This window comes from Salmo salar, chromosome 20 (assembly GCF_965601325.2).
Source record: "Salmo salar chromosome 20, fSalSal1, whole genome shotgun sequence".
Classification (NCBI taxonomy): domain Eukaryota; kingdom Metazoa; phylum Chordata; class Actinopteri; order Salmoniformes; family Salmonidae; genus Salmo; species Salmo salar.
The window spans coordinates 33,319,200-33,438,701 of record NC_138310.1 but is presented as its reverse complement, the minus strand read 5'-3'; the positions used below and the strand labels follow the sequence as shown (position 1 = coordinate 33,438,701).

Sequence of the window (119,502 nt, the reverse complement as noted above, 5' to 3'; positions counted from 1 at the left end):
TACACAGCTGGGAGATCCCAGGATTCACCAGGGCTACAAGGTTGAACAGCAAAGGCCACAAAGAGAGCAAGCAAGGAAGAGCGGCCATAAGAATTATTCATAAACCATACACTCTCAGAGAGTCTTATTCACTAGCACACGCACGCACGCACGCACGCACGCACGCACACACACACACACACTGGTCAACACAAGGAAAGCACAGCAATGCACTCCAATGTGGGTATTACATTGTAGGCTGGCTGCTAAAGGTAATGGGTCAGGAATTTACAGTCTCTAAATAACATGAATGGTGTTTCTTTAAGAACCTCTGATGAATTACATGTGCATTGAAAGGTCTGGTCAACAGCAGAAGAGACCGAGAAATGCACAGTTGTAACAGCTGCCTGGTCCAGATTACTCTCCGCTCCATTCTTTGAATTCATCTCTGTAAAGGGGCAACATTGTGACACATTATAACGGATGGCACTTAGATCACTATCTATGTGCCTACTGCCTCTGACATTCCAAGAGGGGGAACGTACGTGCTCTTCCTAGTTCTTCGACTACACAGCGTAACACTGGTGTGTTTGGATGGGACATCCACATCTGGCACTGGAAGAAGGAATCAAACTGGACAGCGTAAAATTGACTTCATAAGCTGTGTCCTCGTAGACTAATGGCCTCGTGCAGGACAAGACGTGCCCCTGTTCCGTACGGGAAAATCAAGAGGCGTTCAGTGCAGCATGTGGAAGATATAAGCCAGGTACTCCCAGTCCCAACTCTAGTGAATAGAGTGGAATGCAACAAGGAAAGACTACAGAGGAGGAATGTCATTGATCAAAACACAACCAGCGAACATGCATACAAAATACAAAAATAACCTTTGATAATTTGGCGGATTAATCCAAGTTCTCACTAGACTTTAGCTCACGCTAATACTAACTAACTTATTGTCATGGTGTCAACGGTGTGAAAAACAGCGTAGCCTGACGAGACTTACTACTCCATGTACAAAACCAACCATCCAACAAAGTGAGGCTGGGTGAGGGGTGATAGATGGATCATGGAAGCCCATTATTACCTCAAGAAGTTGGTATGCCTGAACTCCTCTCCATCTGGTTGTCATTACAGGCCTGATAATGATAGGTTAAACTGTCTATTTTTGTTTGTTTTGCTTCCCATAGTTTGTGTCAAGAAAATGTATTTATTATATTAAGGGGTCAGTTGTAAGTAGTAGTCCTAAATGGTTGGTCCAAAAAGTAAGTAAGTGTCCATCCACTGTTAGGTTGTAATCCTAATTATTTTCCCTATACTTTCTCCAATCTGAGAAATACTGCAGAGAAAATGTCTGTAGGGCTGTCCTCTAGCAGAACCTTTTCTAGTCTAGATGGTTCTGTCTCTCACATATCCCTCCCTCATCCCTCTCTCCCTCCCTTGGTCCTACATCAGGCACTTCCTCCAGTGAGAGTAGTGATCTTCTAGCAGTGTCATTAGCCTCAGCTCTGTCAGAAATAAACTCCATTAGCTCAATCCTGGGATTCGAATAGGGCCTCCATCCTTACACCCCCTACTCTCCTCCTCCTCCTCTCCTCTCTATACTATAAAATTGTCATCATCATGACAATCAATCTTTTGGCCTCATTTTTCTGTTTGAGCATTCCTTCCTGGCTTGGGTACACACACACCTGGCCTGCTGTCTAAATGCCACTGATCCCAGCAGTCAGTCACGACTAGGCTACCTCCTGCTCTGCTTTGTTCTTTTCTACACCTGGGCCTTCCCAACAGCCTTTCCTTTCCCTGGGTTAAAGGGTCTGGTCCTATAATAACTTACACGTCGAGATCCTGTTCTTGGCAATGCGGACAGATGAGACAGACATTCAAAAGGAGTGTCTGCTGTGCTCCTCGGCGCAGCTCGCTCAGGAGGACCAGCTCTTGGCATGGAGCTCTGAGTTTCACGCTGATCTATTGAAACGTCCCATCATCACACCGTTCCGTGTGGGGAAGGGAGTTTTTTTTTCTGAAAAGGTATTTCTGACACCCCACCCAGGTCTGAATCACACTGTGGGCGTTGGTCGGTAAAGGAGATTACAGCCTGTTGTCACCTGGCTGGGCTATCAGGGTGTCAGGGGCCACGTCTCAGAGACAGGAGAAGCGATGGACGTGACAAACAGACAGACAGGTAAGAGCTACAAATGTACCTGCCCCTTCAAAACCTTTAAAAAAAACACGAAATATAATATTTTTTGACACTGGACGGTTTGGCCATTGCTCAGATGAAATGTGAGAGAAGGGATTCAAGTCATCCGTCCATAAGTCCATCTCCCCCATCTTAGGCATGGGTCTGTAATGACCTGACCTATGCTCCCTGTCAGCTGATAGATGTAGGCCTCACTAGTATTCCTGGTACACAGGAGCAGACCTGGGTTCAAATACTATTTGAAATAGTTTGAATGTTTGCTTTAGCCTGCCTGGAATGCCAAGCGGAATTCACACTTTTGGGAGTTTTCTATTGGTTCCAATTGTTCTTGCAAAGGACAAGCTCACTCAAGCACAGCTAAAGTATGTGAAATGACTTACACTATGCAGGTATGTGTTGGGGATGCTTGGCATTCTGGGGGCTGGGGTAGAGATGGGGCTGGGGCTGAGGTTAGAGATGGTTATGATTGAGTGATGTGGAGCTCCACCTGTGAGAGCTGTCATCATGTCTCAACCAGCATTGTCTCACAGAGTCAGCCATAACTGACTTAGACTAGAGGCCTTCATGGGTCCAAAAAGTTGGACCCATTCCAAAATGGATCCGTGGCTTTCCCACCCGACCTGATATGCATCAATTAATTTAAAAGAAATCAGAGACATATTCCGAATGGACCCGAGAACATTCAGACCCATTCTGAAAAGGCCTGTGGAAAAACAGACCCAACAGACCTGTATCGGTTCGGATCCGAGAGACGAAAGAGAGAAAGAAAACTCAGACTGGGCGCTGCCAGCGCCATCAATGAACTAGTGATATTGGACAATTGATCCACAGTTACTTACATGTCCTTAAAAATAGCCTAGGACTCATTTTTAAAAAAACTACTTGTTTTGTTTCGATGTGTAGCATTAAAAAAACTTCATAGCCTATTGTTTTATTGGTTTTTACATTCTTAAAACAATAATTGTCCAACTCACGATTCAGCTGTCAGAGATTTGAGCTTTAAATCAACCAGGGCATTGCAACAAGCCATAAGCCTAGGCATCCCCTGTATATTAATATTAAAAATATATACACTACCGTTCAAAAGTTTGAGGTCACTTAAACCAGCATGCCGACTCAGGCCAGCATGCCGGAGTCGCCTCTTCACTGTTGACGTTGAGACTGGTGTTTTGTGGGTACTATTTAATGAAGCTGCCAGTTGAGGACTTGTGAAGCGTCTGTTTCTCAAACTAGACACTCTAATGTACTTGTCCTCTTGCTCAGTTGTGCACCGGGGCCTCCCACTCTTCTTTCTATTCTGGTTAGAGCCAGTTTGCGCTGTTCTGTGAAGGGAGTAGTACACAGCATTGTACGAGATCTTCAGTTTCTTGACAATTTATCGCATGGAATAGCCTTCATTTCTCAGAACAAGAATAGACTGATGAGTTTCAGAAGAAAGTTCTTTGCTTCTGGCCATTTTGAGCCTGTAATTGAACCCACAAATGCTGATGCTCCAGATACTCAACTAGTCTAAAGAAAGCCAGTTTTATTGCTTCTTTACAACAGTTTTCAGCTGTGCTAACATAATTGCAAAAGGGTTTTCTAATAATAAATTAGCCTTTTAAAATGATAAACTTGGATTAGCTAACACAACGTGCCATTGGAACACAGGAGTGATGGTTGCTGATAATGGGCCTCTGTACGCCGACGTAGATATTCCATAAAAATCTGCCGTTTCCAGCTACAATAGTCATTTACAACATTAACAATGTCGACACAGTATTTCTAATCAATTTGATGTCATTCTAATGGACAACAAATGTGCTTTTCTTTCAAAAACAAGGACATTTCTAAGTGACCCCAAACTTTTGAACTGTTGTGTATATAAAGGAAGAGAAGCTTAGGCCTACCCCTAGAGAGGCCGAGAGAAATATAGAGATATGCCGGCGCCATGTTCCTGACACTAACATGCATTCTTTATCCTTTTCAGATAGGCTATTATACAGATAGGCATACAGAAGGAGGCTAATTCAAAATTTTGTTGTCAGAATACCTTTTATAAAGATAAGCATTATATTGTTAGATTATAGGAGTAACTCTGGTAGGCCTAAAACATTCTTCCTCACCTCAACTGTCGGACAGAGTTGGAGTGCTGGTGCGCTCTGCCTTAATAGGCCTGCATACCACACCAAACCCTCACAAAAGTTTCTTAACTTTATTAGGGTAATATCAAAAGTATGTGAAGTCATTGTTTATAGGGATAATATGAACAGGTTAAAATATTGCGTTTAAATAGTTTTTCTCTTTTCATGTTTTTTTTTAAAATTTACTTTTTAAATGTAACATTTATTTAAATAGGCAAGTCAGTTAAGAACAAATTCTTATTTACAATGATAGCCTACCAGGGGCAGAACGACAGATTTTTACCTGGTCAGCTCGGGGATTCAATCCAGCAACCTTTCGGTTACTGGCCCAACGCTCTAACCACTAGGCTACCTGCCGCCCCAGTGTGAGCAGCCATATAAGCCTACCAGTAATTCTATTATATAGCGGGAAACACAACACTACAGTTGGAACTTAATTTGGCCAAAGAAAATGGCTCAACAGAATGAAGCAAACCACTTGTTCCATATTTAAACTTAACTGGTTTAAACCTTCACAAAAGTTTTGAACAGGCTAGGCCTATAGTTTAGCAATTTCCAACAAAGGCGAATTCCTACCATAAGCCTACCCAAAAAATGACAGCAATAGGCTAATGATATTTACTTTACACCAGGCCTAGTTTTAACCTATCTTAAACTAAATACGGAGCACAAAATTCAAAACTTAGTTTAGCCAATATTTAAAGAACTGGTTTAGATTGAAATAGAATTTTCATTTGTCACATGCACCGAATACGGGTGTAGACTTTGCCGTGAATTAGTAACGCAAGGAAAAAAATGAAATACACAAGAATGGAGCAAAAGGAACACCTATGTGAGCATGCTATTCATTGACTACAGCTCAGAGTTCAACACCATAATGCCCACAAAGCTCATCACTAAGCTAAGGACCCTGGGACTAAACACCTCCCTCTGCAACTGGATCCTGGACTTCCTGACAAGCCAACCCCCAGGTGGTAAGGGTAGGTAACAACACATCTGCCATGCTGATCCTCAACACAGGGGCCCCTCAGGGGTGCGTGCTCAGTCCCCTCCTGTACTCCCTGTTCACCCAAGACTAAATGGCCAAGCACGACTCCAACACCATCATTAAGTTTGCCGACGACACAACAGTGGTAGGCCTGATCACGGACAACGATGAGACAGCCTATAGGGAGGAAGTCAGAGACCTGGCAGAGTGGTGCCAGGATAACAACCTCTCCCTCAACGTGATCAAGACAAAGGAGATGATTGTGGACTACAGGAAAAGGAGGACCGAGCACGCCCCCATTCTCAACCAAGGGGCTATAGTGGAGCAGGTTGAGAGCTTCAAGTTCCTTGGTGTCCACATCACCATCAAACTATCATGGTCCAAGCACACCAAGACAGTAGTGAAGAGGGCGTGACAATGCTTCTTCCCCCTCGGGAGACTGAAAAGATTTTGCATGGGTCCTTAGATCCTCAAAAAGTTCTACAACTGCACCATCGAGATCATCCTGACAGGTTGCATCATCGCCTGGTATGGCAACTGCACAGTCTCCGACCGCAAAGCAATACAAAGGGTAGTGCGTACATCCCAGTACATCACTGGGGCCAAGCTCCCTACCATCCAGGACCTCTATACCAGACGATGTCAGAGGAAGGCCCAAGAAATTGCCAGGGACCTCCAGCCACCCTAGTCATAGACTGTTCTCTCTGGTACCACACAGCAAGTGGTACCGGAGCGCCATGTCTAGGTCAAAAAGGCTTCTTATATCAGCTCCACCCCCAAGCCATAAGACTCCTGAACAGTTAATGAAATGGCTACCCAGACTGTTTGCATTGTCCCCACCCCCCTATTTTTAAGCTGCTGCTACTCTGTTTATTATCCATGCATAGTCACTTTAACTCTACCTACATGTACATATTACCTAAATTACCTCGACTAACCGGTGCCCCTGCACATTGACTCTGTACCGGAATCCCCTGTATATAACCTCGCTACTGTTATTTTATTGTTGCTCCTTAATTATTTGTTCTATATATTTATTTTCTTTCTTAAACGGCATTGTTGGTTAAGGGCTTGTAAGTAAGCATTTCACTGTAAGGTCTACACCTGTTGTATTCGGCGCATGTGACAAATACAATTTGATTTGCTATACAGTCAGAACCAGATCAATGTGCAGAGGTATTTGAGAGGTATAAGGTATTTGAGGTAGATATGTACATGAAGGCAGGGTAAAGTGACTAGGCATCAGGATAGATAATAATAAGAGTAAAATAAAGAACAGAGTAGCAGCAAATGATGAGTGTAAAAGTGTGTGAGTGTGTGTAATGTGTATGTATGTGTGTTTGTGTTGTGTCTGTCTCTCTCTGTCCACTTCTCTCTACCTCTCCATCTGTCTATCTATCTATATCTGACTGGAGGAACCCGTCTCTCTGTGTCTGTCAGTAGCGAGCCACAACCTTTGGCTCACTGCAAAATCCATATCTATGACACTCGTTCAAAACACACACTTACCAATATCCTCACAAATATGTAACTTACAAAAAAGTTCAAAGATTGTTCATTCCTAAGTCATAGATATGAAGGTTACCAAAGCTCAGCTCAGCCAAAGATAATGGCCCTCTAGAAGCCATGTGTAATAAATTAAGTTCCATTCCAGAGTGTATCTGTCCTTATCTGAGGTTGATAAGCCCATTTCACAGCCCTTCACCTCTACTGAGGAGCAGAGCAGAACTACCATCAGGACAGGACCCCAGTGTGTTCTGTCAAACTCAGTTTCCCCTCCACCTCAGAGTCAACTCCTTCCCTTCCCCAGCTCGGCCTGTTCCACTGCCATGGGTGGTGTGGGGGTGATTCCACTGCCCTGGTTGTGTGGGGGTGATTCCACTGCACTGGGTGGTGTCGGGGTGATTCCACTGCACTGGGTGGTGTCGGGGTGATTCCACTGTTCTGAGTGGTGTCGGAGTGATTCCACTGTTCTGAGTGGTGTGGGGGTGATTCCACTGTTCTGAGTGGTGTCGGGGTGATTCCACTGCACTGGGTGGTGTGGGGGTGATTCCACTGTTCTGAGTGGTGTGGGGGTGATTCCACTGTTCTGAGTGGTGTGGGGGTGTTTCCACTGCACTGGGTGGTGTCGGGGTGATTCCACTGTTCTGAGTGGTGTGGGGGTGATTCCACTGCACTGGGTGGTGTCGGGGTGATTCCACTGTTCTGAGTGGTGTCGGGGTGATTCCACTGTTCTGAGTGGTGTCGGGGTGATTCCACTGTTCTGAGTGGTGTGGGGGTAGTTCCACTGTTTTGGGTGGTGTTCGGGTGGTTCCACTGCTCTGGGTGGTGTCGGGGTGGTTCCACTGCTCTGGGTGGTGTTTGGGTGGTTCCACTGCACTGGGTGGTGTGGGGGTGATTCCACTGATCTGAGTGGTGAGGGGGTGATTCCACTGATCTGAGTGGTGTGGGGGTGATTCCACTGTTCTGAGTGGTGTGGGGGTGTTTCCACTGCACTGGGTGGTGTCGGGGTGATTCCACTGTTCTGAGTGGTGTGGGGGTGATTCCACTGCACTGGGTGGTGTCGGGGTGATTCCACTGTTCTGAGTGGTGTCGGGGTGATTCCACTGTTCTGAGTGGTGTCGGGGTGATTCCACTGTTCTGAGTGGTGTGGGGGTAGTTCCACTGTTTTGGGTGGTGTTCGGGTGGTTCCACTGCTCTGGGTGGTGTCGGGGTGGTTCCACTGCTCTGGGTGGTGTTTGGGTGGTTCCACTGCACTGGGTGGTGTGGGGGTGATTCCACTGATCTGAGTGGTGAGGGGGTGATTCCACTGATCTGAGTGGTGTGGGGGTGATTCCACTGTTCTGAGTGGTGTGGGGGTGTTTCCACTGCACTGGGTGGTGTCGGGGTGATTCCACTGTTCTGAGTGGTGTGGGGGTGATTCCACTGCACTGGGTGGTGTCGGGGTGATTCCACTGTTCTGAGTGGTGTGGGGGTGATTCCACTGTTTTGAGTGGTGTGGGGGTAGTTCCACTGCTCTGGGTGGTGTTCGGGTGGTTCCACTGCTCTGGGTGGTGTTTGGGTGATTCCACTGCACTGGGTGGTGTGGGGATGATTCCACTCCTCTGGGTGGTGTGGAGTGATTCCACTGCAATGGGTGGTGTAGAGTGATTCCACTGCAATGGGTGGTGTGGGGGTGATTCCACCGCACTGGGTGGTTTGGGGTGATTTGTGGACTGGGGTCCTATGGCACTTACAGCTCCTCAGCCTTTATTGTAGCCTCCCACTGTGAACGACTGTTCCTTTATTGTAGCCTCCCACTGTGAACGACTGTTCCTTTATTGTAGCCTCCCACTGTGAACGACTGTTCCTTTATTGTAGCCTCCCACTGTGAACGACTGCTCCTTTATTGTAGCCTCCCACTGTGAACGACTGCTCCTTTATTGTAGCCTCCCACTATGAACGACTGCTCCTTTATTGTAGCCTCCCACTGTGAACGACTGCTCCTTTATTGTAGCCTCCCACTGTGAACGACTGCTCCTTTATTGTAGCCTCCCACTATGAACGACTGCTCCTTTATTGTAGCCTCCCACTGTGAACGACTGCTCCTTTATTGTAGCCTCCCACTGTGAACGACTGTTCCTTTATTGTAGCCTCCCACTGTGAACGACTGTTCCTTTATTGCATATGTGTTTTCTGTTTGGTTAACGGCCTCCAAGTTTTTATATTTTTTATTACCTCCTGCGGGTCGTTCATCAGACAAGACAGAGCCCCAAGCAGAGCAGTCACCCGGAAGGCAGACACCCCAGCCCTTGGCCTCGCTATACTGCCGTCCACACAAAAATACTTTTGTGGGAGAAATGGAGATGGCTGTCTGGGCGTCACACTGCACTGCACTTCAGGATCATTTAAAAACCCTGGTTGGATCCTTTCCCCCAGCTCACTTTTTAAAATATTCTCCAGAATTACATATTAAATCAATATTTTGCGCTTCTACAAAATAAACCGAATAACCAGAGCTCATATTTTCAGTATATTGAATCAAACCCTTTCTAGTGTTATTGTAGACGCATTTGCAGCAAAAAAAACGGAGTGTTTGCAAATATTTCTAATTCAAGCGTTCATTTGTAAAAAAGGCCTGGAAAGAATAACACCCCTCCACAGTACAGGAGTGTAGTATATCAAGTCTCAGGTTCCCCTCTACCCTGATTCATGGAGTAGACGTCAAATATTGGGCCGTTTCTTTCGCTCATGAAATCAACAGAAAACATAGCGTCAAATGAGGTGTTGCGGCTCAGATGCGCTCGGTTGTTACGTAAGATAATATATGGCAAAAGAGTGATGAGATGTTCTTTTTTTCAGCGTCACTAAAGCAGCTAGACTACAGCATTAGGACGGTTCTGGTCTGAGAAGGACTGAGGACACGTGTGTCTGTGTGTTCGTGTGTGTGAGAAAGAGTGTATGAGAGAGTATGTATGTGAGAAAGGTGCGTATGCGTGCTTGTATGTGCGTGCTTGTATGTGCGTGGCAGTGACACCCCAGCACAGGGACTGGCCCTGCAATGCTGATTTATGACCCAGAGCCCTGCAGAGACGCATCCTCTGGATAGTATGTTTTCCCACTGAGAGAAGAGAGCCAGGGAGAGCCTGGAGAGAGCAGACCTACCTGGGTTCAAATACTATTTAAACAAATTTTAAATACTGTATATGTGATTGATTGGGCTTACCTGCTTAGATGGAACCAACAGAAAAGCCTCAAAAGTGCATACCCCGCCCACCTGGAACTCCAGGCAGGGTAGAGCAAACGCTCAAAGTCTTTGAAAGATTTAAAATATTATTTGAACCCAGGTCTGGGAGAGAGAAGAGAGTTTGCGAAGAACCTGTGGAGAGTGCTCACCCTCACTGACCTGGAGTCTGTGCTGTCTGTCAAGCGTCCAGGAGGAGAGGCCCTCCTCTGAGGAGCCAGAGACAGCACTCTGCCTGGCGGGGTCAAAGTCCAGACACATGACGGGCTCATGGTGGACAGCTGCATGGCTCAGCACGTCCCACAGCGCCAGGTAGCAGGGGGGGTTGAGGAGAAAGGCAAGAGAGAGACAGGAAGGGAGAGAAAGGGGGAGAGAAAGGGAGAGACAGGAGAGAGAGAAGGAGCAACGGACAAATCGCATATGAGAAAATGAGAGGAGAAGGAGGGGGGAGAAAAAGGGAATAGGAAGAGAGAGGGAGAGATATGTTACTACAGAAGCCACAGGGCTGTGCAGAAGGAGCAGGGGTTATCTGTATGAGAGCACACTGACACTGTGGGACCATTACTCTCCCACTGGCCTGGCAGACAGACTATTACAGTGCTCGTCACTTTACTCCTCATCTGTATCCCTCCCTGTAGGAACAGACCTGCTGCTGCTGCATATAGACCCTCACCAGGGTCTTGACCTGACTGCAGTTCGGTGTCTTAACTGACTTCAGTGGGCATCTACTCACCTTCGATGGCCACTGGCACGCTGGAGAAGTGCGCTCTTCATGGATGAATCCTGGTTTCAACTGTACCGGGCAGATGGCAGACAGCGTGAAGGCATCGTATGGGCGAGCGGTTTGCTGATGTCAATGTTGTGAACAGAGTGCCCCATGGGGGCGAGATCCTGAGGCCCATTGTTGTGCCATTAATCCGCCGCCATCACCTCATGTTTCAGCATGATGATGCACGGCCCCATGTCACAAGGATCTGTACACAATTCCTGGATGTTGAAAATGTCCCAGATCATGGCCTGCATTCTGACCAGACATGTCACCTATTGAGCATGTTTGGGATGCTCTGGATCGACGTGTACAACAGCATGTTGTAGTTCCCGCCAATATCCAGTAACTTCACACAGCCATTGAAGAGGAGTGGGATAAGATTCCACAGGCCACAATCAACAGCCTGATCAACTCTGTGCAAAGGAGATGTGTCGTGCTGCATGAGGCAAATGGTGGTCACACCAGATACCGACTGGTTTTCTGATCCACGCCCCTACTTTTTTTTAAAGGTATCTTTCAATTGACTGATTTCCTTATATAAACCATAACTCAGAAAAGTCTCTTTCTTTTTTTCAGTGTATATTTTTTTTATAAAAATGAATTAAAAATGAAAAGCTGAAATGTCTTGAGTCAATAAGTATTCAACCCCTTTGTTATGGCAAGCCTAAATAAGTTCAGGAGGAAAAAAATGTAATGACAACCTCATCTCTGTATCCCACATATACAATTATTTATCTGTAAGGTCCCTCAGTCGAGCAGTGAATTTCAAAAAGAGTTAAACAATAAAGACCAGAGAGGTTTTCCAATGCCCGTAAAGAAAGGCACCGATTGATAGATGGCAAAAAAAATGAAAAAGCAGACATTGAATTTCTATTTGAGCATGGTGAAGTTATTAATTACACCCAGTCACTACAAAGACACAGGCATCCTTCCTAACTCCTTCCTAAGTTGCCGGAGAAGAAGGAAACCGCTCAGGGATTTCACCATGAGGCCAATGGTGACTTTAAAACAGTTTAATGGCTGTGATAGGAGAAAACTGAAGATGGATCAACAACATTGTAGTTATTCCACAAGACTAACCTAAATGACAGAGTGAAAAGAAGGAAGCCTGTACAGAATAAAAATATTCTAAAACATGCATCCTGTTTGCATTGAGGCACTAAAGTAAAACAGCAAACAATGTGTCAAAGAAATTAACTTTATGTCCTGAATACAAAGCATTATGCTTGGGGCACATCCAACACATCACATCACTGAGTACCACTCTTCATATTTTCAAGCATCTTGGTGTCTGTATCATGCTACGGGTATGCTTGTCATCTGAAATTGTTTTAGGATAAAAAGAAACGGAATAAAGCACAGTCAAAATCCTAGAGGAAAACCTGGTTCTGTCTGCTTTACAACAGACACTGGGAGATTAATTCATCTTTCAGCAGGACAATAACCTAAAACACAAGGCCAAATATACACTGGAGTTGCTTACCAAGACCGACACTTTGTCATTATGGGGTATTGTGTGTAGATAGGTGCGATTTTTAATTTATTTAATCCATTTTGAATTCAGGCTGTAACACAACAACATGTGGAATAAGTCAAGGGGTATGAATACAGTATGAAGAGAAATTACATATCCAACCCAATTACCTTGTACCCCTGCACATCGACTTGGTACTGGTACCTCGTGTTTATAGCCAAGTTATTAATACTAATTGTGTATTTATTTCTCATGTTATTATTTTTCTATTATTTCATTTTCTTTCTCTCTGCATTGTTGGGAAGGGCCAGTAAGTAAGTATTTCACTGTTAGTCCACACCTGTTGTTTACGAAGCATGTGACAAATAACATTTTATTTGATTTCACAGACATTCTCAATACACTGAGTGTACAAAACATTAGGAACACCTTCCTAATATTGAGTTGAAGGCCCCTTTGCCCTCAGAACAGCCTCAATTCGTCAGGGCATGGACTACAAGGTGTTGAAAGCGTTCCACAGGAATGCTGGCCCATGTTGACTTTAATGCTTCCCACAGTTGTTTCAACTTGGCTGGATGTCCTTTGGGTGCTGGACCATTCTTGATACACACGGGAAACTGTTGAGCGTGAAAAACCCAGCAGCGTTGCAGTTTTTGACACACTCAAACCGGGGTGCCTGGCACTTACTACCGTACCCCGTTCAAAGGCAGTTAAATCTTTTGTCTTGCCCATTCACTCTCTGAATGGCACACATACACAATCCATGTCTCAATTGTCTCATCTACACTGATTGAAGTGGATTTATCAAGTGACATCAACAAGGGATCATAGCTTTCACCTCTACAGGGGAGGAGGAGAGCTCTTCTCCCCTGCTCTCCTTCTATCCTCCCCTCCTCTCCCTTTCCCTCTCCTACCCTTCCCACAGGCCCACCATTTATCTTTCTCGGCAAGTAAAGGCACAGTTCCCTCAGTCTGCAAGGCCTACCCCTTTATGCACCTCCACCTGATGTATGCAAATCATGGATACAACAACCTATCATTATGTCTTCAGGGTAGTCAAGTGGAAAGAAAAATAGAATGCTGGCAGATATGGCAACCCAACAAGTTTAGAGGGAGGGTATCTCCATAACCATAACAAAATCTTCAAATAGCATCTATGCTGCTTCTTGTATTGTTTGTACTCTTCTTTGAACCCATCTAGAGGCAGCGCATACCATCAGGCCCCGAGCGATAGTGTGCCCTGCATAGAGGAGAGACACTTTTTCCACATGTGTAAGGGGCCAAGAGAGACAAAGACACTTTTTCCCTCCTCCCCAAGTCCTCTTCTCACTTAAACGTATATTTCTCTTTTCAAGCCTTAAACAAATTATAGACAGATCCGTGTATTCCTTATAAACACATTACTAATAAACAATATTATGAGATTTATGAAAACAAATAAAAACAAGTGAAAGTCAGCGTTTTTCCTGCCTGCTGGCTGGGCTGTCTCGGTTGCTAAGCGTTACCTCCTGCTGCCCCTCAGCCCTTGCACTTCACGTTAAGTGTAGGAGCTCCTTGATTGATGATGTCACAGGGCGAAGGTCAGGGAACCCTGGGTAGATACCTAATTCATTATATCCTCTGTTGCCCCTCTAAAAGAGGGCTCTCTGCTGAAGTAGGGCTGATGCTTGAAGAAAAGATTCATCAATATAAAGCACAGCTGGCAAGATAGATGAACACTGAACGGTGTACCCAGAGAGAATGAGAAGAAAAGTGGGACTGTTATTCCCCATTCAACCCCATCTCCTAGGCTGTGTCCCAAATGGCACCCTATTCCCTATATAGTGCTATAGTGCACTACTTTTGACCAGGTCAGTGCACTATACATTGGGTGCAATTTGTGACGCGGCCATTGTTACCTCTTAGTCTTCTGTACAGACCTAGCCTGGCCTCTTTCAGCGCTCTTAAGCTTTGCCTCACTGAGTAGAGGGTCAGACTTGACCAGAAGAAGGGATCTTGGGATTTTGAATGTGTTCTTCTAATAACCAATGCAGGTCACACATGTTCTACCAATCTACTGTATGGCATGTGTATAAGCACACCATACTCAACATGCTCATCAACAATCAGTCCCAGGACTCACATGGCCAACACTACAGTATGTCCCAACCCAGTGGTGGGAGGGAGGGAGGGAGGGAGGGGGAGAGCGAGAGCGAGAGCGAGAGAGAGACCATAATAGAGACACATATTTCCCTCAGATTACAGACCCACAAAGAATTTGAAAACAAATCCAATTTTGATAAACTCCCATATCTATTGGGTGAAATACCGCAGTGTGCATCACAGCAGCAAGATCTGTGACCTGTTGCCTCAAGAAAAGGGCAACTAGTGAAGAACAAACACCATTGTAAAAACAACCCATATTTATTTGTATTTATTTTCCCTTTTGTACTTTAACTATTTCTACATCATTATCTACATTACAACATCATCTACATTATTACTGTATATAGCCATAATATGACATTTGAAATGTCTTTATTCCTTTGAACTTTTGTGAGTGTAATGTTAACTGTTTATTTCTGATTGTTTATTTCACTTTTGTTTATTATCTATTTCACTTGCTTTGGCAATGTAAACATATGTTTCCCATGCCAATAAAGCCCTTTGAATGAAATGTATTTGAATTGAGAGAGAGAGAGAGGGAGAAAAGGAGAGAGCGAGAAAGAGAGAAGGAGAAGGAGAGAGAGGGAGAGAGAGAGGGAGAGGCACAGTGAAGTGACTGATCAGGGAAAAGGAAAGGTGGGCACCACACCGCATCAACACATACGGAACCAATCCCATCCCGATTCTCGTCTATCCATCCAGTCCCTCTGCAGAGCGCCATGACATCATGGCTCTGGGGCGATGAGCTGAGAGTGATGGATATCTGTATAGGAACATTTCCTTCTGGCCCGCAGCCTCTGTTCATGTTAAAAGCCTTGCACATCATACATCACCGTCTACCGGCATCCCTCCCTGAGCCCACATCTCACATCTCCCCTCCTCTCTGCTCCGGACAACATATGGAGACACTTTCTCCTTCTGCTTCTCTACCACTTGACGGCCTCATAGCAAATCAGATTGCAGATTGAGCTTGTTTACCTTCCAGACCTTATTCTGCATGCTTACTTTAGAGAAGGCTGGGGAGGGGAGAGGGGGAAGAAACGCAGACCGAAAACCTAAAATAGGGGAGGCCTAAACCAAAAGAAAGTGCTACTTAATATGGCATTTAACCTTTTCCAAACTTCCAGCGGTGAGCATTTAAAGGCCGGCAATAAATCTGTTCTCAGTTCTCCGTCAGTATGATGGAGGATCCCTGCTCTCACTCTCAGTTACAAGATATAGGGAGGAGAGGAGAGAGGAGATGGAGAGAGAGGGAGGGAGAGAGAGAAAGGGGGAGAGAGAGAATGAGAGAGGGAAAAAGAGGAGAGCAGACTCAGTGTCTTCCCCTCCGGTGTGTGTGAAAGGTTGACGAAACAGTGGGCTGCACCAGCAAGGATCATGTGTATAACGAGGCGACAGTCTTGAGATTGATTGACAGAATGTGTGAGGTGGCTGAGCCTACAACACTTGGTTAACACATTATCCCCTTCACCCACGAAGACAAACACACATACTGTTCCTCTCGCGTGCACAAATACTAACACACACCTACATTGTTTAAAACCCACCTCTGCATCTCCCTTTGGTGGGTAAGCGTTTACGTCCATCTCCACTATCTACACATTGCAGCAAGTTTCTGACTAGCTCTGTGACAGTTCCAAGACGACTCCTTGCCTGGTGATGAGATGATCAGACTGGAATGATTTAATATCACCTGGGTCTTGTGCTTGTCAGAATAAATAGAGTCAGAATGAATAGTTCTGTTTTCTGGCAGTCAACCCTGAAACTGGATTGGCTTCCAACATAAGATGAAAGGATAGAGTAAAAGGACCCAACTCTACCAAACCAAAGAAAACAAACAGTATTAGGCAACAGAGGGACAATTAGCATTGATGTCTGGTGATCCACCCCATACCGCCCAGGGTCAACATACACGCATGCACACGTACACACACATACACACAAACATAGATTCCTGTTGACACTAAACTCTCCACACAGACCCAAACCACCAACTGTCGATCAACCAACCAGCAGCAATTCATTAAACGTCTTGCATAAGCAGAAAATCATAAATACTGCAAAGCAAAAAATATGAATTAGCTGTGAAAATAATTACAGGTCTCTTTAATAGAGGGTAATAAAACTTTTGACAGTATTTACAAAACAGAGGAGGAGGGCGAGGGATCTTTAGATGCGATGCGCAGCTGGCTGGCGGGTAGAGCAAGGGCTGGTTGGATGGCTGATTTATCTCTGTTGAACCCCAGCCCTTCCACACATTGTAATTACAGTGTTGGGACTCAACGTCCTGAATCGAAAAAGGCGCTGGAAAAATGGCCCGGGACAACGTATAGCTAGCTATAAATCATCGCGCCAAGAGGAGTCTTCGCAATTATTTGTTGACTTATCTTTTATGTATGCGTCTTGTCGAGGGCTCTCGAACAATCTGTTTAGAACCAGTAAAAATAGAAACATTTAGGAGGAAGAAAGAAAGGAAGGGAAGGGAAAATACTACAACTTTTTTATTTTATGGCCGTAAAGTGAACTGACTGAACTTTACAGTGCCATGCAGTGAGGTGAGGATAGTACTGTTAGCTTACTGTAGATACAGGTTGCTGGAAGCTAGATTGTGTCCCAAATGGCACCCTATTCCCTTTATAGTGCACTACTTTTGACCATACTTTTGTCAAATGTAAAGCACTATATGGGGGATAGTGTGCCTTTTGGGATGCACACGGTGACTTGCTCCTGGGAGAATACGACAGTGTATTCGCTACTCCTTACCTGCCATAGCTTGATACACATATCCCTACCCAGCTTGGCTTGTGGCATGAGGGAGCTGACTGGGCTCTTGCTGGGCAGGTCAATTATTTTCACCTGTAGGAAGAGGGACAGTCAAACACTGAAAAGCTGATTTCTACATTTTTTAACGGTTATAACATTCTAACTAAATAACTAACTATCCCACCTAGGCAATAAATGCCTACTCCACCCTAGACCCCAGTCACACACAACGCCCAATCATAGGCTTCCTAGTGGCGCAGTGGTCTAAGGCACTGCATCTGAGTGCAAGAGGCATCACTACAGTCCCTGGTTTGATTCCAGGCTGTATCACATCCGGCCTTGATTGGGAGTCCCTTCGGGCGGGTGCACAATTGGCGGAGCATCGTCTGGATTTGGCCGGGGTAGTCCATCATTGCAAATAAGAACTTGTTCTTAACTGACTTGCCTAGTTAAATAAAAGTTAAATAAAAAAATGAAAAAAATAAGCTACAGCTGGCCATCGTTCTTGCAACCAACAGTGAAGAACAGAGGCAAGGCAAACTTTAGGCCGTGTGCCAGTCTTTTATTTTCATTAATCAAGTTCAAACTTGAATCCCTCGTTTCAGTGCAGCAACAGAAAACTACAAGAAAACTTATGTAGTAAAACACATTGGGGGGACATAACAGCTTTACACTTTATGGGCGTCTTACTACTTTCAACCACTACTAGGCTCTGATCCATCAGGCAGACAGAGCTGTACTACAGTCTATAATAAATCCTAATAAGACCTGACCTCCTGACGCAAGTGTCATTTTCCTGACCTAGACACACTGGCACTGACTCTGATAAAATACACACAGTCTAATGAAAGCTCATTAGAGAGAGGGAGAGAGACAGAGAGAGAGAAAGAGAGAGAGAAAAGGAAGAGAGTGTGAGGGAGAGACTGAGAGAGTGAGAGAGAATGTTAGATAGCATGAGGGAAAGGGCGAGCGAGAGCGAGAGACCCTATTAGCTACAGCTACTCACAGTCTCTCTCTGTCTGACTTCCCTATGGCTACACTACTCAGTCTACCTAGATACACAATCTAATGAGAGAGCCGATCCCTATGGCTACACTACTCAGTCTCTCTGACTGATCCAGAGAGAGAGAGATACATCCTCATTAAGGCTGAGAATAAACATCCTGTTTAACAGACCAATCAGATTAAATATCCTGTTTAAAGGACCAATCAGATTACATATCCCGTCTAACCAGCCAATCAGAACAAACATCTGTTTAAGGAAGCAATCTGTATATTATCGAGGTGCCACATCTGTGCCATGTTTACCCCTGAGCTGCTAGCCAGACAAAGAGGGCTTTAAGGAGCAGCCTCTCTCGCTGTGCCTCAGGTGGAGTGTTCTTGTGTGGCACACACACACACACACTTATGCCCATAAATAAAACACCCACTCTATTAATTCATGCTTTTTCAATGGCAGCAATCCGCTAGCAGCGAGGGGTAAACATTAAACCTACCTGCCTCCTAAATTGATGGTGCTGCTTCTTCCTTTCAATCCCCCTCTGGCTCGGATCTACACCATGCTTTGTGGCTATGTGTATGGAGGCATGAGTCTAAATCTATGATTAGGATCCCCTAGGAAAGGCATGGATGACTGTGGGCAGCCAGGGGTGGGACAGGAGAACGGGACAGTGATAAGAGAGGATGTGTGTGTGTGTGTGTGTGTGTGTGTGTGTGTGTGTGTGTGTGTGTGTGTGTGTGTGTGTGTGTGTGTGTGTGTGTGTGTGTGTGTGTGTGTGTGTGTGTGTGTGTGTACCTGCATGTAGTCACAATGACATTATTGAGGGTGCTGGGCTTGAAGGCGTCCGTTGCCTCATCCAGCCTGTCTCTATAGGGATAGTGGTGGCACGTTTGGCTGGATCGAGTGAATAGCCTGTCGCTTTCATATGAGGCTTCATTAGAGCAGGGTGAGTAACATGAATCTGGAGGCAATGAAGGTGCCTGAAAAGCTGCCTGTTGCCTCCCAGCCCTGCTTCACTGCACACTGACTGGACTGGGCTATGGCTTTCCACTACCGTCTCATACCCTAACAAACACACATTAAAGCAAGGGGGAAGGTGAAATATGTAATAATTTGTCTGTCATTGGCTGATGCACTCTAAACCACGCCTACTCACAAGTTTCTATCAGACAGGTCACGAGGAGATGAAAGTGACACAATACAGCACTTCCACGAACCTAAATTGTTATGTGTTGACAGGTGTATTATCAAAAGTTGCACTGTAACTCATGAACAAACAGCAAATATCCAGGACATCATCTCCCTCTCTCGCCTCCTCCCCTCCCTCTCTTACCCCCTCCCGCTCCCTCTCGCCACTCCCCTTCCTCTCTCATCTCCTCCCCTCCCTCTCACCCCTCCAAATAGATGTTTCGGCGGTTGTCGGTCCTCGCATTCACGGGTACATAATTTCTAGCTGCAGACTAGTAATTAGCATCGAAGAGTAGCTCTTATTCTGTCGGATCGATAGTCTCAGAGTTTAACCACGTGGTATTGTTAAAAGATTCAGCAATCTACTCAAACCTTAACTCCCTTTGTGATGAGGTACTGGTCTGAAACCTTAGCCCTCTCGTGGTTATTGAGGTAAGCTGGTCTGAAGGGAATTCCTCCCGGTGGGGGTTATATTCGTAACAGCAGAAAGGGCTGTCCCATGACGCCAGATCAATGTCTGTGCTCATGGGGCGGGCCAATGATTTAGTTAAACTCCAAAGGGAATTGGAGTTTCCTTCATTAAACAGTTTAAAATCACATTACATAATTTCACAAATAGTTTCATCTTTACTCATTCATTTTATACAACAATTAGATGCAAGCCTCACAACTGAGACTCTTGTATAAACAGAGTTATGGTAATGTGGCTGTATTGTCTCTCATGAGCGTCACAAAATTGTACAAAACGGACCAGTTCGTAGCTTGCTACTTCACCGACGGTTTATACATTCTCCAGAACATGAATATTGTTCAGTTCTCAAGTTCTGTGATGTGGAACAAATTCCTTTGTTCTCTCTATGAAAACTCACTCTCTCTTATACTCTGGCCATGAGGAGAGAACTCCTCAAGGAATTTACGACCTGAGACAACAGCAGCCTGGGTGTAGGTGAGAGAGAGAGGAGGAAGGCACGCTATACCCAAAGAGGGCCACGTCATGACACATCCCTCCATCTCACCTCCTCCATGCCTTCTCCAGTGTGGGCCAGCAGCCATCTCACTGGCCCAGTCTTTAGCAGGGAACAGTGACAGAACCCCACACTGCCTGTCTGTGACAGCACTGCGCCCCTCAGCCAGATCCCACAGGCACACATGCATGTTCCACCCCTGACTGACAAAACAACGCACAGATACACAGCACCATGAGACATAAATATACTGGCCTGCTCTATGAGGAGATTACAGCTGGTTCATCAGAGAGAATTAAGTTGATGTGGCACCTGTTGCTTCAACAATGTCCACATAGTGAAAAGACCTGAGGCCTGGTATTGTCAGAGAGGTAGTTAGTTTGTTACCTGATGTGGGTGTCAATGGAGTGAAGAGTGTTGAGCCAGATGACAGAGGTGTGAAATGCTTGATAGTGTACAGTGAGGGAAAAAAGTATTTGATCCCCTGATGATTTTGTACGTTTGCCCACTGCCAAAGAAATGATCAGTCTATAATTTTAATGGTAGGTTTATTTGAACAGTGAGAGACAGAATAACAACAACAAAAAATCCAGAAAAACGCATGTCAAAAATGTTATAAAATGGTTTGCATTTTAATGAGGGAAATAAGTATTTGACCCCCCTGCAAAACATGACTTAGTACTTGGTGGCAAACCCCTTGTTGGCAATAACAGAGGTCAGACGTTTCTTGTAGTTGGCCACCAGGTTTGCACACATCTCAGGAGGGATTTTGTCCCACTCCTCTTTGCAGATCTTCTCCAAGTCATTAAGGTTTCGAGGCTGACGTTTGGCAACTCGAACCTTCAGCTCCCTCCACAGATTTTCTATGGGATTATGGTCTGGAGACTGTCTAGGCCACTCCAGGACCTTAATGTGCTTCTTCTTGAGCCACTCTTTTGTTGCCTTGGCCGTGTGTTTTGGGTCATTTTCATGCTGGAATACACATCCACAACCCATTTTCAATGCCCTGGCTGAGGGAAGGAGGTTCTCACCCAAGATTTGACGGCACATGGCCCCGTCCATCGTCCCTTTGATGCGGTGAAGTTGTCCTGTCCCCTTAGCAGAAAAACACCCCCAAAACATAATGTTTCCACCTCCATGTTTGACGGTGGGGATGGTGTTCTTGCATTCCTCCTCCTCCAAACACGGCGAGTTGAGTTGATGCCAAAGAGCTCCATTTTGGTCTCATCTGACCACAACACTTTCACCCAGTTGTCCTCTGAATCAGTCAGATGTTCATTGGCAAACTTCAGACGGGCAAGTATATGTGCTTTCTTGAGCAGGGGGACCTTGCGGGCGCTGCAGGATTTCAGTCCTTCATGGCGTAGTGTGTTACCAATTGTTTTCTTGGTGACTATGGTCCCAGCTGCCTTGAGATCACTGACAAGATCCTCCCGTGTAGTTCTGGGCTGAGTCCTCACCATTTTTATGATCATTGCAACTCCACGAGATGAGATCTTGCATGGAGCCCCAGGCCGAGGGAGATTGACAGTTCTTTTGTGTTTCTTCCATTTGCGAATAATCGCACCAACTGTTGTCACCTTCTCACCAAGCTGCTTGGCGATGGTCTTGTAGGCCATTCCAGCCTTGTGTAGGTCTACAATCTTGTCCCTGACATCCTTGGAGAGCTCTTTGGTCTTGGCCATGGTGGAGAGTTTGGAATCTGATTGATTGATTGCTTCTGTGGACAGGTGTCTTTTATACAGGTAACAAGCTAAGATTAGGAGCACTCCCTTTAAGAGTGTGCTCCTAATCTCAGCTCGTTACCTGTATAAAAGACACCTGGGAGCCAGAAATCTTTCTGATTGAGAGGGGGTCAAATACTTATTTACCTCATTAAAATGCAAATAAATGTATAACATTTTTGACATGCGTTTTTCTGGATTATTTTGTTGTTATTCTGTCTCTCACTGTTCAAATAAACCTACCATTAAAATTATAGCTTGATATTTTCTTTGGCAGTGGGCAAACGTACAAAATCATCAGGGGATCAAATACTTTTTTCCCCTCACTGTATAGTGTACCTCATACCTCTGCACATTGATCTGGTACTGGTACTCACTGAACAGAACTCCATTCTTGTGTATTCTATTTTATTCCTCGTGTTACTATTTTTTCAATGGGAAGGGCTCGTAAGCAAGCATTTCACGGTAAAGTCTACACTAGTTGTATTCGGCGCATGTGACAAATAAAATTGTCTTAATGTATTTTATTATGTGTTCTGACTATCTTGGTAAAATAATGTTATTGTGTCATTTATGTATTCGGAAGTGTCAGATAGTGATTTACAAATGTTTTTTTTATATACTCTGAACATTAGGTACCTTTAGAGGGATACTTCAGGATACTTCCCCAGAGTCAGATTAACTCATGGATACCATTTTTTATTACTCTGCGTGCGGTTTGAAGGAAGTTGCTAACGCTGGTTAGCAGTGGCTCGGGAAACTACCTCTAATTTCCTTCATAATCGACATAGATTATTTTCACAAATTCTGACTCTGGGTAAATAGATACAGGGCCATAATCCCGAAGTATCCCTTTTAGTTGAGGACCTTAATGTGTTATGTAAATAAGAATTCACTACAAAAGAGAGATCTGGAATGTGAAAACTTTGATGCTCAATATGTCAGAACTATGCTTTGCGCCAGGGTGAACGGGAATATTTGAATTTACCGGCAATTTGAGAAATTTTCCGAGCCCATATGCATTGGGTGCATAACCCATTAGGGTGTCCACCCAGCGTGCTCAGAATGACAAAAATCATATTAGGTTAGATTATGGTAATGCATAACAGAACATGCAACTCATTTAATGAAGCAGCCAATAACACGTACTTTTCAAACATTTGCCAAAATGCAATTCGCGGGAAAACACATGATAGCGGTTCCATATGTGACAGAGATGTAAATCTCTGTTATAAACGTAGAAAGAGGGGGAATCTAAAGATCCAACAAATAGGATGGGTTGCTAAAATTACTAGGATTTTGTCTTTGGCTTCTGGACAACGAAAGAAAGGTAATATGAAAACCAATAGAACAGGAGAGCAATAGCATATTGGTGGGTCCAATAGGGAAGAACATGGAAATAAAGTAGCCAAAATTATATAATTGCTCCTGTCTATACAGAAATAAATCAAATCTTCAAAATACTTCACCAAAAAGCATGATTTAGCCACAGAGGAATCGAGGATCATTAGCCTCTTTAAAAATTGCTGTTGATTGTTTCAAATCACAAGCTCATTGGCCTATGCCTATTTGGTAATTGTTTGCCCTTTTATTTTCACATTTTTCAATTCCCCATGACTTATGCCACCAGTAGTAAATGTACCGTTAATCCCGTCATTTATCATTATCATTCTCGGAGTGGAAACGTTGTTTACAGAGTTCACAACCTGCTACACTTGTGAGAAACACGTTTTGGTTCATTTCATAACAATCATTTACGAGATTTATACATTTTTCATTGTCTTTTGTTTGGAGTGCTCCATGTGAGCAATGAGCATGTGTGTGGTTTCTCTGTCCTGATAATGTTGAGGGAGCGCGCGCGGCTGAGCACCCATGGAAGTACCTGGCCGCCTGAGCACGCACCTGGCCTGCTGTGCGGAAATGTAGGAAAGTGTTTTTTTTTTACATCCATTGTGAATGACAATATATTAAACCTATAGTTCCTCACAGTAAACTATTTTAAAAATATTTACAACAATCTCCCCCTCGATAATCCCCAATTATCTGTGTGAAAGAGCAATGGAAGTTATAGGCCTACTGTTGCATTGGCCTATTGGCTATGAGTTTCATGCGCTCATTTCTTTAGCTGCCAATGGATCACGGTGTATCAATGTGTCCATATGGCAGAGGCTGGCTCACGGTGTATCAATGTGTCCATATGGCAGAGGCTGGATCATGGTGTATCAATGTGTCCATATGGCAGAGGCTGGATCACGGTGTATCAATGTGTCCATATGGCAGAGGCTGGATCCCGGTGTATCAATGTGTCCATATGGCAGAGGCTGGATCACGGTGTATCAATGTGTCCATATGGCAGAGGCTGGATCACGGTGTATCAATGTGTCCATATGGCAGAGGCTGGATCACGGTGTATCAATGTGTCCATATGGCAGAGGCTGGATCACGGTGTATCAATGTGTCCATATGGCAGAGGCTGGATCACGGTGTATCAATGTGTCCATATGGCAGAGGCTGGATCACGGTGTATCAATGTGTCCATATGGCAGAGGCTGGATCACGGTGTATCAATGTGTCCATATAGCAGAGGCTGGATCACGGTGTATAAATGTGTCCATATGGCAGAGGCTGGATCACGGTGTATCAATGTGTCCATATGGCAGAGGCTGGATCACGGTGTATCAATGTGTCCATATGGCAGAGGCTGGATCACGGTGTATCAATGTGTCCATACGGCAGAGGCTGGATCACGGTGTATAAATGTGTCCATATGGCAGAGGCTGGATCACGGTGTATCAATGTGTCCATATGGCAGAGGCTGGCTCACGGTGTATCAATGTGTCCATATGGCAGAGGCTGGATCACGGTGTATCAATGTGTCCATATGGCAGAGGCTGGATCACGGTGTATCAATGTGTCCATATGGCAGAGGCTGGATCACAGTGTATCAATGTGTCCATATGGCAGAGGCTGGATCACGGTGTATCAATGTGTCCATATGGCAGAGGCTGGATCACGGTGTATTAATGTGTCCATATGGAAGAACCTGGTGATCTCACAAATGACTTTTAACTTTTCCATTTTTATCATTTTAATTCTGATTTTTATTATTAACCACGTGAAAATGATTTTGAGAGATGAAAACATTAAATGAAACTGTTCCACAAAAACGTGCATATGAAAACATAACTGGCACCCAGAACGATGGTAGGATACATTCGAGGATTCCCCAAACTTGAAACTTACGCGCCGCCTCTGAAGTCTTTATAAAATAATTGCCTCCACATTATCCATGGTCGGATTTTGTCTAGTCTACTTTGAAGTAAGGTAAGACATGCATCATAATATGAAATAAAACATTCAGGTTTCAAACAATTAAATACTGTATGTTTTCAAAATGCATACTGCCTCATTGTAAAGTGGTGGTGACACGCTGATAGATAGCCTGTTGCCTACACTTCAATTGTGAATAGGAGGCGCGCTTCAATTACCAGTGGAGAAATAAAAATAGTAGTTCTTTTTAGTCGTGCACCAACATTGTTTTTAACATTACATTTAGAATTGTTGCTCAATGAATGGGCTCATAAAAGCACATGTTTTAGTCCAGCAGCAACCAGCTGAGGAGCTGCAGGAGAAATCTCACAAAAAAGAGGCTCTGTGTATGCTGTGTGTGCCTAGGATAGCAGTGTGAGATAAATAAGATACATGATGACTAACGAAATTCCACTACACTATGAAAATGAACCTACCAGTCAAAGGTTTGGACACACCTACTAATTCAAGGGTTTTTCTTTCTTTTTACTATTTTCTACATTGTAGAATAATAGTGAAGCCATCAAAATTATGAAACAACACATATGGAATCATGTCGTAACCAAAAAAGTATTAAACAAATCAAAATATATTTTAGATTTAAGATTCTTCAAAGTAGCCACCCTTTGCCTTGATCACAGCTTTGCACACTCTTGGCATTTTCTCAAGCAGCTTCATGAAAAAGGCTTTTCCAACAGTCTTGAAGGAATTACCACATATGCTGAGCACTTGTTGGCTGCTTTTCCTTCACTCTGTGGTCTAACTCATCCCAAACCATCTCAACTGGGTTGAGGTCAGGTGATTGTGGAGGCCAGGTCATCTGATGCAGCACTCCATCACTCTCCTTCTTGGTCAAATAGCCCTTACACAGCCTGGAGGTGTGTTGGGTCATTGTCCTGTTGAAAAACAAATTATAGTCCCACTAAGCACAAACCAGATGGTGTATCGCTGCAGAATTCTGTGGTAGCCATGCCGGTTAAGTGTGCCTTGAATTCTAAATAAATCAGTGTCACCAGCAAAGCACCCCTACACCATCACACCTCCTCCTCCATGCATCACGGTGGGAACCACACATGCAGAGATCATCTGGACTCATCTGACCAAAGGAGAGATTTCCACCGGTCTAATGTCCATTACTTGTGTTTCTTGGCCCAAGCAAGTCTCTTCTTATTGGTTTCTTTGCAGCAATTTGACCATGAAGGCCTAATTCACGCAGTCTCCTCTGAACAGTTGACGTTGAGATGTGTCTGTTACTTGAACTCTGTGAAGCATTTATTTGGGCTGCAATTTCTGAGGCTGGTAACTCTAATGAATTTATCCTCTGCAGCATAGGTAACTCTGGGTCTTTCTTTCCTGTGGCAGGCCTCATGAGAGACAGTTTCATCATATGGCTTGATGGTTTTTGCGACTGCTCTTGAAGAAACTTCAAGTTCTTGACATTTTCCGGATTGACTGACCTTCATGTCTTAAAGTAATGATGGAATGTCATTTCTCTTTGCTTATTTGAGCTGTTCTTGCCAGAATATGGACTTGTTTTTTTTTACCAATTAGAGCTTCTATCTTCTATATACAGTTGAAGTCGGAAGTTTATATACACCTTAGCCAAATATATTTAAACTCAGTTTTTCACAATTCCTGACATTTAATCCTAGTAAAAATTCCCTGTCATAGGACAGTTAGGATCACCACTTTATTTTAAGAATGTGAAATGTCAATAAAAGGAGAGAGAATGATTTATTTCAGCTTTTATTTATTTCATCACATTCCCAGTGGGTCAGAAGTTTACATACATTCAATTAGTATTTGGTAGCATTGCCTTTAAATTGTTTAACTTGGGTCAAACGTTTCAGGTAGCCTTCCACAAGCTTCCCACAATAAGTTGGGTGAATTTTGGCCCATTCCTCCTGACAGAGCTAGTGTAACTGAGTCAGGTTTGTAAGCCTCCTTGCTCGCACACACTTTTTCAGTTCTGCCCACAGATTTTCTATGGGATTGAGGTCAGGGCTTTGTGATGGCCACTCCAATACCTTGACTTTGTTGTCCTTAAGCCATTTTGCCACAACTTTGGAAGTATGCTTGGGGTCATTGACCATTTTGAAGACCCATTTTTCTGAGGTCTTGGCTGATTTCTTTTGATTTTCCAATGATGTCAAGCAAAGAGGCACTGAGTTTGAAGATAGGCCTTGAAATACATCCACAGGTACACATCCAATCGACTCAAATGATGTCAATTAGCCTATCAGAATCTTCTAAAGCCATGACATAATTTTCTGGAATTTTCCAATCTGTTTAAAGGCACAGTAAACTTAGTGTATGTAAACTTCTGACCCACTGGAATTGTGACACAGTGAATTATAAGTGAAATAATCTGTCTGTAAACAATTGTTGGAAAAGTTACTTGTGTCATGCACAAAGTAGATGTCCTAATCGACTTGCCAAAACTATAGTTTGTTAACAAGAAATTTGTGGAGTGGTTGAAAAACGAGTTTTAATGACTCCAACCTAAGTGTATGTAAACTTCCGACTTCAACTGTATGTTCTTTTATGGTAATCATTTGAGAAAATCTAGGCTGATAGACTTTCTGTCTATCTATTCACTATAATGTAACTACAAATAAGGCCTGCGGGCATTAGGTGAAGAAGTGGATGAGATCTCCTCTTCCTCCAGTCCTTCTAGGCCTAGCCTACATGATAAGAGCTGCTCTTACTCAATACGTCATAAATCACACCATATGACAGCTTAATTACTGTAAACACAGAGAGATTCAGCCTTTTCAGTCAAGTTTTGATCAACAGGCAAATCTCAAAAGGCAGCAGAAGCACACAGGCTTTTATGTTCATTGTAGGCAGGGCTGCTCGGGAAATCCACCCGACCACAAAAATGCAGAGGAAATTATGTGTCAATGTTAAATCACACCGATATGTTGACGACTAGAATGACTAATTCTCTGTGATGTCTTCATAAAACACACCAGAGCCAAGAACAAATAGAAAACATGAGAATTGGCCTATTTTCTTTAAACTAATAGACCTCTATACTACTCCTTTTTCAGTAAGTCATCTTAATTTATAATCACCATCCCATCCTGCCCCGCCTCCTGCCCCGCCTCCTGCCCCTACTCTTATAGGCTAACCCTTGCCCTCCACATCGGCACACGCTGAAACAGGTTTTTTTAAAGAAGCTCATTTCAGAAGGTTAGTGGTTAAATTGTCCATGTTAATCTGTGAAGCGGAGAGACGGACCTCTGGACAGCCTCCCTAATTAAGAAAAGGGCACCACAGTCACAGTTTCACTTTAACCCCTCACAAAGACCACAGTCATCCCCAGGCCCAGACCACTATCCCATTACCACAGCTTCAGCCAGGCAGTCACCACTATCACACTAACTATTATACTGAGTCCACTCAAGCAGAGAAGGGAGCCACCACTAGTATCCCACAGCTAGGCTCCGCTCATGCAGAGAAACAGGGTCCCTGAAGCTGGAATCGGTCATTGCATCATCAGGACTTAGGCTACCAGAAACCAGAGACCTGGGTTATCCTACATCATATGCATATTATTAGGCCAATCAATGGCTCTACCATAAACAACCTAAACAACCTAATAAAATGAAGCACTGTGCTACATTGGGGAAGGAAAATGGCAGCAGTAGTTTGTGAAGATCCATTAGGTAAGCCGGAGGTTGTTGTTAATGTGAATAGGTGGGAAGCCCAGGTTACATTCCATAGCTAGAGCTCAGAGCTGAGCTGTTTCTGTATGTGACAGGGAGGCTCACCCTGATAACAGGTGGATTAAGGTACCCTTATTGTACTCCTGCAGGCCTGCAGCTGTCTCTGAGCTGGGCTGAGGCTCCACCAGTCTGGAACTGCACTGTGCTTTCGTTGTGCAAAAACTGACTGCCTGGGCCTCAGAACATTCCTCCTGTGACCAACTGCCTGCATGTCAATCAAGCACACTGGCCGTGCATGAGGGTGTGATTGGGTGATTGACAAGGAAACTGGTGCAGTTGGGAGTGGAGTAATGTCACTTAATCACTGAGGAGTAGGGCGCCTGCCCAACCTGCATCCCTACCCAGCCACTACTTTCTCAGTCCACATCATCTGTTTAGTGGCGTCAGCATTTCCAGAGCCACTGCCTGTGATTGCCCCATCAGTGGAGCTGCTGGGGTGGAGAGTTGTTAGCAAGTCACCCAAAAACAACTATACAAACATGTGGGAGTCTGTGAGGGGGCAGCAAGAGTAGACAAATAAACAGTCCTGTGACAAGGTGTCACTCAAATCCATTGAGGCTCTTCAATTGTTTCACGTTAACCTGGAGAGGCAACCAAGCAGACAAAGCGCTACTCCCCTACTAAGTAAGGGCTGTCCCTGTGTGTGACTGTCTCACCAAGCTGATGTGTTTCAAATCAAAACCGGCCTAGCTAGTACTCTGGTCCAAATGTTGTATGGAAACTGATGTAAAATCGGAGGATAAATACTGGTTTAAAAGTACGTGTAAGGGTGGGATGGATGGATGGATATTTGGATAGTACTGTGTAATTAGAAGAAGCCAGGTCACTGTCTAATGAAAACCTAATTTCCAGAATATAAACTTTTCAGGAAATTGAAAAAATTACCATATTTCCCTATTACTGAACATATAATTATGAAACTTCAGAAGCTATTCTGAATACATTTGGTTGGTCCTAAAGTCATGAAATGTGCAGAGTACATTAAGGGGAGTTACTGCTTTCAATAAATACATTTAAGTTGGCAAAAGAAAATCATCAGACAGCGACGCTTTACTATGCTACATGCTATTGTGAAGTACCATCACTGAGTAAAAAACAGTTCGTGGAAATACCCCTACATTTCAAAAATGATCAAAACAACAGATAACCATAAAACCGGTGGGTCGGTCAGGAATGTTTCTGATAGCCTACCTGCTGCTGGATCCCACGATTACAGAGCTCTTAGAAAAAAAAGGCCATATTAGAAACATCTAGGAAAATACAAAACGGTTCATTAAATCTGTGGGATGGGGAGGAAGGGAATAATAAATCAGATTGACTGATTAATATACCGGAGCTCCTCCGGACCAGAGCTGCCTGCCTGCCCCAGTGGAAAGAGCCAGGCATCGAGGCCAGGAGAAGATTGAGGCTCCTACTGGCCCTGTAACAGATAAGACAGCTATAGTAATCTGACTCTAAGTCTGTGGATAAAGGCAGTTTGTGTCTTCTCGGCCCCTCTGTCAACACCTGCGGGGTAATTAGGCCTAATTATGAGAGAGAGAGTCCGCTTCCCCTTCATGTTATTAAATAAGAGCCAGCTCCTCCAGCCAGGTCTCTCTCAACACCGGCAAGGGGCTGGCGACCTTCAGATCAAACGTAGCCACTATCTGCGGCCCCCTGCTTCGCGGAGCTCAATGCTTATGAAAAGGGGGATTGGATTGGGAGCCCTGTGTCGTTGTGATATGGAGCTTCAGAGCACATTCCTTCCCTGGCTCTTTGGAGTTGGTAGCGAGCTGAGATGCAGCTACCCACCTGAGGAGCCTCCTGTCATATTCTGCCATTCATAAATATGAGCGTGACACACAGATCACAGGGAGGTTGTTATGGAAACTATACCCTGTCTCACAAAACCCATTACGCAGAGAAGACAGGGCCAGAGTCCCATGATCCCATGGTCTGATTACAATCATCAACAAATATGAGATTTGATATAAATGATGACAATGACAAGCACCGTGCAGATCATTCACACACATGCATTCTGGATAGGCTGCTTGTACAGCACATTATAAGAAACAACAATACATTTTACTACAGCTTTGACATACTTGGCTAAACACACTATGGACGGTTCCATGGCAAGTAAGAAATCCCTCCTTCAGTGAGATCATACCTCAGCTATTAGTCATTATGTTCTTTATCATAACAGTCTTATCTTGTGTTTCCCCCTATTCTCTCCATGGGCATTTCCATTTCACGGACTCTTTAACCATTAGTGAGCCTTTCTTCCCACCATCCCCGCCACTAACTTAAAATTCTCCAGAGGAAACCAACATGCTGAATAGAGACCCAGGTCCATTATAAAAGTCCAGTTAAATAAACAGCATAGGAAGTGGCAGGGACACACACCCTTTAGTGTGACTGAGCGGCTGGTAGTGGGGGTATCTGGACTGGAATAGCATAACACCCCAGCCCAACGACAGCTAGCCTAGATAGAAGATGAAGTTAGACAAGTGCACCCACACCCAATGTCACTCACAGAGTCAGTGGGGGAAGAGGAGGCATTGTTCCTGTCAATGGCGTGAATGCTGAACTGGGGCCATGGTAGATAAGGGATTGTAATGCCATCCAAGCCTCATTTAGGCAGGCAGGCACTGACGGAGCACTTTGTCACTGCGTTGTTCTGATTTAGGAGGGTCCTGACTAAGGCCAACAGGTACCTTCCTCTTTATCTGTTTGTATTATCACCTAATTTCCTCCTTTAGGTGTTTTACCTGAACACTTCAGGATATAGGGTCACAAGAGGATTGGTAGCTATTCATCACCAGCCTACAGCACTGCTGCACTCCTCTGGCTAACCCCCTCATGTGCCCTCCAAGAAATCAAGCTAGACATGAATCACGTTTTTTTGCTCTCAATTTAATCACTGTGCTCATTTGCACTCTTGTATCACAAGTATTCTTACTTACACTTATTGTGTGTACCACAAACCATGTGACAGTCTTCCTTGATGATAGCCTGCTACTAGTATGTTTTGAACAGGAAGCAGGAATCTAGATAGATAGAGCTGTAAACAAAGTTAGGTAGCTTTCCTTTAGCTACACAGATCCATTCGTAAACCCAGTCAGGTTTTCCCACGGGCTAAGACACTACAATGGTCTGTATTGTCAACGTTATAGAAATTAACATTGTAAAATGAAAAAACAACTAGCTAGCTAACGTTAGCCCAGCTAACACAGGCTAGTTAAGTGCACAAGCTAGCAACATAAGCAGTAGCTCTCCAACGCGTTCAAATAATAGTGATGGTATATACTAACAATAGCAAAAACGATACGATTGTCAGTGTGCACGTAATTGCAATTTGGAAAATAGGAGCACAGGTCACACATGTACCTTTGCAAATCGGGGGAAAGAAAAACTATCGCCTTTGAACTTGAAGAACCCTTGTTTTCAAGAGAGTCGTTCTTACTAGTGCATGAATTTCTAGCAGTTAATGGACTGACTTGCTGGAACAGAGCCCACTGAGTGACGACTTCTTCTGTGTTTTTTTTATGGCGCTTGGCAACCAACTTTACGGTGCCCGCTGAGTTACTTTTTCTCTAGTACTTTAAATAAAATAATTCTAATTTCAAAATATTAGCCTACCGTAAATACAATATCAAAACTGCATTAGATTTTAATAGATAATAACAGAATATAATGTACTTCATGATATATGATTTCAGATATGTGTGCTGTGTTTTCAATTAATTCATGGTATAACCTAACCTAATTCATACAACAAGTGTCTATGAATGCCATAAGGACTATCAAAATTGCACATTTATTCAATCTATCAGATTCAGTCAAAGCATATGAAAATAAGAAGCCTCCTAAAAAGCCAATCAACATGCAAGGAGGTTATTGATGAATGAAGATAGGCTACCACTGTCAATTTAGCAGTGCAATCAAATTATTCTCTGAAAACGTTCAATCTGAGACCTGGATTTGACCTGCGCCAAAAATGTTTTAGACATCGAGTACCTTCAAAGATTGAGTAATTATGTTGTTTCTGGAGAGCACGTATTTACAATAATTTGTGAATGCTGCTAAAAGCTGAGGTTTGAAAAGAGACGGGTAAAACCTGCAAAACCTTTGGCCAGATATAATACTGAGCAAACAGGAGACTCTTTATTTTTTTCATCCTTTTCAGTCTAATTGTAAAAAGAGAAAAAAACACAAGCCCCTAATCTATAGAGCACAGTGTCCTTTCATGAGTGTGCTGGGAGAGACCTTTATTTGTCCATTCCAATCATGGAAAAGAGGAGGTTTCAAGCTCGGCTGGATCTGAGCAAGAAGATTAGATGAAACCAGAGTGTTTTAAACCTCTTCAGGGGCCATGGATTAAGGCTGGGTGATGGTTACATTGAGCCATTCCCCTGCACTCCGAACAATAAAGAATACAAGCTCACAGGTGTTTGGTCAAAAATACTGTTAGGGACCACAGAATAATTTGTCATGAAGAACTCACATGATCTATTCAAGCACAGCGTGAAATATATTGTCCTTATGTAGGTTGAAAATATGGCTCCTCCACACACTATCATGTATTATAATTTCACATCAACTACAACTGAAAAGAAGAAAAAAAACGAAGTGGAAGAATAAGAACCATTTCATCTACCTATAGCTAATGAGATGAAGGGAGGAGGGACATGTAGACGGTTGATGGAAGGGAGGAAGAAGAGGGGAGAGGGTAAATGGGGGATGTATCCAGTTAAACCAATTACAGCTAATGGAGGTGACAGGATCGTGACCCTTCTGTGGAGGCCACAGGAACATGTCTGCTGACTGGCCTGGTCAAATGCCATGCCATGCCCTGCTCATCATCAATTATTGGTGGCAGTCTCGGTTTACCCCGTAGGGATGACAAGGCCAGCCCAGTGCACCTGTGTGCCAGTGCCCTGGCCTCCAAGGAGGGGAGTACTATGATCATTATTATGCATCCAACCAAGAGAGAAGGGTAAGGAAATCCCTGGACTCTCACTCTCTCTCTCTGCCTCCCTCGCTTCGCCGCAGGGGTAAGCAGGTCATCTTACAGCTCATCACCAAATTAGAAAGGCTTTAGGTTGGCCAGACTGGCTGGGTCCTGTTGTTGGTTGGTTCTGATGGTGCAGCCAAACCGTAGATAGAAATAGAATCAGTCTACCGTTTCCTGACACTCACTCAGCATAGTCTTCTCTTTCATCAGACGAGATACACCGACCATCCAGTGCAAAACACTGAACAAACTAGACTGCAGCTTAAGTTCATGGAGACATACCATACAGTAATGGAAACCTACAGCGGAGATATACATATAAAAGGGTTTAAATATAAATAAATATAAACTTTTATTGTGCCGTCCAAACTACATTTAAAAACAAAGCGTAAAAGAAATATTGTCTAACTGCCTCATTCTCGTCTCAAAACAGAGGGGAGAGCAATGTCCTGAAGAGGGACAAAACCCCTCAAATAATACTGTCTGACCCAAGAACCAGACAATTGAGCTATACCACAGTATTTTGTTTTGGATAATGCAGCTCAATGCAAAACCCAGCGCAGTGTCTCCATCTCTGTCTCTGCCATGCTGCACTATGCTGTCTTTCCTCTGGTTCAGAGCCTTTAGTGACAGTCCTGATCCCTTACTGACAGTGGAGCAGACTCTCACAGAACTGCAGCCAGCCAGGGCTACGTCTGCATGGCTGTGGGAACTAGCAAGGCTTTTCAACAGCCACCACAGCATAAGCTGTCCATTACAACTACCAGTGAATGCCTGATAACCTCAATTAGTTCATCTTTATATCCAGCTAAACCTTGAGAAGTCTCCTTTTTGTTAGGTGTATCATGTTGTCAGTAATGGAAATACCTAAAGAATAGGAGTAGAGATATTAGGATAATGCAGAGAGTGCTGTGGTGTGTTAAGTTATTGGACCACATAGAGCAGTGGAGGCTGGTGGGAGGAGCTATAGGAGGATGAGCTCATTGTAAAGGCTGGAGTTGAATAGATGGAATGGAGTGAAAAGTTGTTTCCATATGTTTGATACCGTTCCATTAATTATTTTCCAGTCATTACAATGAGCCCGTCCTCCCATAGCTCCTCCCACCAGTCTCCACTTATCTACAGTCTACTTCCTTAAACACTTGCACTATAAGTCACTACCTTTCATTGCACTCAGAGGAATAATAACTCATGTACATTTGAGGATATTGTTCATCATGTATCCAGTGGATGTGGTCAAGTCTGAAGTCAAACAAACCAACTAGGGCAGGGCAGAGACAGACTTTACCAGGATTTTGGCCAATGGGCGACTGTCCAAAGTCTTCCCACAATTTATATTGTGAGACTAATGTTTGAAGTTTAGCATTCAACGACCTGGTGATTCCAATGATTAATCATGTTTAAGGATTACTTAGGTTCTCATACCCTGCATACACCTCTGTATGAGTGACAGTGGTAGTTGTAACACCAAAACGAGTGGGAGTTAATTGGCCAATTTGAAGCATTGCCATTAATGGAGTTTTGTTTCGTAAGAAAATGTAGCGTGAAAGAGAAATATTACGTGTGTATGGGAGGTGATCCATGGGTTCTCCCAGGTCCTGCTGTTTTTTTGGGCATCAGTACTGAGGTGGGCTGTGGGCTCAGGGTGTGAGCGGAGAGATCGCAGGCCAGGGAGGGTGAGACGGGTGAGGCCGGGCCGTGGGGAAGGCAACCTAACACGCTTTTAATGAAGACCCAGGCCTGTTCAGCCTGCCCTGGGGGAGCATAACAGAACATAAGATACACTGTCACAATAAGCACCACCACCCCTAAGCAATCCTCCCCTGAACTCGTTGAGAGGGGGAGCACACGATGTCTGAAGTTAATGTTGTTATCAGGGATTTGTGAAACTCCCCCTGCTGATGCAGATGGTGCAGCCCTGGCTGGTTCTCATGGTCTCTTACTGTAAGAGTCAGCCACAGCAGGGAAAGGATGATTACCTTACTCACATCCAAGTCTTCTTGACTTTCCCATCCCATTCAGTTGCAGTGGCAAGGCTCAAGGAGAGAAAGCTCAACACAACAGGATGCTGTGCCAATAGTACAGTCCTCCACATAATGATCACCCTGCCTATACTCTGGCACTGGGCTCATTTGTAATAGTGTATGACACAGGGTCAAAGGGTTACATTACATACACTAATTACTGTAGTTATATAACATTTTTTTTACATTTTAGTCATTTAGCAGACGCTCTTTTTTTTGTACACTGGCCTATGTGCAATTGTGCTTATATCCTGAGATTTGCCACCCGGCCGTGACACTGACATCCCTTTTATAGAAGTGTCATGCTAAAACAGTGGAAGGGAGTCTTTTCGGGACTACCGAGGTAAACACAACAGCTTTATTTATAGGGACTGTTACACACACACGTGCACACACACACGTACATACAGCCAAGACATGCCATGCCAGCCATATCTCATCAGATCATTGCGACAAACAAAATGCCAGAGATAAAAGAGTACCGGGGAACACCAGAACAGAAACTAACCAGTGCATGGCATTGTGTGTGTGTGTGTGTGTGCAGTTTTAATATGCCAGTGGGCGGTCTCACCACACACAGACAGACAGACAGCTTGAGCTGGCTAAACAGGAAAGAGGGCATAAATCAGGACCGCCATCGACAGGCACCCCGGGGTTATCCCAGCATGCAATCTGTCAGTGTTGCATAACAATCTCTGAAGCTCTGTCTCTTTCTGTCTATAGACAGGAGCGACAGGACAGTCAGAGGAGAGAAAATGCTATCTGTTGGTTCTGCCAGCCAAACTATCATCCCCTCCCCTCCTCCAAGCTAACTCTCCAGCTAATGTTTTGGCTGTAAAGTGGGGAATAGTGTCATGGCGGGAGGAGATAAGTCCTTGATTTATGGCTGTGTCAGACTGATAACACCAGGGCCCCAGGGAAAACACAGGCAGAAGAGATAGATTTGGAAGGAAATTGTAATATGGACGTTTACACTGCTGCTGCTTTCCCTTTTCCCTCACTGAGTGGGGAGCTTAAAACGAGCTTTAATAAACCGGATGCTTATTTGGGATTTTAAGGTATCTATGAATGCTGACATACATCTATGAATATTTTGGCATAGAGGCTATACACAAAAATAACCATACAGTATTATAGCATTTCAAATGATTAATAATACCATTTTAATTAGTCATTGCTATATTTGAGTAAACAGAGCACACCTAAAAAATGAATATGGGGATAGAATACTCTAGAACATATCAAATAATTATTTGCATGCAAGTGTCTGTCTCTCACAACATTGTGTGCTAGCCTCGTGCCTTGTTTAACCCCAAACACCAGTGCAGGTGTTTATTTGTTAGGAAGCAGAGCAGACCTGCTGAAGTAAAAGGCCAATCCTGCTGATTTGTGGGTTTGGCACACACACACACACGCACACACACACACACAGCCTACCTGTACTATCGACAATGTCCCTTTGTCATGTGAAATCCACAGACAACTCATTAACACGCTTCATCAAGGCAAAGTAATAAAGAATCTTCCGGTGTAGCCAGTCCTGACTAGATGATTTAATAGTTGAGGTAGGTGATTATAATTACTCTATTTTATTGAAGTCAAAACCGCAAAAAATGCTATGTCATACGCCCTTATTATTACTAATGGTCAGAGGCGTTGGTGGCCTATGAAGGATTGTGGTGGCTGGACTGTGGGGTGAACCGGTTTAGACAAAGAAACCGCTCTCTCTGTCAGAAATCCCACTTCCCCTCAGGAGATAATGTATTTTAGAAGCCATGTGTAATTAATAAAGTTCCATTCCAGAGTGTATCTGTCCTTATCTGAGGTTGATAAGCCCATTTCACAGCCCTTCACCTCTACTGAGGAGCAGAGCAGAGCAGAACTACCATCAGGACAGGACCCCAGTGTGTTCTGTCAAACTCAGTTTCCCCTCCACCTCAGAGTCAGTTATAAGTCATGTCTTTATCTGGCTGTAACAGGTGTCTGTGGTTCAGGGTGAAAGAGGGGTGACTTGTGGATTAACCTTCTATTGAGAACTATAACAGTTGCCAAAAAGAGTGCAAATCCCTCCTACTGTAACTCAATGTAGGAATACAGCGGGTCAGTTGTTGTGAATGGTTGAGACAGACAGCGTTGAGATTCAAGCCAGGGAGTGGTGAAACTGCTGACTAAGTCACAAACTTTATTAAAAACTGTCAGCCGTTGATAACCTTGGCCTTGAAGAACCTACAGAGATCACCGCCATCATGATATATACACAGTACCAGTCAAAAGTTTGGGCACAACTACTCATTCAAGGGTTTTTCTTTATTTTGACTATTTTCTACATTGTAGAATAATAGTGAAGACATCAAAACTATGAAATAACACATGGAATCATGTAGTAACCAAAAAAGTATTAAACAAATCAAAATATATTTTAGATTCCCTTTGCCTTGATGACAGCTTTGCACACTCTTGGCATTCTCTCAACCAGCTTCCCCTGGAATGCTTTTCCAACAGTCTTGAAAGAGTTTCCACATATGCTGAGCACTTGTTGGCTGTTTTTCCTTCACTCTGCGGTCCAACTCATTCCAAACAATCTCAATTGGGTTGAGGTCAGGTGATTGTGGAGGCCAGGTCATCTGATGCAGCACTCCATCACTCTCCTTCTTGGTCAAATAGCCCTTACATAGCTTGAAGGGTTGTTTTGGGTCATTGTCCTGTTGAAAAACAAATGATAGTCCCACTAAGCACAACCAGATGGGATGGCGTATCGCTGCAGAATGCTGTGGTAACCATGCTGGTTAAGTGTGCCTTGAATTCGAAATAAATCACAGTGTCACCAGCAAAGCACCCCCACACCATCACACCTCCTCCTCCATGCTTCACGGTGGGAACCACACATGCGGAGATCATCCGTTCACCTACTCTGCGTCTCACAAAGACACACCGGTTGAAACCAAAAATCTCAAATTTGGACTCATCAGACCAAAGGGCAGATTTCCACCGGTCTAATGTCCATTGCTTATGTTTCTTGGCCCAAGCAAGTCTCTTCTTCTTATTGGTGTCCTTTAGTAGTGGTTTCTTTGCAGTAATTCGACCATGAAGGCCTGATTAACGCAGTCTCCTCTGAACAATTGATGTTGAGATATGTCTGTTACTTGAACTCTGTGAAGCATTTACTTGGGCTGCAATTTCTGAAGCTGGTAACTCCAATGAACTTATCCTCTGCAGCATAGGTAACTCTGGGTCTTCCTTTCCTGTGGCAGTCCTCATGAGAGCCAGTTTCATCATAGCACTTGATGGTTTTTGCAACTGCACTTGAAGAAACTTTCAAAGTTCTTTATATTTTCTGGATTGACTGACCATGTCTTCAAGTATTGATGGACTGTCATTTCTCTTTGCTTATTTGAGCTGTTCTTGCCATAATATGGACTTGGTATTTTACCAAATAGGGCCATCTTATGTGTACCAACCTTACCTTGTCACAACACAACTGATTGGCTGAAAAAATTCCTCAAATTAACTTAACTCTTACATCTAGATGTTCCGCTAGACGAACGCCTCACCTATATCCAATGATAGAGCGTGGCGCGAATTACAAACACCTCAAAAATCCCAAAACTTCCATTTTTCAAACATATTACTATTTTACACCATTTTAAAAGACAAGACTCTCCTTTATCTAACCACATTGTCCGATTAGATTATGTCAGGAGAGTACCCAACCAGAAATAATCACACACCCATTTTTCAAGCTAGCATATAATGTCACAAAAACCAAAACCACAGCTAAATGCAGCACTAACCTTTGATGATCTTCATCAGATGATACTCCTAGGACATTATGTTATACAATACATGCATGTTTTGTTCAATCAAGTTCATATTTATATCAAAAACCAGCTTTTTACATTAGCATGTGACGTTCAGAACTAGCATACCCACCGAAACTTCCGGTGAATTTACTAAATTACTCACGATAAACGTTCACAAAAAACAACAATTATTTAAAGAATTATAGATACAGAACTCCTTTATGCAATCGCTATGTCCGATTTTAAAATAGCTTTTCGGTGAAAGCACATTTTGCAATATTCTGAGCAGATAGCCCAGCCATCATGGCTAGCTATTTTGACACCCACCAAGTTTGGCACTCACCAAACTCAGATTTACTTTAAGAAAAATTGGATTACCTTTGCTGTTCTTCGTCAGAATGCACTCCCAGGACTTCTACTTCAACACCCAATGTTGTTTTGGTTCCAAATAATCCATAGTTATATCCAAATAGCTGCGTTTTGTTCTTGCGTTCAAGACACTATCCGAAGGGTGACGCGCCGGCGCATATCGTGACAAAAAAATTCAAAATATTCCATTACCGTACTTCGAAGCATGTCAAACGCTGTTTAAAATCAATTTTTATGCGATTTTTCTCGTAAAATAGCGATAATATTCCGACCGGGAGACCTTGTTTTCGTTCAAACACTGAAAATAGAAAATGGAGTCTTCACATGCACGCGCACACCCGTGTCATTGTTCTCAGAACGACCACTTTCCAAAACCCCTACTGTTTTTCGCCCAGGGACTGCAGTCATCATTCCCCGTTCTGGCGCCTTCTGAGAGACTATGGGAGCCTTAGAAAATGTCACGTTACAGCAGAGATCCTCTATTTTCGATAAAGAGGCTATAGAAGGACAAGAAATGGTCAGACAGGGCACTTCCTGTATGGAATCTTCTCAGGTTTTGGCCTGCCATATGAGTTCTGTTATACTCACAGACACCATTCAAACAGTTTTAGAAACTTTTGAGTTTTCTATCCAAATCAAACAATTATATGCATATTCTAGTTTCTGGGCAGGAGTAATAACCAGATTAAATCGGGTACGTTTTTTATCCGGCCGTGAAAATACTGCCCCCTATCCTAAACAGGTTAACAAGACACACCTGTTAATTAAAATGCATTCCAGGTTACTACCACATGAAGCTGGTTGAGAATGTCAAGCGTGTGCAAAGCTGTCATCAAGGCAAAGGGTGGCTACTTTGAAGAATCTCAAATATAAAATATTTTGATTTGTTAACACTTTTTTGGTTACTACATGATTCCATGTGCTATTTCATAGTTTTGATGTCTTCATTATTATTCAACAATGTAACAAATAGTAACAATAAAGAAGAACCCTTGAATGAGTAGGTGTGTTCAAACCTTTGACTGGTACAGTATATATATATATATATATATATATATATATATATATATATATGTATGTATAATCTTTATGACTACCAAATAGCTCCCCTGTGTAACGCTACCGGAAAAGACATTCGTTACATTGCAAGCGCTCCATTCTAGTTCGTCACCATACTCATACAAGCCATAGTTCATCACCATACTCATACAAGCCATAGTTCATCACCATACTCATACAAGCCATAGTTCATCACCATACTCATACAAGTCATAGTTCATCACCATACTCATACAAGCCATAGTTCATCACCATACTCATACAAGTCATAGTTCATCACCATACTCATACAAGTCATTGTTCATCACCATACTCATACAAGCCATAGTTCATCACCATACTCATACAAGTCATAGTTCATCACCATACTCATACAAGTCATAGTTCATCACCATACTCATACAAGTCATAGTTCATCACCATACTCATACAAGTCATAGTTCATCACCATACTCATACAAGTCATTGTTCATCACCATACTCATACAAGTCATAGTTCATCACCATACTCATACAAGTCATAGTTCATCACCATACTCATACAAGTCATAGTTCATCACCATACTCATACAAGTCATAGTTCATCACCATACTCATACAAGTCATAGTTCATCACCATACTCATACAAGTCATAGTTCATCACCATACTCATACAAGTCATAGTTCATCACCATACTCATACAAGTCATAGTTCATCACCATACTCATACAAGTCATAGTTCATCACCATACTCATACAAGTCATTGTTCATCACCATACTCATACAAGTCATAGTTCATCACCATACTCATACAAGTCATAGTTCATCACCATACTCATACAAGTCATAGTTCATCACCATACTCATACAAGTCATAGTTCATCACCATACTCATACAAGTCATAGTTCATCACCATACTCATACAAGTCATAGTTCATCACCATACTCATACAAGTCATAGTTCATCACCATACTCATACAAGTCATAGTTCATCACCATACTCATACAAGTCATAGTTCATCACCATACTCATACAAGTCATAGTTCATCACCATACTCATACAAGTCATAGTCCATCACCATACTCATACAAGTCATTGTTCATCACCATACTCATACAAGTCATAGTTCATCACCATACTCATACAAGTCATTGTTCATCACCATACAAGTCATTGTTCAAGTTGTTGTTTCAGTCACCGTTAAGCTTACCACAATTCCTTCTAGGAGTCTTAAAGCTAAATGGTCTCAAACTTGGGAGACCAGACCGCACAGTGCAGAATGCTACAGACCGGTTTGAGTTTTTCAGCGTGACTACCCATGAGTACTAGAGGCTCCTTCTACTTCTTCTCTAAGTCTTCCTGGTACCACTCTCCATCACTGAGCCCTCCAGGCATTTTAGACTGTCAGACAGCTCAGAGGGAGACACTGGCAGCACTACAGCTCGGACATAATCAGCCCCAATTAATTTATGTGGGATAATCCTTGTCTGGTTCAACCTTTTCTGTTTCCAGCACTTGCGTGAATGTTTACACAAGGCAGATATGTCTGCCTCCCCGGCCGTGGGGCTGTGTACCCTTTGCGTGTGTGTCTGCTCTCCCTGTGCTGGCTGTAAGGGCTCAGGGACTAAAGTTACAATGGCCCAGTGAATGTTGACTCACAGTCAAGACTGTAAACTTTCAATGGGCGGGATTAAGACAGAAAATACCTGAGCGGCATTTTGACATGTTCTGCTAAGTGTGTTTACAAGCTAGATTTAATCTGTTTGCTCCATTTTTGAGGGAAATAAAAACACAAACCCTTTCACTGTTGCAAAATGGGTTCAATATCACTATTCTTGAGCCACTCAATTAACTTTAATCGCTAGTGGTCTGGGGGCAGATTCCAGATTGACACGGGCCTCAGTTCAGGGGTGAAGCTGTATGGGGATCCTAAGGAGTTTCTGGGTTTGTGAGAGCCCTGTCCTTAACCAAACAAACACAGAGGAATTTGTGCCATTGTTGATGCAGAGGGTTGAGTGACAGGGCTGCATAGCAGAGGAGCCTGTCAGCAGAGCTGTGGAGAGGTCAGTGTGACCACCCCTACGTGCTACTCACTGACCTAACAACCAGCGAGACCGACTCCCAGACAAAATACACGCACACACATGGACGCAGGCACAGACAAAGGCACCCACGCACATGGACACACACAGAGGACATCATTATTTTAATGGGAGTCATCAGTGCAATCTCATATTTTATTTCTTCCTTTACACATAAATAATGCAGTACGAAGCTTCATTGTAAATTAGGCTACTCTATTTACAGTAACTAAAGTTGGTCGCCAGGTGTCATCAAACATGCCCTCCCCAGTTGTGGGTTTTAGTGCAAGTCATCATTAGCTGGCGACCTGAAAGTTTAACCCTGACCCCAGTGAGCGACTAAGCACTACGTTCTGCAAGGCTGACGCAGTTGTCCAATTCAAGACCCAAGGCACTGTCTGTATATCAACAACAATGAATAAAGACATTGCAAACATTACAAACAATTCAGCTACAAATATGATTCTGACTTCTAAAAAAAATGGTGCATTTGTGCAGAAAAAACAAGACGGAGTCAGAAATAAAAAACAACGTAGACGGACAATACTGTACGATACATTATCTGTATGTAGCCTTGGGATCAGAGGCAGTCTCTAGACCGAGTGCCTCGTTAAGCAGAGACCTTTACTTATTTATCTGTCCATGACAAATACAACAGTTAGTCAGTGTTTTGCATGTCCCCAGCCTTGCAGCTAAGAGCATGTGGGATAACTTTGTGCTGTTCTGTGGGTGATAGAGTCAAGCTGTTGCTGCCGAGCGGGGGTCAGGGTCCTTCAGTCAGCACCCCGTCCCTGAACAGAGCACACAGGAATCCCCCCCTCCTTCGACACCTTCTCCATACCCTCCGCTACCTCTCCCCATGGCCTGGCTGCATCCCTCGCTCTCAACCCCTGGTCCATATAAACCTGGTAGCTCTGCTGCTCCCTTCTCTCCTCCATCTCTCCCTCCATCGCCCGTGCTGTGCGCTGTCACTCCCCTCGTCAGGATCATTAATCAGGCCAGGCAGATCCCTCTTAGACCCCTCACCTCCACCACTCCCTACTCTGCTCAACTCAATTCAACTGCATGACTTGTCCAGCACTGCATAGTTCTATGCTTCCAGTGGAAAGGGTGATTGGGTGAAGAGTGGACTCATGTAAAAAGACGTACTTGACATTGTTTGAAGACTTGAATAGTACGACAGAATGTATGTGACTATTAAAAAAACAGTATAATGCCATTTAAGGCAAATAAACAAAATGGCCTTCTCGAGAGGGTAGGGTGATGACTCCGAGCTGAACTGCCAGCCGTGTAAATACACAATGTTATCAGTTGGCACTACAAAAGTCTCCATGACCTCCACATTTATTCAATTACAGATATCTTAAATATGGATATAAAAATTTAAATGTGGACCTTGAATGCATGAGGGCTTATTCTTCATACAGACACTTCACAAACCTATCATTTCTTGACCGGCAAGGGAGAAAAAAGGGCAATACCGCCACCATTAGGTAGTGTTAGGTACCTCCACTACTGTGGCCCAGTCCAGGCAGTTCCCTCAGTCTCCATCGCTCCCATAGAGGGAGGGATTGGGTTGCCAGAAACTGCTGGCCAAGGTATCCCCACACACAGACTGACAGAGGCTGTTATTGCAGTCCCACCGTATTCCTTTGTGCATTGGAGTTGAGAAGGGTGAGGGGAGGGGAGAGGGGCAGAGTGCTAGAGAGGGGCAGCAGCACTGGCCAGGCCCCGGCTGGGCCCAGCGCTACACCTCTCTGACTGACAGTCGGCCCGCCAACTGTTTGTGTGTGTCCATGGGAAACGGGGTGGTGTCACAGCGGCGACGGCCATGAGAACATCAATCAGTGTCGCCCGGGCAACGCATGTATCACTCAAGACTAATGGACAGGAAGCACAGGCGGAGAAACAACAATATTTGCAGAATATATTTCAGAAACATTAGTTGCACGGCTTTCTCTCTCTCTTATACAGTTCTGTTTCAACAAACTGGAATGGGCCCTAATCCTGATTTATGAGCCTGTTTATTTAAAGGACGATGCTTGTGGCTGGACGTTTCACTAACCTGGATCTAGAACTCCTTATGGCTTTCAGAGAGGGAGTAGAGGAGAGTACATACATTATGGGGCTAAATTGGATAACCATCGCCTGGTTAATGAGGCCACAAGTCAAACCTGACACAAATCTGGCTTTCCCTGCATATAGCATTACAGCCATGACCTGGAGGACCCTGCAATGATACGACACAGTCAGGCACGAGAAACTGGGCCTTAGTATTCATAAAGAGTCTCATAGTAGGAGTGCTGATCTAGAATCAGGTCCCCCTGTCCATATAATGTTATTCAATAGTACCTAGAAGGAAAAACTGATCCTAGATCAGAAGTCCTACTCTGAGACTATGAACACGGTCCCTGAAACGCCGATGAACTGGGAGACATTTTAGGCTGATCGAGAGAGCAGCTATAGGATTACATGGACCGTTATGTAGAATTTAGGAGAGCAACGCCACTTTTCCGTCTCTATGAAGAGGTTCCTTCCCGTGTGCTCAAGTGTGTTGAGAGAAGGGGTGCTTAACCTCAGCAGCCGGTAACCGTGGCGTCCAGCCCTGAGGGCTTGCTGACGTTCACTTTGGTTAGCTCCTCGGCACAGGTGGGGTGGATCCCTACGGTCTCTGTCAGGTGAGTGAGGGTGGCTACACACCTGGAGAGAGACACAGACACCTCATTCATATAGCTGTCCTGACAGCAACACACATTCTCCCATCTTTAAGTTTCTCTTATTAGTATCCCTCTGCTGCTGTAATGATAAAGACTCACCTTGTCACCTATATAGTCACGTTTATTTAGTGTCTACAATTTACATGACATCTAATGTCCATTCATTTTGTGTAGATTATTAATCTACAGATCCAACATATGTTAGTTTAAGTAATTTACATTAAACTCAATATGTTTTAAAAAGCACTTTAGCAGTTTCTTAATTTGCACTATCGTCTATTCTGAGTGCCTATCTGACTTACTGGAAGCCCATAGCGAAGCCCTGAGTGACCTCTCCAGCATTTGAACCGGTGAAGTGCAGGCCCAGAATCCTCTGGTCTCCATCCCACTCAAACAACACCACAGGCAGGGAAAGAAACGCCGTTACACACCCCCCACCCCAAACCTCCAGGCTACAGTCCAGAGGCAAAATAAGGCTATTCAACTACACTATATGCTACCCAGTATGGATGATCTGAGGTAAGGCAGCAACATTCACATAACTTTCCCAAAATTCACAGATTATCCAGATCTCCAGGAATCCTGGTGGAAAATTCCTGAAAACAGGAGGGAATAAGCAGGTCATTGAAGTCCCGAAGTGAAACCAGAGTTTGTGTCCATAGAAGAATTTTACAATAGTTGCTTGTGTTAGAAGGTAGGCCCTACATCTTAGATCGTTCACTAGAACCTGGTATTACAATACTATGCTTTCACAACACTTTGCTTGTTTAAAAAATGTACATTTGAGATCCTGGTTTCATGCTGTGTTTTATATTGAGCCAGTGAGCATGCCGACAAGTCGCAGGCCAGGCCATGCACACAGGCAGCTGTCAGGACCCATGGTGCACCTCTCCTGCTGCGGTGCTTTAGATCACACAGCGCCTGTCAGCACCTGATACACACCTCAATCAGGCCCTCTGCTCACCTGTCAATCACACACAGGAGCTACGCATCACTCTACAACAAGCTGGGGCTCTCTGGGTGCAAGTGTTAGCAGCTGGCACACTGCACACACACAGAGCGAAACACACATGACTTTGCATAAAGTAGTAAACAGAGGAACACCTGCATTCACAATCCTGTAAGAACTGAAAGCTTCCCCAACAAACCACCATTTTCTCAAATCTTCTTCAAACCCAAAACACTTCAAATGGGCCAAGTTAGAATAGCAGCTACCATGTTAGTGGTTTAGGATTAGGTGTACTGTACTTCCATGGAGTCCTGGATGGATGGATGTCTGCACTCAGCCTCCTCCTCTGACAGGCCCACACAGCCATACACTAGAGGGGTGAACACTGTGGTGGCAACCTACAGACACAATCGATCAGCGAGCACACAAAGTCTTGTTACATTATGTTCTATCAGGATAGACAGCCCCACACAGCAGTGCTCCAGTGGGGTGGCAGCCTGACAGACAGAGATACAACTAGGGTTGGACATTTGTGGGAATATTCAGAGGTGGAAACGTTCCATGGGAATTAATGGGAATATATGGGAACTAACGGAAATATGCAAATAAATATTAATACCATTTAAAATGTAGATGTCTTTTGTATTGGATATATTTACCATATCATATGGAGACAAACAAACACAAACCTTTCACCTTATCATAAGTAGACAATTGCAAATTATTAAATCCTTCCAATAGAAATAAAAAAAACAATTTAGTTACAAATTGAACTTCAAATGAGTTGACTCTTCACATGGGATGATTTCACTGAACAACAAATGGGGATATTGAATGATCCCCAATGATCCATCACATCTGCCAAAAACATTTTCAACATACATCTGTAAAATGATAACCAAAGCTTTAGTTTCTAGACTGTCTTCCTCTCAGGGTTCCATGTCTTCTCCCTGGACCCCCTCAATGTCCACCTCTTGAACATCAGACTCTGAGGCCTCATCTTCATTGTCACTTTCCAACCTTGTTGAGGATGGCTCGTTGCCAGGCACAAAAAGCCTCAAATTTGCCCGGATGGCCACCAATTTTTCAACCCTTGTATTGGTCAGCCTGTTGCATGCTTTGGTGTGTGTGTACCCAAACAAGGACCAGTTGCGCTCCGAGGTGGCTGATGTTGGTGGGATTTGGAGGATGAGGGAGTCAACAGGGGAAAGAGCCTCAGATCCACAAAGTCCCTTCCACCAGGTGACTGATGAGACATGTTGGCACGACTGCCATATTGCATCTCCATCCCAAAGCCCTTGCTTGGAAGTGTACTTCGCCAGACTGCCAAGAACCTTGTCCTCATCCAGGCCAAGGTGGCGAGACACGGTAGTGATGACACCATAGGCCTTGTTGATCTCTGCACCAGACAGGATGCTCTTACCAGCATACTTGGGGTCCAACATGTACGCTGTGGCGTGTATGGGCTTCAGGCAGAAGTCTTCACGCTTTTTGATGTATTTCAGAACTGCAGTTTCCTCTGCTTGGAGCAACAGTGAAGTGGGCAGGGCAGTACGGATTTCTTCTCTTACATCTGCAAGCAGAGTCTGAACATCAGACAGGATGGCATTGTCTCCCTCAATCCGTGCAATGGCTGCTGCAATAGGTTTCAGGAGTTTCAGGCTGCTTACCACTCTCTCCCAAAATACATAATCCAGGATGAACCTCTTGATGGGGCTGTCCATATCGGCAGACTGTGATATGGCCATTTCTTGGAGAGACTCCTTCCCCTCCAGGAGACTGTCAAACATGATGACAACACCACCCCAACAGGTGTTGCTGGGCAGCTTCAATGTGGTGCTCTTATTCTTCTCACTTTGCTTGGTGAGGTAGATTGCTGCTATAACTTGATGACCCCTCACAAACCTAACCATTTCCTGGCTCTCTTATAGAGTATCAATTGTTTTCAGTGCCATGATGTCCTTGAGCAGATTCAATGCATGAGCAGCACAGCCAATGGGTGTGATGTGAGGGTAGGACTCCTCCATTTAGACCAAGCAGCCTTCATGTTCGCAGCATGTTCTGTCACCAGTGCAAATACCTTCTGTGGTCCAAGGTCATTGATGACTGCCTTCAGCTCATCTGCAATGTAGAGACAGGTGTGTCTGTGCTCTTGTAGAATACTGGTTGAGGGGTGGAGATGATATAGTTAATTATTCCTTGCCCACGAACATTCGACCATCCATCAGAGATGATTGCAACACAGTCTGCTTTCTCTATGATTTGCTTCACCTTCACTTGAACTCTGTTGAACTCTTCATCCAGCAAATAACTAGATAAAGCATGTCTGGTTGGAGCGGTGTATGCTGGGTGAAGAAAATTCAGAAATCTCTTCCAATACACATTGCCTGTGAGCATCAGAGGTGAACCAGTTGCATACACAGCTCGAGCAAGACATTCATCAGCATTTCTGACTACATTCCTCCAAAAAACTTTGATTCCAGGACGACCATGAGCTGTTGCTATCGATAAGGTGTCGGATTCATAATATTCACCTCGAATAGAAGTAGAGGGACTTTTGTCTGAAGTTGCTTGTTGTGAGCACTGAGGGAACTTTATGCACTTGGCCAGATGATTCTGCATCTTTGCTGCATTCTTCACATATGATTTGGCACAGTATTTACAAAATGTATACAGCATTTCCTTCTACATTAGCTGCAGTGAAATGTCTCCACACATCTGATAGTGCCCGTGGCATTTTCCTGTAAAGATTAGAAAGAAAAAAAAAAGAGTCATAAATACAATTCCATGTACAGATAAATAGTTAAGTAGTTAAGATTAAACAACTCCTTTGAAAGATACATGTTTTAAAATTAAACATATGGAAACAGGTGAATTAACACTCCTCAGTTAGCAGGCTCAAGCAATCTAGAACACACATGGTAGCAAAAACTAACTAGCAGAAATAGTTAATTTAGAAATGATTTAAACACACTTTGAATGTGTATGTATCAGTTAGTTTTTGTATGTCATAAAAATATATTCAACCCACCCAGTATTGTAATCAAAACTTATCAGAAAGCATGTAGTCCTTGGCTCAGACAGTGTAGTAGTGTGGGCTCAATAGCATCTCAATAGTGTGCAAGATCTTGAGAATCAGCTGTACATGTGATGGAAGAGTTCACTGCACATGTGATGGAAGAATGCACTGTGTATACAGAGGGTTGCAATTCCATTGAATTGGGGATAGTTTAACCAAAATATGCCACAAGACCTAGAATTGCCTTGTGTATCCCACAAAAAAGGTTCACTGTTATATGCTAACTTTTTTTATGAATTTAAGCAAAATTCCCCCAATTTCCTGGCTTAACTTCCCATGGAACATTTCCAAAAAGTTTCCAACCATTTGCAACCCTAGATACAACAAACAAAGTTATAGCAGGATAAATAGGCAGAGCCATACTGCAGGCCTGTCACATCGCCTACTGTATCTTCCAACATCTACAATAAGCACAATAAAATGGTCACAGAGCAAAGCTACAAAAGACCACAAAAAGAACCCAAACAATGGGCATTTAAGCATGTCTGTCTGTCATTATGAATAGTTTTGGAATTAACATTTGGAAAAGGGTGCAGACGTGCAGTGTGTACCATTAAAACCATATGATTCAGACCAGGCTGCATAATCCAGGGAAAACAACTTCTAGGCATTAAAATCACACTCCACAGAAACTGAAAACAAACACTTCAAAGGTCTCATACAGACAAGCTGTGGAGAGATGGGGGGAAATCATGGGAGTAGTGTGTGTGTGCCTATGGGGTGTGTGTGTGTGTTTTAGATTTTACTATTCTTGTGGGGACCAGAAGTCCTCACAAGGATAATAAAACAAGGAACATTCAAACAATTCGGGACATTTCGCCGGTCCCCACAATGAAAAAGGCTATTTTAGGCTTAGGGATTAAGGTGAGGGTTACAATTAAAGTTAAGGTTTAGGGTTTGGGGAAAAAGGAAAAATGTATCAATTCTTTGGTCCCCACAAGGATAGTAAAACAAACGTGTGTGTCTATGGCGTGTACTGTACTGTGCATTGCAAAAGTATTCATCCCCCTTGGCGTTTTTCCTATTTTGTTGCATTACAACCTGTAATTTAAATTGATTTTTATTTGGATTTCATGAAATGGACATACACAAAACAGTCCAAATTGGTAAAATGAAATAAATAAATAAAAAAATGGAAAAATGGTGTGTGCATATGTATTCACCCCCTTTGCTATGAAGCCCCTAAATAAGATCTGGTGCAACCAATTACCTTCAGAAGTCACATAATTAATTAAATAAAGTCCACCTGTGTGCAATCTAAGTGTCACATGATCTCAGTATATATACACCTGTTCTGAAAGGCCCCAGAGTCTGCAACACCACTAAGCAAGCGGCACCATGAAGACCAAGGAGCTCTCCAAACAGGTCAGGGACAAAGTTGTGGAGAAGTACAGATCAGGGTTGGGTTATAAAAAAATATCAGAAACATTGAACATACCACGGAGCACCATTAATTCCATTATTAAAAAAACAACAAACCTGCCAAGAGAGGGCCACCCACCAAAACTCCCGGACCAGGCAAGAAGGGCATTAATCAGAAAGGCAACAAAGAGATCAAAGATAACCCTGAAGGAGCCGCAAAGCTCCACAGCGGAGATTGGAGTATCTGTCCATAGGACCACTTTAAGCCATACACTCCACAGAGCTGGGCTTTACGGAAGAGTGGCCAGAAGAAAGCCATTGCTTACAGAAAAAAATAAGCAAACACGTTTGGTGCTCGCCAAAAGGCATGTGGGATACTCCCCAAACATATGGAAAAAGGTACTCTGGTCAGATGAGACTAAAATTGAGCTTTTTGCCCATCAAGGAATGCACTATGTCTGGAGCAAACCCAACACCTCTCATTGCCCCAAGAACACCATCATGGGGAGGTTTTTCCATCTGCAGGGACTGGGAAACTGGTCAGAATTGAAGGAACGATGGATCTAAATACAGGGAAATTCTTGAGGGAAACCTGTTTCAGTCTTCCAGAGATTTGAGACTGGGATGGAGGTTCACCTTCCAGCAGGACAATGACCTTAACCATACTGCTAAAGCAACACTCGAGTGGTTTAAGGGGAAACAGTTAAATGTCTTGTAATGGCCTAGTCAAAGCCCAGACCTCAATCCAAATGATAATCTGTGGTATGACTTAAATATTGCTGTATACCAGCGGAACCCATCCAACTTGAAGAAGCTGGAGCAGTTTTGCCTTGAAGAATGGGCAAAAATCCCAGTGGCTAGATGTGCCTAGCTTATAGAGACATAACCCAAGAGACTTGCACAGCTGTAATTGCTGCAAAAGGAGGCTCTACAAAGTATTGGCTTTGGGGGGGTGAATAGTTATGCACGCTCAGGTTCTCTTTTTTAAAAATTATTTCTTGTTTGTTTCACAATAAAAAAGATTTTGCATCTTCAAAGTGGTAGTCATGTTGTGTAAATCAAGTGACACAAACCTCACAGAAATCCATTTTAATTCCAGGTTATAAGGCAACAAAATAGGAAAAATGCCAAGGTGGGTGAATAATTTTGCATGCCACTGTATGTGTGTGCGCCTATGGCGTGTGTGGGGTGTGGCATGTCTACTGTGTGGCGTGTCTATTATCTGTGTGTGTGATGTGGCGTGTCTACTGTGTGTGTGATGTGGCGTGTCTACTGTGTGGCGTGTGTACTGTGTGTGGCATGGCGCGTGTACTGTGTGTGGCGTGGCGCGTGTACTTTGTGTGTGTGTATATGGCGTGTACTGTGTGTGTGTGTGTGTGTGTGTGTCTATGGCGTGTACTGTGTGTGTGTGTGTGTGTCTATGGCGTGTACTGTGTGTGTCTATGGCATGTACTGTGTGTGTGTGTGTGTGTGTCTATGGTGTGTACTGTGTGTGTGTGTGTGTGTCTATGGCGTGTACTGTGTGTGTGTGTGTGTGTGTGTGTCTATGGCGTGTACTGTGTGTGTGTGTGTGTGTGTGTGTGTCTATGGCGTGTACTCTGTGTGTGTGTCTATGGCGTGTACTCTGTGTGTGTGTGTGTCTATGGCGTGTACTGTGTGTGTGTGTGTGTCTATGGCGTGTACTGTGTGTGTGTGTCTATGGCGTGTACTGTGTGTGTGTGTCTATGGCGTGTACTGTGTGTGTGTGTGTGTGTGTGTGTGTGTGTGTGTGTGTGTGTGTGTCTATGGCGTGTACTGTGTGTGTGTGTGGTGTGTGTGTGTGTGTGTGTGTGTGTCTATGGCGTGTACTGTGTGTGTGTGTGTGTGTGTCTATGGCGTGTACTGTGTGTGTGTGTGTGTGTCTATGGCCTGTACTGTGTGTGTGTGTGTGTGTGTGTGTCTATGGCGTGTACTGTGTGTGTGTGTGTGTGTGTGTCTATGGCGTGTACTGTGTGTGTGTGTGTGTGTGTGTGTCTATGGCGTGTACTGTGTGTGTGTGTGTGTGTGTCTATGGCGTGTACTGTGTGTGTGTGTGTGTGTGTGTCTATGGCGTGTACTGTGTGTGTGTGTGTGTGTGTGTGTCTATGGCGTGTACTGTGTGTGTGTGTGTGTGTGTGTGTGTGTGTGTGTGTCTATGGCGTGTACTGTGTGTGTGTGTGTGTGTCTATGGCGTGTACTGTGTGTGTGTGTCTATGGCGTGTACTGTGTGTGTGTGTGTGTGTGTGTGTCTATGGTGTGTACTGTGTGTGTGTGTGTGTGTGTGTGTGTGTCTATGGCGTGTACTGTGTGTGTGTGTGTGTGTCTATGAGGTGTACTCTGTGTGTGTGTCTATGGCGTGTACTCTGTGTGTGTGTGTGTCTATGGCGTGTACTGTGTGTGTGTGTCTATGGCGTGTACTGTGTGTGTGTGTGTGTGTGTGTGTGTGTGTGTCTATGGCGTGTACTGTGTGTGTGTGTGTGTGTGTGTGTGTGTGTGTGTGTGTGTGTGTGTGTGTGTGTGTGTGTGTCTATGGCGTGTACTGTGTGTGTGTGTGTGTGTGTGTGTGTGTGTGTGTGTGTCTATGGCGTGTACTGTGTGTGTGTGTGTGTCTATGGCGTGTACTGTGTGTGTGTGTGTGTGTGTGTCTATGGCGTGTACTGTGTGTGTGTGTGTGTGTGTGTGTGTGTGTCTATGGCGTGTACTGTGTGTGTGTGTGTGTGTGTGTGTGTGTGTGTGTGTGTGTGCTATGGCGTGTACTGTGTGTGTGTGTGTGTCTATGGCGTGTACTGTGTGTGTGTGTGTGTGTGTGTGTGTGTCTATGGCGTGTACTGTGTGTGTGTGTGTGTGTGTGTGTGTGTGTGTGTGTGTGTGTGTGTGTGTGTGTGTGTGTGTGTGTGTGTGTCTATGGCGTGTACTGTGTGTGTGTGTGTGTGTCTATGGCGTGTACTGTGTGTGTCTATGGCGTGTACTGTGTGTGTGTGTGTGTCTATGGCGTGTACTGTGTGTGTGTCTGTCTATGGTGTGTGTGTGTGTGTGTGTGTCTGTGTGTGTGTGTGTGTGTGTGTCTGTGTGTGTGTCTATGGTGTGTGTGTGTCTGTGTGTGTGTCTATGGTGTGTGTGTGTGTGTGTCTGTCTATGGTGTGTGTGTGTGTGTGTGTCTGTCTATGGTGTGTGTGTGTGTGTGTGTGTGTCTGTCTATGGTGTGTGTGTGTGTGTGTGTGTGTGTGTGTGTGTGTGTGTCTCTATGGTGTGTGTGTGTGTGTGTGTATGGTGTGTGTGTGTCTATATGGTGTGTGTGTGTCTATGGTGTGTGTGTGTGTGTGTGTGTCTATGGTGTGTGTGTGTGTGTGTGTGTGTGTGTGTGTGTGTGTGTGTGTGTGTGTGTGTGTGTGTGCTATGGTGTGTGTGTGTGTGTCTATGGTGTGTGTGTGTGTGTCTATGGTGTGTGTGTGTGTGTCTATGGTGTGTGTGTGTGTGTCTATGGTGTGTGTGTGTGTGTCTATGGTGTGTGTGTGTGTGTCTATGGTGTGTGTGTGTGTGTGTGTCTATGGTGTGTACTGTGTGTGTGTGTGTGTGTGTGTGTGTGTGTGTCTATGGCGTGTACTGTGTGTGTGTGTGTGTGTCTATGGCGTGTACTGTGTGTGTCTATGGCGTGTACTGTGTGTGTGTGTGTGTGTCTATGGCGTGTACTGTGTGTGTGTCTGTCTATGGTGTGTGTGTGTGTGTGTGTCTGTCTATGGTGTGTGTGTGTGTGTGTGTGTCTGTGTGTGTGTGTGTGTGTGTGTGTCTGTGTGTGTGTCTATGGTGTGTGTGTGTGTGTGTCTATGGTGTGTGTGTGTGTCTGTCTATGGTGTGTGTGTGTGTGTCTGTCTATGGTGTGTGTGTGTGTGTGTGTGTGTGTGTGTCTATGTGTGTGTGTGTCTATGGTGTGTGTGTGTGTCTATGGTGTGTGTGTGTCTCTATGGTGTGTGTGTGTGTGTGTCTATGGTGTGTGTGTGTGTGTATGGTGTGTGTGTGTGTGTGTGTGTCTATGGTGTGTGTGTGTGTGTCTATGGTGTGTGTGTGTGTGTCTATGGTGTGTGTGTGTGTGTGTGTGTGTGTGTGTGTGTGTGTGTGTGTGTGTGTCTATGGTGTGTGTGTGTGTGTGTCTATGGTGTGTGTGTGTGTGTGTCTATGGTGTGTGTGTGTCTATGGTGTGTGTGTGTCTATGGTGTGTGTGTGTGTGTGTGTGTGTGTGTGTGTGTGTGTGTGTCTATGGTGTGTGTGTGTGTGTGTGTCTATGGTGTGTGTGTGTGTGTGTGTCTATGGTGTGTGTGTGTGTGTGTGTGTCTATGGTGTGTGTGTGTGTGTGTGTCTATGGTGTGTGTGTGTGTGTGTGTGTGTGTGTGTGTGTGTGTGTGTGTGTGTGTGTGTGTGTGTGTGTGTCTATGGTGTGTGTGTGTGTGTCTATGGTGTGTGTGTGTGTGTCTGTCTATGGTGTGTGTGTGTGTGTGTCTGTCTATGGTGTGTGTGTGTGTGTGTGTCTATGGTGTGTGTGTGTCTATGGTGTGTGTGTGTGTCTATGGTGTGTGTGTGTGTCTATGGTGTGTGTGTGTCTATGGTGTGTGTGTGTGTGTGTGTCTATGGTGTGTGTGTGTGTGTGTGTCTATGGTGTGTGTGTGTGTGTCTATGGTGTGTGTGTGTGTGTCTATGGTGTGTGTGTGTCTATGGTGTGTGTGTGTCTATGGTGTGTGTGTGTCTATGGTGTGTGTGTGTCTATGGTGTGTGTGTGTGTGTGTGTGTGTGTGTGTCTATGGCGTGTACTGTGTGTGTGTGTGTGTGTGTGTCTATGGCGTGTACTGTGTGTGTGTGTGTGTGTCTATGGCGTGTACTGTGTGTGTGTGTGTGTGTCTATGGCGTGTACTGTGTGTGTGTGTGTGTGTGTGTGTGTGTGTGTGTGTGTCTATGGCGTGTACTGTGTGTGTGTGTGTGTGTCTATGGCGTGTACTGTGTGTGTGTGTCTATGGCGTGTACTGTGTGTGTGTGTGTGTGTGTGTGTCTATGGTGTGTACTGTGTGTGTGTGTGTGTGTGTGTGTGTCTATGGCGTGTACTGTGTGTGTGTGTGTGTGTCTATGGCGTGTACTGTGTGTGTCTATGGCGTGTACTGTGTGTGTGTGTGTGTCTATGGCGTGTACTGTGTGTGTGTCTGTCTATGGTGTGTGTGTGTGTGTGTGTGTCTGTGTGTGTGTGTGTGTGTGTGTGTGTGTGTGTGTGTGTGTCTGTGTGTGTGTCTATGGTGTGTGTGTGTGTGTGTGTCTATGGTGTGTGTGTGTGTGTGTGTCTGTCTATGGTGTGTGTGTGTGTGTGTGTGTGTGTGTGTGTGTGTGTGTGTGTGTGTGTGTCTATGGTGTGTGTGTGTCTATGGTGTGTGTGTGTGTGTGTGTGTCTATGGTGTGTGTGTGTGTCTATGGTGTGTGTGTGTGTGTGTCTATGGTGTGTGTGTGTGTGTGTGTGTCTATGGTGTGTGTGTGTGTGTGTGTGTGTGTGTGTGTGTGTGTGTCTATGGTGTGTGTGTGTGTGTGTGTGTGTGTGTGTGTGTGTGTCTATGGTGTGTGTGTGTGTGTCTATGGTGTGTGTGTGTGTGTGTGTCTATGGTGTGTGTGTGTGTGTGTCTATGGTGTGTGTGTGTGTGTCTATGGTGTGTGTGTGTGTGTGTCTATGGTGTGTGTGTCTGTCTATGGTGTGTGTGTGTGTGTCTGTCTATGGTGTGTGTGTGTGTGTCTGTCTATGGTGTGTGTGTGTGTGTCTATGGTGTGTGTGTGTGTGTGTGTGTCTATGGTGTGTGTGTGTGTGTCTGTCTATGGTGTGTGTGTGTGTGTGTCTGTCTATGGTGTGTGTGTGTGTGTCTGTCTATGGTGTGTGTGTGTCTATGGTGTGTGTGTGTGTATGGTGTGTGTGTGTGTCTATGGTGTGTGTGTGTGTCTATGGTGTGTGTGTGTGTCTATGGTGTGTGTGTGTGTCTATGGTGTGTGTGTGTGTGTGTCTATGGTGTGTGTGTGTGTGTGTCTATGGTGTGTGTGTGTGTGTGTGTCTATGGTGTGTGTGTGTGTGTGTGTCTATGGTGTGTGTGTGTCTATGGTGTGTGTGTGTGTGTGTGTGTGTGTGTGTGTGTGTGTGTGTGTGTGTGTGTGTGTGTGTGTGCTATGTGTGTGTGTGTGTGTGTCTATGGTGTGTGTGTGTGTGTGTGTGTCTATGGTGTGTGTGTGGTGTGTGTGTCTATGGTGTGTGTGTGTGTGTGTGTCTATGGTGTGTGTGTGTGTGTGTGTGTGTGTGTGTGTGTCTATGGTGTGTGTGTGTGTGTCTGTCTATGGTGTGTGTGTGTGTGTGTGTCTATGGTGTGTGTGTGTGTGTGTGTGTCTATGGTGTGTGTGTGTCTATGGTGTGTGTGTGTGTCTATGGTGTGTGTGTGTGTGTATGGTGTGTGTGTGTCTATGGTGTGTGTGTGTGTGTGTGTGTGTCTATGGTGTGTGTGTGTGTGTGTGTGTGTCTATGGTGTGTGTGTGTGTGTCTATGGTGTGTGTGTGTGTCTATGGTGTGTGTGTCTATGGTGTGTGTGTGTGTGTCTATGGTGTGTGTGTGTGTGTCTATGGTGTGTGTGTGTGTGTCTATGGTGTGTGTGTGTGTGTGTCTATGGTGTGTGTGTGTGTGTCTATGGTGTCTGTGTGTGTGTGTGTCTATGGTGTGTGTGTGTGTGTCTATGGTGTGTGTGTGTCTATGGTGTGTGTGTGTCTATGGTGTGTGTGTGTGTGTGTGTCTATGGTGTGTGTGTCTATAGTGTGTGTGTGTGTGTGTGTCTATGGTGTGTGTGTGTGTGTGTGTCTATGGTGTGTGTGTGTGTGTGTGTGTGTCTATGGTGTGTGTGTGTGTGTGTGTGTGTCTATGGTGTGTGTGTGTGTGTGTGTCTATGGTGTGTGTGTGTGTGTCTATGGTGTGTGTGTGTGTGTGTGTCTATGGTGTGTGTGTCTATGGTGTGTGTGTGTGTCTCTGTCTATGGTGTGTGTGTGTGTGTGTGTGTGTGTGTGTGTGTGTGTGTGTGTGTGTGTGTGTGTGTGTGTGTGTGTCTCTGTCTATGGTGTGTGTGTGTGTGTGTGTGTGTGTGTGTGTGTGTGTGTGTGTGTGTGTGTGCCTATGGTGTGTGTGTGCGCGTGTTGGATGTCTACTCACGTTGTCGTAGCTCATTGGTCTGGCCTGTGAGCGAGGAGCTTCCCTGCCTTAACGGCGGTGGGGGTCAACTCAGGACGACCCTGGGAACACAGAACAACGCTAATGAGTGACAGGAAATCACGGACAGAGAGCGAGAGGGAAGCAGACAAATAGACAGTGTACATGCATGCATACTGTATGTGCTTAAATGTATGCAGGCTACGTCACAAAGAGTCACAGAGTACACCTTCCTAACACAGGCCCTTCGGCTATTTAGAGTAGACAGTTGTGTCTGTGAGTTACTGTGTAGACAAACCGGCAGCCTCAGAAAACAATGTCCTCAGAGAGGCAATTCATTTTGCAGCAGTCATAAAACATATGACATATAAATGAAAAATAAATAGCAAAGGATATTTACAAGCAAATATGCAGGGTAAGAATAGGCAGGGTAAGAATAGGCAGGGTAAGAATAGGCAGGGTAAGAATAGGCAGGGTAAGGTGCAGATTCATAGCGCAAATTCTAAGTGCAATTTTGTTAACATTTTGTTAAGTTGCAGAATTGCATTCAGAATAAAAGAGTACAGTCTTGAACACACAATCATTACAATGGCATTGACTAAAGGTTTATAAATTAGTTGGCACATTGAAAAACAATCATAGCTTTTGTATTCTCTCAAGAATCTTCCCCACTCCACCTAACTGATTGTTAACAACATGCTGCTTCTGACTGAACTGTAATGTACTGACAAGGATTAGAATATTTTATTTATTTAATCAGGCAAGTCAGTTAAGAACAAATTCTTATTTTCAATGACAGCCTAAGAACAGTGGGTTAACTGCGTTGTTCAGGGGCAGAACGACTGATTTTTACCTTGTCAGCTCGGGGATTCAATCTTACAACCTTTCGGTTACTAGTCCAACGCTCTAACCACTAGGCTACCTCCCGCTGTGGATGTGTCCCAAATGGCACTCTATTCCCATAGGGCTCTGGTCAAAAGTAGTGCACTATATAGGGAATAGGATGTCATTTGGATTGCAAACTGTGGGTCTGGATTTACGCCAGATAAATGTCCTCTAGAAAAACACTGAAATACTCTAACAATAGAGAAAACTGCAGAGCTGCAGGGTGAATCCTCTCTGAAAGCATGACTTAAGTCATCAGCAACCTGTTTGATTACCACCACTGTTGCACATCCTGTTGTCCAAGACAGCTCCTCTGGCACTGGAGGTGAGCGTGTGGGTTCGTGCGTTTGTCTGAATGTGTGTGGTGATATTTGAGTACCTGTGTTTACACACCATCCCGATCTGCGTCATAAATATGTGTTTCTTGGCAGTGCCAAGTGCTCTTCAACATCTCAACACAAAAAGGTGCTCCGTTTGGACATATCGAATTAATATCAATCCACCCCCTTTTAAAAAGTCTCCCACTATGTGAAAAGATGACAGGCATCAGGACTAAGAGTGACTCATCAAAGGCCTGTGTCAAACTAACAGTCTGGAGAGGCCTGTTTTAGTTAGGAAACCCATAGCTGGCCAAATGAAAAGACAGGACTGACATTTAATACAAGTAGACAGAGTATTGTGATACAGCAGTACAGTAGTTAGAAAGGAGATCTCTGTTGTGTATATGCAGCTGCAGTGAGCTCCAAAAGTATTGGGATAGGGAAACATGTTGTTTTGGCTAAGTACCCAAGCACTGGATTTAAAATGATACAATGACTGAGATTGAAGTGCAGACTGCCAGCTTTAATTTGAGGGGACCAAAAGTATTGGGACAAATTCACTTATGTGTATTAAAGTAGTCAAAGGTGAGGTATTCGGTCCCATATTCCAAGCACACAAAGATTACATTAAGGTTGTGACTATACAAACTTGTTGGATGCGTTTGCTGTTTGTTTTGGTTGTGTTTCAGATTATTTTGTGCCCAATAGAAATGAATGGTAAATAATGTATTGTGTCATGTTGAGTCACATATTTTAGGAATATATTTCTAATCACTTCTACATTAATGTGGATAATCTTGAATGAATCGTGAATAATGAATAAAGTTACAGATGCACAAATATCTGTTGTGTAGATCCAGCTTCATGACTAAATCTCAAATTTAAAAGACAAGCAACATCTAAAATGATATGGTGCCCATCTAGCACATTCATTTGGGATTGAAGAGTAAACTGCAGTACCACTTCAACTTCTTGCACACTGTAGGTTTCTTTCCTACCTTTGAAGGCTTATTTGGGCAACTGTAGGTTTTATTTCAGATGTCCATACATTCCTGAAGAGGTTAATGTTGGCATTGTAAGGCTGGGTGAGTACACTGTTAGGATGACGGACATGATCAACACCTACTTCACTGATATCACCGAAAGCGTAGATGTTCGGCACGGATGTGGATTTGTCGGCAGCCACAATTATTTTCCCAGATTCCTTGCTGAACTTGATGCCAACTTTCTCCAGGTTGAGAGTTTTGGTTTCAGGAGCTCTGCCTATGGTCAAGCAGAGGAAAACACAGTCAGACACTTAATATTACATTACACATTGATCAAGAGGGGAGGGTACAGGAATCTTGGATTCTTAGAAAAACTCTGACTGCTCAGTGTTCATAACACATACTAATCAGTTGGCACGCTAGTGGGTTTACGTTTAAGGCAGGTCCTGCTACTCTTCATCCAACAGAGAGAGAGATCTTATCCAGGAATTAGAAAAGAAAACACATGCACAGCTAGGAGAGGGGGAGCGAGGGAGGGTGGCTTGTCTTTTGGCGGGGAGAGAATAATGAGCAGGCGGGGGATAGGGAGGATCCCATCAGCCACTTGGGGCCTCGTGTTTCATTTCTCTCACTTCCTGCGGGACAGTTGACTGATGCTGTCGATGCTCGCCCATCTTGCCATCTGTCTCCATGGTGATGGGGAGCACCAAGCACCCCTACCACCAGGCCGGGCCCCGGTCGAGGCTCTCTCTACCTCCCTTCACTTCCCCCTCGCTGCCTTGGGTCCCGGTCGAGGCTCTCTCTACCTCCCTCCACCTCCCCCTCACCTTCTCATTCCGTGCCTGGGTAACAAAATAACTTCCCCAACTCCTCCCCAGTAGTGCTCAGAGGTACCCACATAGATGCCCCCCCCCCTCCCCCCCAGACTATTTTCCTGACCTGTCCATTACTGCAGCACAAGTGGTAGAGAGACACGCAGTAAGGCTCATAGCAGCTGTTTTCCTGGAAGAGCTGCACTAGGCTAGTCTAGCAGGACCATGCAGTCACCAGTGTTCAACTATGCAGAATAGGTCTAACACAGGGATCTCTCCCTGTCATGGCTGCCTTTCTCAAAGAATTAAACAAATGTAAATGTGTACCAGTGGGATAGTACACTGCATGCATACCTGGTAAATAGACCGTGCATAGTTAGACACTATAGCAAGTTGTATTTACAAAAAGGTTGTTCTTAGGAGGTCTAGCCCCACTTTGGTATCACAGCACAGTTCTACCAAATCACAGCCCAGTTCTACCAACCACCACTGAGACTGGAGTCAGGTGGGCTATCCTAGACTAGTGTCCACTCTGCTCTCTCTATGTATAGACTAGACTACACTACAAGAGTCACTCTAGTCTGGCATTTCCTGCCTTTCTAGGTTTCTCCGTCTATGATTGGAGACTGTTGGAGCGCCACTGATCCATTGTGTGGTGAGACAGAACAACAGAGGTTCTCCTGATAAGAGCCTTCAGTGAGTGTGGAGCCACACATATGGGCAATGAGAGCCAATGACAGGCAGGCCTGATAGGACCACGCTGAACAAAGACTATTGTGGCACACAGAGGAAATCTCAAGACCCACCAGCTAATTAGCCACAACAAGCTTTCTGGCACGACTTGAAATGAGACCAACTACTGTATGTGGCGGTTTATCAAATCAATCAAGTGAACAAAGACAAGAGAAGGAAGTCAGAAAGAATGACTTTTTGGGAAATATATTATTTTGTCTAGAAAAAGGGGTTTCTGAGAAGGCAATCTGTTTAAAGGCCTAAAATCAGAATAAGAGATATGATTGAATGAGATTCTGTACTTTGGCTCAGAGATACTTTTCTGTTTGAAAAAAAAAAAAAATGCAAGACTGAATAGGAGAAAAAACAAGCAACAAACAAAGAAGATAGGCTTTTGAAAAATAACTATTTTTCATAAAATTGTAGTTATCTTAGCTAGCTGAATTGTTTACCAGTTGCTAAGCAGTTGCTAGGGACTCTTTTGGAAGAAGCTAGCTAGCTAACGAAGAACAACAAAGAATATCTAGTTAACAGAAGAAAAGAAAGAGAAAATCAGGACAGAAGAAAAAGGATATCAAAGTGAAACAGTTCTCTAAAGACACAAGAGACAATAATACAAGAAACAACACTTCTGTAGCTTGTCAACTATGTGTCTGTCTATCCCTGTTCTCTCCTCTCTGCACAGGCCATACAAACGCTTCACACCGCGTGGCCGCTGCCACTCTAACCTGGTGGTCCCAGCGCGCACGACCCACGTGGAGTTCCAGGTCTCCGGCAGCCTCTGGAACTGCCGGTCTGCGGCCAACAAGGCTGAGTTCATCTCAGCCTATGCTACCCTCCAGTCCCTAGACTTCCTGGCACTGACGGAAACATGGATTACCACAGATAACACTGCTACTCCTACTGCTCTCTCTTCGTCTGCCCACGTGTTCTCGCATACCCCTAGAGCATCGAGCCAGCGGGGTGGTGGCACTGGAATCCTCATCTCTCCCAAGTGGACATTCTCTCTTTCTCCCCTGACCCATCTGTCTATCTCCTCATTTGAATTCCATGCTGTCACAGTTACCAGCCCTTTCAAGATTAACATCCTTATCATTTATCGCCCTCCAGGTTCCCTTGGAGAGTTCATCAATGAGCTTGACGCCTTGATAAGTTCCTTTCCTGAGGATGGCTCACCTCTCACAGTTCTGGGTGACTTTAACCTCCCCACGTCTACCTTTGACTCATTCCTCTCTGCCTCCTTCTTTCCACTCCTCTCCTCTTTTGACCTCACCCTCTCACCTTCCCCCCCTACTCACAAGGCAGGCAATACGCTTGACCTCATCTTTACTAGATGCTGTTCTTCCACTAATCTTATTGCAACTCCCCTCCAAATCTCCGACCACTACCTTGTATCCTTTTCCCTCTTGCTCTCATCCAACACTTCTCACTCTGCCCCTACTCGGATGGTATTGCGCCGTCCCAACCTTCGCTCTCTCTCTCCCGCTACTCTCTCCTCTTCCATCCTATCATCTCTTCCCTCTGCTCAAACCTTCTCCAACCTATCTCCTGATTCTGCCTCCTCAACCCTCCTCTCCTCCCTTTCTGCATCCTTTGATTTTCTCTGTCCCTTATCCTCCAGGCCGGCTCGGTCCTCCCCTCCTGCTCCGTGGCTCGACGACTCACTACGAGCTCACAGAACAGGGCTCCGGGCAGCCGAGCGGAAATGGAGGAAAACTCGCCTCCCTGCGGACCTGGCATCCTTTCACTCCCTCCTCTCTACATTCTCCTCTTCTGTCTCTGCTGCTAAAGCCACTTTCTACCACTCTAAATTCCAAGCATCTGCCTCTAACCCTAGGAAGCTCTTTGCTACCTTCTCCTCCCTGCTGAATCCTCCTCCCCCTCCCCCCCCCCCCTCCTCCCTCTCTGCGGATGACTTCGTCAACCATTTTGAAAAGAAGGTTGACGATATCCGATCCTCGTTTGCTAAGTCAAACGACACTGCTCACACTGCCCTACCCTGTGCTTTGACCTCTTTCTCCCCTCTCTCTCCAGATGAAATCTCGCGTCTTGTGACGGCCGGCCGCCCAACAACCTGCCCACTTGACCCTATCCCCTCCTCTCTTCTCCAGACCATTTCCGGAGACCTTCTCCCCTTCCTCACCTCGCTCATCAACTCATCCTTGACCGCTGGCTACGTCCCTTCCGTCTTCAAGAGAGCGAGAGTTGCACCCCTTCTGAAAAAACCTACACTCGATCCCTCCGATGTCAACAACTACAGACCAGTATCCCTTCTTTCTTTTCTCTCAAACTCTTGAACGTGCCGTCCTTGGCCAGCTCTCCTGCTATCTCTCTCAGAATGACCTTCTTGATCCTAATCAGTCAGGTTTCAAGACTGGGCATTCAACTGAGACTGCTCTTCTCTGTGTCACGGAGGCTCTCCGCACTGCTAAAGCTAACTCTCTCTCCTCTGCTCTCATCCTTCTAGACCTATCTGCTGCCTTTGATACTGTGAACCATCAGATCCTCCTTTCCACCCTCTCCGAGTTGGGCATCTCCGGCGCGGCCCACGCTTGGATTGCGTCCTACCTGACAGGTCGCTCCTACCAGGTGGCGTGGTGAGAATCTGTCTCCGCACCATGCGCTCTCACCACTGGTGTCCCCCAGGGCTCTGTTCTAGGCCCTCTACTATTCTCGCTATACACCAAGTCACTTGGCTCTGTCATATCCTCACATGGTCTCTCCTATCATTGCTATGCAGACGACACACAATTAATCTTCTCCTTTCCCCCTTCTGATAACCAGGCGGCGAATCGCATCTCTGCATGTCTGTCAGACATATCAGTGTGGATGACGGATCACCAGCTCAAGCTGAACCTCGGCAAGACGGAGCTGCTCTTCCTCCCGGGGAAGGACTGCCCTTCCATGATCTCGCCATCACGGTTGACAACTCCCTTGTGTCCTCCTCCCAGAGTGCTAAGAACCTTGGCGTGATCCTGGACAACACCCTGTCATTCTCCACTAACATCAAGGCGGTGACCCGATCCTGTAGTTTCATGCTCTACAACATTCGCAGAGTACGACCCTGCCTCACACAGGAAGCGACGCAGGTCCTAATCCAGGCACTTGTCATCTCCCGTCTGGATTACTGCAACTCGCTGTTGGCTGGGCTCCCTGCCTGTGCCATTAAACCCCTACAACTCATCCAGAACGCCGCAGCCCGTCTGGTGTTCAACCTTCCCAAGTTCTCTCACGTCACCCCGCTCCTCCGCTCTCTCCACTGGCTTCCAGTTGAAGCTCGCATCCGCTACAAGACAATGGTGATTGCCTACGGAGCTGTGAAGGGAACGGCACCTCCATACCTTCAGGCTCTGATCAGGCCCTACACCCAAACAAGGGCACTGCGTTCATCCACCTCTGGCCTGCTGGCCCCCCTACCTCTGAGGAAGCACAGTTCCCGCTCAGCCCAGTCAAAACTGTTCGCTGCTCTGGCACCCCAATGGTGGAACAAGCTCCCTCACGACGCCAGGACAGCGGAGTCAATCACCACCTTCCGGAGACACCTGAAACCCCACCTCTTTAAGGAATACCTAGGATAGGATAAAGTAATCCTTCTAACCCCCCCCCCCCCTTAAAAGATTTAGATGCACTATTGTAAAGTGGTTGTTCCACTGGATATCATAAGGTGAATGCACCAATTTGTAAGTCGCTCTGGATAAGAGCGTCTGCTAAATGACTTAAATGTAAATGTAATGTAAATGTTTGTCAGAGTGTGTGGAGACTCAGATGCTTCACATCTTAGCACTTCAGTTCACAAGGAGGCATATACCAACCCCTGACACCCTCACACAGACTTCAACCTCTTCGGTGTCCCTCAAAATTTGAGAAAGAAAAGGTGTTGTCGGCAACAGACATAAGTGGGAGAGAAAGGTAACATGGTACACCCAGAGGAAATAGGCTGTTTCCGCATCTGTGCTATTGGCCAACTGGCCTAGGTGTGGCCCAGAGGAAGGACAGGCTGTGGAAAGACAGGCTGTGGAAGGACAGGTTGTGGAAGCTGTGCATAGAGAAGGATGTAGCCTAGCTATAGCTAGAGGACTGGAACAGGCAGCCCCACCACCAACAGCCACGAATCCCTCCCTCAGAGAAGCTCACTGTCTGAGTCCTGATTCTCCACCCTTTCCCCAAAGTTTGCACTTTCACACTTCCCATCAGTTGATTTAAAAACATGAATCACTGCAAGTGTAATCATTGGTTAGACGGAGTCTCCACTAGGGATGAACGATATATTGGTGAACATATCAGAATCGGCCGATATTAGCTAAAAATGCCAACGTCGGTATCGGCCCGATGTCTAGTTTAACGGCGAAATGCAAAACCGATGTCAAAGCTGATGTGCATACCTATATAATGTAGGTACATGATGTGATGACGCCACGTAAAATTTTGCGCTACACGTGCAACACAGCATTCCTAAACTAGCCCACACAATGTCTGCTGTGTGGATCGAGTAGCCAACATGTTGAGCAGTCATTTGAAAGAGTAACAACATTTCAGCGAGACAACTCAAAGGCGAATTCCATTAACACCAAGATAATGGAATTCATTGCCCTTGACAATCAACAGTTCTCTGTCGTGGATGATGTTGGCTTTCGCTAACTGGTCGAGCACCGGTACACATGTTGCCCTACCGGAGTTACACAGTAATAGCATCACTGTTATTAGCTTCACGACATACTATGGAACGCCATTTGGGTCTTTGCATGTCAAAAAAGATACATGTCAAACACTATTTTACGCGTTAAATACGCTTTTAATTTGACACGTCAAATAACACAGTTCTATTATAGAATGTTGTGTGTTCTGAATTTGCACATGCAAGCCAAGCGCCACTACTACCATCAGTAGCAAACACCGGCCACGAACGACGTGTTTACAATATCGCGTTGGTAATAAAGCATTATTTGTTCGACCGCAACTTCTGGGGTAGCTAGCTAGCTTTAGCTTGGTACCTAGCCAGCACCAATACAACCAGCCTGAAAACAATAACCAGTAGAAACTGCAGTCATTTTCATTATTCTTAGCAATGACTTAGGAATCCTTGTGAGTAAGTATTAGCTAGGTTGCCACTTGTTGTTTGCCTATTGAAATTGAACTTCAGTTCATTAAAATTAATAGCTAGCCAGCTACTTAACCCTGTTGCCCAAAGCCAACGTTATAAGCAGACAGCTAGCTTCATCTGGCTAGTGAGGCTCGACCGGACCGGGATGTGTTGTGAAGCTAGCCACAATAAGGATTAGGCACAAGTGGAATTTGTGGTTTGCCTTCAAAATAAAAGTACCTCTGACAATGATGCAGAAGGTTACAATTGGTGGAATCATGCCATATTTAGACTAGATCATGTTAAACAAGGTTGGAATGTAAAGAAATAAAATTGGGTATCAGTCTACTCGGTGACACCCACAGAATACGATTGTAGAGTTTAGGCAAATATTAGCTCTGTAGCTCTTATGGCGGGGCTGTGAAATCAAATCCCGTCAGCCTATTGTGTGTATTGACATTCATATTGCACTGTACAGCTTTACCTAAGGATTGGTAGTCAATGAAATGGGGTATCAGTCTACTCAATACCACAATATATTTTCCCAACGTCCTCAAGAGTTATCAGACTCCAAAACATCCACGCAGTATTGTTTTTTCTCGGGAATATTGTTCAATACACATAAGTTGACAATAGTGGCTCAATTCACAGTTGTCTCAGAGTCCTGCAACAAGAGCTACAATGTTAATGTTCTCTGGGTGTCATTGAGTAGACTGATATCCCATGTCATTGATCCACAATCTATAGGTAAGGCTGTACAGTGAAATAAGTATGCCCCCAATGCAATTCTAAAGTATAATACATCCAGTGTGATTTCAACAGATTTTTGTCAAATTAAACATTTTATATAACATTCCAGCCTCGTTTTGCATGATCTATTCAATTATGGCACAATTCTACTATTTGTATCAGTCAATGACATCATTTTATTTTAAAGGCTAACCGCAAAGTCCACTATTGTGGCTAATCCTTATTGTGGCTAGCTTCACATAGATGGGTCCGACCACCTTTAATCAAATAAGAACTGTCTTGTAAATTAGGGTTATTTTATGACACCTAGCTATATAGTTATCTAGCTAACTATAGCTACTGAAACAGATGTCGTTTTGCAATGTTTTTGGGGAAGAATATTGTTTGCATCCATGAGCTAGCTAGCTTTTTTATGACCAACACTGTAGGTGCGCGAGACAACTTTACCAGCATCATAGCATGCGTATCGATGAATCGCCGTGACATATGAAATACGACTGATAGTGTAATAACTACGTAAACATTTTTATGAACGCGTTAAATTATTGTGATGTGCAGTCATATTCAGGTCCTGATTGGTCAACAAGCTAATTTGACACGTCAAATAGTGTTATTTGACATGCAAAGACCCAAACGGCGTTCCATAGTATAAGAATCCTGGTTGAACAAATGGTTGAACAAATGAACAACGAAACAGCAAGTAAGTGAAAGAAATAGGTTTTGATTATGTTTTACTGGTAATGGGGACACACATAAATGCCAACAAAATAACTTTTTGATCAGTGTGGTGTGTGTAACCTTTATTTAACTAGGCAAGTCAGTTAACGACGCTGGGCCAATTGTGCGCCGCCCTATGGGACTCCCAATCACAGCCGGATGTGATACAGCCTGGATTCGAACCAGGGACTGTAGTGATGCCTCTTGCACTGAGATGCAGTGGCTTAGACCGCTGCGTCCATGTGTGTGTTAACTGTACTCGAATGCTTAAGGCCGCAAAATGTTTAAATATCAGTTATCGGTATCGTTTTATATCGGATATCGGCCAAAAATGTAATCGATGCATCACTAGTTTCCACCATTGTTAAATCCATGACGGGAAGAATGCAAGTCACACTGAGAAAAGGGTGGAGAATCATGACATATAGCTCCACTGAGGACGGCACAGACCCAGTCTGACCTGTAGTGTAAAGGGCACAATGGGGAAGTGGAGAGAGGCCCACTCATAACTCCCACAGTCAGACAGCCACACTTCAAAAGGAGAGGATGTACTCACTGCCCTGCATGAGAACACCAGGGTAAAGCCCAGACTGTAGCCTACACTGTAAGGTAGTAATGTAAGGTTGTAATCAGACGTAAAAAAAAGTCATATTCCTCTTAGAACCAATAATACTATGACTAAGAATTTTAATATTCATGTTGACAGAGAGACTGACTCAAAGGCCATTGAATGTATGAATCTTTTGAGCTCTATAGAATTCATCCAACATGTTACTGGGCCTACCTATAACCACGGCCATACTCTGGACCTGGTTATTACCAAGTGTCTTCCTATTGACATATTCTCTATTTTTGATGTTGCTTTATATACTGCTCAAAAAAATAAAGGGAACACTTAAACAACACATCCTAGATCTGAATGAAAGAAATCTTATTAAATACTTTTTTCTTTACATAGTTGAATGTGCTGACAACAAAATCACACAAAAATAATCAATGGAAATCCAATTTATCAACCCATGGAGGTCTGGATTTGGAGTCACACTCAAAATTAAAGTGGAAAACCACACTACAGGCTGATCCAACTTTGATGTAATGTCCTTAAAACAAGTCAAAATGAGGCTCAGTAGTGTGTGTGGCCTCCACGTGCCTGTATGACCTCCCTACAACGCCTGGGCATGCTCCTGATGAGGTGGCGGATGGTCTCCTGAGGGATCTCCTCCCAGACCTGGACTAAAGCATCCGCCAACTCCTGGAGAGTCTGTGGTGCAACGTGGCGTTGGTGGATGGAGCGAGACATGATGTCCCAGATGTGCTCAATTGGATTCAGGTCTGGGGAACGGGCGGGCCAGTCCATAGCATCAATGCCTTCCTCTTGCAGGAACTGCTGACACACTCCAGCCACATGAGGTCTAGCATTGTCTTGCATTAGGAGGAACCCAGGGCCAACCGCACCAGCATATGGTCTCACAAGGGGTCTGAGGATCTCATCTCGGTACCTAATGGCAGTCAGGCTACCTCTGGCGAGCACATGGAGGGCTGTGCGGCCCCCCAAATAAATGCCAACCCACACCATGACTGACCCACCGCCAAACCGGTCATGCTGGAGGATGTTGCAGGCAGCAGAACGTTCTCCACAGCGTCTCCAGACTCTGTCACGTCTGTCACGTGCTCAGTGTGAACCTGCTTTCATCTGTGAAGAGCACAGGGCGCCAGTGGCGAATTTGCCAATCTTGGTGTTCTCTGGCAAATGCCAAACGTCCTGCACGGTGTTGGGCTGTAAGCACAACCCCCACCTGTGGACGTCGGGCCCTCATACCACCCTCATGGAGTCTGTTTCTGACCGTTTGAGCAGACACATGCACATTTGTGGCCTGCTGGAGGTCATATTGCAGGGCTCTGGCAGTGCTTCTCCTGCTCCTCCTTGCACAAAGGCGGAGGTAGCGGTCCTGCTGCTGGGTTGTTGCCATCCTACGGCCTCCTCCACGTCTCCTGATGCACTGGCCTGTCTCCTGGTAGCGCCTCCATGCTCTGGACACTACGCTGACAGACACAGCAAACCTTCTTGCCACAGCTCGCATTGATGTGCCATCCTGGATGAGCTGCACTACCTGAGCCACTTGTGTGGGTTGTAGACTCCGTCTCATGCTACCACTAGAGTGAAAGCACCGCCAGCATTCAAAAGTGACCAAAACATCAGCCAGGAAGCATAGGAACTGAGAAGTGGTCTGTGGTCCCCACCTGCAGAACCACTCCTTTATTGGGGGTGCCTATAATTTCCACCTGTTGTCTATTCCATTTGCACAACAGCATGTGAAATTTATTGTCAATCAGTGTTGCTTCCTAAGTGGACAGTTTGATTTCACAGAAGTGTGATTGACTTGGAGTTACATTGTGTTGTTTAAGTGTTCCCTTTATTTTTTGGAGCAGTGTATAATCACCACTGTGTATTTTTTACCACCTTGTTGCCCATAGCACAGGGTAATACTGAATGCATTATTAAGAAACACTATCTTACCTCTGAAGTTGCTACAGATTTTAATGAGGGTATGAACAATACCCCGCCACCTATTCTGCCTTCCTCTTATGATGATTTAGTTGATAACTTTAATAGCAAATTAAAGGCAACCATTGATGCCATAGATCCAGTAAAGTTGAAAAAGAATCAAAACAGAGAGAAACTTGGATGAGTGAGGAAACTAATCAATTAAAGAGAAATTGCAGAAAGGCAGAGCAGAAGTGGAGAAAGTCAAAGTTGCTGGTCGATTATGATATTCTGAGAGAGTAATTTGGGATATATAACAAGGCAATTAGAAAAGCCAGACGGGCAAATTTTTCTAACTTCATCACTATTAAATCAAAAATAATTTGATTGCTCTTCTCGACCATTGATGGCATGATAAATCCTACCCCCGCAAACCTGTGAACTTTCCTCCACATCTAAATGTGGTAAGTTTGTCATATTTCAGAGATTCTTAAAAACTGTTTTTAATTGCATATCTGAAGAACTGCACAATATTGTTAATCACTCCCTGTTCACAGGCACTTTCCCCACTGCACCAAAAACTTATGGTGAAACACATTCTGAAGAAAAGTCATCTAGATTATTCAACTCCTAGCAATTTTCAGCCAATCTCTAACCTTCCTTTCCTCAGCAAAATCCTGGAAAAAATGGTGTTCAAACCGGTAAATCATTTTTTAAGTGCCAACTGTATTTTTGAAAAATTCCAATCTGGTTTTCAGTCCCACCACAGCACAGAGACAGCCTTAGTTAAAGTGGTAAGTTATCTTAGAGCCAACACAGATACCAAACAGCTCTCTGTCCTTGTACTCTTAGATTTAAGTGCTGCATTCAACACTGTTGACCATGATGTCCTTCTGGACAGACTGAAGAGGTGGGTTGGGCTCTCTGGTCCACATCTAAATTGGTTTAGGGCCTATTTAACCGGTCAAGAGAGTCTGTCACCCTTGGTGAACATAACTCAGAGAAAATACATATCACATGTGGCGTTCCACAAGGTTCTATTTTGGGTCTGGTACTGTTCAGTTTATACATGTTACCCTTTGGCAGAGTTATCAGAAAGCAGAGCATTGATGTTCACTGCTATGCAGATGATACACAGCTTTACATGTCACCAGAGAATTTTAGCGTCACTTATCAATCAGACTATATCAGTGATTTAAATACTTGCATGGCTCACAACTTCCTCCAGCTAAATCAAGACTGAGGTACTCATTGTTGGAGCCAAAGCACAGAGAGAAAATCTAGGCTGCACATTTTAAATGACGGGCAATAAAGATAAAATACCAGGTAAAAAAAACCAAGGTGTTATTTTAGATTCTGAGCAAAATTTCAAATCACACAGGAATGTGACCAAAATAGCTTTTTACTACCTGAGGAACATTACCAAGGTGCAGCCATCTCTCTCAGGCTGATACAGAGAGCAAGCTTGACTACTGTAATGCTCTCCTGTCTGGTCTCCCCAAGAAAGCCATTGGTCAACTGCAAAACATACAGAATGCTGCAGCGTGGGTACTGAACAAGACCAGACGGAGAGCACACATTACACCGGTTTTAAGGTATCTCCACTGGCTGCCTGTTAGTTTTAGAATTCATTTCAAGTTTCTTCTATTGGTTTTTAAATCAATCCACGAATGTGCACCCCAATACCGTAAATTCCGGACTATAAGGCGCAACTTTTTTCCCAAGCTTTGAACCTCGCGGCTTAAACAATGATGCGGCTAATATATGGATTTTTCCCGCTTTCAATCTTTTTTTCTCCAAAAAAACACATTCTGTGACGTGCTCAGTTTTTTGGCGGCATGAAGCTTTCATTAGACCAATGAAATTGCCGACCGGGTCAAACAACTTTTTTGTTTACTGTTTAGATTAAATCGAGCGCTCTCAAACTTCCCATCATTCTGATTACGGTAGTCATTTCGTCACCCTCATGGCAAAGACACGGAGAATTGCATATGATGCGGCTTTCATGTTGAAGGCGATTGATCTGGCTGTTGGAAAAGGAAATAGAGCTGCTGCACGGGAGCTTGGTCTTAATGAGTCGATGATAAGACGTTGGAAACAGCAGCGTGAGGAATTGACTCAGTGCAAAAAGACAACTAAAGCTTACTGCTAATTTTTTATTACAAGCCGTGTTTCGTTAAAGCCTATTTATTTTTGTTACAAGCTGTGTTTCGTTAAAGCCTGTGTAAAGTTAATTTGTTTCAATGTACCGGTAGGCACCTGCGGCTTATAGACATGTACGGCTTATTTATGTTCAAAATATTTTTATTTTTTAAAATTCAGTGGGTGCGGCTTATATTCAGGTGCGCTTAATAGTCCGGAAATTACGGTACATGTCAAACATGTTTTTAAGTTATGTACGCAGTAGGTCCCTCAGGTCCTCTGGCACTGGCCTTTTAACTATCCAAAAACCTAGGACCAAGAGGCATGGAGAGGTAGCCTTTAATTATTATAACCCAAGCCTCTGGAATAGCCTTCCAGAAAACCTGAGGGGGGCTAAAACTGTGGACATATTAAAACATCTGTTTAGCTTTGCTTTTCCATAGTTGTTCAGTTTGTGTTATTCTTTTTTTTTTATTTCTCTTATGTTTGTTGTGTAGAAAATATTTCAGCTTTTATTTCATTTTTTTCCCTATGAAGCACATTGCGTTGCATTCCATGTCTGAAATGTGCTGTATAAATAAAGCTTGATTTGATTACATCATGTTGGTGGGTACTTATGTTTCTCTTATTGGAAATGTGTTTTTTGCATATTCCAACTCTTCCTGAGACGCCCTCGGAGAGTGGGAGCCCGGCCATGGTCTGCCATTACCGTCGGCAACCCTAGAGCAGTTAGGGTTAAGGCCATGGTCTGCCATTACCGTCGGCAACCCTAGAGCAGTTAGGGTTAAGGCCATGGTCTGCCATGACCGTCGCCAACCCTAGAGCAATTCGGGTTAAGTGCCTTGCTCAAGTGTACATGGACACATTTTTCACCTTGTCGACTCAGGATTAAAACTAGCGACCTTTCGGTTAATGGCCCAACGCTCTAATCGTTAGGCTACCTGCCGCCCAGAATAGACACGGTGGGTCATCCTTTACCCCTACTGGGTGAGAGTGCAGAGGAAGACGTCCATCCACCAAAATATAACTCTATAATAAATATATATTATTATTGCTGCCAATTTCCCAGTCCCAGTGAGTCTCAAGGTCTTGGTATTTTGACTGCAGTCGACAGACTGGACACTGTGCCTTGACTTCCACATTGTTTGAACCTCAGCTCTCTGAGAGCAGCAACCTGCCAGGGTGGGAAAAACGTAATCTCTCCCAAAAGGTCACCCACATCCTGGTCCACATGTCACATGCTCCCTGTCACACGCACAGGCAGAGAGAGATGCCCTGGCCTGTCCTGGCTGGTACTGTACAGTCACACACTGCGGAGGGGTGTAGTCAGGCTTTCGGAAACACGTCGTCTTTGGGACCATCTCAACACAAATAAATGTCTGCCGGGCAGCCAGGCGGAAGTTCCCTCCATTGTGTTGGTTGGCGGAATGAGAGAAATTACATGGTGTGATAAAGAGAGAAAAGGACGGGAAAGAGAGGTCTGGTGTGGGTACAGAGCCGCAGACAGACAGGGCCAGCCATGCAGTGACAGATGCTGCAGGAGGTAGCGTTGGGTGGCGTGGCAGGCTGGTTTCCGCAGGGCTGGTACGACGGCAGGAAAGCCCAGAGCAGAGCGAGAGAACAAAGGAGGGAATGCAGTGACCCGTGCCTGGGTGCATCCTGCCCCTGCCCCAGCCAGGCCCAGGACCCGGACCCAGCACTGGGCTGGGTGATTAACACTTCCCCTGGTGATTCCATCATTCACGCTTTATTACCTTGTTTTTGGGCTTGATACTCTGTCTGCTGACACTGCACTCTTTTGTAGATGACAATAAAACAAATGTCTGGAAAGGGAAGGGGGACTAGTGGTTTAACCGATACATCTTTGCAAAGCTTATTGTATGTTATGTGGCATACTCAACACACGTGATTGCAGCTACTACTAAAATAGTAGTGATTTCTTCCAAACATTAGGGTATTACTGTAGTAATTTGTGGGACAATTCTCTTCCTTCCCTGACACACTCACCTACAGCCCACAGCACAGAGTCAAAGGTGTCCTGTTGGTACTGTATGTTTGTCTGTCCAAGTCACCTGCAGCGCCCCAGAGGACAGCTTATCCAATCTCTTGGGGACACTCCTCCGGGAGAACTTGGTGCCATAGGCCTCCATGTAGTCAGTCACCAGCCCTGCCATTTGCTACAGCACACACAAGACGAGAAAGGAGAAATTCAGGTTGTTGACAGCTCAGAGTCACCTTTCCAGCACTTGACTTGGGAAAACTATTATTCCAAACTTAACTTGTTCAAGAAAAGTCACAATATCACCAGTACACAAAGAATCAATGGGCTTCTGAGTGGCGCAGTGGTCTAAGGCACCGCATGCCAGTGCTAGAGGCGTAACTACAGCCCCTGGTTTGATTCCAGGCTGCATCACAACCGGACGTGATTGGGAGGCCCATAGGGTGGCGCACAATTGGCCCAGCGTTGTCCGGGTTTGGCCGGTGTAGGCCGTCATTGTAAATAAGAATATGCTCTTAACTGACTTGCCTAGTTAAATTAAATAAAACAAAAAAATCTAGATCAATTTGTAAATGAGTAGTGAGAAATTCTACGATCTCTGAAATATATTTAAAAGAAACAAAACATTTGAGTTACAGTATAAACACGATACAGTAAAGAGAAATAAGAAATTAATTAAAATGGTGTCAAATCTATTTTGAAAAATTGAAAATTGTGATAAGTGCAGTACCTGATCGAACCCCCTGAGGGGGATGCTGCACACAATGAATGTGGTGTCCAGGCCAATGCCTGCCAGGAAGCCAGCACACTCCAGGGCCACATCTTCATAGCACCATGTTCAGGAAAACAGAACACTGCACAAATGCTCTCAGAGGAACCTTGTCTATCTCTAGTTAAAGTAGAGAGGCATTGATAGACAGGTGACCCCAGTCTAGGAAGAATGGGTCACCAGTTGAACTGCAATTCACCACTTTTTGCCTTCAACATTAGGGCTAACTCACTCTGACAATATACAGCGTAACCAGTGACTCATGACCAAGCACATCGGCAGTCAAAAGGATACAGCTGGCACCAACCACAAGTCTGAAAAACAAAAACCATTAATCTGAGCTGTTTTCATTTAAAATATATATCTCTTGGAAGTTATATAGTACAGGTATATGTGCTTTTCTATACGATGCACTTCATACATTTTCCTTCAAATTATCTTGAATACTACTGCGCCAAACAAAACAGGGAAACTGGACACAAATGTTTAGTCTGAATCTGAGGAATTTAAAAGTGATGAAAATACTGTTCGAACTTCGGAGGCTCCATTACTCAACTGTAAAACGTCAAGAACTGTTCGAATGTCGGAGGCTCCATTACTCAACTGTAAAATGTCAAAACAGACAATAAGAGAGGAGGAAAAAGAGCAAGGGGTGGCGGAGTTGGTAGGGCCGGTCTCTGTGTGCGTGTGTGGGCCAGGTGAATCACACCTCTAATCCAGCCCTGAGCTCCACTCACTACTGGCGTTCAGGCTAATCCCTGCGGATGGGGTGTGCCGTGTTCATGGCTCAGTCCACACATCACTCCGCTGAGTGACGCCCATCACCCGCATGGAGGCCAGGGCCTCTTTTGCTCTCCCATCCTCTACCTATCCATGGCTCTCCACACTGGCCCAGGCCCTGGCAACTGAGGGAGCCTGGGGCACACACAAGCCCAGCCATACCCCCAACTCATGCTAGCGCTAACTGCTAAGAGCGTCAGTACCCCGATCCTCCTGTCCACCTAATGCACAGCTGCACTTAGTGCACATTGTGAGGTGGCTTAGGGAGGGATTAGGCCAGGAGCTTTAGGCCGATTCCACACTCTCATCTCCTTTCCCTGGCTGCTTGGTTATATTGTATTTCAGAGAGACTCTGGGATCGTTCTGTTATCCCTCAGCCGGATGGTGGTGTCTGAAAGCATTGGTGGAGGCACAAACTCACAAGTGGGTCTCAAAAACACTGCATCTAGATGTGAAAGATGGGGGGGGGGGGGGGCTGATTGTGTAACTAGAAACTACAGAGGGATGGATTCCAGTGGGAAAGACATACTTTACTATACTGATATGTGCCCAGTAAATGTTGCCCACTCCCCTGGAGGATGAGAAGTACTAGGAGCAGCCTTTCAAACAACAAAGATAACACAATCAAACTCAGGGCTTCCATAGGCTACATCCTGATCCAAAGCCACTTCAATGACTGTAGGAGTATGTCTGACTGTGACAGTTAAGAATTTGCCACTAGCTCGCTCTCTCTCTCTCTCGCTCTCTCTCATAACCTTGGGCCAACCTTCAGCAGTCCAGACAAGAGATAAGTGAATCTGTTCTCCTTCGGTGTCTCCTGTGTTCGCCACAATAACAGTGCTCTTTCACAAGTGTTCCTTAGAGGGGAGAATTCTACAGGGAGCGGACTTTATCTGACTCGAAATAGAAAGATATAGGATGAGAACTTAACTCCCTAACACAGTTGTGACTACAGAGAGAAAAGATAGTGTGTTACAATTGTCTCTCCTTTTGATGTCGCATCTTTTCATCCCAGGCTCATTTCCTCAGCTATTCTCTAGAGCAGGTATTCCCAAACTGGGGTACACGCAATGCCATCGGGGGTACGCCAAATAAAAATGTGATTCACATGAAAAAAAAATGTCTCTCTCTCTTGGCTTCACATTTTCAACCCAACGTCAAATACAGGTAGCCAGGTCAAATAATTAACATCCGATCACATTAACCATTACTCTCTCACGGGAATTCCACTAACGGTCCGTATGTAGCTGCTACTCATTCCGTTTGCGCGAAAGTTTCTTCTAACCATTTTATAAATGTAAGGCCCGCGTCCATAGAGACACATTCCAGCTCTACCAGCAGTACTGCTACTACCAGCAGTACTACACCTGCACCTGTCGACGACACAAGTTGTTCTGCTTCCACGAGCACATCCAATGCTAGCATCAGTAATTCCACATGTTGTTAGCCCAGCTAGCATGGACACTGACAGTTGTGAATCTAATGCAGCCGAAGAGCTACTGCCCCCTTACCTGGGAAAGCACTGAACAACAGACCGGGACGTTGGACCATCAAAGAGGCGCAAATATGATGAGAAATACATTGATTTGAGGTTCACAAATATTAGGAGTAGTGCCTTTCCTCAGCCACAGTGAGTTGTATGTGCATAACGGGCTATAAGCATCTTATATTGTGAGCTACCGAGTGGCTAGGACAGGCAAGCCCCATACTATTGTGGAGGACTTAATTCTTCCTGCTGCCACGGATATGGCTGGGACAATACTGGGGGAAAAGGCCCAAAAAACTATACAGATAATGCCTTCATCAAACAACACTGTTTCACCACGCATCAGTGATATGGCAGGAGATGTTTTGAAACAATTACTGCTTCGCATACAAGCCAGTGAATTATGTGTTACAGCTGGATGAGTCAGACATGGGGGGCCTGACACAGCTCCTGGCATATGTCCATTACGTTTATGGGGGGTCAATTAAGGAAGACATCCTCTTCTGCAAACCACTGGAAACCAGGACAACAGGAGAGGATATTTTGAAAGTATTGGACAGCTTTGTGACATCAAATGGACTTGTGGTCAAGATGTGTTGGTATCTGTACTGATGGCGCAAAAACCATGACAGGGAGACATAGTGGAGTGGTAACACGTGTGCAAGCAGTTGCTCCCGATGCCACTTGGCAGCAAGAGCCTCTCGGTGGATGCTGCAGAGCACCCAAGGAAATGCCTGACAGCTTGAAAGATGTTTTGGACACTACAGTGAAAATGGTTACCTTTGTTAAAGCAAGGCCCCTGAACTCTCGTGTATTTTCTGCACTATGCAATGATATGGGCAGCGACCATGTAACGCTTTTACAACATACACTGGTTATCAAGGGGCAAAGTATTGACACGTTTTTTTGAGAGACGAGCTTAAAGTTTTCTTTACTGACCATAATTTTCACTTGTCTGACCACTTGAATGATGACGAGTTTCTCACACGACTGGCCTATCTGGGTGATGTTTTTTCTCGCCTGAATGATCTGAATCTAGAATTACAGGGACTCTCCGTAACTATATTCAATGTGCGGGACAAAATTGAGGCTATGATTAAGAAGTTGGAGCTCTTTTCTGTCTGCATTAACAAGGACAACACACAGGTCTTTCCATCATTGTATGATTTGTGTGCAAATGAACTCAAGCTTACGGACAATGTCAAATGTGATACAGCGAAGCACCTGAGTGAGCTGGGTGCACAACTACTTTCCCGAAACGGATGACACAAACAACTGCATTCGTTATCCTTTCATGTCCTGCCTCCAGTCCACTTACCGATATCTGAACAAGAGTGTCATCAAATTGCAACAAGCGGTTCTGTGAAAATTGTATTTTAAATCAGAAGCCACTGCCAGATTTATGGATTGGGCTGTGTTCAGAGTATACTGCCTTAGCAAATCGCACTGTTAAGACACTGATGCCCTTTGCAACCACGTACCTATGTGAGAGTGGATTCTCGGCCCTCACTAGCATGAAAACTAAATACAGGCACAGACTGTGTGTGGAAAATGATTTAAGACAGACTCTCTCCAATACAACACAACATTGAAAAGGTATGTGCATCCTTTCAAGCACACCCTTCTCATTAACCTGTGGTCCCAATTTTCGATGAACAAATAGTTATATGCAAGATGGCTAAATAAAGAGCAAAATTATTGATTATTATTATTTGTGCCCTAGTCCTGTAAGAGCTCTTTGTCACTTCCCACAAGCCGGGTTGTAACAAAAACTCACACTCGTTCTTATGTTTAATAAATGTATCATATAGTGTGTGCATGGCAGGCTTACAATGAATGCAAAAAACAACATATGAGAGTGCGCTGACCCTGGTGCTAGAGGGGGTACGCAGCTGGAGGTTGAATGTTTGAAGGGGTACGGGACTATAACAAGTTTGAGAACCACTGATCTAGAGGATGAGAAACTATAGCACATTTCAAGCCTGGTTCACTACCCTTTAGCACTGGAATTGATTTAAATAAATCCTAAGTAAATATAGAATTAAAAAGTTAAGGAAATGCAGCAGAAAACTTCTTACACTCATGTCTACACTTCCCATCTATCGTGTTTGTGAGCGTGGTTGTGTGCTCCGGTCCTTCTAAAGGCACCACTCACCTGGAGCCATCCACTACCTCCACCAGCTGATCAACCCAAACACCCTCTCAGACCCCACCTGCAGAGCTGACAGCTCAGCTCCCTCCACAGAGCAAGCAGCTCCTCAACAACAGCTCCTCCTAGGCAGGGAGAGATGGGTCTGAGGAGAGGAGAGCCACGGGAGGACCTGCTAATGCTAACCCCTAGTAGCCTGAGGGGCAGAGAGGACCACACTAACAGTAGGCCCCTACCTAACCACTCCACTACACCAAACAGTCCCACTCACATAAAGGGTTTCCTGGATTGAAGCGCTCTTTCTGGGGCCACTCACTTGAAAGCTACATAAAAAAGCTGTGAGCAAATATGTGAAAATTGCTTAGGAGACATGCTGAATGAGGGAAGGACAGTGCAGGGAAAACATACATACAGAGAGCACCACCGTCTGTCCCAGATGGGCTTGTTGTGAAGATGAGTTCATATTGCCCTCTAGTGGTAGAATGTTAGAACAGCAGCCTAGTTTGACAAGAAAAATACAATTTCCCTGACTAAACTGGAGAGGGGTAACAAATAGGTTGTTACGAATTACGACGGGAATCTATTGTAGATTATATTTATAATAGCAAGGATTATCAATGAGTAGGTGACTAAGATAACTCTTCACTGTTGGCACTATGTACAGTTAAATTACAGCCACACTAACAAACATTACACTCAACCTCCATTTTGTGCCAAGTGGAAACAGTGTGGAGAGACCAATTAGACAAGCGATGACAGGATTTAAATGGCTGGATTGGAGATGTGTGTGTGTGTGTGTGCTGTGTCCCAAGCTTTGCTGAACACACACACGCACAGCTAATCTGAGTCAGGAGTGAGTGACAGGAACATTTAACACGTCCTATAGTAGAACACGCTGCGTCCTGGATGGATCATTATGACAGACCTGTCTGTGTACATGGCACAGCATTGTATGGTTTGTGTGTTTCACCACATGTACCACTCACGTCTTGGCAGGGGACTCTTTCAGCCAGAAGATAACATCACTAGTGATGCCATGCTGGATTGCTCCATGGATCTACAACACAGGAAGTAGAAACAGGTTAACACAACAAACACCGTTTGATTCATATTGTCAATACAGGTCCTGGCAAACGATTAGGCGAGGAAGGTTGGCTTTGTTCTTTGTTAGTCTGTTATCAACAGACAGTAAGTCACAGCCTGTGATACACCACAGGGAGGGAGGCCTATGAGAGGCCGCAGTCCCAGAGTATATCCCAAATGATACCCTATTCCCTATGTAATGAATAGGGAACAGGTAGGGTGCCATTTGAGATGCAGCCCCAGACAGCCTCCCTCCTCCACCCAGTGAGAGCCATGTTTTGCCCACCACCATCCCATCAAAAGCTCCAGATTCACTATGGTGTTATCAGCAGCTGGGAGGATCAACGAAGGACATCTCTCCCCCCTGTCTACTGGGCAAGGACGCATACAGAGGGAGAAGGGGGGTATGGAGAGAGGGAGAGGACAGAGAGAGAGAGAGGTAAAGGTTAATACTTACATGTGTGGGGTACTTTGCCGCCCTCCAGTTGCAATCACAATGTCCTTGGCAGTCAGTGTCATCTGCCAGACAAGGGGGAAGAGAAATTATAATGACTTCAATAGGAAAATATGAATACGACAGTGTTGAAATTATGTTCCTTAAATAAAAATAATAATATGGTGAACATTTACATTTTTTGTCATTAACTCCCAGTTTGAAATACAGGACCAGTCAAGTTTGGACACACCTACACATTCAAGGGTTTTTCTTTATTTTTACATTGTAGAATAATAGTGAAGACATCAAAACTATGAAATAACACATATGGAATCATGTAGTAACCAAACAAAGTGTTAAATAAATCTAAATATATTTGAGATTAGAGATTTTTCAAAGTAGCCACCCTTTGACTTGACAGCTTTGCACACACTTCGCATTCTCTCAACCAGCTTCATGAGGTAGTCACCTGGAATTCATTTCAATTAACAGATGTGCCTTGTTAAAAAGTTAAATAGTGGAATTTCTTTACTTCTTAATGCGTTTGAGCCAATCAGTGTTGTGATAAGGTAGTGGTGGTATACAGAAGATAGCCCTATTTGGTAAAAGACCAAGTCCATATTCTGGCAAGAACAGCTCAAATAAGCAAAGAGAAACAACATTCCATCATTACTTTAAGACATGAAGGTCAGTCAATCCGGAAAATGTCAAGAACTTGAAGTTTCTTCAAGAGCAGTCGCAAAAACCATCAAGCCATATGATGAAACTGGCTCTCATGAGGACCGCCACAGGAAAGGAAGACCCATAGTTACCTATGCTGCAGAGGATAAGTTCATTAGAGTTACCAGCCTTAGGAATTGCAGCCCAAATAAATGCTTCAGAGTTCAAGTAACAGACACATCAACATCAACTGTTCAGAGGAGACTGTGTGAATCAGGCCTTCATGGTCGAATTGCTGCAAAGAAACCATGATTAAAGGACACCAATAAGAAGAATAGACTTGCTTGGGCCAACAAGCATGAGCAATGGACATTAGACAGTTGGAAATCTGTCCTTTGATCTGATGAGTCCAAATGAGATTTTTGGTTCCAACTGCCATGTCTTTGTGAGACACAGAGTAGGTGAACGGATGATCGCTGCAGGTGTGGTTCCCATGTGAAGCATGGAGGAGGTGTGATGGTGCTTTGCTGGTGACACAGATGTATTTAGAATTCAAGCACACATCACCAGCATGGCTAACACAGCATTCTGCAGTGATACGCCTTCTGGTTTGCGCTTAGCGGGACTATCATTTGTTTTTCAACAGGACAATGACCCAACACCTCCAGGCTGTGTAAGGGTTATTTGACCAAAAATGAGAGTGATGGAGTGCTGCATCAGATGACCTGGCCTCCACAATCACCTGACCTCAACCCAATTGAGATGGTTTGGGATGAGTTGGACCGCAGAGTGAAGGAAAAGCAGCCAACAAGTGCTCAGCATATGTGAGAACTCCTTCAAGACTGTTGGAAAAGTATTCCAGGTGAAGCTGGTTGAGAGAATGCCAATTGTGCAAAGCTGTCATCAAGGTGGCTACTTTGAAGAATCTAAAATATATTTTGATTTGTTTAACACTTTTTGGTTACTACATGATTTCATATCTGTTATTTCATAGTTTTGATGTCTTCACTATTATTCTACAATGTAGAATATAGTAAAAATAAAGAAAAACCCTTGAATGAGTAGGTGTGTCCAAACTTTTGACTGGTACTGTAGTATTACCTCTTTTCCTGTCCTGGTTAACCCTTTGACTGTGTGCTCATCCACCAGACTTCCTTTATTGTTCAGATACTTCACATTCCTGTCAAAGAAAACATGGTGACAATGCAAACACCACAGGAGAACTTGAGAGATCTTGTGCAAACATTGGGTTTAGCTGAAAAAGGGTAAGTACTGCACAGCTACACTGTTAAAGCAGTTTTCTAGCCAAAACAATTATATATGAGAGTGAAGACAAAGTTTGGAGGAGAGATGTAAAGCCATTTTCTATGAAACTGCGTCTATTAAATATGAGATTCGGTTGCACAATGTGAACATCTGCTGTGAGAGTGTGGGCACATAAGAGGCAGAGCAACACCTGTTAGCCCTGCAGCCATTCAGTCAGAGCACTGCATGCAATCATGGACAATTCATCATAGCGCTGTAACCTCTGTGTACCAACAGGTCTGCTAGGCCTAAGAGGGAATATCTCAAGTCGGAAACTTAAGGAGGCAGTTGTCATAACAAAATTACTGAAAACTACAGGTATGCATGTGTAAAATCACTTTTTAAGTTATACAACAGAATCTATGACATACCGGCTGTGTTTACACAGGCAGCCCAATTCTGATCTTTTCCCCAATTATTGGCAAAAGAGCTGATCTGATTGGTCAAAAGACCAATTAGTGAAGAAAATAACAGAATTGGGTTGCCTGTGTATACGCAGCCACAGTGGCTGTAAGTAAGGGTGTGTCACTCACTTGTCCTGTAGCTGGACACGGTGGCCCCAGTTGAGGGACTTGACATGGTTACATTTACATTTTAGTCATTTAGCAGACACTCTTATCCAGAGCGACTTACAGTAGTGAATGCATACATTTCATAAATTTTTTCCTGTGCTGGCCCCCCGTGGGAATCGAACCCACAACCCTGGCGTTGCAAACACCATGCTCTACCAACTGAGCTACAGGGAAGGCTTTGTACAGGTTCTGTACAGCCTCTGCCATGGTGCTCCTAGAAAAACACACCAGAGTAACAGTTAGATGTGGTATCTGTGATAAGACAAAATACAACTATGCAAATGTTCACTATTTAAGTGCCCATTACAAGGCAAGCATTGAGCATTGTTTCATTGTTATATTTGCTCATATACTTGTGTGGATTGTGATGAACTGAGGAATATTCTGTGAATGACACACTTCAGATCAACGATGCCCACTGGTGAACTGTCACCATGTAATGTTGACTACAACCAAGGTCAACCACCATCTTGTCTTACTGCAAGACTACCACTAGATTGTAGCATTTAGCCATAACCTTAGTGTTGAATTCTTATCAATCCAAAACATTGACAAACATTTAGTCTAGTAACCAGAATGACTATCGGTATTAAGAAACGAACAAACTTGTAAAATATATGTTCTTTCTACTTAATCCTAAATAGTTTGAAATGTGCATATCCACAGGTTTCCATTGTTCTCATACTAATGAGATGTACCAGTTGTGGGAGATGGGCCTGGGGATTTGCCAGCCATACTTCTGGGTGTCTTTCACAGCTGTGCCCAGCAGAGCAGCCTGGTGCATGAGCGTCTTGGGAATGCAGCCCACGGTCACGCACGTGCCACCAATGCCCCACTTAGTACCTGGAAGGGTAGCATGATATATTTTTTAAACTTCTATATTAATGCAGATTGTTCACAACATACAGTTTGTTTACTCCCAGACAAACTAGGTGAAATGCTTCAAGTCAACAGTTCAAGTCAAGCTGTTTTTGGTGGAATGTACAGTCAGTATCAGAACATTTCTCTTACCTTTAACTGAAGGCTCCACATAATCTAACACAGCAATGTTCTGTCCTACCTGAGCCGCTGAAAACGAAGGACAGAAAGTTTTGGTCAATCTTCATGGTCGGTAAAGCTGCATTAACACATTAGATTAGACATTATCCTATATAAAACCTTTACACAGAGCCAGACCTCCTGGTAACAAACCATCTGGGGTACATGTGATTGTATACTATCCTCAAGAACAAACAGTGAAGTCCCTACTAGTTCATAACGTATTGTAATACTAATGATTTAATCATGGGATTGAGACACCACCTTCTTTGGAACAAGCCAGACCCCCAGAGCCACCTCCAATAACGACGAGATCATAGTCGGATTTCCCTGTAACAAACCAAATGCCTTGACATTCAATCTCTATTGGTCAATGCTGACACCATAAACACATAAGTTACTTAGAATGTACACGAGGTTACTTATCTAGAAACCAAGCTGACAAGTGCATAATGAAGGGCATTTGAAAAGAGCATGTTATTCTACCAAAGACACTCATTATTTGGAATATTTGACACTGACAGCTTGCCAAGTACCTCAACTATTCCGAGGTACTCGGGAAATTGACAGCTAGCTTGCAGGCCATTGGTTACCACTATAGAAAGAGAAAACGCTGTTTGAGAGATTCATTCGAAATCAATTTCTCATAATCTGTCAGTTTGTCACTAGCTAGCAATATGGCAACAAACTCCATGTCTGTCAAGTTTCTCGTAAAAAAAATGAATGCAGTTGGTGCGTTTCTACCGGCGTCTGCCTCTAGAGCATGCTGCCATGTTGTTATTACAAAAGGCCCTTCATAAGTGTCTGTAAGTCTGCCTGCCTCATTTTACATAGGAAGCACATTCACTGAAACTACGTCGTCAAAATGTAAATGTCGTTGTAGTGTTGCAAATAAAATATTGTAAAAAAAAAGTACATTTGATAGATGTGTTTTTTGTCTTCCTAGGCTAAACATAGTTCTCAAACTCCAGGCGCCATTCTGACTTCTCCCTACGGTTTTCAGCCATTAGCTTTGCCTACCACTGGCCCATCCATGTGAACAGGGTCCTTTCTGTTATGTGGTGACTTTTCTTGTCTGAGGAAATAACACAAAGTATTGTGTAAAATGTGATTTCCAAAAGGCTTAAAATATAAAGTTAGGTGTTCTTTAACATAAAAACACAAAGATATGGATCTCAAAGGGAATTTTATGCATTTTGACCATTTTGTTTTCCGTGGATGTAGGCGGGTGCTATTCATCAATTTCTACAAGAAATATGAGTCATTAAATATTCTAAATGTTTATTCATGATTTTATAGTCCTACTTAAAATATCTGTCATCAATACTTTAAAAATATATAATTTCTCTGTGTGTCCCTGATTTCACTTTCCAACCTGTTAGTGTCTAGTAATACCACTTAAAAACAGTCCCTTCCCACAATGACATCATGTTCAGGAAGCGTCAATAATTATTTTGGCGGGAAAACAGTGCAAGTATCAACACTTCATTTTATTTCTATTTTAATGTTTCATGATGTTAGTATATTTCACTCTTAAATGTCCACCCTGTTAGGCTACATTAGAGGAACATGTTATCAAATGTAATAATTAAAAAATATGTTAGGCAGAAAAGTAAAAATTTACTTCAAGTGTTCACCATTATCCTAGCTGGATCTTGATCACTCACAGGATCTTTGATGTCATGCTAGCTCAAACTTCATCACTATAGCTAATTTAGCCTCCAAATTTCCACTCTGTTAGGTTCCACCCTGTTAGGCATATGCACATAACAGTGTGGAACATGCACCTAACATGGTGGAAAATTTGTCAGAAAATATATAAAATGTATTACTTCTGTCATTATTTATTACCATATACAGAATACTTTTATATTTTATGTATATTCAGATGCATGTTACATAAATGTGATATGTCATTGTATTGCAATGTATATACAATTATAATTACCAATTGTGGTGCAATTAGCAACTATATATATATATATATATATATATATATATATATATATATATATATATATATATATTTATATATATATTTATTTATTTTTATTTTTTATTTTTTTATTTCACCTTTATTTAACCAGGTAGGCAAGTTGAGAACAAGTTCTCATTTACAACTGCGACCTGGACAAGATAAAGCAAAGCAGTTTGACACATATAACAACACAGAGTTACACATGGAGTAAAACAAACATACAGTCAATAATACAGTAGAAAAGTAAGTCTATATACAATGTGAGCAAATGAGGTGAGATAAGGGAGGTAAAGGCAATAAATAGGCCATGGTGGCGAAGTAAATACAATATAGCAATTAAAACACTGGAATGGTAGATTTGACAGCAGATGAGTGTGCAAAGTAGAAATAACAGGGTGAAAAGGAGCAAAATAAATAAATACAGTAGGGGAAGAGGTAGTTGTTTAGCCTAAATAATAGATGGGCTATGTACAGGTGCAGTGATCTGTGAGCTGCTCTGACAGCTGGTGCTTAAAGCTAGTGAGGGAGATAAGTGTTTCCAGTTTCAGAGATTTTTGTAGTTCGTTCCAGTCATTGGCAGCAGAGAACTGGAAGGAGAGGCGGCCAAAGTAAGAATTGGCTTTGGGGGTGACAAGTGAGATATACCTGCTGGAGCGTGTGCTACAGGTGGGTGCAGCTATGGTGACCAGCGAGCAGAGATAAGGCGGGACCTTACCTAGCAGGGTCTTGTAGATGACCTGGAGCCAGTGGGTTTGGCGACGAGTATGAAGCGAGGGCCAGCCAACGAGAGCGTACAGGTCGCAGTGGTGGGTAGTATATGGGGCTTTGGTGACAAAACGGATGGCACTGTGATAGACTGCATCCAATTTGTTGAGTAGGGTGTTGGAGGCTATTTTGTAAATGACATCGCCAAAGTCGAGGATCGGTAAGATGGTCAGTTTTACGAGGGTATGTTTGGCAACATGAGTGAAGGATGCTTTGTTGCGAAATAGGAAGCCTATTCTAGATTTAACTTTGGATTGGAGATGTTTTATGTGAGTCTGGAGGAGAGTTTACAGTCTAACCAGACACCTAGGTATTTGTAGTTGTCCACATATTTGCAGACAGAAACGTCCAGAGTAGTGATGCTGGACGGGCGGGCAGGTGCAGGCAGCGATCGGTTGAATATACATACATATATACAGTACCAGTAAAAAGTTTGGACACACCTACTATTTCAAGTTTTTTTTCTTTATTGTAGAATAATAGTGAAGACATCAAAACTATGAAATAACAGATATGGAATCATGTAGTAACCAAAAAAAGTGTTAAACAAATCAATATATTTAATATAGTTTTTAGATTCTTCAAAGTAGCCACCCTTGCCTTGATGACAGCTTTGCACACTTTTGGCATTCTCTCAAACAGCTTCACCTGGAATGCTTTTCCAACAGTCATGAAGGAGTTCCCACATATGCTGAGCACTTGTTGGCTGCTTTTCCTTCACTCTGCGGTCCAACTCATCCTAAACCATCTCAATTGGGTTGAGGTCCGATGATTGTGGCGACCAGGTCATCTGATGCAGCACTCTATCACTCTCCTTATTGGTAAAATAGCCCATACACAGCCTGGACGTGTGTTGGATCATTGTCCTGTTGAAAAACAAATGATAGCCCAAACCAGATGGGATGGTGTATCACTGCAGAATGCTGTGGTAGACATGCTGGTTAAGTGTGCCTTGAATTCTAAATAAATCACTGACAGTGTCACCAGCTTAAGGTTGCCTTGAATTCTAAATATAAATCTCAGACAGTGTAACCAGCAAAGCACCCCCACACCTCCTCCTCCATGCTTCATGTGGGAACTACACATGCGGAGATAATTCGTTCACCTACTCTGCGTCTCACAAAGACACTGCGGTTCGAACCAAAAATCTCAGATTTGGACTCATCAGACCAAAGGACAGATTTCCACCAGTCTAATGTCCATTGCTCATGTTTCTTGATCCACACAAGTCTATTATTTTTATTGGTGTCCTTTAGTAGTGGTTTATTTGCAGCAATTCGACCATGAAGGCCTGATTCTTTATTTGTGTCGGCGCCGACAGAGATGGCCGCCTCGCTTCGCGTTCAATGGAAACTATGCAGTATTTAGTTTTTTTAATGTATTATTTCTTACATTGTTACCCCAGGAAATCTTAAGTTTTATTACATACAGCCAGGAGGAACTATTGGATATGGGAGGAACTATTGGATATAAGAGCAACGTCAACTCACCAACACTACGACCAGGTATACGACTTTCCCGAAGCGGATCCTCTGTTTGGTCCACCACCCAGGACAATGGATTGGATCCCAGCCGGCAACCCAAAACAATTGCACTGCAGAAGGAGCAGACGGAGCGGTCTTCTGGTCAGGCTCCGTAGACGGGCACATCGGGCACCGCTCCCGAGTATACTACTCACCAATGTCCAGTCTCTTGACAACAAGGTAGACGAAATCCGAGCAAGGTTTGCCTTCCAGAGAGACATCAGAGATTGTAACCTTCTTTGTTTCACGGAAACATGGCTCACTCGGGATACATTATAAGAGTCGGTACAGCCACCTGGTTTCTTCCCGCATCGCGCCGACAGAAACAAACATCTCTACGGAGCGTGTCGTTGAAATGATGTCACCTGAGGCAGCTCTCCATACTCGTCCTGAGGTGCGTGCTGGTTGTCTGGTGAAGACTGTGCCTGCGCCCAGAAACAGGCCTCCTGCATGTCTTCCCAGCCCTGCACGTCCTGTGCCTACGCCCAGAACCAGGCCTCCTGCATGTCTTCCCAGCCCTGCATGTCCTGTGCCTACGCCCAGAACCAGGCCTCCTGCATGTCTTCCCATCCTGGTCAAGCCCGTGCCTCCTCCATGGACTAGTCCTCCAGTGGGTCTCCCTATCCTGGTCAAGCCCGTGCCTCCTCCACGGACCAGTCCTCCAGTGGGTCTCCCCATCCTGGTTCGTCCTGTGCCTCCTCCAAGGACCAGCCGGATCTGCCAGAGTGGCCCGCCGTGCCAGATCTGCCGGAGTGGCCCGCCGTGCCGGATCTGCCGGAGTGGCCGCCGTGCCGGATCTGCCGGAGTGGCCCGCCGTGCCGGATCTGCCGGAGTGGCCCGCCTGTCCGGAGCTGCCGGAGTGGCCCGCCTGTCCGGAGGTGCCGGAGTGGCCCGCCTGTCCGGAGCTGCCGGAGTGGCCCACCTGTCCGGATATGCCGGAGTGGCCCACCGGTTTGGCGCAGCCGGAGTGGCCCGCCTGTCCCCCGGCGCAGCCAGAGTGGCCCGCCTGTCCCCCGGCGCAGCCAGAGTGGCCCGCCTGTCCTCCGGCGCAGCCAGAGTGGCCCGCCTGTCCTCCGGCGCAGCCAGTGTGGCCCGCCTGTCCTCCGGCGCAGCCAGTGTGGCCCGCCTGTCCTCCGGCGCTGCCAGAGTGGCCCGCCTGTCCTCCGGCGCAGCCAGAGTGGCCCGCCTGTCCTCCAGGCACAGCCAGAGTCACCCGCCAGCCGGGCGCAACCAGAGTCGCCCGCCAGCCGGGCGCAACCAGGGTCGCCCACCAGTCCTCTGGTGCGGCCAGGGGCGCAACCTAAGTGGGCGACGCCAAGGGTGCAGCGGAGGCCACGTCCCGCACCTGATCCACCTCCAGGTTAGGTGGGTTGGGGAGGGGGGGTGTAGCACAGTGCCGTCGTTAACGGCAGTCACCCTCCCTTCCCTCCCTTATTGTTTAGGGGGGAGACATTTTTTGGGGGGGATTTTTTGTTGTTTCGGTGTAGGTGCTTTCGGGGTATGCACCTTTTGGGGGGGGGGGGGGGGGGGGGTACTGTCACGTCCAGAAGAGAAGTGTGTAGGTTGGTTTGTTTCGTTTATTTTGGCCGTGTGGCTTCCAATCTGGCACAGCTGTAGAGGGTTATTGCTGATTGGGTGTCACACATAAGTAGCCTACTTTTCCTTTGGGGTTTGTGGGTAATTGTTTCTGTCATTGTGTTTCACCTGACAGGACTGTTTGGCTGTCAGTTTCTTGTTTTGTAGTTGTTTAGTGTTCCGTTTAAATATTAAATATGATGAACACTAACTCCGCTGCGTTTTGGTCCAATCACTCTTCAGACAGCCCTTACAGCTATCTTCTGTATCAGCCCTGATTGGCTCAAACGCATTAAGAAGGAAAGAAATTCCACAAATTAACTTTTAGCCTGGCACACCTGTTAATTGAAATGGATTTTAAGTGACTACCTCATGAAGTTGAGAGAATGCCAAGAGTGTGCAAAGCTGTCAGCAAGGCAAAGGGTGGCTACTTTGAAGAATCTCAAATATATATATATTAGGATCTATTTAACACTTTTTTGGTTACTACGTGATTCCATATAAGTTATGTCATAGTTTTGATGTCTTCACTATTATTATACAATGTAGAAAACAGTAAAAATAAAGCAGTGGTGTAAAGTAAAAATACTTTTAAGTACTACTTAATTTAAGTAGTTTTTTAGGGTAGCTGTACTTTACTATTTATATTTTTGACAACTTTTACTTTTACTTCACTACATTCCTGAAGTAAATTATGTACTTTTTACTCCTTACATTTTCTCTGACACCCAAAAGTACTCATTACATTTTGAATGCTAAGCAGGACAATAAAATTGTCTTATTCACACATTTATCAAAGAACATCACTGGTCATCCCTACAGCCTCTTATCTGGAGAACTCACTAAACACATGCTGCATTTGTAAATGATGTCTGAGTGTTGGAGCGAGCCCCTGGCTATCCATAAATCAAATAAAAACAAGAAAATTATGCCGTCTGGTTTGCTTAATATAAGGACTTTGAAATCATTTATACTTTTAATACTTAAGTATATTTTATCAATTACATTTACTTTTTATACTTAAGTATATTTTAAACCAAATACTTTTAGACTTTTACTCAAGTAGTATTTTACTGGGTGACTTTCACTTAAGTCATTTTCTATTAAGGTATTTGTACTTTTACTCAAGTATGACAATTGGGTACTTTTTCCACCACTAAAATAAATAAAAAAACGTTGAATGATTAGGTGTGTCCAAACTTTTGACTGGTACAGTATATATAGTTGCTAATTACATTACAATTACTAATTATAATTGTATATACATTGCAATACAATGATTTATGTAAATGTAAATAGGCCTAGTCATTATTGTAATTAGAAACAAATATGTATCTAAATATACATAACATCTGAATGTATTATGTAAATGGTAATAAATAATGACATACGTAATTCATTTTCTAACTTTTCTGACAAATTTTCCACCTAACAGATTGGAAATTTGGAGGCTAAGTTAGCTATAGTGATCAAGATCCAGCTAGCATAATGGTGAACACTTGAAGTGAATTTTTACTTTTCTGCCAAACATATTTTGAATTAGTAGGTGTCCAAACTTTTGACCTGTACTGTATATAAAACAAATATATTGGCACCATGACTGAGTGCTCCTGAAATGCAGTGGCGTTACCGAGCACGCCGTGATGCAGACCCAGAGAGAAGACAAAAAGTACCTTGAGACAGAGATGACAGAGAGACAGGGAAAAAGATGAGGATAGCAGACGTCAGTGAGAGAGAGAAGCGTGTTCAGGAAAAAATGGAGAGAGATGAAGAGAGAAGGCAAGAGAAACAGCCAGGGCATCTTTTACCCCTTCTCCCACACCTCCCCCACTTCCTGAACATGACCCAATGCCAGGGCCCTCAAGGTTAGAGCAAGCTTGAAGTTGGGCACTTTGATGCTTTATTAGTCAGGATCTATTTTGAGTTGTGTTCACAACAGTTCCCAATATTTGTGCTCTTGTAACGGCCGTCGTCAGAATTAGACAAAGGTGCAGCGGAGGATGTGTTCATCATTAGAATTTTAATTGAAAAAGAGAACACCTGACAAAAATAAACCAAAGACGACAGCAAAACAGTCCTGTCAGGAAAACACACTAACAGAATACAATCACCCACAAAACCCAAAGGGAAAACAGGCTACTTATGTGTGACTCCCAATCAGCAACAACGAACTACAGCTGTGCCTGATTGGGAGCCACACACGGCCAAACTAAAGAAACAAACCAACATAGAAAAATAAATATAGAACGCCCACCCAATGTAACACCCTGGCCTAACCAAAATAAAGAACAAAAAACCCCTCTCTATGGCCAGGGCGTTACAGCTCTGTTCTATATTACTAAACAAACCCATGCTATTACTATGTTTTTTTGTTTGATTCATTGGTATATTGATTCATTGATTGGTCAATTTATTTATTGATTAGTATACTGATTACAATAGTAATAGTGCTTACTGGGTTTTAGGCAAAGACGTCAAGGTCAAAGAAAGACCAACAATACAAAGAAAAGGCTCATGAAAGAGATTAAGAAACTTCAAGCCACCTTGGAAAAAGAGAGGATAGTGCTGCTGAATCCGAGAAGAGAGTGAAATCCTACTTTTTGAGGGAGTCGCATAACTACAGGGAGGAAAATAAGCTGTCACGCGAAAACAAAAAGAAAATGCAAAAACGTTTTCTGACAGACACAATGAAGAATCTACACAAGAAGTTATTTTCAGAAAGTCAAAACTCGATCTCCTACTCTTTCTTCTGCACCTTTAGGCCATTTTGGGTTGTGACACCCACCGAAGCTGACCGTGAGACGTGCAAATGTAAAACCCACGAGAATCTCCAAATCATGGCTAACAGCCTTTACAGCCGTGGGCTTTTATCGTCCAAAGATCTTGAGGAGATGACAAATGTCACTGTGTGCAACACCAAGTCTAAAACCTGCGCATATGGTTATTGTAAGGAGTGCCACCATACCACTCACACCCTTGTGAAACCCCCATCAAATAAATTTCCCTGACCTAATGGTCAGTTGAGAGCTCCAAAGATGAACAGAGGACCAACGTTACAGTAAAGGAGGTAACAACAACTGATGACGAACTTGTCAATCAGTTCCAGGACAGGCTCTTCAGGTTCAGGCACCACCTTTTCAACATCAGATGGCAGTATGCAGCGTACAGAGAGCTGAGGGAAGAGTCTCAAGCACAATGAGTGTTTGATCCATGTGGACTTCAGCGAGAATTACTCCTGCAAATACTCCATGGAAGTCCAGTCGTTTAATTTCGGAGATTCGCATCAGCAGGCGACCCTCCACACTGGAGTATTATATGCAGGAGCACAGCCTTCACCCGTTGCCTTCTCCTCCACCTTCCCATCAAGAAGGCATGACCTGCCAGCAATCTGGGCACACCTTGATCCAGTTTTGGCGATGGTTAAGGAGAGGGACCCAGAAGTTAAATGGCTGCACTTCTTCAGCAACGGGCCAGCAAGCCAGTATAAACAGAAGGGAAACTTCTTCCTCTTTTCGATTGAACCATTCAAGCGAGGCTTCCACGACACAAGCTGGAATTTATTCGAGGCCAGCCATGGCAAAGGGGCTCCAGATGGTGTTGGCGGGACCCTGAAGAGATCAGCCGATAGCCTGGTGAGCCTAGAAGAAGACATTCCGGATGCTGAAGCACTGTTCAACGAGCTGAAGTGTCTAGAATCACCAGTATAGCTCTTCTTTGAGAACAGTGAGAACAGTATCAACACAAAAGTGCAGGAAATGCTTGAGGTAGGTGTATGCACATACACACACGTACACACACACACACAGAGAACTGCTTTTTTGCATGTCCATTTTCAAACTGTGAGAAGGAGATCTTGTCTAGTGGCTGTGTGACTAGCGGAGTGTTTTCTAAGTTTTTCTAATCTCGGTATATTGTCTGTTCTCTTCTCAGGTAACCCATCTAACTGCAGTAAAAAGGCACAATGAAGATGCATCAAGTGATAAGTGTGTTGCCAGGTCAATTCAAGTACAGAGACATAACCTGTCTCTGCCAAAGAGATGAGGGTGACATGGACTGTCCCTGCTTTGAGTTTAAAAAAAGCAACTCTAGAAGCTGATGAGGCTCCAAGATCTGTGTGCACCATTGAAACCCCGTGGCGACCAGGTACGCTGACAACCAGGTAGTATGCCTGATCCCAGAGCCACAGGCACTTAATAAAAGGTCTGTACAAATGGAAAAGTCCACTTGGAGGTCATGGAGTGGAGTTGAGAAAAGGTGAGAGGGGTGGAGTTGGAAGGGATTGAAGTGGAGGAGAAGCAAGAGGGAAGAAGGGGAGGTGGGGCACTTTTTATGTATCCTTATACAGTACCAATCAAAAGTTTAACACCTACTCATTCCAGGGTTTTTCTTTACTTTTACTATTTTCTACATTGTAGAATAGTGAAGACATCAAAACTATGAAATAATACATATGGAATCATGTAGTAACCAAAAAAAGTTTTAAACAAATCAAAATATATTTTATATTTGAGATTCTTCAAAGTAGTCACCCTTTGCCTTTATGACAGTTTGCACACTCTTGGCATTCTCTCAACCAGCTTTTTTGGAACGCATTTCAATTAACAGGTGTGCCATGTTAAAAGTTAATTCGTGGAATTTCTTTCCTTCTTAATGTGGCTGAGGAAATCAGTTGTGTTGTGAAAAGGTAGGGGTGGTATACAGAAGATAGCCATATTTGGTAAAAGACGAAGTCCATATTATGGCAAGAACAGCTCAAATAAGAAAAGATAAACGACAGTCCATCATTACTTTAAGACATGAAGGTCAGTCAATCTGGATTATTTCAAGAACTTTGAAAGTTTCTTCAAGTGCAGTCGCAAAAACCATCAAGCACTATGATGAAACTGGCTCTCGTGAGGACCGCCACAAGAAAGGAAGACTCAGAGTTACCTCTGCGGCAGAGGATAAGTTCATTAGAGTTACCAGCCTTACCAGAAATTGCAGCCCAAATAAATGCTTCAGAGTTCAATTAACAGACAAATCTCAACATCAACTGTTCAGAGGAGACTGTGAATCAGGCCTTCATGGTCGAATTGATGCAAAGAAACCACTACTTAAGGACACCAATAAGAAGAGACTTGCTTGGGCCAAGAAACACGAGCAATGGACACAATCCTCTCCATCTTAAATAAGCATGCCCCATTCAAGAAATTTAGAACCAGGAATAGATATAGCCCTTGGTTCTCTCCAGACCTGACTGCCCTTTACCAACACAAAAACATCCTGTGGCGTTCTGCATTAGCATCGAACAGCCCCCGTGATATGCAACTTTTCAGGGAAGTTAGAAACCAATATACACAGGCAGTTAGAAAAGCCAAGGCTAGCTTTTTCAAGCAGAAATTTGCTTCCTGCAACACAAACTCAAAAAAGTTCTGGGATACTGTAAAGTCCATGGAGAATAATAACACCTCCTCCCAGCTGCCCACTGCACTGAGGCTAGGAAACTCTGTCACCACCGATAAATCCACTATAATTGAGAATTTCAATAAGCATTTTTCTACAGCTGGCCATGCTTTCCACCTGGCTACCCCGACCGCAGTCAACAGCACTGCACCCCCCACAGCTACTCGCCCAAGCCTTCCCCATTTCTCCTTCTCCCAAATCCAGTCAGCTGATGTTCTGAAAGAGCTGCAAAATCTGGACCCCTACAAATCAGCATGGGCTAGACAATCTGGACCTTTTCTTTCTAAAATTATCTGCCGAAATTGTTGCAACCCCTATTACTAGCCTGTTCAACCTCTCTTTCATGTCATCTGAGATTCCCAAATATTGGAAAGCAGCTGCGGTCATCCCCCTCTTCAAAGGGGGGGACACTCTTGACCCAAACTGCTACAGACCTATATCTATCCTACCCTGCCTTTCTAAGGTCTTCGAAAGCCAAGTCAACAAACAGATTACCGACCATTTCGAATCTCACCGCAACTTCTCCGCTATGCAATCTGGTTTCAGAGCTGGTCATGGGTGCACCTCAGCCACGCTCAAGGTCCTAAACGATATCTTAACCACCATCGATAAGAAACAATACTGTGCTGCCGTATTCATTGACCTGGCCAAGGCTTTCGACTCTGTCAATCACCACATCCTCATCGGCAGTCTCAGTAGCCTTGGTTTCTCAAATGATTGCCTCGCCTGGTTCTCCAACTACTTCTCTGATAGAGTTCAATGTGTCAAATCGGATGGCCTGTTGTCCGGGCCTCTGGCAGTCTCTATGGGGGTGCCACAGGGTTCAATTCTTGGGCCAACTCTTTTCTCTGTATACAGCAATGATGTCGCTCTTGCTGCTGGTGAGTCTCTGATCCACCTCTACGCAGACGATACCATTCTGTATACTTCTGGCCCTTCTTTGGACACTGTGTTAACAACCCTCCAGACGAGCTTCAATGCCATACAACTCTCCTTCTGTGGCCTCCAACTGCTCTTAAATACAAGTAAAACTAAATGCATGCTCTTCAACCGCTCGCTGCCCGCACCTGCCCGCCCGTCCAGCATCACTACTCTGGACGGTTCTGACTTAGAATATGTGGACAACTACAAATACCTAGGTGTCTGGTTAGACTGTAAACTCTCCTTCCAGACTCACATCAAACATTTCCAATCCAAAGTTAAATCTAGAATCGGCTTCCTATTTCGCAACAAAGCATCCTTCACCCATGCTGCCAAACATACCCTCGTAAAACTGACCATCCTACCGATCCTCGACTTTGGCGATGTCATTTACAAAATAGCCTACTCAATAAACTGGATGCAGTCTATCACAGTGTCATCCGTTTTGTCACCAAAGCCCCATATACTACCCACCACTGTGACCTGTACGCTCTCGTTGGCTGGCCCTCGCTTAATACTCATCGCCAAACCCACTGCCTCCAGGTCATCTACAAGACCCTGCTAGGTAAAGTCCCCCCATATCTCAGCTCACTGGTCACCATAGCAGCACCCACCTGTAGCACGCGCTCCAGCAGGTATATCTCTCTGGTCACCCCCAAAGCCAATTCCTCCTTTGGCCGCCTCTCCTTCCAGTTCTCTGCTGCCAATGACTGGAACGAACTACAAAAATCTCTGAAACTGGAAACACTTATCTCCCTCACTAGCTTTAAGGACCAGCTGTCAGAGCAGCTCACAGATCACTGCACCTGTACATAGCCCATCTATTATTTAGGCTAAACAACTACCTCTTCCCCTACTGTATTTATTTATTTAGCTCCTTTTCACCCCATTATTTCTATTTCTACTTTGCACTTTCTTCCACTACAAATCTACCATTTCAGTGTTTTACTTGCTATATTGTATTTACTTTGCCACCATGGACTTTTTTGCCTTTACCTCCCTTATCTCACCTCATTTGCTCACATTGTAAATAGACTTATTTTTCTACTGTATTATTGACTGTATGTTTGTTTTACTCCATGTGTAACTCTGTGTTGTTGTATGTGTCAAACTGCTTTGCTTTATCTTGGACAGGTCGCAATTGTAAATGAGAACTTGTTCTCAACTTGCCTACCTAGTTAAATAAAGGTGAAAAAAAAATATCCACAATCACCCCGACCTCAACCCAATTGAGATGGTTTGGGATGAGTTGGACCGCAGAGAAGCAGCAAACAAGTGCTCAGCATATGTGGGAACTCCTTCAAGACTGTTGGAAAAGTCTTCACTATTATTCTACAATGTAAAAAATAGTAAAAATAAAGAAAAACCCTTGAATGAGTAGGTGTGTCCAAACTTTTGACTTGTACTGTATGGATGACATATTTTATAAATGCTGCTAAAAACCTTTTGAATAACCACTTTATTAAGCCTGAACTGTTAGCCCAGAATTGTTAGGAGCAAAATATTAGTGTTATTAAACTTGAACTAATGGTGATTTTCAAATACAATCCAACTCTTTTACATGTTGTTCTAATGCAATACTTGCATTTTGATGATCTGTTTTTATGTTTTACGAACTTAGGTAGACAAAAAGTAAATTAAATACATAGAAAGTGATTAATTATAAATGTAATGTTTCTTTAACCCTTTTCAAAGTAAAAAAAACATTCCATTGTTATTGCTTTCCACCCTGTTATGCATCATTCCACCCTGTTAGATCAGTGTTTTAAAAATCATAATTGAACAATACCATCAAATGTTATGTATATCTTTGTGGTAACTTGTAGAGATAGAAGGGGTCAACTACATATGCAAAAATGTTAAACAAATTCTGTTGTTATTCATTCTTATAAGGTAAAATGTGGTGCAAATAATGCATTGGTTATGAAAATAACACATTTCGCTCAATAATCGTTGATTTATAATTATCTGAATAAAATAATGTAATAGAGTAAGGGACATTTGATTCAAAAATCTAAATACATGGTTTGTTAACACTTTCAGATAGTTATGTGTATGTTCCTGTCACGTTGGTATAAAGGATTTTGAGAGACAGGCGCAGGAATGCGTAATAGGGATTTTTATTACACCCAAATTACGGCGTGCAGTGTAAAGGCACGGGGACGAAGACCAAACAAAACTATACAAAACACAGGGTTGAAACCCAAACAAAAGAGTGAGGAATACCTTGAATAAATGACACACGCACAATGATTATCACATGGGACGAGACCCGTAATCATCTGCACAATCCACAAGGGCACGAAAGCCCAAAACACACAGCACAGGTACTCACATGCATCAACAGACATAGTAACAATAATTGACAGCCCAATGGAAACCAAAAGGCACACTTATACAAGTACTAATCAGTGGACGTCAGACGGCCCAGTTGCAGCTGCCGAAGTTGCGGCGGTGCCGGACAGACCAGTCGCGTCGTCGGACAGGCCATTCCCGTTGTCTCCCTTAATAGTTGATTATCCTGTCACGCTGGTATAAAGGATTTCGGAGACAGGCGCAGTAATACACAATAGGGGTTTTTAATACACCCAAAACAAACACATATACAAAAATACTGGGCTGAACCCAAACAAAAATGCGGGGGTAAACCTCGTTGAACGACACGGGTGTCACGTCCTGACCCTTGTAAGATGTCATTTTCTATAGTAGAGTAGGTCAGGGCGTGACAGGGGGTGTTTTGGGGTGGTTTTCTATGTTTTCTATTTCTATGTTTAATTCTAGGTTTCTATTTCTATGTTCTTTTTGGGGGGGTTGATCTCCAATTGGAGGCAGCTGGTCCTCGTTGCCTCTAATTGGAGATCATATTTAAGTCGGGTTTTTTTCCACCTGTGTTTGTGGGCAGTTCAAATCAAATCAAATCAAATTTATTTATATAGCCCTTCGTACATCAGCTGATATCTCAAAGTGCTGTACAGAAACCCAGCCTAAAACCCCAAACAGCAAGCAATGCATGTGAAAGAAACACGGTGGCTAGGAAAAACTCCCTAGGAAAAACTCCCTAGAAAGGCCAAAAACCTAGGAAGAAACCTAGAGAGGAACCAGGCTATGAGGGGTGGCCAGTCCTCTTCTGTCTGTGCAGGGTGGCTATTATAACAGAACATGGTCAAGATGTTCAAATGTTCATAAATGACCAGCATGGTCAAATAATAATAATCATAGTAGTTGTCGAGGGTGCAACAAGCACGTCCGGTGAACAGGTCAGGGTTCCATAGCCGCAGGCAGAACAGTTGAAACTGGAGCAGCAGCACGGCCAGGTGGACTGGGGACAGCAAGGAGTCATCATACCAGGTAGTCCTGAGGCATGGTCCTAGGGCTCAGGTCCTCCGAGATAAAGACAGAAAGAGAGAAAGAGAGAATTAGAGAGAGCATATTTAAATTCACACAGGACACCGGATAAGACAAGAGAAATACTCCAGATGTAATAGACTGACCCTAGCCCCCCGACATATAAACTACTGCAGCATAAATACTGGAGGCTGAGACAGGAGGGATCAGAAGACACTGTGGCCCCATCCGATGATACCCCCGGACAGGGCCAAACAGGCAGGATATAACCCCACCCACTTTGCCAAAGCACAGTCCCCACACCACTAGAGGGATGTCTCCAACCACCAACTTACCGTCCTAAGACAAGGCCGAGTATAGCCCACAACGATCTCCGCCATGGCACAACCCAAAGGGGGGCGCCAACCCAGACAGGAAGACCACGTCAGTGACTCAACCCACTCAAGTGACGCACCCCTCCCATGGACGGCATGGAAGAACACCAGTAAGCCAGTGACTCACCCCCTGTAATAGGGTTACAGGCAGAGAATCCCAGTGGAAAGAGGGGAACCGGCAAGGCAGAGACAGCAAGGGCGTTCGTTGCTCCAGCCTTTCCGTTCACCTTCACACTCCTGGGCCAGACTATACTTAATCATAGGACCTACTGAAGAGATAAGTCTTCAGTAAAGACTTAAAGGTTGAGACTGAGTCTGCATCTCTCACATTGGTAGGCAGACCATTCCATAAAAATGGAGCTCTATAGGAGAAAGCCCAACCTCCAGCCGTTTGCTTAGAAATTCTAGGGACAATTAGGAGGCCTGCGTCTTGTGACCGTAGCGTACGTGTAGGTATGTACGGCAGGACCAAATCGGAAAGATAGGTAGGAGCAAGCCCATGTAATGCTTTGTAGGTTAGCAGTAAAACCTTGAAATCAGCCCTTGCCTTAACAGGAAGCCAGTGTAGGGAGGCTAGCACTGGAGTAATATGATAAAACATTTTGGTTCTAGTCAGGATTCTAGCAGCCATATTTAGCACTAACTGAAGTTTGTTTAGTGCTTTATCCGGGTAGCCGGAAAGTAGAGCATTGCAGTAGTCCAGCCTAGAAGTAACAAAAGCATGGATTAATTTTTCTGCGTCATTTTTGGACAGAAAGCTTCTGATTTTTGCAATGTTACATAGATGGAAAAAAGCTGTCCTTGAAACAGTCTTGATATGTTCTTCAAAAGAGAGATCAGGGTCCAGAGTAACGCCGAGGTCCTTCACAGTTTTATTTGAGACGACTGTACAACCATCCAGATTAATTGTCAGATTCAACAGAAGATCTCTTTGTTTCTTGGGACCTAGAACAAGCATCTCTGTTTTGTCCGAGTTTAAAAGTAGAAAGTTTGCAGCCATCCACTTCTTTATGTCTGAAACACAGGCTTCTAGCGAGGGCAATTTTGGGGCTTCACCATGTTTCATTGAAATGTACAGCTGTGTGTCGTCCGCATAGCAGTGAAATTTAACATTATGTTTTCGAATGACATCCCCAAGAGGTAAAATATATAGTGAAAACAATAGTGGTCCTAAAACGGAACCTTGAGGAACACCGAAATGTACAATTGATTTGTCAGAGGACAAACCATTCACAGAGACAAACTGATATCTTTCCGACAGATAAGATCTAAACCAGGCCAGAACTTGTCCATGTAGACCAATTTGGGTTTCCAATCTCTCCAAAAGAATGTGGTGATCGATGGTATCAAAAGCGGCACTAAGATCTAGGAGCACGAGGACAGATGCAGAGCCTCGGTCTGACATCATTAAAAGGTAATTTACCACCTTCACAAGTGCAGTCTCAGTGCTATGATGGGGTCTAAAACCAGACTGAAGCGTTTCGTATACATTGTTTGTCTTCAGGAAGGCAGTGAGTTGCTGTGCAACAGCTTTTTCAATTTTTTTTGAGAGGAATGGAAGATTCGATATAGGCCGATAGTTTTTTATAATTTCTGGGTCAAGATTCGGCTTTTTCAAGAGAGGCTTTATTACTGCCACTTTTAGTGAGCTTGGTACACATCCAGTGAATAGAGAGCCGTTTATTATGTTCAACATAGGAGGGCCAAGCACAGGAAGCAGCTCTTTCAGTAGTTTAGTTGGAATAGGGTCCAGTATGCAGCTTGAGGGTTTGGAGGCCATGATTATTTTCATCATTGTGTCAAGAGATATAGTACTAAAACACTTTAGTATCTCCCTTGATCCTAGGTCCTGGCAGAGTTGTGTAGACTCAGGACAATGGAGCTTTGGAGGAATACCCAGATTTAAAGAGGAGTCCGTAATTTGCTTTCTAATGATCATGATCTTTTCCTCAAAGAAGTTCATAAATTTATTACTGCTGAAGTGAAAGCCATCCTCCATTTGCGAAGGCTGCTTTTTAGTTAGCTTTGCGACAGTATCAAAAAGAAATTTCAGATTGTTCTTATTTTCCTCAATTAAGTTGGAAAAATACGATGATCGAGCAGCAGTGAGGGCTCTTCGATACTGCACGGTACTGTCTTTCCAAGCTAGTCGGAAGACTTCCAGTTTGGTGTGGCGCGATTTCCGTTCCAATTTTCTGGAAGCTTGCTTCAGAGCTCGTGTATTTTCTGTATACCAGGGAGCTAGTTTCTTATGACAGATGTTTTTAGTTTTTAGGGGTGCAACTGCATCTAGGGTATTGCGCAAGGTTAAATTGAGTTCCTCGGTTAGGTGGTTAACTGATTTTTGTCCTCTGACGTCCTTGGGTAGGCAGAGGGAGTCTGGGAGGGCATCAAGGAATCTTTGGGTTGTCTGAGAATTTATAGCACGACTTTTAATGCTCCTTGGTTGGGGTCTGAGCAGATTATTTGTTGCAATTGCAAACGCAATAAAATGGTGGTCCGATAATCCAGGATTATGAGGGAAAACATTAAGATCCACAACATTTATTCCGAGGGACAAAACTAGGTCCAGAGTATGACTGTGGCAGTGAGTAGGTCCAGAGACATGTTGGACAAAACCCACTGAGTCGATGATGGCTCCGAAAGCCTTTTGGAGTGGGTCTGTGGACTTTTCCATGTGAATGTTAAAGTCACCAAAAATTAGAATATTATCTGCTATGACTACAAGATCCGATAGGAATTCAGGGAACTCAGTGAGGAACACTGCATATGGCCCAGGAGGCCTGTAAACAGTAGCTATAAAAAGTGAGTGAGTAGGCTGCATAGATTTCATGACTAGAAGCTCAAAAGACGAAAACGTCATTGTTTTTTTTTTTGTAAATTGAAATTTGCTATCGTAAATGTTAGCAACACCTCCGCCTTTGCCGGATGCACGGGGGGTATGGTCACTAGTGTAACCAGGGGGTGAGGCCTCATTTAACACAGTAAATTCATCAGGCTTAAGCCATGTTTCAGTCAGGCCAATCACATCAAGATTATGATCAGTGATTAGTTCATTGACTATAACTGCCTTGGAAGTGAGGGATCTAACATTAAGTAACCCAATTTTGAGATGTGAGGTATCACAATCTCTTTCAATAATGGCAGGAATGGAGGAGGTCTTTTTACTAGTGAGATTGCTAAAGCGAACACCGCCATTTTTAATTTTGCCCAACCTAGATCGAGGCACAGACACTGTCTCAATGGGGAAAGCTGAGCTGACTACGCTGACTGTGCTAGTGGCAGACTCCACTAAGCTGGCAGGCTGACTAACAGCCTGCTGCCTGGCCTGCACCCTATCTCATTGTGGAGCTAGAGGAGTTAGAGCCCTGTCTATGTTCGTAGATAAGATGAGAGCACCCCTCCAGCGAGGATGGAGTCCGTCACTCCTCAACAGGCCAGGCTTGGTCCTGTTTGTGGGTGAGTCCCAGAGAGGGCCAATTATCTACAAATTCTATCTTTTGGGAGGGGCAGAAAACAGTTTTCAACCAGCGATTGAGTTGTGAGACTCTGCTGTAGAGCTCATCACTCCCCCTAACTGGGAGGGGGCCAGAGACAATTAATCGATGCCGACACATCTTTCTAGCTGATTTACACGCTGAAGCTATGTTGCGCTTGGTGACCTCTGACTGTTTCATCCTAACATCGTTGGTGCCGACGTGGATAACAATATCTCTATACTCTCTACACTCGCCAGTTTTAGCTTTAGCCAGCACCGTCTTCAGATTAGCCTTAACGTCGGTAGCCCTGCCCCCTGGTAAACAGTGTATGATCTCTGGATGATTAGTTTTAAGTCTAATACTGCGGGTAATGGAGTCGCCAATGACTAGGGTTTTCAATTTGTCAGAGCTAATGGTGGGAGCCGTCGGCGTCTCAGACCCCACAACGGGAGGAGCAGAGACCAGAGAAGTCTCGGCCTCCGACTCCGACTCGCTTAATGGGGAGAACCGGTTGAAAGTTTCTGTCGGCTGAATAAGCGACACCGGTTGAGCATTCCTACAGCGTTTCCCTCCAGAAGCCATGAGAAAGTTGTCCGGCTGCGGGGACAGTGCGAGGTGGTTTATACTAACGTTACTATCTGTACTTACTGGTGGCACAGACGCTGTTTCGTCCTTTCCTACACTGAAATTACCCTTGCCTAACGATTGCGTCTGAAGCTGGGCTTGCAGCACAGCTATCCTTGCCGTAAGGCGATCGTTCTCCTGTATATTATAAGTACAACGACTGCAATTAGAAGGCATCATGTTAATGTTACTTAGCTTCGGCTGTTTGAAGTCCTGACGAACCATGTCCAGATAAAACCTCCGGGGTGAAAAAGTTGAATGAAAAAAGTTGAGTGAGGGAAAAAGTAAAAATATACGGTAATGAAAAAGTAAAAACCGTCAGGTAGCAAAGTAAGATCGGCAACAAAACGCACAGCAGCGTAAACAAGTTGCATTCTGTTTAGTCTCAGTACCTGACAGAACTGTAAGTTGATCGTTTCCGTTTGTTATTTTGTCTTTAGTGTTTTTTGAGTTAATAAATATCATAATGAGCACTCAACACGCTGCGCTTTGGTCCCCTCTATACGACGCCCATTACAGAACTGCCCTCCACAACTGGATCAAGCAGCGTGCTCGGAAGGAGATTGATACCTGGCTAGAGAAGGTTAACTGGACTTGGGGCCAAGTAATAGACAGATATCGAAGCCTGCCAGGGAGGCACGAGAGGCTACAGAAACCCAAAGAACATTTTGGGGGGGGGGGTGAGCACATGGAGCAGTCGGCGGAGCCGAGGAGTAAACCAGAGACAATCCGGGAGAAGAAAGAACATTTGGAGAAGGGAGAAATGGGAGAGTTATTGAGTTGGTGGAGGACGCACGTGTTTTTCCCAAAGGAACGTGTCGTCAGTTTGGTGCCACCTGAGTCAGCTCCCCGTACTCATCCTGAGAAGTGTGTGGAAGTTCCGGAACAAGTGATACCGGCTATACACACCAGGTCTCCAGTAAGTCTCAACAGCCCGGTATGTCCTGTGCCTGCTCCTCGCACTCTCCCTCCAGTACGCTTCCACAGCCCAGTTCGTCCTCTGCCTCCTCTCCGCACTCGCCCTGAGGTGCGTGTCATCAATTTGTAAGTCGCTCTGGATAAGAGCGTCTGCGAAATGACGTAAATGTAAAATCAGCCCGGTGCCACCTGTACCGGTCCCACACATCAGACCTCCGATGCACCTCCACAGCCCAGTACGTCCTGTGCCTCCTCCCCGCACTCAACCTGAGGTGCGTGTTACCAGTCTGGCGCCACCTATGCCAGTCCCACGCATCAGACCTCCAGCGACGCTCCCCAGCCCGGAGCCTCCAGCGACGCTCCCCAGCCCGGAACCTCCTGAGACGGCCTGCAGCCCGGAACCTCCTGAGACGGCCTGCAGCCCGGAACCTCCAGCGATGATCTACAGTCCGGTTCCTCCTCCGACGATCCACGGTCCGGTGGTACTAAAGCAGAAGGTGGAGCGGGGGTTACGCCCCAAACCGGAGCCGCCTCCTCTGCTGGAAGTTAAGGTTATGTGGACTGCATTTGAGCCGCCAAAGACAATTGTCACCCTCCCTACACTCCCTTTTTGTTTTGTGGTTTCTTTTGTTGGTTTTGTTAGTTGCATTCGGAGTCTGCAACTTTGGGGGGGTGAGGTACTGTCACGTCCTGACCCTTGTAAGATGTCATTTTCTATAGTAGAGTAGGTCAGGGCATGACAGGGGGTGTTTTTGGGTGGTTTTCTGTTTTCTATTTCTATGTTTAATTATAGGTTTCTATTTCTATGTTGTTGTTTTTTGGGTTGATCTCCAATTGGAGGCAGCTGGTCCTCCTTGCCTCTAATTGGAGATCATATTTAAGTAGGGTTTTTTTCCACCTGTGTCTGTGGGCAGTTGCATTCTGTTTAGTCTCAGTACCTGACAGAACTGTAAGTTGATCGTTTCCGTTTGTTAACCTTGGCGTTGCAAGCACCTTGCTCTACCAACTGAGCTACATGGGACATACTTTTTTCACAAAAGTTATGTGTTCCGTAGGAATGACCCAACTGCAATCCTGAAGCGGTGTTTTAATATTTTTTAACAGCACATGCGATACAGATTTCGAAACATATGGTCCTCGTCTTTCATCAGCAATTAATAATCCTTCAATTAAAAAAGACACTTACTTTAGCAGTTTTGCACAGATCCATACAGCTATGGGTGCATCCAACAAAACTACACTTCCATTACACTTCCCACGCTACGCTCACACAGAGGTGTTCAACGCTAGATAGATAATTAGGTGTTCGCCTCTTGTCTTCCATCTTTTTTATGTAAACAAGCGCTGTAACATGGAGATATGGCCGTGTGGGAACCTATCAAGGTGTGTATCAATTGAACCTTTAACCGCTGATATGAAAGATAAGGTCCTTATGCTTCCAAAACCTTTTCTGCAATTAGCGCATGTTAATGTTCAGATTGAGCATCAGGGCTCTTAACAAAACTACCCCACACGGAAGACGCCTTCGTCCAATGACTCTTATGTGTAATGGAACTGAGAGTCATGATCAAGGGCTATGCCAGACATACAGGAAATTAAATATTCAGAAGGAATTCGTGAAATAGGACTTTTAAAATAGGATTTTTTTTAACCATGGGATTACAAACAGTAACTGAAATAATATCAGCATGTCTTGTTTATAATTTAGATGGTAGTGTCATGACGTGGCCCTCTTTGGGGATAGCAAGTACCATCCACCTCTCTCTGAAACATCCCTCTCTCTCTCACCACCTCTCTCTCTTCCCCCTACACCCAGGCTATGTTATCGCAGGTAATAAATTCAGCCAGAGTGTAGAGAGAGAAGGTTCACAGGAGAACAAAGGAACCTCTTCTCCATCATAGAACTTGAACTGAACAATGTCCATGTTTTGGAGAATGTGTACACGGTCGGGGGAGAATTCAGCTACGAACGGTCCATTTCGTTCAATGTTTGTGAAACTCATGAGAGACAATACAGCCACATTACCATAACTCTGTTTATACAATAATCTCAGTTGTGAGTGTTGCATCTAATTGTTGTATAAAATGAATGAGCCAAGATGAAACTATTTGTGAAATTATGTAATGTGATTTTAACCTGTTATGGCTAGGGGGCAGTATTTTCACAGCCGGATAAAAAACGTACCCGATTTAATCTGATTATTACTCCTGCCCAGAAACTAGAATATGCACATAATTATTGGCTTTGGATAGAAAACACTCCAAAGTTTCTAAAACTGTTTGAATGGTGTCTGTGAGTATAACAGAACTCATTTGGCAGGCCAAAACCTGAGAAGATTCCATGCAGGAAGTGCCCTGTCTGACAATTTCTTGCCCTTCTTGATTATCTCTATCCATTACAGGGGATCTCTGCTGTTACGTGACACTTCCTACGGCTCCCATGGGCTCTCAGAAGGCGGCAAAAAGCTGAATCGTGGCTTTGCAGGCTCTGGCTGAAAAAAAGTAGCGCGTTTGGATAGTGGCTGGTTACAGTACTGTGAGACTCAGGCGCGTGCCCAAGTCGACCCCATGCTTTGTTTTCTTTTGTCTTTTTACCTAAACGCAGATTCCCGGTCGGAATATTATCGCTTTTTTACGAGAAAAATTGCATAAAAATTGATTTTAACCTCTATGGGACCGGCGGGACGAATTCGTCCCACCTACGTAACATCCACTGCCAGCCTGTGGCGCGATTTTCAAAATCTTCAAAATCCTATTACTTCAATTTCTCAAACATATGACTATTTTACAGCCATTTAAAGATAAGACTCTCGTTAATCTAACCACACTGTCCGATTTCAAAAAGGCTTTACAACGAAAGCAAAACATTAGATTATGTCAGCAGAGTACCAAGCCAGAAATAATCAGACACCCATTTTTCAAGCCAGCATATAATGTCACCAAAACCCAGAAGACAGCTAAATGCAGCACTCACCTTTGATGATCTTCATCAGATGACAACCCTAGGACATTATGTTATACAATACATGCATGTTTTGTTCAATCAAGTTCATATTTATATCAAAAACCAGCTTTTTACATTAGCATGTGACGTTCAGAACTAGCATACCCCCCGCAAACTTACGGGGAATTCGCTAACATTTTACTAAATTACTCACGATAAACGTTCACAAAAAGCATAACAATTATTTTAAGAATTATAGATACAGACCTCCTCTATGCACTCGATATGTCCGATTTTAAAATAGCTTTTTGGTGAAAGCACATTTTGCAATATTCTAAGTATATAGCCCAGGCATCACGGGCTCGCTATTTAGACACCCGGCAAGTTTAGCACTCACCATAATCATATTTACTATTATAAAAATGTCATTACCTTTTGTTGTCTTCGTCAGAATGCACACCCAGGACGTCTACTTCAATAACAAATGTTGGTTTGGTCCAAAATAATCCATCGTTATATCCGAATAGCGGCGTTTTGTTCGTGCGTTCCAGACACTATCCGAAATAGTAAAGAAGTGTCGCGCGCTTGGCGCAATTCCTGACAATAAAATTCAAAGTATTCAATTGCCGTACGTCGAAGCATGTCAACCGCTGTTTAAAATCAATTTTTACGTCATTTTTCTCGTAGAAAAGCGGTAAAATTCCGACAGGGAATCTCCTTTTCGGCAAACAGAGGAAAAAATCCCAAAGGCGGGGGCGGTCGGGGTCACGCGCATAAGCTAGTGTCTCTTGATGGGCCACTTGAGAAAGGCGATAATGTGTTTCAGCCTGGGGCTGGAATGACGACATTCTCTTTTTTCCCGGGCTATGAGAGCCTATGGACGACGTGGGAAGTGTCACGTTAGAGCAGAGATCCTTAGTAAATGATAGAGATGGCAAAGAAGTTCCAGAAATGGTCAGACAGGCCACTTCCTGTAAAGGAATCTCTCAGGTTTTGACCTGCCATTTGAGTTCTGTTATACTCACAGACACCATTCAAACAGTTTTAGAAAATTTAGGGTGTTTTCTATCCATATGTAATAAGTATATGCATATTCTAGTTACTGAGTAGGAGTGGTAACCAGATTAAATCGGGTATGTTTTTTATCCAGCCGTGTCAATGCTGCCCCCTAGCCCTAACAGGTTAAACAGCGGTTGACATGCTTCGAAGTACGGTAATGGAATATTTAGAAATCTTTTGTCACGAAATGCGCCATGCTCGTGACCCTTATTTACACTTCGGATAGTGTCTTGAACGCACGAACAAAACGCCGCTATTTGGATATAACTATGGATAATTTTGAAACAAACCAACATTTGTTATTGAAGTAGCAGTCCTGGGAGTGCATTCTGACGAAGAACACCAAAGGTAATCAAACTTTTCTAATAGTAAATCGGAGTTTGGTCAGGGCTAAACTTGGTGGGTGTCTAAATAGCTAGCCGTGATGGCTGGGGTATCTACTCAGAATATTGCAAAATGTGCTTTCACCGAAAAGCTATTTTAAAATCGGACACCTCGATTGCACAAAGGAGTTCTGTATCTATAATTCTTAAAATAATTGTTATGTTTTTTGTGAACTTTTATCGTGAGTAATTTAGTAAATTCACCGGAGGTTTGCGGGGGGTATGCTAGTTCTGAACGTCACATGCTAATGTAAAAAGCTGGTTTTTGATATAAATATGAACTTGATTGAACAAAACATGCATGTATTGTATAACATAATGTCCTAGGTGTGTCATCCGATGAAGATCATCAAAGGTTAGTGCTGCATTTAGCTGTGGTTTTGTTTTTTGTGACATTATATGCTAGCTTGAAAAATGGGTGTCTGATTATTTCTGGCTGGGTACTCTGCTGACATAATCTAATGTTTTGCTTTCGCTGTAAAGCCTTTTTGAAATCGGACAGTGTGGTTAGATAAAGGAGAGTCTTGTCTTTAAAATGCTGTGAAATACTCACATGTTTGAAAAATGGAAGTTTTTGTATTTTTTAGGAATTTGTAATTCGCGCCACGCCTATCATTGGATATTGGAGCAGGTGTTCCGCTAGCGGAACGTCTAGATGTAAGAGGTTAAACTGTTTAATGAAGGAAACTCCAATTCCCTTTGGAGTTTAACTAAGTCATAGGCCCGCCCCATGAGCACAGACATTGATCTGGCATCATGGGATAGCCCTTTCCTACGGTTCTGGATATAACACTCACCTTCGGATTTTCCCAGCAGACCAGTACCTCGATCACAGAGGGAGCTAAGGTTTGAGTAGCGACCATAAACCTGAGTATAAGCTAAGGTTGTAATGGTTGTTGAAACTCTGAGACTATCGATACCGACAGAATAAGAGCAAATCTTTGATACTAATTACTAGTCTGCAGCTAGGAATTCTATACCATTGAATGCGAAGACCGACAACCGCCGAAACATCTATTCTATAATAACATTTTTGAATGGGACTCTGAAGTATCCATTCTAACCACGATAGACGGGCGGATGAACTTCCAACAGAAAGAAGGACGATTCCAACAGAGATCACGACGACACACTGAGCATAAATATATTTATTGATTGCAATTATTCCCGAATGAGTGAGCATTCATGTGCAAAGGATTAGCATTTCAATGGTTATAATTATGAACTGTGTAGTGTCTTTTGTCTTTTGTGCCCTTCTCAGTCCCTTTGTCTACCAAGCTGCCATACCGGTTAAGCCCACTAGGGCACATCCCCTATCATTTCCTTGTAACCATATCCACTTTGTTTGTTTGTTTGAGCATTTCTGTGATTATTTATTTAGTTAATAAATAAATGATTGAGACAATTGATGTATGGATGATTCATAGTGAAGACTGGGTTTGTGCAGATAACCAACAATTTATTAAGATGTTTAGAATGAGACTAACATGAGGTAAAGAATAATTCATTAATTACAAGACTAATGGATCAGATATTAAAATATCTGAAAGTTATATCCGGAAAATTATAACTTTGTAATCTGAATATTTTCCTTGGTGCCCCGACTTCCTAGTTAATTACATTTACGTGATTTGTTTAATCACGTAATAATAATTACTGAGAATTGATTTCAGTCTTCAGTTTAATGATGCCAAAGACACGACAGTAGCATGAGTCTCTTTTAACCATATGACAATGTGACATTAGTGACAACTTCTACAATATATTATTTATTGGGAATGGATTTTGGCTTAAGGTAAAATTCATGAAGCTGTATAGATCCTTGGTCTTCTTGGAATGGAATATCAACAACACAAAATTCACAGCCAACATGTTCTTTCCAGGCATGGTTTATTGAAAACACACCAAATTGATACTCTACAAATCAGTATTTTTTACGTTATTTGAACAAGCGTAATACTTGCCTCTGGGTATTAGTAAAATCAACATAATACATTCTGTCACTGTGGCATCGCTCTGATAGCTACGAAAGCATTAATGTACTCTTCTATGAACTCAAACCATGTTTTATGTCTCTATCTTTTAAAAGTTTATAATACAATGTAATACAAAGCAAAAACCCACCAACAGTCTAGTCTACACTGAGGACAGAGTGAGTGAATGTGTAAGTGTCTAAAATGAAGGGGAAGGGGAGAGATATACTGTAGGGAGGGAGGCTGACACAGTTGAGAAAAGGAGAGGTATAAGGGGATGAGGAGGAAGGAGGAACGGCAGGAGGGATAAAGAGTTATATAAAACACAATGATATCTTTATGTACCATGGAAAATGTTAAGGCACATGATAGTTACAAACACATTTGCTACTGAGTAGTACAGTTACTTTATTTTGAAGAGTTTGAATCAGTGATATCTACACAGGTAGGTCTTGCTCATTTGATTCAATTTCTGCCCCATTTTCTTGCATTTCTTTCACAGCACAGTTAGCACAGTCCACAAACAAGCCCATGGACTCATTTCATATGTATATAAATACAACACAAGATTCTCTGGTTGTGTACTACAAAATGCAGTCAGGAATAGACAGTCAAAGATGAACAATCCAATGAAAAGCACACAGTTTTGAGGACGTACGTCGACATGGAGGACGTTAACGTGGGGCTATTATTACAATGCTTTTCTCTGAAATTAAATGTTTATTAATACATGTACTTTACATTTTTATTTGATCACATAAGTCTTTGTAAACACTGTGTAAAATATGCAAGCTTTATAAAGTCACATCACAAAGAAATTCGGCATTCAACGCAGGCACATGCCATTTGCCTATAGCTGACGCATGAGTTAAGCTGTCCATTAGTGGAGGGTCCCCTCACTAGTCCCAGAATTGGGAGAGAGAGAATGGGTTCATAGTGGAGAGTCCACTTGGAGATGGAGATAAAACAATCACAAAACCACTACTAAACCTTTAACCGCGTGTAGTTCAGCCTTTCTTCTCGGCTCTTTTTAAAAGACAATGACGTAATCATCTGCACTACTACATTTCAACTGCCCCTAGAGAGGGCCCAAAAAATATCATTATCAAACAGATGTTGTATACTTCATACGTGATGCAAATTCTGCCTTGAACCACATGAAAACTGCTCTCCTCTCCGGATATAAATGACTAATATCCAATCACACCACAAAAACTGGCACTTAAAAATAATATAATATGAACATTTGTACATTTTTTCATGCTTGTTTCAAATAGTTCTTTAAAGATGCATTAGTGAAATCAAAGCATGTTTTCAGGTTCTCAGCGACTTCATATAAATTGCAGTGTGAAATGTGAAGGGAATTGTAACACTTCTGTCTAACATCTTTCTGTCTATCCCTGCTGCTGCATCCACCCACCCATCCATCCCTCTTTTCTCTCAGTCGTATCTCTTGAGTGATCCCTGCTGAACCATCCACTCCCTCCCTCTATTAATCTCCTTGAAAGATTTGGAGACCAGGTCATCAGTTCAACTCGCCTTTAAAAAGAAAGCTGAATAACAGCTGTTCTTTTTTTGTTTTGTTTTCTCTTGACAGTACAAAATATAAATATGTGATCAGCATGACGACAGATTTGACACTTAAATGATGTGGTTATTTCTGTTTACAAACATGATCTTTTATCCAATGAATGTGCTTCCCAAACAACCTGTTAAGAGTAGACAACTAAGACGTCTTTGTTTTCTCTGTTCTCTTTTTGTTTTTCTTTGACCCTAATATACATTTATAAAACCAACAAAAATATAAAATGCTTTTAGATTCTACCCTTTGACACCAGGGGCATGTACTTTCCATTCCTTCATTAACACAATCCATTTATAAACAAAATGTCTTATATCCTCTTCAACTTTAATACATATCAATGACAAACTGCAACCAACCAAGCAATTCATATATCGTCGGCAAACGCATATCTCTAGTCTGTGTCGATACTGAAAATATATTTTCATTTTGTTTCGCTCAACAGCTATAAGTAACCCAACCAAATGCACGTCATTTCACTTCCTTAACTCCAATCAACACTTGCAGGTATACAGTTCCTTTAAGTGCCCTTCAAGCATCAAGTCCTTCAAACCACCCCAACCTTCATCTACCACACCAGTCCACACTTCTTCAATCCGGAAAACCCAAACAAAAAGAAAGACCAACAAAATAAAAAAATAACAATTATATTACAAACAAAAACGATTTACTGTGCCTCGACGAAAGACAAACCAACAAAAACAAAACCTAAACAATAGGCTAAATTGTAACATAGAAAAAAAAAATGGAAAAAAAAAATACTATTAGAAGCAAAATGTCTCCTTTCCAACACACTTCCTTTCCTCCCAACAGACATCACCTTCTCTCCCCCTGCTTCACACCACCAGCCATCCTTACATTGCCATAGAGATAGAACTCTAGAATACTTGTATCTCTATGACAATAACTGCTTCCACTCTTCCATCCTGACACCATGCAGTGCTGCTCCAGTCAGAGTCCTTGCTGTTAGGGTACCCTACGTCTGTCCATCCAGTGGGGAATGTAGATATGACAAGTAGTCGTTTTTAGATTTTCTTTTCTTTCTTTTTTTATACATCATTTCATTTGCTGATTCAAAAGCATGAAACATTGGTTGTTGGATGATGGTTTCTTTTTTCTTTCTTTTACAAAGTCTATCTGCTGACGAGTCAACATCAAAATGAGTTCCATGTGTTATGGCAGTGATGATATGGGAGATCCTCTAGTTTAGGTGTTACGCTGTCGTTATTTAAGCCTAGAACACAGAAGAACAGGGAGGGGGGGGACAAGGTGGTTATGTCAAGAGCTGAAAACCTATAAGAGAGCAGGCTTGTGTACCAAAAGGCACCCTATTCCCTATATAGTGCACTTATTTTTACCAGAGCCAAGTGGGCACTGGTCAATAATAGTACACTTCAAAGTGAATAGGGTGCCATTGGACGCAGGCCTGGTGTTTAAAGCAGTTGAATAATCAAGCTTTTAAAGTAAGTCAGAGAGCACAATGACCAAATTATATTACATAATCACAATACAAAAATCACTATATTCATACATGCTTGACAGATGTCAAATCCAATGTAACAGACAGCGAGAGAGATGCTTTGATGATATGTTTGAATGGCAGCTGCTGCATAAAGCCAGCTTGATTAACACTCAAATGAAGCAGGCCTTTCGTATGATTACGCTATCTTACCTGATTGACTCAATGTCCATTCTTTGGTATGATTACTCTGTCCATTCTAAGCATGTTATTGTTAGAGTAGATCTGTTATTTCGTTCATTAGCTTTGACTAGACCTTAATGTGGTGATCACAACCTGTTTTCACCGTTATTATATAAACGCAATTGTTTTCAGTACTTCATTCTGTACGGATGATCATTGTCATATTTCAGTTTGCGTTTCAGAGCACCACATGAGGAGTCAATCAAAGCAGTATGGTTGATCCCTTACCTAGGACAATAAGAGTCATGGGGAAGCAATGAGAGAATAAAGAGACTTACAGCAAGGAAGAAAGATAGCCCTTCACCTCTATAGAGCTGTTGATGATCAGCCACCTACCTCAGCTTCTCACCCAGAGCAGATACACTCAGTGATTAGTGATGGAACAGGAGCAAAGAGATGAGCAAGTGATGAGAGGATCCCCAATAGTGAGCTCTCGTGATGCTAACCCAGAGCAGCTAGCCTATCCTAGCCTACCACAGACTGTGTAGCCATAACTGAGAAAGAGGAGCTGGTGTGTGTGTTCATCCAGGCATCCATTATTTATCTGGAGGAGCTCTCTGTCCCAGGGAAGGGTGTGTTGATTACTGCTGATAGGGAGATGATACACCATGTTCTTCCCACAGCTTTTCATTCCAGCTACACTGGGAGGAATTGTGTGTGTGTGTGTGTGTGTGTGTGTGTGTGTGTGTGTGTGTGTGTGTGTGTGTGTGTGTGTGTGTATGTATTCCATCTAAAGTCTAGAGTTAATCCCTTTCATAATTTAGAACAAACATCATTTCATCTGGAATAGTCAAGGGAGTCTGTCTGTTTTGCAACAGGTGGGTTTTATTTAGGCAGGTGCTCCACAACTGTGAAAATGATGACATTTCATCCAGCTTTTCTCAAGTTTGGTGTCATAAGCCAACTACTCTGGGTCAAGCAGGTCCAAGCACAGATAAAAAACAAACAGAAGTGACGTGTGTGAGGGTTAAAACAGAAACAGTGTGGTGGTGGTGGTGGAGCTAACAAAGAAAGGAGACTAACAATCCAGAAAGTGGAAAACTAACATTTGTAAGACCTACCATGCATGCATTTAGACCCAGGAGTCAACAGGCTGAGGTTTAACGTCACAAGCATCCACCAGTTTGACTGCAGGCCTGTTACTCCTGACATAGTGTTTCCTATTTGTGTCATTCTGCAGCAACGGGAGAAGGGGTTAACAGCAAAACAAAGAGGTCGATAAATATCATCCATAGAGAGGAGTGGAAAGCCAGGGTTAGTTCCTTAGCATAAAGGACGATGTTTTTTGAGTCTGAAAAAGTGATTAAAAACAACAAACCAACCGACACATGCAAACAAACAAAAACAGAGTGGGACAGAGCAGTTCAAACAGCAGAGTTGCATTTTGGTTCCAGGCTTCTGGAGGTCTAGAAAGTTGGGTTGAGCAGTTGTTGCTGTGCTGAAGTAAATTCAAAACATGAGAGGGACAGGGTCTGTAAACATGAGAGGAGATATCTGCCAACTCCAGTCCTGTCTGATGGCTAATTTGCTTCTGGAGGTTTTGAAGCATACTGTTTCTTGACAAGCATTTGCGTCTTCAAGCTGCAACGTGTCTGCATAGCTGCCATTCTACACATGGTAAGCAGAGAAGGTCAGCAAAACACCTATTTTCCCATTCTATCTCTTGATACTATCATGATGTCTGATTCTGAACTCATGGTAACTCTTCATTAACCAAGAGGACTTCTGTGTTCGTATGCTTGACCTATCAAACCACCTTCAGTCCTTACGCCACGCTGACCGATCAGAGCGTGAGAATATAATCCTGTGATGGGAAACACAGGACTGGACTGGACATCACCCTGGTTCAACAGTGAATAAATCATCCTCAATCTCTCTCTCTCTCCCTCTCATTCACTCTGAGTTTTCTCTAGCGATGGGCACTGAGCCACTTACTATGCAGGCTTGTGTGTGTGAGTGAGAGTGTGAACCAGGCCTTGGTTCTCGCTCTATGAGGAGAAGTGGAGATGGAGGGGCAGGAGTCTTTTAATCAGTCCCAGATTAATTACTTTCACAATCACAAAGCTTACACTCAATTATCTGCTGCTTAGCTGTCAGATCTGCTGTCTGCAGTCAGTAAATTGGACTACCAGATGAGTGGCACCCGGCTCGACAGACAACAACATTAACTGCTGCTGCAAAAACGAAAATCCAGATTCCTCTTCAAGAAATCAAAAGGCCATGGCATTGACAAATGGACAAGGGCACTGGAAGAGATGGATTCAGGCTACCTTAACAGAAACGGAGTATCATGACTTGTGTGTTTTAATAGCCTGATCCCTTAGTCACCTATAGCATTGCTGTAACTGAGCGGTGTGAGCTGTTACGGGTCGGTCCAGACCAGACGTACCTTCAATGGCTCCCGTTCTGTCAGGTCCACTGACCCGTCTCCACTACTCTTGTACTTGCAGTCTTTGTCTCTCTGGTCGATGGTGGAGTAGCCATCTAATGAGGAGAGAAAGGATCACAGAAATATAGCACTCTTAAATACATTGATGGAAACTACAGACGTATAAGCTGCATGCAGCCTTCCAGGAGTGGAGCTGTGCATATCTGATGTGGAGGAAGAACTCATTAGTAAGAGAGGAAACAAGACAATTGTTTTTACATTTTCATTGAAAAAAGGAGCACTGAGGAGGACATTAAAGTTTGCCAGGTTTTGAACACAGTCATTAGAGAATTGCCCACACCTCCTGTTGGTCCTGTGTCTGAATTAATGGCCATCCTTATACCAACATCTTGTTAAGAGAGGGGTCTTGCATACAGCATCATAAGTAAAACATTGTCCACTGTTAGAGCATCACAACAATATATTTGTTCATTCCCAATATTGCTTGTCCCAAAATAGTTGTCCTACAAACTTGTTCTTAAATTTCCATGTTGGCAATGGTGTTGTTAGGGTTCTAGAACTGTGAGTAGTTCCTACAGACAAGAACATTCCATCTGAGACTACTAGTGCTCCTCG

The 119,502-nt window shown here is 43.8% G+C and overlaps 1 protein-coding gene and 1 pseudogene across 24 annotated transcripts in view; both read right to left on the bottom strand.

Annotated features, from left to right (window-relative positions):
- Positions 1-45,975: 45,975 nt before the first annotated feature.
- Positions 45,976-86,497, bottom strand: LOC106580542 (thioredoxin reductase 2, mitochondrial-like; annotated as a pseudogene).
- Positions 86,498-113,114: 26,617 nt separating this feature from the next.
- Positions 113,115-119,502, bottom strand: part of LOC106580487 (splicing regulator ARVCF) — a 371,259-nt gene continuing 364,871 nt past the window's right edge. For 20 of the 24 annotated variants that reach the window (XM_045703240.2, XM_014161608.3, XM_045703241.2 and 17 more), the window contains 3 exons: positions 118,888-118,982; positions 117,560-117,672; positions 113,115-116,030 (listed from right to left, as the gene is read on the bottom strand). In XM_045703240.2, the coding sequence (XP_045559196.1) occupies positions 117,571-117,672; positions 118,888-118,982 (197 nt within the window). In that variant the 3' untranslated portion in view covers positions 113,115-116,030; positions 117,560-117,570. The remainder of the gene's footprint in view (positions 116,031-117,559; positions 117,673-118,887; positions 118,983-119,502) is intronic. The other 4 variants (XM_045703245.2, XM_045703249.2, XM_045703248.2 and 1 more) reach the window with 1 other exon arrangement.